Raw genomic sequence first — 144,179 nt, 5'->3', positions numbered from 1 at the left:
AAAATAACATTCAAAATAAAAATAGGAATTGATATAGATCGTTTTCTTTCAAATAATAAAACTACTATGGATCAATTATAAATCTAATATAAGATTTCACAGAATCAAATATATACATACACATAATACGAAGACTTTTATATTTAAATCTATAAACATGACGACTTAAAATTGTCGATAGTCTAAATGTAATAAAAAATAAATAATAGTTTTCCTAACTTTTCCGGCAATCACTTATTTCAGCTTTATGCCCTAAACTTAAACATTTTGCCAAATAACTTTCACTCGCATGTCACACGAAAAAAACCGAGCAGAGAGTTGCACTGAAGTTCTGAACTTGCATTTTAAAATTTTGCTTGAAAAATATTTTTTTTAAAAATTACAAAGTTTAAATTTCTCACCACATGAACAATTTTCACAGAATTAAAAAAAAAAAAAAAAAATGCCATTACCACAGTTTTTGCTAAAGTAAATTATTTTGTGCATGCCGGTAAGTCTTGTGTGCTGCTCTGGTGATTTTTGTAGAATTTCCAAAGAGTTGTGAGGGCTGTATTAATTAGTTTTTATTTTGTTTTTATTCTAGGAAAATTATTTGAAAAAATAAATAAATACACGGATAAACGTTTTCATAACATAAGCTATGTCATTTATGGATAAGTATTAGTCTAGAACTGTAACTTTACTTTGTGTGTGTGTGTATATATATATATATATATATATATATATATATATATATATATATATATACACATATATATATATATATATATATATATATATGACAGATAAAGAAAGAGAATGAAAGCCTTTGTTCAATCTCGAAAGACAATGGATATCCCTATAAGCGTAGCTTTGCATGAAATTGTGAGGTAAAGGTTGTTCAATCCCCAACCTCTCCTGAATCTGCATTGCTTGAGTCCAGTGGCAAGAAGTCCAGGATGACTGGAAACAATGCTGAGATAAGTAATATATATATATTAGTTATCCAGAGACTCGTGTCTCATCTCTATGATTCTTCAGTGTGGTTAGATGTATCTAAGTTCAAAACTTGGGCCCCAGTTGTTGGCATTCAGTGCTTTAACAGTTACTTAGAAGTGGGAGAAATTGTATTGTATTTAAATGATACTTTTCATTTATTTACATTTTTTTCCGATAGTGATAACTGAAAATACTCATCGTTTTACAGAAGAGTAGTGATTTTATGCTAAATGGAAACGACCATTTCTTCCACCAGAGTGTTCTGCTCATATATGAGAAATGTTGAAATAATGGAAATAAAATTAAAAAATTAATAAAATTTATTAAAGCATTAAGTGTTCAAGCAAGAAAAAAAAAAAAGGCAAAAAACTGACCCTTAATCCATGGATTTCCAAAACTAAGCTCTTCTCATCATCAGAAGAAGAATAAAATAACAAATTACTGGTTAGCATAAATTTGAAAATTTAAAAACAAAAGAATTTTTTTGCCATCTGTTAAAAAGGGAAGAATTTCAAAAAAAGTTTCGAAATTGAGTAGAAAAGGATTGTATTGGTGCAAATATTCAAATTGTTGGAATAAAATTGTGCAAATATTCAAAATGGTGGAATAAAATTGTGCGATTTCAAAATGGTGGAATAAAATCATTCAACAAGGTGCATGAATCCAACAGAGTTAAATTGGCATTTGACTCTGCGAACATTGAAATGGTTGATAAATCCAAAGCAAGAAATCTGAATAGTGACGCGAATGATTCCAATAAAATCTAAATCCAAAAGTCTCTAGAAGATCAATATATGGATCGGAACATCGTGTCACAAATAAAGCTTACTAAGCGTGCAGATTCAAATGTGTAATGAAAGTGTTCAACAGATGAATTAAAATCACTTGAAAAATCAATAAAGATAAATTTGTAAATTTTCCACTTTTATTTCCATAATTTCAACATGCTCTATCTACAATATTGAGCAACGTCTTATTAAAATAGAATCTAATATAAGATATTTATTTTTAGATTAAACTAAAATAGTTTGAGAAATCTAAAAACGATTTGATTGTTTATTTTTTCGGCAGGTTTGAAAGTTTCAAAAGAGGAAGTTTTGCAAACCGTTTGATCAACCGTGTCAAACAATCTGTGCTTTTCTTTTTGGCTCTCAAAAAAAAAGTTATCCTTTCTCCCAATCAGCAAGAATCAATTTGATCCACCTGAAATATTTACCATTTTCAATAAGTCTTGTATTCTTGTCTCATAAATTTCGTCCTCTCAACAATTTTTTCTTTTGTCATCTTTTTCCTCGTCGAAATCGTTTTTTTTAGAAAATCTCATTCAAAATCTAAATTTAACAAAACAAATAACTGATCTCACCGTTTTACTAACAATTTTTCAAATGCAGTGAAACTTTTTGGTTAAAATGCAATTTCTTCAAATTTATTTGAACCTGAATTCAGTAGAAAATGTTTTTCAAACAAAAACGAATGTAAAGTTTATGGAACCAATTCTCAAATAATACAAAAAAGTTCTCATAATAAATCATTCTCAGAAAAATTATTCCACATTTCTAAAATCAATCTTTCATCACCGGCCAGTGTCTGGTTGGTGCAGATCATAATAAAGAGCCCAGGACTCTCTGTTGTGTTCACTATATATGACAACCATACTGGTCCACATTCAAACTTGTAAAATTAACTAAAATACAACTTGATAAGAGAATAAAATATGATGGGCAAAGTGTAGTATCTGTTCAGATGTTACACCTCTCCTTTTCTGTTTTCGGTTAGTGAAGAAGAAATCCTTCCAGACCGAGGGAATTTTTATTTTATCACAATCCAGGGTGCATCTTTTGAGGTTGCTAGATATTTCCTCATATTAAAAACCGACTCAGCCCTCACTGGGAGGCAAACAAATAAAGGGGATATTATTTTCTTTTCCCCTTTGAAAGTTGAACTTTGTGTTGTTGTTGTTGTTGAGCATCATTCATGATGATGATGATGATGATTGTGTTGGCATTTGTTTTCTCAATATATTTCTATTATAAATTCTTTGCTAGAAAGATATCGGGTATTTACAGGAGGGATGAGGGTTGACAACGTCCCTAAATGAAACTGTTTCTGCTGACTGAACTGGATTCAAACTTGGCATGCTCAAGTTTTCAGTCTGTGTCCTTAGCTACTCAGTCACCGTCACTTTCCTATTTGTGCTGTTGAAATTTCACCCAATTAGGTTTGTATTTTTAGAAATATATGGGATGAGAAATGAAGATGATAATAGCAGGGAAAAAACATAAAGACAACTGAGGAAATTGAAGTATTTTTATATGTGAAAAAGAACGAGCAAGAGGAAGATGTTTTGTTGCAAGTAACTGATATTGCAGTACTTGTGTGTGTATGTGTGTGTATATATATATATATATATATATATATATGTCATCGTCGATTTCGACGGACGAGCAAGAAGAAGAAGAAGAATATATATATATATATATATATATATATATATATATATATATATATATATAATTATTTACTATAATAATTATTCCTTAGTCAAGCAACGTCGCAGCTCACAAGCCACGAAAACAAACAAACCAGAAGTCCAAAACTTGAGTCTCATCCTCATTTAATTTGATCATTTGAACACATCCGAACTCTGGACTTGAAACCCGAATCTCTTGCATTCGAATCCCAAGTTCGGATGTGTTCAATTGATGAATCCGAATAAGGGTGAAACTCGAGTCTTGGACTTCCGGTTTGTTGGCTTTCATGACTTGTGATGTGCTTGGCCGTGGAAATAATTATATTTACCTCTCACCTTTTTTAATATATATATATATATATATATATATATATATATATATATATATATATATATAAGAAATTTAAGAAAGCTAAATGATATGATAAATGATATATACTTTTTATTTCATTAAAAAATATTTATTTACCTTTTTAAAGATATGAAGCAAGCTTTTGTTATGATTGAGGCATTTTTAAGCGATTTCCTTTTATTAATCATTTTTTCCTCTTTGAGATGTAAAAATCTCTCTGGGTAGTAACCCGTTAGGATGTTAAAACTTTAGAGTTTTAAGTCTCTTTAAGTGCAAGCATGGGGACTACATGACAATGTTATTAGAAATAGGTTAGCACTTTTTTTTCTTTTCTTTTTTTTTTAAATATTATCATGAAATGAATATTAAAATTTGAAATTTAAGAAAGCCAAAGCGATATATACTTCTTTCTTAAAAAGAAATATGAAGGGGAACAAATTTCAGGATGTTTTTTTTGTGCTTAACCTTTGCAACCCTGCCTGGCCGATATATCGACCCTACCAATATAGCTAAAAAGACGACATGGCTGATATTTCGGCCGTCTAATAATACGTTATCAAACAATTTTGCTTATCAGCTATTGTCTTTTTCGCTAATTATTGCTTAATTGAATCAGGGTCCAAACGGTTAAACATGGATTGTAAAAAGATTGGGAGCTGGAAAGAAATTGATCTTTTTGTTATTTTCATATTGTATGGTCATCCGTGTTTAGTTGTAGAATGTTTAAAATAAAAAGTGCAATTTCATTCTCTCTCTCTCTCTCCCCTCAAAACGGGTTAATGATCATTTTAATACAGAAGTTTCACTGTATAAATATTTGAATTGATCATTTAAAGGATTCTGTTCAGCATGTTAACATTATTGATGATTGAATGCAATTTACTGGCATTTTTCTTTCTTTTTTTCTTTCCCACTTTTCACCTTTGTTTTTGTTTGTTCTTTTCTGTCTTTCATCTTCCATGTTTAAGTAAAACCATTATTCACACCAGCTTTCAAAGGCAGCACCTTCACAGCAAATAAAAAAAAAATACACACAAAAATACAAAGTTGGCTGCAGCACTTTCCATAACTGACCTTCAACGGTGAAATTTTATTTTTTATTTTTCTTAAATTTGAATTTTTTTTTTTTTTTTTTTCGAAATGTTTAAACCTTAAAGTTTTTCCAGGCATGCTGATCGAGTCGTCCCTGACGTTGGATTTGTCGATAGTCATGCTGCAGGAGGAAATCTTTCAGCTGGACGCACGGTAGGGCCATCGAAATTTCGATTACCTCCACCCTTTCGTTTTATGCCTTTCCATATTGCATGCAAAGAAACAATATGGTTACATTAAATTATCATCAAAAGCTTTTCCCCACAAATTAAGATCTTCTTTTTAATACGAAATATTTGAAAATATTCAAGATCAAAATTTTCTTAAAACAAATCATGCTACAATTCAATTATTAAATAAATATACTAGTGATTTACTTATATATTTAGTGCATATACTATACAATAATATATCAAGTAGTCATTGATACTTATGGTTTCAGAAGGTACGTGAAATTTTGCTTGCTAGGCTAAACAATCCTATTTTTAAACCGTTCCCCGATTAATGGCTTAATGATGAATATTAAGGACTATGGAACCAGTGTTGCTATCTAAGAATTTAGAAAGTCTGCTAGATGGGAAGCAAAAATTCTCTAGCAAAATACTGTTTTAATTTTTAATACTATACATAAAAATATTACAACTATTGTACAAATCATTTCGTGTTTTCTATACATATTTTTAATTTAAATGGTATTTAAATTGTTATTTGTCATTTTAATGATATTTATATATATGACCCATGTTCCTGACAATATATTTTAATGTTTTTTTAGGATGGAATCTATTTATATAAAATTTATTGTTGACTAGTTTTTGACCTTGAAGTGGTATTTTTACGTCCTTAGTTTAGTTTGTTTCATACTTTGTCTGGGACGATTTCATTAAAAACAATGTACAAACAACAACAAAATTTATTTTTAAAAATACAAAAACAAAAATTAAATTTAATAAAAAAAATAAAGAGACGTAATTCATGATTTAAGTTATGAGTTGGATTAAACAAGAAATGTAAAGTTTTACAGGAGATTTATAATGATCGTGGTGGATTGAGGTTTATTGGTGTGAGAAATCGCGAGGATATTTTTTAATTATTATAGAATTAGTGTTGTAATCTAAAATTTTAAAAACCTGCTAGATTACAACAAATATCTAGAAAAATATGTAGATTTTAAAATTGGAATTTGTAAATAAAAATTAAAATCAACTTAGTTTTAACGATATACATTATCAGATCTAAAAAAAATTTTTTTTCTTTTCCTTCCTCTTTGTGTCACTATATTTTAACTGTTTATGCCCTATATAAAAATATTACAAATATGCATAATATTTCGTGTTTTTTATACATATTTTAATTTGATGCTATTTAAATTTTTATTTATCCCCTTAGTATTATTAATATTTGATTTAAATGTTAAACAAGGGACATAAATTATGGATCTGATTAAAGTTTACCAAAAGATTTCTAAAAACCGTGGTAGATTAAGGTTTATTGAGTGGGAGAATCCTGAATATATATATTTTTTTAATTTTGACATTTTTATTGAAATGTGCAGCTATTATTATTACTGTATATATCATACACTGAAGATAAGCTTTAAAAATCGTCTCATATGGTGACTACAGAGGAAATGAATATTAGAAAGTAGGTTAATTGAATTCTGAAATAACGATTACGTGAGTGGCAAATGAAATCTCCATATATATATATATATATATATATATAACGCTAGCTGCTATATCTAGATATTTTACTAGCTAGATTCTTAACAAAATCTAAAAAAAACCCTCAAAAACTGCTAAATTAGCAACACTGAAGAATGATTATGATTTTAAAATAATAATAATAACAGATAAATTTTAAAAAATTTACAAATTGAATATAAAAATGAATTTCTTTTTGTGTTATTTTTAAAATCACAAACTTTCTTAACTTCAAATCAGTGAAGAGTTACAGTCTTTAATATTCTCCATTAACTCAATGACTGGGTATTTATTTCTCTCCCACAGTCAGAAAACGTGACACAAGGATCAGAAAGTGGGAGTGACGAACCAATGCTGCAGAGAAAGAGCACTCTGGCCTGTAAAAAATGCCTGAGCAGCTCAGTTGTCATTCCTTGTGAGAAGGGTCTCAGATGATTAGCAATAAACTAACCCCTTTTTCTAAATAGGAAAAGGCAAAGCTTGAGAGTTCAGCTCCTAAAACTGCACAAGATCAGCAATACACCATAGTCGACAGAGAAAAAGCCATTACAAGAATAGCATAGACTCTATTGGCTGTGGGACAGCCTGCATCAGTGCCACTGGCTAACTGATGAACAGATTAAATGTGCCAATATGCAAGGTTCTCTATACCCACAGAAACAACAGGTATCAATGGCTAATCAAAATATTATTGTATAGTATCATATGCAATAAATATATTATGCTCTTACAAACGTTAATTACAAATGCAGACTATATATATATATATATATATATATATATGGGAAAATATGTTTATTCAATTATATTTCACCCTTTATTTATACCAATTCTTTAATTTATGAAGCTCAATGTAACCACAGAACATATATAAATAAACTAAAGGATAAACTAAAGGACAAATTAAAGCAATTAATTAAAGGATAAATTAAAGGATTGGTATGAATATAAAACTTTTGTCGTATATATAAATCACAAGAAATGTTGGCAAATATACATAGGAAAAGCAATATACACTTTCTTTAAAAGTCAATTTAGAAAATTAATCTGTGGCCTCCATTTAAACATAAACCTCACCAGTTGTCTCAAATATGCATATAAAATTGAAATATATTTTTTTTCGACATTTTAACCATTTTTATTTTGCAGAGAAAAAAATGTGATGTCTTTAAAAATTCTTGATAAATTATGATTTTACTTGTATTTTATGCAGACTTGTTGATAGTTTAGTCAAGTATTCTCTTAAGTTTTTGTAAAAAAAACAAACAAGCATTTTTAAAAATATATAAGAGAAGCTATACCTATCCAGTGTTGTCCGGGATACAGTGAAATCACTCTAACTTTGAATTTTTAAAAAGCTGTTTGCACATTTTTAAAAATTAAACAAAAAGAAATAAAAATTTTAGTTGTAAGGGAGAAAACTCCTTTTATATACAATAAAAATGTGAGTTATTCTCCTTGTTGATTTGGCTTTTTTTTTTTTTTAGGTTATAATTGAAAAATGTTTCCGTTATCAGGCATCCGTACAGGGATAGATATTTTTATAACAAACCGTAGCAAAGTATGTTATCACGGTGCCAATGTATGGTGCCTCCATTCAGTCTCAAGAGACAATGGGCGTACCTGTAATAGTAGCTGTGTATGTAATTGTATGGCATGGGCTGCGTAATCTCAAACCACACCTCTCCTGAATCAGCACTGCTTGGGTTCAATAGAGGTCCAAGACTGACTGGAAACAATGTCAAGATAAGCGGAGAGCACATACAGAACCTGGAATTCTTGAATGTCACCCATTTTAGTAATCAGCAGGCTCAATGTTGCTTAACTTTGGTGATCTGTTGGGAACTGGTGTGTTAACATGATTATGCTGTATATAGTACAGTAATAACGAATGAAAATTGGCTAGTCGAAATCAAAGTTTGATATGAAAGCGGAAATTTTATTTAGGTTTAATTTCTAAACTCTTATGAGATAACTTTATATGTTTGAAGATTTTTTAAGTGTATTTTTCACTTTCAAAAAGAAGATAATTTTGTTTTCAAAAAAATTCTTTGACCATTTTAATGTTTAATCAACAAAAGATACAGCTTGTGATGTAGCTAACCAGGATTTTTTATGGCTACACTTATAAGGTAAAAAAATATTTATATTCCCTTCATTAATCAGCTTGAATATTAAACCTAAGTTTGATTTCACCTCCTGTTTCAAATGACGAACAAGATCCTAAATGCATGTACAGATCAAAAATGGTAGCCATTTATGAATTCATTTCTGAAATATGAAAAAATTATTAAAAAAAACTTGGATACTTGGTCTAATCATGGCTTCTGTTTAGTCTTGAGAAATAATGGATGCCCGGTGAGGCTGTTTGCCTGTGTGATTATGAAACAAGGGTTGCGTAATCCTAATCACACCTCCTCTTAAATCAACACTGTTTGATTCCAATGGCAAGGAGAAATCCAGAACGAGTGGAAACTGTTGAAATATGCAGAGAACACATACAGCACCTGGTATTCCCAAATGGTCACCCATTTTAGTACTGACCTGCTTAATTTCAGTGTCTAATGGGAATCAGTGTGTTAGCCATAATTATGTCATATGTAAAAATACATTTATCTAACAATAACAAGAGTCTGCACAAAATACAATTAAAATTGTATTATTTTTTTATACAAAGGTTTATGACAAAAAGAATGAAATATTGATAGAAAACTATGGAATATGTTCAAATTTTATGTATAAAAATATTTTCTTAAACACAATGTATCTACACAGCATTATCCAGGGGTCTTTAATTTCATTTTTATTTGATTAGTTTTTTTTTTTAATGTTTTTTTTTTTTTTTTTTTTTTTTTTTTTTTTAAAGTAAATAGGAGTTTGAAAATTAATTTTAATTATTATGCTAACTCTTTATCATTAAATATTCATAAAACTATAGATAATTTTGTTGTTTGTTTAATCTATAGTTATAAAATTATTGAATGCAAATAACTTCTAAAACTTTCAATCTTTAAATATATAAAGATTTGTTAAGAATTTTAAAGCCGGAAATGACTTTTTATTTGACAGTTTGAATGCTTCTAAATTTCTTTCAAATTTAGAAAGTTAATAAAGTACTATTTTTTCAAACTATTAACAAAAGATTAAAATGCATTTAAAATTTGTAAAAAAATAAATGTAAGAAAAGAATTTCCCCCTTTTTTTTTTTTTTTTTTTTTTAAATGAAATTGAACCCAATTTCTCCTCATCACAACAAAAACGCAAATCAAATCCAAAACAAAAATGATTTTTACTTGAAGATGAAAAACATCAGAACATAATTGTATTTATGACCAAATATTTTTAACGAATTTCCTAAGCATTTTTTTTTTATTTTTCACTTCCAAATAAATTTCTCTTATATAAAAGCAAATATATAAACATTTTAAAACAAACATCTTTTTATATCATTAAAAACATTTTCAGTAGGCTTTCATCAAATTCCATAATACTTATGTTTTATGCCGCGGTCATTAAAAACCTTTACCAGATGTTCTGTGATAATTTCAAATTCTTAAACGTATCTCATTTCCATGTTGGCTTTATATTTATTTCAAAAACTGCTTCTTGTCCGCCATAGCTCGTCAATATTTGAATCATCATAATTTTAATAATACTATTATTGTTTTTTTTTTGTTTTTTTTTTAAATTAAATTTCTTTGTCATATGTCGATGTAGCTTGTTGATGTTTCTTTGTGATTAAAAGTCCCGATGTCCGTCTGAATGTTACAATCCAAATTCTTACTAAACCAATGTCTCCTTTCAGGTGAACGAGAGGAGATGCATGATTCATGTCTGCTAAACCCCATGTACACACAGCTTCTCAGTGCGCACTGTACGCAGCGATAGACATGCAACAATAGAAAATTATTATTTTTTTTTTTAAATGCATGGGTGAAAAAAATAACTTTCACTTGCTTTTTGCTCTAGCTTCGCTCAGCATTTTAATCGAAATTGCACTTTCATACAACAAAGCAAATCTAGAAACCGCATCATTTATCAGAAAATTTGGCCATCATTTAATTTCTGTAGACTACATAGATTCCAGGAAAAAAGAAAAAAAAATCAAGACAAAACAATCTGTGTGGGATTGTAATTTGAAAAGTTTAAGTAGAAGATGTTTGATCACATTTTTGAAAACATGATTTCATAAAGTTAATTCTGAAAATTTTAGAAAACCAAAAATGTTACAAAATATTTTATTCAATGATTAAAATCATTTTGTTTTTTCTTCTGGGACTTTCGGTGTAAGACATCTTTTTCAAAGAAGACTGTCAGTTTTTCATTTATCTGGAGGTATTAACCCTGAGGGGATCAGCCCCTTGTGGAGAGAGAAATGGATATGTCTGGTGTTATTTACGCTTGTTATGAGTCTAAAGTCGGTGTGTATGTTTGCGTGGCTGGCACGAATTTTAAATAGAAGTTTGGTCATATTTTTGAAAACATTATTTTGTAAGATTCATTTAAAAATTTTAGAAAACCAAATAATATAATAAAATATTAATATGAAATATGTAAGTTTATTTTAAGTAAGTAAAAAAAAAGAAGTTTATTTTAAGTAAGTAAAAAATATGTATATTAATTTTTTTTGTGGACTGTTATTCTCATCTTCCTAGCTGTTGTTGGGACATGACGGGATAAGAAGGCAGAATCTTATAACTGTACCACCAGCAAATACTACGTTCGATAGTTGTTGTCTCAACCACGTTTTGGCCGAGTAATCCTCTGGCCTGATTTGGGTAGGATTGAAACCACTATCCTCAGGCAATGCTCACCTATCCTATCGCAGTAAACCACCTGAAGAAGGCCGGAGGATAAGTTGGCCAAAACGTGGTGAAATAACAACAAAAACTATAAAGATGAGGATAACAGTCCACAAAAAACTGAATACACAAATTATGAAGACTCATCTCAAAGGATTTAAAAAAAAAATAAATAAATAAAAATAATAGACAAGTAAAACATTTATTTAATTTTATTTCAAGTAAAAAAAAACATTTATGTCAGTGAGGTTCAAATTCAAAAAGCTCTACCTCTAAGAATGGCATGCTAACTGATTGAGCCACCAAACAAATCAAATTTCTTTCTCTCAGTTGAATTTTGATTAAAATCAGAACAGGCAGAACTCTTTGTCCTCCTCCTCTTTCTCTTGTGCACGCTATACTTTATCTTTTGCACTGTCACCCAAGACAACAAAAGAAATAAGAAAAAGAAATCCAAAAGGACAAATTAAGATTTCCTTTTTTTTTTTCTTTTTCACCAAAGATTAGAAAAAAATATCTATTTATACATAGAGATAGACATGAAATCATTATTCGATTTAATAAATCATATTTAACAATTGAAATATTTCAATTTTTATAAAATTCCTATTTGTCTTATAAATAAAAGCCAGTTCTCCTCTCTATTTTCATGATTAATAGCTTTCTTAACCAAAGGCACAGACATAAGTCGATTTTATTAGATTAGGGGCAAATATGGGTTCATGCTGTTAAAGAAAAAAATATTTATTTTGAATCGATTTTATCAATTTTTTTTTTTTTTTATTAAATCATGATCAATATTTTATGTTAGTTGTTAATAAATAAAGGCAGAGTTTTACTCTCACACTCAGAAGTCCTAATACTGCCACACAAATCACTGGATACTAATTTACTAAAGACTGCCTTTATTAAATATTATCTTAGACTCGATGTACTTAACCAGCGTTGCCCGGGAGTCTTTAATTTCATTTTTATTTCACATATTATTATTATTACTATTTTGAATGTTTCTTTTTGAGTAAATAGGATTATTGAAATCAATTTTAATTATTATAATATCGTTTTATCATTAAATTATAAACTATAGCTAAATATGTTAAATTAATGTCGCTATTTAGAAAATGATTAGATGTAAACAACTTCCAAAACTTTCAATGCATGAGGATTTACAACGAATTTTAAAGCCAGAAAATGATTTTCTATTAGATAGTTTAAATGCTTCCAAATTTCTTTCAAACTTAAGTTTACAGAGTAATAGGTTTTGTTTTTCAAACTATTAATGAAAGATTAAAATGTCTAACCTGAGAAACCGAAATGCATTCTGGTGGATTGGGTTATGCAATTATTTCTTAAAATAGAATTTTTTTAATCAATTCGTTTTAATATTTCATGCAATTGCCTATATTATTTCAATAATATATATATATATATATTAGTCATCGACATACACTACTGTTTCGTTGTATCACAACTCCTCAGTTCGGTTAGACCTGCAACATATATATATATTTCAAGTGAAATTAATTTCAGTTTACAAATTGGATAATTTTGCAAACTTAAAGCAAATATAAAATGCAATATATATTTATATGACAATCTCATTCATTGAAACTCCATGGAATAAGGAAAAAATGTTTAATTTGTTTATTTGAATTCAAATTCTGTAAATTAAAATTTACAATAAATTTATTATTTATAAATTTGTTGTAAATTTTAGTTTACAGAATATAGTTTCCTATTTTCTTATATACAATGAAAATAATGCTGTTAAGTCATGTAAAAGCAAAGATATAACTGTCACGCACACAAAGATATAACTTTTATTAATATAGATAGCTATGAGATGAAACATTTGTGTCTAATCTTTTTATTTATCATAATTTCATGTGCTTTCCATTAGAAGCATTATAATCACCACTTTAATGATAATAACTGTTGAAAATGTATTTTTTTAATACAGAGAAATTAATATTACTAATGTTTCATATGTACCAAAAAAAAAAAAAATGTTAACAATTTGAAAAATGAAGGGTATGTTAATATGGCTGGATTTTATTTTGTCATAGTTTTCTTTATGAGGATTGATAATTTGGATTATTCAAATTTCAATTTCCATCTTGGATCTTATTTTCACAAAGTATCTTTTCGAACTCTGGAATCTTTATGTTGGTGTTGGTGTTGGAAAAACTTTGAAATATTTATTTGCACAAATATAAAAACACATTACGAACAAATTAGGCACACGAGCATTTAAAAGTGTGGGGATGATAGGTGTTGTTGGTCATTCTTGGTCTTCAATACTTAAAATTGTCTATCCCACTCTTGACTAGAAATATTTCCGTTACCACAATACCACATTCACTCCAGGGGCTGTCCTACTTAAGATAAACCCAAATTCGAAAAAGTTTTATTGAATTATTTACAGTAATAACATTTCATTGGCAAAAGAATGGGAATAAACAAGAAACAACAAAAGTTGGTTTGTAAGGCCCTTTCTACCCTTTCTAACTCATAGAAAGGGTTGGGAGGGCCTTAACTTTGATCTGAAGTTTTTATTTAAAGTTCATCTATTCCCAAACTAGAAACGATGCATCTGAAGAAGTTTGGAGGCTCCATTGGCTGAAATGACAATAGCAGTCGGAATAATCCAAATAAGATTTGATCCTCTACCCATAATAAGAGGCCCTTTAGCTCAAACAACAGAACAGCTGGTATGTTTTCAATCCAAACCGCTTGGCATTTCTGGAGCAATTTTTAATGTTTTCCAAACAAAATTTAGCAAAGAGAATCTACCGAAATAGAAAAATAACAAAACAAAAAAAAAAAAGTTGTGGAAGACAAAAATTGTTCCCTCAATTTTTCAGCACGTGAAATCATTTACAACAGTACTCTACCCAAAGAAAGAGACTTAAGATTTGTAATCATCCACAAACTGTTTTGCTGTATCACAGCTTTTCAGTGCGGCTAGACTAACACCTACTGGTGCCCATAAACAACTTCCTCAAATGTGTATTTATTTAAAAATTTGACCACTGCTATACTCAATTTGTTCGCTTATTTACAAAAAGTTTTGCATTATATCAAGCAAGCAGTGGATGAAATCTCTTACAATAGTGCTCTACCCAAGTAGAGGGACTTAAAATACTAATCACTGCGTTCCAATGTGGTTAGATTAGCACTCATCCAGAACCCAAGTTCGAACTTACAACCATAAAGTTGATCGTCAACAATTCTACTCTCTGGCCTATGGGATCAGTGCCCACAAACAACCTCCTCAAATATCTATTTATTTAAGCATGTGACTGTGACTATTTACAGTACCCGATTTCTTTGTTTATTAACAAAGAGCTTTGCATTATGCCAAGCAGGCAGTGGGTGCAATCGCTTACGACAGTGCTCTACCCAAGGAGGGGGGGGGCTTAAAATATATAAGGTTAGCGTAAAAGAACTCCAGCACGATTATTAAGAAAATTTCAAAAGTAAGAGCGTGATATTTATTTATCAGAAAAAAAACAAACATTGGATATGAAATCGACGTTACCAAACAAAAAGGACCAATATCTGGTTTCCTATGTTGGACTCTCTTCAACCTCTGTTTATCTGTCTGCTCAGAGACGCCATTTTCATGGAAAAAGACATAAATGGAGGCTGAAGGCAGTTTAACATAGGCAATCAGATATTAGTCCCTTCTGTTTGAATTTGAAACTGACGGTGCCAATGTTTTCTGATATTATGCAACACATAAACATAATATATATGGATAGATAAATATAGACATATTTCATGAATGAGGTAGCAAAATTAATCTGGAGCAAGAAACTAGATTCGGTATCCGGAACGTTTTTGTTCTTGCTTTTTAAGGGAGGTGATATTTGATCAACACTGTTGGAAGCAATAATTTAACATACTGTTTTGTTTTTAAATCACCAAAATAGTGTGTTATATTAAACAACTGATGGCCCTTGAAATAACAGGAAGACTAGCAAAATATTTTTCCAACAAAAAACTAAAACACTTTTGAAATAGTTTTAAAGCTTGAAAAACTTCCAAGACATGTATGTATGCATATATATCAATCAAGAGAAAATGATGATGAAAATAAAAATTGAATAAATTACAATATTTATTAATCCATCGAAAATTCAAACAAGGATTATTATGAAGAAAAAAACCTTAATCCATGGATTTTCAAAGATAGGTTCTTTTCATCAGAGGATAAAAATTAGTCAAAAAATGCACAACTGGTTAGCATAAATTTGAAAAAAATAAATAAAAACATATAAGAAGCTATTTTGTGAACTAAAAGCCATTTTCAATAGAACAACAGATCCAAAAATCAATCAATTAACTAATTCACTAATCAGTTAATTGGTTGGTTGGTTGGTTGTTTTTGTTTTACAGCATATCAACCCTTTTCAGGTTATTTAATGCTGAATCCAGTGATTTTGAAGAACAATTTTTTTAATAGAATATATTTGTTTTTTTTCAAGTCGGTTTCTATTTAACCCATAGTGGGGACCCTAACAGGTACTACCACTCCGGGTCAGAGTGGACCTGGGAGCAATGGTAATTAAAGGGTGGCTCTACACTCCCCAAAGCCTGCAAGCTGGGGCCTCACCACTGGATATAGTTTAAGGTCATATCCAGGACCAGTTAATTAGTGAATGAAATTGAAATCTGTAAAGCCTAAAAAGGAGAATCTAGAATCCAAGTGTAGTCCAAAAGCTTTCGTTAAATTAAAAAAAAATAAAAAATTCAAACAATCAATGAAGTTGCACTCCACAATGAAGAAGATGCAATTCTAGGTATGAAATGATTATAGTAAAATCCAAAAAGTCAATTAAATTTTATGAAATTGTACTCCATAAGGTCCAAAATAAATAATCAGGTAACCCGAGGTGTGATTCGACTGTATTGAACTTCAAAAGTCAATTAAAAATAAATTGAAGATCAAAAAAATATGAAAATATCCAAGATATAAGGTGTTTATAGAGAATCAATATATAAATAAATAAAAATTCTTGGCATTAAAAAAACGCTTCCTAACACACCAAAAGTGAAAAGATCAGTTCAGTATAGAAGTTATACTTCTGAAAGTAAGTAGTTTCCCTTGAACGGAGAAAATAAACTAATGTATTGGGGGGGGGGGGGATTAAGAAATTGAAAACAAATCCTTAATTAATCCCAAATTGCAATAATAGAAGTCTATTTAAACGTAGAAATATACATAATTAAAATATTTATTCACATAATAAATACGGTTAAAGTTAAGCAAAGTTTAAATTTAACCAAACAACTAAAATTGTATACAAATTCAATAAATTTAATGACGCTTCTACACTATTGGGACGAGATTTCGGAAATCGTAAAACATAATAGTATCTACGTATTCCTCATATTTTTAAAATGATTATATCAAAAAATTACGAAGATCGATAAGGTAGAAAATTATTTATTAAAGAAAATAAAAAACAGAATTTGAAGAAAACAATCGTAAAACACAGGAAAGTTCAAAAAGGAGGTAATTTTCTGCTTAGATTCAAACAAGATGGCGGTAATTTTTAATCTGCTAATACGGTTAAAGTTTTTTTTTTTTTTTTTTTTTTTTTTTAATAATTCAGTAATATTCCGGTAATTTCGACTGCATACTTTGGAAGCTACCATTGTAACTTATTAGAATTGACAAAAAAAAAATCAGTTGGAAATATTTTTTTTTTTAACTGAAAACTCCATTTATCGACTATGAAATCCCGTCCCAATAATGTAGAAGCGACAATTTAATAATTAATTTTGTGTAAAATAAACCTAAATACATACATTCTAGATTTAACCGTAATCAATATCATCTAAGAAAATAAAGATAAACTAATTCTAAATAATAAATTAATGAAATATTAAATAAGATATTTTTATGTTAATTATAAGAATTTATTAATACGTAGATTTTAGCATTGGTGACCCTACATTGAAATTAAAATAATGGCATAACTAAAAGAAAACTCAATTGTGGCCTCTCTTTCGATTTTGGAATTTTGTAATCATGCCCATATTCCTTTATTTTCTTTTAAAGTTAATGAGTTCTTATTCTTCTGATGAGTAAGGGCAAAATCAATTAAAAAATCGATATAATGATTGCATGAATGATTCTGTGCTACGAAACAAGTGCTGTCAAGAATTGAACATTTTAATATGCTTTAAGAAATAAACAGTAAGATGGACAATATCTTGAAATTTGGAATATAGAACGTTGTCATTTAAATATATATATAAACGTGTGTGTGGTATAGGATATTGAAACAAAAAGATAAAATTCTGTTGTTTTTTTTTATTTTAATAGAAAAAGAAAAAAAATGCTACCACTGTAAGCTAATCAATATTTTTAGTTTGCTAGTCTCAACAACAATTAGTATTTTTTTTCAGTTTAGAAAATAAAATTTCAAATGCTTTTTTGCATGGGATTCGAAAAGCTTAATATAGTAGCTTTGCAAAACCTAAAAGTAGTTTTAATCCAAAATTTACAAAAAGGAGGGGGAGGAAGTAAAAATTGTTTCTAAAAAAAAACAAAAAAAAAAAACCCGAAAAAAACGAATCCAATTAAAAGGAATGATTTTTTTTTTTGTTGCCAAATATATCAGTGTATGTGTAGTCACTGAAAAGCTGTGTATATTGTTAGCTTGTTTTGACAAATGGTATGATGGAATGGAATGGTATGCTCTACCCACCCCCCTCCCTGTGTATGCGTGCGTACGTTTGCGCACTCCATTCTCCTAATGTCTGACCTGCATCACTGTTAACAGAGCGAAGAGGGAGGCGCTGCAGATGGGTTGGGCAAAGTATCTCCATTGCGCAAGAAACTGAGGAAAGTCATTTGCAAGTCCCGCCACAATCCTTCTTACTACGACGAATAGGGGCTCACTACTACTGCTACTGCTGCTACAACAGCAAAATCACATGACTAATTGGGAGTGAGGGTAGGTATCTTCTCTACGCTTTTCTCTCATCCTATATCGTTTCAATTCAAAATAACGATTTAGAACGAAAAAAATCTTCATTTTTATTTCTCCATTTATATTTTAATAAAGTTAACTAAAATTTAGTATATATTTTTTAAATTGCTAAATTGATTTTTTTTTTTTTTTTTTTTTGTGGTCTAGAACACCTCTTAAATTGAATAACAAAAATAATGAAATATCTGTATGATGTATGTACCTATGTCGATGCAATTGCTTTTTGCTTATAAAGATGGGATCTTGGGTTTATTCTCGTGAGCCGTGTAACTTTCAATTCCTTTACTTTGTCCTTTCGTCCTCACGTTCTATGAGCGATGTCTCTGACAAAGAGGAAAGAATTGCAGCTTTCTAGGTTAGAATTTATTCCATATAACACTTAGCGATGGCAAGTTTTTTTTACCTTTTTGCTTTTTTTTTTAGCGTCTTAAATAAAGTGGCTTCATGCTCTGTTTGAAGCGATTTCCATTAAAAAAACAAATTATAGTAGGTTATTAGTTGAAGTCTAGATTTCATATATTCATCCTTTAACTGTTTAATGCCTCGGTTTAAGCCAATCAGATTTTGTGCATTTTGCAGTCATATGTTTCATAGATAAAAAAAATAATATTAATGTTATAAATAAGGTTATAGTTAAACAAAGTTTAAATCTAAACAACTAAATTATTATATACAAATTCAATAAATTTAATAAATTTTATGTAAAATAAACCTAAATACATACATTCTGGATTTGACCGTTATCAATATTATCTAAGAAAATAAAGATAAACTAATTATAAATAAATTAATAAAATATTATATATATATATATATATAACTACTTCATTTACTCACATAAAATTAATATACAAAAGTATAAATTTATGCGTAAACTTTAAGTATTTACTTCAACAGTGCTCATTACGTAGGTAGAACTAGTTAGTTATAAAATATATATAGTGATTAAGCTACACAGAATATTCTGCGTTTCATCCACTCTAGGATTCTGCAGGCCTGAAGAATCTTAGAGTGGATGAAACACAGAATATTCTGTGTAGCTTAATCACCATATATATTATGACTTACTATATATATATATATATATATATATATAGTATGTGATTAAATGAAATATATAAGAAGATATAATTTTATGCATAAATTTTCAGTATTTACTTCAACAATGCTCAATACATAAGCAGAGCTCGATAGTAAGTTATGAAAATATACATAGGTCAGCTTTCTATACACAAAAGGATATAACCAACCCTTTCCCATAAAACACATAAAGAGAAAACGTGAACCTGAAGTCATTTGTACCTTTGTCCTGTAAGTGCCTGACCATTGGCTGATTAGGATGGGCACGGTTACAACTAAAAAACTGATTGGCTAGCAAATTCAATACCATGTATTTATAAAAAATGCACGATGACCACAACTCTTTGCATAAGCCTGATGATGAAGCCTGGAATATTCTAAGTGATGATGAAATGCAGAATATTCTCTGTAGCTTAATTGCCATATATATTTTTTGATACAAAACAAGTAATGCTTTCTTTATAAAAATAAAACTATTTCATCAATTTATGTGATTTTTGGAATACAGCATTTTCTTTCAGTCATAAGTGCGTACATCATATAGGTTTTTCTTTCTTTTTTTTTAATATAGAGTGAATTCTAGACAAGCACCCTTTATTTTTTGTGTGAAAACAAAAACCATCTTATTTAATCAATTTACACAGAGATTTATTGCAAAGCCTTTTTAACAAGCTTTGTCAGCACAAAGTCAACTGCATGCCTTGCAAGTGAGCAGCCGACACTTGCACAGCTTTTTTTTTTGCCACAAATTTCGTCATGAATACAAATCTGTGTTGTTTCATTTTATTTTCTGCAAACATTTGACAATTTCTAAAAGAAATTACAATCAAAGACATGGAACACAAAAACTTTCATAATTGCGTACACACACATATATGTATGTATATATAAATTAAAATAATTTTTTCACTAAAACAAAATGTCATATTAGGTAAATTGTTGGTTTCATTAAAAATTAAGTTGTTTCTACATTGATGCAATACAATGAAAACATTGGTAGAGATTACAAAGTTTTAATCTTGTAGACATATTGAATTTTCAGACATGCAGGAAAAAAGGACTTTTTAACATCTTCATCAAAACAATTATATCTATGATACTCACGCAAAAATATCTCTATAATCCACCATTATTATGTAATGATTATGCACACACACACATATATATGTATTTTTGTTGATGTTTTAACGATAATTAAATATGGTTATTAACATCACCAACCTTGCAGATCTGCAAAATATTTTTTACTTAGAAAAATCGCCCATATTTTTTGGATATAAACAAATATTATTTTACTTATGAAATAGTATAATCTTAATTTACATAGTGTATATGTGTAAGTATATACACACACACACAGGTTTGTTTTTAAGTTATAATTTAAGATATGTTATATAGACCATTGACACTAGTTAGCATCCATGGTGTTTAAAGATGTAATATATATATATATATATATATATATATATATATATATATATATATATAAATAATCAGGTTTTCGCATGAGTTCTATTCAGATTTTAAATCTCTGAAATTCAAAAGTAAATGGAATGTCTAATGGAAATAGATATTTATATATCATATAGATCATTTTATAAAAAGTTAAATGCGTCTAAATAAATAATTTCAATAAATATTTGGTTCTGTCGACAGTTATTTCCCTTTAAGCAGAACTTATTTTCTATGCTAGAGTTACTTACCTTGGTAAAATTTACAAAAAAAAAAAAAAAGATAAAAGTTAGATCCCCTTGGTTAAATGTGAGGTTCCTAAATCTTGTGAAAACATCAGTTTTGTTGGGAACTCTCGTGGCACACATGATGAAGAAATAAGATGAGATTTCTTCCTCATTTGCTGGCTAGTCATGCTGCAGACAACACTGGTTTCGATGTACTTACCCTAAACAGAAAAAGATGCTACGAGAAAATGTAAGTCATCATTTTATCTTTTTACATGAATAATTGTGCCTTTTTTTATTTGTATGGAAACAATGTCTTTCCGTATATAATCTTATGTGTTGTCTCGTTTTACTGTCTTTCCAATTTGTTGAAGGCAAACTATTAATAAATGAAATGTCTTTGTCCATCACGTTTTTTTTTTTTTTTTTATATCGTCTTTTACTTTCTGTATATGCATCTAGTAAATTTTACAACACTCAACGTGCTCGGAGAATTTATTTAAATTCCTTAACTTCGTGTTGTTAATCTTAATAAAATAGAATATCAAATCTATTTTCTAAGCGAGAGTTATGCCCCTTGGTAAAAAAAGGAAAAAGCTTAGGCTTTCTGAGTATCAAAAAAAAAAAAAAAAAAAATCCCACAATCTCATTGAAAACATGAGATTCTGTAGCAACTTATACTAACACAGTCGAGAATAAAGACAAGATTTCTTTCTCATTTGTTGGCATGCTATAGCCAACATTAGTCTGAGCGTACTTCTCTTACAGAAGAAAACATACATCTTTGCATTACCCCTTTTTTTTTAACATGACTACGAGTAATTTATGCATTTTATTATCTGGGAACTAGCGTATTTTTGTATCTAATCTTGAGCCTTGTTTCGTTTTACTATGTTTAAAGGTTGTCATACACAAACTCTTTTATTGTCTTTTGCTTTTAATTTATATTTGTGTAACTGAAGTAAGACACTGCACAGATTTTTTTTTTACAACACTGAATATGTTCAGACAATTAAATATCAAATGTTCTAATTTTATAATTCCATTAGACATTCCCACTTATTGAGTTTTAGAGAATTAAAATTCTTAGAAATTATAGGATTACTTTATATAATGTGTTGTGTAATATAGAATACTGAAAAAGATTAAGTTCTTTTTTTTTTTTGTTTGTTTTTTTTATAGAGAAGCTGAAACATGAATTGTTTTTTTGTATTTAAAATTTTTTTTTGAGTGGTCAGATTTCAGATGAGTCAAATTTGATAGAATTTTGCAACTTTGGATCAAAATGAAGCTAATGTGTTAAGTTTTTATTATATATATATATATATATATATATATATATATATTCTTTTAATTCAAAATTAGGAATAGTTTTACTCAATATATATTATTCAAGTTAAACACAAAATTACCATTTGTAATTTTGTGTTTACCTAACTTGAATAACTTGATCTTTTTATTGCGCACAATCAACCTCATTGAAATTCAATGGTTTTTACTCTGGGATATTTTTAAACCTAGTATATATATATATATATATCAAAGAAGAAAAATAGTTACTGTCCAGAATTCCCTCTATATTAAAAAACAAAAAAAAATCTGCATGGCACATGTACCTGTAATGAAAATAAGATATTTCAAAAATCATATAAATTGATCAAGTAGTTTTATTTTTTAATAAAAATATTTTTTTTTTTTAACATTTTAGTAACAATAGAGCAGCTATCTTGTGCGGCATTTTTTTTTTTTTTTTTTTTTTTTTTTTACAAGGGAGTCACCACATATCAAGGCCTATCAAAGGCCACCCAAGGATAAAGGTTGAGCGTATGGTAGCTGCTAAAAAACAGGGAGATAACTCACTAATTCAACTGTGAGATTTGTTATAATGTCTACAAATTCCCATTAATCACTTAAAAATTATTTTTATAAAAATAAAACTACTTGATCAATTTAGGTAATTTTTAAAATATGATTTTTTTTTTGTCACAAGTACATACATCATATAAATATTTCTTTATTTTTTGCTTTTTAATATAGGGTTATTCTGGACAAGAACCAGAAAAACTATTTTAAGTCTCTAAACCAGGAAAATTTTTTTTTATTTATTTGTTTCTTTTCTTTGATAAAGATATATTAGTAAAAACTATAGAATCTCACTTTATGGAAAACTAGTATTTTTCAAAGGAGAAAAATTAAATTAAAATTGAATTATAATCAATTCTAACAAAACTTTTTAGATCCGCTGTCACCATCAAAATTTCCAATTTTTTAAAGCATTTTTATTAAAATAATTAAAATATATTAAAAAAAAAAAAGTTAGTAACTTTTAACTCAAATTTGTTGACAACTTCACCTTCATTGATGATATTGTATTTCTGTTAGCCAAAAAAACTTTTAATGCATTTTGGTCAGCAGATTTGTTCGGTGAATAATTTAGGGTTCTTCCTTATATTCAAAAAATAAAGAAATATCTGTATGATATATGTACCCGTGACAAAACGAAAATATCATATTCCAGAAATCATGTAGTTTTATTTTTATTAATTATTTTTAAATGATTAATGGGAATTCATAAGCAGTATGACATAAATTTTGAATTATTGTTGAAATTTTTCTTTGAGACTTTTTTTTTTTCAAAATGGCAGACAAAACAGTCACTCCTTTGATATTAAAAAAAAAAAAGTTTTCATTTAAAAATAAAGCTACTTGATCGATTGATGTGATTTTTGGAATATGATATTTCCATTTTGTCATAGGTACATACATCATGCAGATTTTTCTTTATTTACATTTTTAAATATAGGTGAAATTCTGATCAAGAACAAAATTTAGAAATAAAAAAAATTACAATTCGACCAAAATAAATATTCCTTAAAAAAAAAAATAATTACTGAATTAAAAGGAAAATCAAAGTTAAGATTTCAAATTCTGTTTTACATTTTGAACTTTTGTTTTTCTTGTAACAAAGAAGAAATCTTTCATTTAATTCCCAAAGGACAGCAAACATGCAGAAATTTTCTTTGTTTATCATGTGCAGTAGGGTCTGTATGGGATTTCTCCTTCAATCATACAGTCAAGGGCTTGTCAAGAACTTGGTGTAAGATATCCAACCACATTTATCCTTTTCCCAGGGACCTTCATCTTAAATTCCGTTCTTACACTGTGGCTGTTCCACAAAATACATGTCTATACAAGAGACGATTTTCCTTCATTTTATCCAAGATCAGTGTCACACTATAATGATGGTAAATATTGACATTTTGTACATGGCAGAGTTTGATTAGACTCTAACCCTAACACATCTTTGTCTCCATGACCAATAGTCTTATTTTTGCTTCCATTATTGACAGCCTGAACTCTGTATTGCAGAAAGCATCAGGTTGAGTAATATGTAAACGTAGCGACCTAAAAAGAAAATGGCTGCTAAGTTTGTAATGGCTGCTTGAGTCTGTAAAAACTGAAACTGAAAGAAATCCTTACTCCACAAATAAATTATGAACATAATTCTTTGTAAAGGAAAGTTTATTTCACTAAAAAAAAAAAAAAAAAAAAAAAATTTTCATATTGAATGACAAAAATTTATCTTCTGAACATTTCCATCTACAACCATCAATTGACTGTGAATAACGGTACAGTATGCATGGTAAATTACAGATTTCAAACCTCCCAAAACAGATGGCTGGCAATTCATTAAATCATGCCAGTTATTTTATTTAGTTAGTGCTGTAACAAAGGAATTCCTTCTTACAAATAAATCCACAACTCCAGTCTAAAAACAATTAACAGATTAATTTTTCTTTGGAGGCTAAAAACCATATTCATTCCTTGGGTTGAAAAGCAGATTTGCAAAATAAGATTTTTGCTTGATGAGATCAAAATTCACCTTGCTCCGAGAGGCACACACCGGCCCAACTTGCAATCAGAGATATTTTCAATTTCTTCTGTGCCCCCACCTTTTCTTAGCCGGACATCTCTCACCTGCAATGTTTGTCATTCGCATGCCTCGCTAAACATGCAGCCCCGCGCATGTTTACACATGGAATCCACTGGAGAGTGAAACTATCTCCACGATAAGGTAGGTTGTAACATTATAATCATGGTGAGAAAAAAGCATGCAAGAAAATCACCAGTTCTTAACATTAATTCTCTCGACCAGCCAGGAATGTTCAACTTCAAAATATGATTCCCATTTTGTTTATCAGTTTGGAATGCCCAACTTCAAAATACTGTTCTTTATTTCTATTATTATTTGAGAATCTGTTTAATAAATTACGACTTCTCTTCTGCATTCTATCAATGATAGTCTGTCAAGTCAACCTCTGCCGTCCCCTGGTTCCCGTTATGCATCCAACAATATCCTGATCTGCTTGGATCGACACACAATTGATCCAAGATTTAGATTTTATAATAAATCTTCATTTTTAACAACCAATTCTGCATCTTGATCTTTAGCAAATTTCCATGAAAAAAAACGTTTCACAAAATGTAAAACTGTTGTTAATGTTTTCTCTTTGTTTTTTTTTTTTTTTTTTTGTTTTTCAAAACTGTTTTTCTGTGTCCAAAATTTTTTAAATGAGGATTGATAATTTTTATTATTGGAACCACTATTCTCATCTCTTGTTATTTTCATATTTTGGCTGATGTAATTGTAAATCTTTTTTCAGGTACATTGTTTGGAATTTGGGAATATTTATGTTAAACTTATACAGAGTTCAATACAATATGGGAAAACAATAATTATAAATATTAGAAAAACAATATAATCTATCTATATATCCATAAAAGTGAGGATGTGTGTGAGGACAACTCTCAATTTATATACTCAACATCTTTTTGATCTACGGACTTGAGATTTGGTATGTAGGGTTTTCAGACATGTGCAAAACTTAATTGATTTTCATCTGCGGAAAAGGGACTGCTAAAGGGTCAAAATTGAAAAATTGGTACTGGGGGGAGTCATAGGATTTTTATCTGTTTGTCAACTGTTTCATGGTTGCGCATGCATGAATCGTTCACATTATGTTAAGAATAAGTAGGTTTGAAAATACTTTTTAAAGGTCATGAAAAGCTGGTCTAATTGTTATCATACCTGATTCACAGTCTTTAGGTTTTGATTTTGATCTCAGCTTGAGTATTTTTTTTTTATTTACTAGAAGTGAACTGTTTAGAAAAAATATAATATTCACCAGGTACATCTAGTGTATATATATGTGTGTAATAATTAAAGTATACATAAAATATATTCAAATTAAGAATTTATTGTTTTAAACAAGGAATATACGGAGAAAAATGATATTTATTTCCTCAATCCATGGATTTTCAATAATGACTCGTATCATCAGAGGAAATGAAATGCAATTAGCAAAATGTTCAGCTATGAATAAATATTTTGTTTTCAGCACATATATTGAAAATGTTATTTAAAAGTTATTTAAATGGTGTTTAAAAGTCATAGAAAAAAGGATATCATACAACCTGGGCAGTCCAATATCAGAATGAGTTCAATAGTCTGTCAGGTCAGAAAAGTACTGATCCAAGAGGAAAATCAGATGTGATTGAGTAATCTGATAGGTTTTGAGCATGCACCAAATCTGAGGTGATATCCAGAATATTTGATTGTCTCATACCATGATTTCCAAGGGCATATGAGATGGTCATCCTCTTTGGTAATGTAAAGATCCGTTGAGACTTAGAACAAATCCAGAGTCCTTGGGGGTGCGGAGATATTCCATCAAATAGTGAATCACTATTCAATTCCATTGTATATATTTCCGCCGATAATGACAATACGTATACGGGTGTGTAAATTTTCAAAGCTTTATATGTCTAAACATATATGCAAATTTAGAGTGTGAGAATCCCCGAATTCAGCAGGTCTTGGATTGGTAAACATTCAGAAAAAGTCTTTTTCCAGTCTGATATCCACAAATATGGGCTTCTAATGTGGGCCAATTTTTAGAGTATCGTTTTACTTGATGAGAAGAATGGAAAGAAAGCTAGTTTAAGGAGAAAGAGGAAGAATAAGAAGATAGAGTAAAAAGGATAAGGGAGGAAAGGGGGGGGCAGCAACGTCTGCAAGGGCTGGCATTGCAGGCCAATCATAGATATTGAGTTTCCTGGGGTGGAGGGATTTAGGTGTTAGGTTTCGGTCAAGTTTTATTCACAGCGACCTTGTGCTTATTGGGTTTAAATGGGAAATATGCATTCTGTAATCTTTTTAATGGAAGTGGAGGGTGGACAACTCACATTTAAAGTGACTCTATAGGAGGTGGGTACATAAGTGAATGGAAATAAAAACACACAAGGATCTAGAATTTTAAACTCTCGTACTCTAAATCTGCATATATGACTCGATTCTTATTACAGGTGGTAATAAGTAAAAAAGAAAAAAAAAATTAATTAATATGGCTGAGAGGATGAGAATAAATGTTTCAGTTTAAAGTTTTGTATAGTTTCCCCTCGAGTTTGACATAAAGCTCCCTGAGCTGAAAAAGATGTAGCTGAAGAAAGGCGGAGGTTATATCATCCGAAACGTTGTGAAAAATTAACGAGCAAGATGAGAATAGTAATCTAAATCATTTTTCATATTTCAAAAATAGAAAAAGTAGATGCTTAGTTTATGTGATGGTGATTAGTTGATTTATGTTCAGTCTATTTTTATTTCAGGCAAAATATGGTAAAAAGAGAGGTAGGAACTGAAGCAAACATCAGCAGACTGAAAAATAAAAAAAAAACTTCCCTGGAGTAGAAATGTTTTCTCCTGACACTGTAACTCTGATAGCCGTCCACCACACCCACCTGAGTCTCCAGTAAATGGGTGCCACCTCCCCTCTTGTACTACCTACTATGCTGTCACCAAAATGCCTCTCGTGTGTGCCACACTTGTCTTCAGTTTGCAAATTTCTTATTAGAATCTCTTTCTGTTTCTCTCTCCCTCTCTCTACCTGCATTTTACTCTCTCTCTCTTTCTCTCTCTACATAAACGTAGAAAATAACTTGTTGCAAATAATATGTTGGCACATTTTAAATGTATCAATGTTTAAAAACAAAAAAGAACTAGAAAACAAAAATCTTCACCATACATGTGGCACTGTTACATTTTTTAATCAGAATTCCCCTCAAATGTCACAAGAAATCCAAGCTTCAATTTTTTTTTATTTTTTGGAAAGAAAAAAGAACATCTGAAACCCAGGAAGCATTGAAGTCCATCGAAAATGAAAACTTTTCGACAGCTACGAACATTCTTTCATTTAACTTGAAGATGGCAAAAAACATTCTTTAAAAAAAAAAATCTTTGTTACAATTTTATTAAATTTTTTTTTTTTTTTTTTTTTAAATAATTTCCTTGTTATTTGAAGATATTTAAAGTGATCAGTTTCCGTAATTGACGAGAAATTGTCCTTTTGCCCCTCCCTTCGATGAGGTATGTTATGTTTATTGGTGATTCAGCTTTTATTTAAGTAGCAATGCTCTGTGAAGATCATATTTAAGCAAAAGACACAATAAAAAGTTTTCCAACAGTTTCCTCTTTTTTTCGTTATTTGGCAAATTCTTTTTCAATTCAATTTTCAGGACGATGGCAATGTGTGTGAGATTTTGTGAGATGTTACCTATTAACATCGTCACAATGTTGCATCCGTGTGCTACTTCAATAGGTTTTTTTTTTTTTTTTTTACAAAGGATTCACCATTTATCAAGGCCCGGAGGCCACTCGAGGATAAGAGTTAATGAGTATACAGTAGTCAATGGGACAATATTGTAATAATCATCAATAGTGTAAATATGGTAAATTGGATTACTTAAGGGGAATGGCTCATCAAGAACTTGTTTACATTGGACTTGAAGATGACCATATTGTAGTCAGTTGCAAAACAGGCAAATGGAACAGTTTCACAGGTGTGCAATTCTAAGAAAGAAGCCTTGTTCATGGAATCCACATTTAGGTTTAGGCACAGATAAAGACTGGGAGAAATTATTGATAGTGGTTACAGCTAGATGAGTGCTTTTCGTGAAAGTTTGGCAAGGGGGAGACCACAGATTGGAGCTCAGAAGAGCATTTGCCATGAAAACAACGATAAAGCAGAGACATGCTCGCAATGTTTTTTCTGTGGGAAAGAGGTTGCAGGGAAGAGAAAAGGGCATCCCCTACTAGGCTTCATAGCCTATTTTGAACTCTATCAAGGTAGGATAGGGTCTTCGAGCAGTTCCTACCTAGATGTGGCAACAGTATTCAATCCTAGGATGTCCTTTGCTCTTAATGAACTCATAGCAATTGTACTGCCTTCATATACATACTCCTGATTAAGTAAAAAAAGCAGTAAAAACCAACCCCTTCACTGTTGAGGTCCTTAGATGTCAGAAAGCCTTCTACTCTAATAGTTTCTTCCCTCGGATTGCTAGACTTTGAATTTCCTCCTTGTTTCTTGTCTGTACTAACCTGCAAAAATTTAAATGTAATGTGAACAGACATTGTGCTGCTCAAATCCCCATTCTCTTGTTAGACATGATCCCAAATAGTAGCTCTTTACATTTCAAGTGGTAATGTGCTTATTTGGGATGACCCCCCACCCCCCACCAGTTGTCAGACCTCCACATCTCTTGCCAAACAGATCCATCTAATAAAGGATCTATAATGTGAAATCTGATCAAATCCAACACACTGGATCAGAGGATTTGCTGAAAGCACTTCATTTGCTCAGCATAGAGGTTATCCTAAGAATGAATCGGTTATGCTATTATGGTCATGTGGAACGTTCTTCCTCCTGAATAAACCGTTGTAGAAGCATGGCTATCTTGAATTGCAGAAAAGGTGGCTGGTCAAAGAAAACTTGGAAGTTATTAGACAAAATTGTACAAAGTTAAATTTGGAGACATTTGACTCACTGAACTGTGAGGATTGGAGAGCGAAATATAAAAAGAAAACGTTTAACAAGGAACAAGTCGAGCATGCAAGAGCACACAAGTGAAAAATTTACTTTCACCATGACTAACGTTTGTGCCAAATTTAAAAAGAAATCTAAGGCATCATTATTGAAAAAACTGAATGGATGAACAATTTGGGGGCAATTTTACCCTATAATGGGCCAAAGTGAATTTAGTAGGTCTAATCCCTCCTTCAGGCCAAGATCAAAGTGTAGCATCTGTTCTGATACTACACTTCACTTTTTTGTTCTCGGTTAGTGGAGGAGAAATCCTTCACAACTGAGACAATTTTAATTTTTGTTCCTTTTCTCCACATTAAAAAACGACCCTGGTGTCTAACTAACTGGGAGGCAAAGTAAATAGGAATAATAAAAAGAAAAACTTACTGGCTTCAATGTAAAAGGTTTTGCATGTCGGGCAGCCATTTTGTAGAGTTCATAATTGTAGATTTTTATAATTGGAACTAATTTACATACACTTGATTCTAAATATTGGAACCCAGACAGGTAGATTAATTTTTAACAGCTTAGAGAAACCGTTAGTGTTGATAATTTTGTCGGAGTTGTACAAGAAATTTCTTCCAAAGTTAAGACCATCACTGTAATCTTATTACAGCTACAGGAGTTTTACATACATCTTTGTCTCTTACATATACTGGTAACCTAAGGCCAGACAAATACTCAGGGGTCAGAGTAAAAATATGTTCGTTCATCGCTTGCGAAGATGACCATGATCATGCAATTATTCTGTGGGTTCGAAAATGGCTTGTTAGACTGATTCAAGCTCTGAACTATTTCTCACATGTTGGACACCTGTGGGATAATTCTGTATCAGAGATGTTGATTGCTCTGTCTTTTTTAATGTCATATTTTCTCTTGCATTCTTCATTGCATATGGATTCAGCAATTATAATCCCTTTGTAAGTTGTGGCACACCAGAAACATCCGTCTTGGGTTATACAAACCGAACTGTTTGAGGAAGACCTTCAGATTGTCCTTGAACCATTTCCGCTGTTCTCCTCCTCCAGTTCTTTGGACAGTTCACCATAAAGGAGCTGTTTTGAGAGCCTTGAATCAGGTATGCGGCATCTATGACTTAGCCAACGAACCTGGCACTGCTGTAACATAGTGTACACTGATAGAATATAATATTAAAATGCCAAACAAGAAAAAAAAATCTTAAGATTTTATTTAAGCAAATAAACACCAACTGTCTGGTAAAAAAGGTTTCCATTCTTGATACTGAATTGCATAAAAAAAAGCCCAGAAAAAAAAAAAAAAAAAAAAAAAAAATTTATTAACGAAAATAATCTTTTGAATTGTTTTAACAATTTCTAGAATGTTCCAGAAGTCGGTTGAAACTCTTGAATACAACTGTTATAATCAACCAGTTGAAACATTACGAATCAATTGACAACGTATAAGAATAGCAACTGTAAGGAACCTTTCCAACTAGGAATTATCATGGAGGATAACACACTTCCCACGAGATCAACAATTACACACTTTGGCCTAACATTTTCAGACAACATGAAGTGCAATAAATACATAGAAGATATTGCCAAGTCTGTTGCAAAAAAGGTGGGTTCCCTTTACCCGACTAGAAATCTTTTCACACCTGCCAGTATCCTATATCTCTATAAAGCCACCATTCGCTCTTGCATGGGGTACTGTTGACACATCTGAGCTGGTGCACTAACCTGACTAGCCACTTTCTCTTGAACAGGATGCCAAAAAGAAAATAAATCCTGCATTAGCTACTAATCTCTAGTCCCTGTCGCTTCACAGCCTCATAACTTTCGCTTCCCTTATTTTATCCTTTAGTCCTCACATTCCATGAGCGATGTTTCTGACAAAGAGGGAAGAATTGCTGTTTTATGGGTCAGAATGTATTTTATCTAACACTTACTGTTGGCAAGTTTTTGACCTTGAAGTATTTTTTAAAACTCTTTATATCAAGTGGTTTCATGCCTTGTCTGGAGTGATTTCCATTAAAAATAAAAAATTGGTACAGTTTTGCATTCCTGCGCTTGAGTTCCAATGAACTTAATGTCCTTGTTCCCCTTATATGCAAATACTTTTGACCCTTCTCTGTAGAAGTCTCTAGATGCCAGAAAATTTTCTATTGTAATAACTTTTGTCGGGTTGTTTGCATTTGGAACTCCCTCTCTAACCACCGTCTGTACCAACATGCAGAAATTTAAATGTAATGTGAACAAAAATCTTGCTCCTCAAATTCCCACTTAAGGACCAGGTTTATAGAGGCACCCTATCACAGTAGCTTCTATGCTAAGAGTATGAAGAATAAATGCAAAAATAGATTTAAACGTATTAATAAAATATTTTTATTGTGTTTTTAGCAAGAATATTTATTTCATTGTCAATTACAGCGATTTGTTCATGATTTTATATTGTTTCCATTAGCAACGAGAAACTATTAACAAGTTAGAAGAAAGTATCAACAATTAGAGAATATTGAGTTGTCATGGAAACTCAATAAAATGTTGGAATAAAAAATACAAGTAATGAAAAGATACTCAAATTGGCAAATAAATTTTTTTTTTTTTTTTACAAAAAAAAAAAAAAAAAGTCTAAACACTTTCAACTTTTAATAAAAGTAACTTTGTAAACCAGAACTCTACATATTTTAGCGATTAATTTATAGCAAACGGATAAATCCAATTGTAACTTTTGGTTAAAGTTAATAGTTAACACACAATAAAAAAATAAATTTATATGAAACACATTTCAGTGTAATTCTTTATCAAACTTATCTAGTTTTAATATGCAGAAAGATTTTTTGAGACGGTAAGATATGGAAAGTTAACATGCCAAAACTTGCGTACTTCTTTATTATAATAACGAAATTCGAAAAATCAAAATATTGAATTTCAAGTAAAACCAATGGTATCTACTTAATTATCATGTCACAGTAAATAACACATCCAAAAATTATGAAAAGTGATAAGTTATATAATTAATTATTAATGAATATAGTTTTTGAAGACAAATAGTAAAAATTGAGTTTTGCTAAATTGGCCTAAAATTTTCCAAATTTTCAGAAAATAGTTACAGTCTTTGTTATGATTTGAACTTTCTGGTTTCTTTTTTTAGCAAAACGCAATTTTGTTTTCGAAAACTGTTTTTATTAATAATTAATTTTCTACCTTATCGGTTTTTGTAATTTTTGATATGTTTATTACTGTGACATGACAATTCAGTAGATATCATTGGTTTCACTTGAAATTCAATATTTTGATTTTCGAATTTCGCTATTTTAATGAAGAAGCACCAGGACTTGTACACAAAAATAAAAATATGATGGAAACTGAGTTTTTTTTTTTTTTTAAATTGACAAGACTTTTGGCACTTTTCCAGAATCCCACCTCCTCTGAAAAAAACAAAAACAAAATAAAGACAAATGATGTACGTATCCATGATGGAAAGTAAATTTCATACACCAAAAATCACATAAATTTAGTTTTAATTTTATAAAGAAAATCATATTTAAGCAAATTTGAGTTATTTCACACCCTCCTTCCCATGTTAAGAATGGCTTTCTAAAATCTTGCAGGTTTCAATTATTTGGAGTTATCTTCCCTGTTCCTTCAATCTGTTTTCAAAATGGTGTTGTGAGATCATCACTCATAGAACAACCATGACATTTTATTTTCTTATTTAAAATTAACACTACTTGATCAATTTATGGGATTTTTTTTGTGTACGATATGTTCTTTCTGTTACAGTTACGTACATAATACAGACTTTTCTGGAGGGATTCTGGACAAGCATTAATTTTTTAAACAGTAAAACAACCTTACAAATAGTTTTGACTCATTAAAAATAGTCATTCTAATATGTTTCATATTGTGTAAATTTTTTTTTGTTTTTGAATGTTAACTATGTACTTTTACCGTTACATTTTTGTCTTAGCAATAATAATAATAATGAAAATAATAATAATAATAGTGAAAATAATAATAAAAAACATGAAAAAATATTTTACATCAAATTTTTAGGAAAAGAGTTTAGCAAAGTTGAGCAAAAAAAAAAAAAAAATAGCAAAGGAATTTTTGACAAAAAAGATTGTGTATAACCAATCAAATATTCCTGAAGTGTCAATAAAAAGATTTTGCAGAAAGATGAGAAAAAATATCTTTCTACCAAAAAAAATAAAATAAAATGCAATCAGTTAATTCTTTTCTGCATGTATGGACAGACATTTTTGAATATTTTTTTCTTGGAAGCGTCAAAATGTGTCTAATAATTCTTACGTAATTGTTTATTTTCTTGTTTTAGTTGTTGGTTCTCTGCGACTAAATCTTTTACAATAGACAATTGTTGTTGCAAATCGTATCGTAATTCAGCCTACAATGAGAGAAAAATAAGTTTGGTCTATAAATCAAATACATTTGGTTAATAATGTAATAATGAGGCAGACAAGTGAGAGTTTAAGTTACAAACATGGACAAAGTTGTTTTAAGCTACATAATGAAACAAAAAAAAAAAAAAAAATGATGATAAATAACTAAAAAAAAAATATTTTATACACAATTGAGAGAAATTTAAAATACAAACACTCCGTTACCTAATAAAACAAACAATGGGACAATTAGAATCTGAGGAAAATGAGATCCTTAAAATTCAATGATAAAATTGTATCAAACCCTAAGTTTAAAATATTGATTCAGAAACTAAAGATAGAAGATATGATGTAAAAACAAGTATTATATAAACTTGGGAAAAACAATAAAAGATTAGAATTAGGTCATAAAGACAGACAAGCAAAAGAGGACACAGAGGAGTGAAAGTTTATGCACAATTTAGTTAACATGTAGAAATCTTGATGCATCCAAGCAATTAAATCTGGGGTAGATCATGGACAAAAGACCCGGTATCATAGGCGAAATTATAGAAAAAAAATTTTTGTATACAAATTTACCAAGCCTATCTGTTATTTATTTTCAGTCTTCTTGGGGAACGAAAACAAAACTAAAGTAAAATCTGGTTGTCTCCCTTACATTCTGAGCTGAGTAGAAAGTAGATGTTGGATTTACTTTTGGCAGTTTCAAACTCGCATTTTTTATTTTGTCCTTTAATCCTCATACTCCATGTGCAATAAAAAATAAGAAAATATAATTAAGCAAAAGCTTTGTTATTTTTACTCTGCACTGAAGATTCCTGAAAGGATGAAACACTAGTGTCTGTAGGCATTTAATTATAGTAAAAAATAATTATGTCAGCCCCTTTAAGAAACTCGTTTCTTATCGCTGAGCACTTTAAATTGAAGTCGGTCAATTTAGCTCTTATGCATAGATCATCGTATAATGATTAGATCACTGTGACTGACGTTAAAAACATTTTTAAAAAATGAAATGTTTAAATTCAATGTTATTTCTCACGGTTAATGGTAGCCAATTGGATACTGTCTTTGTTAATCGAGCCAGAGATGGCTTGTGCTGCTGGGTTTGAATCTGTTGACTGGTGTTAATCATGACACCCTGCACTGAAGATTCCCGAAAGGATGAAACACCAGTGTCTGTAGGTATTTAATTATTATAGTAAAAAATAATTATATATATATATATATATATATATATATATATCGGCTTGTTAGAGGTGCTAGTCTAGCGGCACTGATGAGTTGCGATACAAATATACTACAAATATATTATATATATATATATATATATATAATGAATACGGCATATATATATATATAATGAATACGGCATAATCACGTTGACACACCGGTTCTCGTCAGATTACCAAAGTTAAGCAACGTTGAGCCTGGTTAGTACCAGATGGGTGAATTGGTAATTCTAGGCGCTGTATGTGCTCTCCCCTTATCTCTGCATTTTGTTTCCAGTCGTCTTGTACACACTTCACTTGCCACTGGTATTCAATGTCGACCCAGGAGAGGTGTGGTTTGAGATTGTGCACCTCCTGCCACAAAAATTTCACGCGCAGGCACCCCTTCGTGGGTATCCATAGTCTGTCAAAGACTGAAGGACCCCTTTTTATATATATATATATATATATATATATAATGAAAATAAATTAAAAACAATAAAATTAAAATAAAACTGATCAAAATACACAAGAAAGATTGGAGTGAAATATATGTCAATAGTAATCCAAACTAAATAATCTTAATATAGTATAATCCGGTGGCCCTAGGATATGTTTTTTTTTTACATTATGAAATAGAATATGATGTTTTTTCCAGCCCCTGGTTACGGTATTTTTCCCGCCTTATGGTGTTATTCATATTTGATTACATTATATACTGTACTGTATTTTATTATTAATTTTTAATGCCATATCCCGGGGTCACACTGCACAAAAGTATAGCTTAAAGGATATTGAATACTTTATTACTGTTGAGTTTATGGAAAAATTTAAAAGAAATTAAGTATGGGATCTAATTTAAATATATTAAGGATACAATTTTTAAAAAAATAATAAAAAAATCAGGTATATTTGAATTCAATAAATTAGATTAGAGGAGATATAATTATGAAAGAAAAACTAATAGACATCTCAGGTAATCATTGATTTGAAAATTATAATTGAACTCAGTATATTAATAGATAAAAACTCATAAGTATTGATTAATTTATGTTGAAATGTTTTAAATATTAAAATTGAAATAAACAATATAATCAATAAAAACAGAAGCTGAATTAATAAACAAATAATATAAAATTAAAAAAACGATAAAATTAGTTAATTATTTAATTGATAAAACATCTAATTTAAAAAAACATTGTATAAAGGGAAATAACTCACTTAAATTAAGAAATAGATTATCGCCCTTTAAAAGATAATACATAAATGACGTAAAAAATATTAAAAATGAAAATTCTATATTAATGTTAAGAATGATTAATTAAAAATAATATAATGGCAATAAAAGAACTATAGTTAATGTAGAAATAAATTCAATAAAAATATTAATAACAAATTTTTTCATAGGTATACAAAAATTTAGGTTTAATCAACAAATGTTGCTACTGGAAAAAATTAATATATTAAGTAATTAGTTTCGTATAAAAATTAATATATAGACATCTGTTATAGATTTTACAGGTATAAATATTATCTAAGTAAATATATATAGACTAATGATAAATAATAAATTAATGAAATATTTTTTATTGACGTATATCAAAATGAATGCAATTTATTAATACGGAAATTTAAATTTTAGTAACTTTACCTGAAATTTCAAGCATGATATAATAAATGAAAAATAAAAGATAATTGCAACTTCTCTCCCAATTTTCGGATTTTGTAACCATTCCCATATTCATTAATTTTCTTTTAATGAATTAATAGGTGCTTTTTCTTCTGATGAGTTAAGGGCAGAATAAATTCATTGATTGATAGAATAATTAAATGAATGATTTTGCGCTACGAAACAGGTGCTGTCAAGAATTGTGCATGTCAACATACTTAAAAGAAATAAATTGTAAGATGATCAACATCTTGAAATTTGGAATATAGACTTTTGTCATTTATTTGTTATATGCTCTGTAATTACACTGAGCTTCATAAAGTAAAGAAGGGATATAAATAAAAGGCGAAATATAATTAAAAAAAAAAAAAAAAAATGTCCACATATATTAAATGAAAAATGAAGGATAAAAGTTATACAATTTTATTATATCATCAGAACAATAAGGAAAAGTAAAAAAATAAGAAAGAAAAAACTCTTTAGGCCATGGCATTTCAAAGCTAAATGCTTCTCATCAGAAGAGAAAAAGAGTCAGAATTATGCAAAAAATGTAAGAAAAAAAAAAAAACCCTATTACCTACATATATACAACCCTTCAGATTTACCCTTATACACTGTACCGACTTTTAATTATTTTCTACCATATTATCTTATTCCTTCGTTCTCATTTCATATCTAAATGTTATTAAGCCAGTTTTTCTATATTTGCATTTTGTATAATTCTGGCCCTTCTTCTCTTCTGATAAGCATTTACTTCGAAATGCCATGGCCTAACGATTTTTTTTTTTTTAAAAGTTTTCCTTATTACTTTTCCTTATTATTCTGATAATATAATAAAGTTATATATAACTTTTATTCATCTTTCATTTAATATATTTGTTTGTTCCACTTAATTGTGTTGAGTTTTCTTCTTGATAAGCTTTGCTTTATTAAAGACTAGCATGGGTGTCCGGCGTTGCTCGGGTGTTTGGATGTATATGCTGAGCAACCCCCTCCCAAAAGGTCAATATTTTTAACTTTGACCCCTATTATGACCCCTTAACATTTATTGTTTTGGGCTCAAATCAAGTTATTAAGTTAGATCCATGTCCAAAGAACCTATATCTAAAATTTCACGTTTAGACCCAAAATTGTTGGAGGAGTTTGGTAGAGTTCTTAAAGGTGAAATCGTTGAACGTTGACCCCTTAACAGGCAAATTTCTGGCCGAAAACCGATCACATAGGTTTTCCCAAATCTCAGTACCCTGTATATCAAATTTCGAGTCTGTAGACTAAAAATTGACAGAGTTATTGCATAGGGAAATGTAGACAGACACAGAGACAGACACATTCACTTTTATAGATATATAGATTTTACTCTTTGATAACATATATAAAAAGTTGAGCACTGTTTGGGAAATAAAATAAGTCAGTCAGCTGGTTTTGTTGTGAGATTGCAACTTCCTGTTACCTGATCACTATAGATTGCCTGAATTAATGTTAAGCTTTATTAAAATTAAAGTTTCCCTTCATTCTGTGGCAGTTGACGGTGGCCTAGGGATTTGGTTCCTTGCTAAAAGAATCAAAGTATGCTTAATGGTGTGGTTCGAATCCTTTGATCAATTGTCACTTCCTGCATTGAAGATTTGCAAGAGCATGAAACACAAGCATCTGTAGGTATTAAAAATAATTATTTATAATTCATATATAAATAAAAAAGGCAAAGGGAATGAGGTGTTTACCTGATATAAGCAATGGTAAACTTCAATCTAATATAAATACCAGTATTTATATATTGATATATTAATCCCAACCAAATAAAAAAAGCTCAATACAAAACATAATCGAAAGTAGAGCTTGTTATAAGAGAAAAGAAATTAAAAGTGTACGTTAAGAGTTACAATTAAATTTATTATTCAATAGAATACTACTGAAAACAATTTTCAAAGTCCTTGCCAACTAAGCTCCAACCCGTCTCATTGCCGCAATGTTGCATCCTTGTGTCTGTTTTACAAGTATTTTAATGGAATGTGCTCTGATGAACTCATTGCACTTGTGCCCCATCAATGTACATATCCCTGACAAACCCACTTAACAACAAAATCACACCCCTTCACTGTTGAGATCCCTAAATGTCAGAAACCTTTTTACTTTAATAGCTTCTTCCCTCAAACAGCTAGACTTTGGAATTCTCTTCCTGCTACCTGCTTCCATAACTGTACTGATATGCAGAAGTTTAAATGTAATGTAAACCAATATCTTGTTAAACTTTCCTAGACATGGCTCCACATAGTAGCCCCTTATATTCAAAAGCAATATGCCTTGTTTGGGGTGAAGGTGAGTAAAAAAAAAAAGACACACCAATGATGTAAGAAACTTAAATCTAAGGCAAATGTTACTCCGTCCGCGTCACCAATTGCAGTAAGTTATAAAGTTTAAGAAGTAAATTACTAGATAAGATAACAGTAGACTCTCTCTCCTAAATCCATTCTCTCCAAATAAAACCTTGAAGAAAACTCAGCAAACGTCTCCTTGTGTAATCTTTATACATTGAAAATAAGTGACAATGCAAAGAATAAAAAAAAAAGAAAAGACCATCCTGTATAAAACACCCGTGCATGTACAGTGTACCACAAAAGTGAGTACACCCCTCACATTTCTTCAAATATTTAAGTATGTCTCTTCATGGGACAACATTGAAAAATGATTTTTTGACACAATGAAAAGTAGTCTGTCTGCAGCATATATATCAGAGTTAATTTACTTTCCCCTCAAAATATAGCAATTAAAAGGCAAATCTCTGGCAACAAAAGTGAGTATACCCCTAAGAAACTACAACCCTAAAAAGTGGGTACAATCCTAAAAAACTACACCCCTAAATGTCTAAATTGAGTAGCTTTTTTTCCCCTCCAAAATGTCATGTGACTCATTAGTGTAACTATGCCTAGTGTTCTTAGGGAGCAGGTGTATTCAAATTTGTAGTGCAGCTCTTACACTCTTACCAGTCACTGAACATTCCAACATGGCACCACATGGTAAAGAACTCTGAGGATCTTAAAAAACATATTGTTGCACTACATAAAGATGGCCAAGGCTACAAGAAGATTGCCAACTCCTTGAAACTGAGCTGCAGCACAGTGGCTAAGATCATCCAGCATTTTAAAAGAGCAGGGTCCACTCAGAACAGGCCTCAGGTAAGTCGTCCAAAGAAGCTGAGCACATGTGCTGAGCGTCACATCTAAATGCTTTCTTTGAAAGATCGGCATAAGAGTGCTGTTAGCATTGCTGCAGAGATTAAAGAGGTTGGGGCTCAGCCTGTTAGTGTGTGTAGGACAGTATGGTCTGCTTATGTAATTGACAGTCCCATCCTCCATGTTGTTTAATGAATGGTAAGTGATTGAGAAGCATGGGTCGCATAAAGAAGAGACGAAACATACCAATATATGATAATGAAAGAATGTAGATTTATTTACATAAATATACATGAGAAAGAATAAAGATATAAATAGTAAGAGTTCATTGAGAAGAGTGTTACTTGCGGTTAGTATTTGATGATCGGCTGATGGGTTGGTCAGGAGAATTGGTTGAGTGGGCATGCCTACCGGAGTGCGCTCTGTCACATCTTGACTTGTCGAGAGTTCAGTGGAAAAGAGATAGAAGTCTATAAAACAGGAAGTGACGTAGCTATGTCACTCTGGTTACAAGAGTTAAAGGGTGATAATCCAGTTAGCCTGGGAATTTCAATTCCCACAAGTGTCCAGACCATACACCGCACACTACATCAAATCGGTATGCATGGCTGTCACCCCAGGATGAAGCCTCTTCTGAAGGCAATACACAAAAAAGCCTACAAACAGTTTGCTGAAGACATGTCAACAAAGCCCATAGATTACTGGAACCATGTCCTATGGTCTGATGAAACAAAATTTAATTTGTTTGGTTCTGATGGCCTTAAGCATGTGTGGCGTAAAACCAGATGATAAGTGTGTCATGCCTACAGTCAAGCATAGTGGTGGGAATGTCATGGTCTGGGGCTGCATGAGTGCTGCAGGTATTGGAGAGTTACATTTCATTGAGGGAAACATGAACAACATGTACTGTCAAATACTGCAGCAGAGCATGATCCCCTCCCTCCAGAAACTGGGTCACAGAGCAATATTCCAGCATGACAATGACACAAAACACATCCAAGACAACCACTATTTTACTGAAGGGGCTGAGGGTAAAGATGATGGACTGGCCAAATGTCTCCAGACTTGAACCTAATAGAACATCTTTGAGGCATCCTCAAGTAGAAGGTGGAGGTGCGCAAAGTCTCAAATATCCACCAGCTCCGTGACGTCGTAGTTGAAGAGAGGAAGAGCATTCCAGTGGCTACATGTGAAGCTCTGGTAAACTCCATGCCCAGGAGAGTAAAGGCAATTTTGGATAATGATGGTGGCCACATAAAATATTGAGAGTTGACATGTTGTATGTTAATATTGACAACTTTCTGTAAGGAGTGTACTCACTTTTGTTGCCAGAGATTTAGCTTTTAATGGCTATATTTTGAGTTATTTGGAGGGGGAAATAAATTAACTCTGTTATATGTTGCAGACAGACTACTTTTCATTGTGTAAAAAAAAATCATTTTTTCAGTGTTGTCCCATGAAGAAATATACTTAAATATTTGAAGAAATGTGAGGGGTGTACTCACTTTTGTGATACGCTGTATGAATAAAAACTTTTATTTGGTTTATTGATTAGTCATCAATGAAAAACATTACAGCAAATTTTTGTTACCTGTTGTTGCTGAAACATACGGAGAATATTCATTTGCATACAAAGGAAATCATTGTGAATTTGATCTGTGAATTCTTCCATGGCATCTTGAACAACACTGTGCATCAGTTTAAATGAAAAAGCATTTGACGGAGTAAGTGTAGAGGACAAGCCATTTCCCACAGCATTGCTTGTTGATGAATTTGGATAAATCTGAAATAAGAATAGAATTTTATTACTCACTAGCAAAGATACCCGCGCTTCACGAGCACTCTTGAAGTGGATGTTGTAAGAGCTACTATTGCTTAAGGTGTTTAAGGTAGCAAACCTCAACTTAGTGTGCACCATCCCTTAATGGGAAAGTTTATGAAGAGTCGCACTAAATATGACCTTACTCTTTGACCTTCACCTTGAAAATGGTGTGTATCATTCCTAAGTTGGAGACCATCATCATGCCAGGTTTGGTCATGATCGGTCCAGTGGTATGGATTGTAGAAGAGTTGTACACACAACCACACACGAATGCTACTACTTTATATATAAGTCCCAATTAAGACATAGAATGAGGAATGGAGAAACAATACTCCCAAAGGAGGATACATCATTGAAGACCCAACTTTGTGCCTCCCAGGTTTTGTTACAAATAGTAGGAAGCAGTGGGTAGCTGCAAACCGGATCAGAACAAGACATTCAATAATATCTCAGGACACTTTGATCATCGTCTCATCAGAAAGGTGTGATATTGTACAGACTTCCAACTCACCAGACCATAAGCCCCCCTCCCCCAGATTTTTTTGTGTGGATTTATCTTAAAATTTAATGTCTCTCAAGATAATCCTCAGACTATTCTACCAATTTTCACTCATGAATGTCAAATAGTTTTTGTTTTATCAAAGGTCAATAAAAAGCTGATCTGGATGCAATAGTGAACTCATTTAGCAGTGAAGAATATCAGTTTGGTTGATTAGTTATATGGCATATCAACCCTTTTTGGATTATTTAATGCCTATATAGTGATTTTAGTAAAAGTTTTTATGCTTCAAGTTCTTTATATCATCAAATATTTATTCATAGTGTTTGGTTTGGTTTGGTTGTTTTGTAGATGAATTTTTTTTTTGTAGAATATGATTGAGGTTTGGAAAGGGAAGAAAATAATATCGATGTTTCGTGCACCAGCCAACAATCTCAATTGGATGACTCATTTTTTTACTTTTTTAATTCAACGTTCCATCCTTAGATTTTTCAAAGTGACTTTAATATCAAATATTTGATATCTGTAACATGTCATGAACAAATAAGAATCTATACCAGTTAAAAAAAAATATACCATTCGAAACAAATAAGCAAAAAAAATAAAATGTAGATAATAAAAAAATATTGCTGATAGCAAAAAAATTATTTTTAACACAATTGAAAGAAAGGGTATTTTTAAACTGAAATTTGAAATACAAACATTGTTTAATCTAATAATTGGACAATTAAAATCTGGGGAAACATGAGATCCCCAAAAAACATTAAACCATGAATAAAAAATACAGTTTCAGAAATTGAAGACAAAAAATCTTTTGCAACACGATTAAAAACAAGTATTATATAAACTTGGAGAAAAACAATAAAAATTAGATTAGATCACAGAAATGGACAAGCAAAAGAGGACATCGCTTGAAAGAAAAAGAAAAAGAAGATGAAACTTACCTGCATCTGTGATGTTCTCAAATTCGAATTTTGAGTTGCTTCCAAAGAAGAAGGAGATTTTTTTTCTAAGGTTGATTTACTGCAAGAATCACCAGTTAATTTTGGAGATGTTGCACTTTGGGATCTCTGGAGATAATTATTGGCAGCTGGCTCGATTGGCATTGATGCCACCATTTCACTAGTCTGTGGTGAAATAGGAACATGTGGCCGAACGGAAATATGATCCTTTGAATTTTGTACCGTAATTCCTTCGGGTGATTTTGGAAGTTGTTGAATGGATTTAGGGCTGTTATAACTTTCTGTAATGCACGGGGGTAAGCCAGCATTTGGAACATTGAACCTTACCGATGTGCCGTTTCTTACTTCTTGTCTAGAGCCAACGTTGGACGTACAATTCAATTTCTCTGAAAAAACAAAAAACAATTACATGAATAAGAAAAAAAAAATGGATTTTTATTCAACTATGAATCAACTGATTTTTTAAATGTAAATTTTCGAAAAGGAAATTTTAATTTATAGAAGTCAATATAATGCAGACACAACTAAAGCAAATTAAGATATAATGGTGCAGATTCATATTTATTAATAATACAATATATATATTTTTTTTACATGTATTGTGTCCTTACTTGTGTCAGCATGGTCAGATGGAGGATCCATATGGTAATATTTCAGGAAATCTTCCCTTCGTCAAACATGTGTTTTACTTCCAAATGTGCATATTATAACTATTGTCTGTCTGATGAATGGAGATTTCCCAGAATATTACAATACGGATGCATAGCTTATTCCTCCATAATATCTTAATTTACTTCAGTTTGTGACTTTCCATTACACCTCTACATTACATATTACCTCCTATAAATTTAAATTTTCTTTATATACACACTAGAGAATGCTTCAAGCAAACTATGTTAATTTCTTATATTATTTTTCTAATTTTTACTATTGAGTTACAACTTATCAAGGCTATAAGCCACCTAAGGCTAAGATTTAATGATAGATTATCAGTCTGAAAAATGAAGAATATTCTTGAAAAGCAGCTACTGAATAGGAAGCTGTATTACAAGGAATCAAAACAGTGAATTGATGGAAATCAATAGACCAATGAGTCCAACAAGCTGAAACAAAAGAAACAGAGAATGGATCAGACAAGGAATAGTTGGAACAGTGTTGTAACATTTAGCTGCAGGTTCTGCAAAGGTAAAATTTAAATTTAGAGAATGGAAAATTCCATTTAAAAAGTTAAAAGTTTAAAATTAAGATTATGAGAGAGGATATGATATCATGGAATGAAGTATGTAGAAGTTAGAAAATTCCTGTCTCAGAAGGAGATTAAATCTGGAGAGTATATCAAGATGTGTGCAGAATAGGAGAGTGCTACTTTGGTCACACTGAAAAATAAATGAGTGTTTGGGTTAGTAAATACAGAATAGTTGAGGTAGTAGGATCAGTTGGTAGGAAAATGTCCAGGAAAACATGGGAGGAAGTAGGACGGATTTGATAAAATAAATAAAAATCTAATTAAAGGTAGGTTAGTTTTGAAGTCAATTTTTAAAAAACATTGAATGCATCAACATGTAAAACTGACATTAAACCGATGATGATGATGATGATGATGATGATGATGATATAGAGAATAAAGAAGGCAAGCATCCAAAGTTCAACAATACCAGCACATAAAAGTCGTTAAACTGAATATAATAATGACGGACTCTTATAAAATGTAAAAGATATTTTGATTTTTAAATAAAAGTAAACCAATGATAAAATTTAGCAAAAATATTTTACAATAAGCGTGAGAAAAGAATGAAGTCATTCGGTGCATTTACCTTCATCAGTAAAGTGTCCGTAATTAGCATTTGATTGTTCCAAAAGTGACTAAAAAAAAAAAAATAAAAATCAATTATTAGGGGAATAAAGAGGAATGAATTGTTAAGGAAATTAGCCTTAATCGTATAATTTTGATTGCTATTTTGGATTTTATTTTCACAAGGCTTCATTTAAAGTAATCCCCTGATGCATTTTTCTGAAATTGGAAATCCCTGTCAAGCTGAAACCTTTATTTAATATGTTAGCATGTAAAACAGAAGATATGATAATTTATGTTATGCTTAGTTATTATCGCCTGTAGTAAGGATTGAACCTCCAACCTCCAGAAGATGGACCCTTTGAACTGATTGTTAATAAACACCTATAACCATTGTGTTTTGGCTTCATGTGAATAATACTAGCATGGATTTTAGGAGCTTTAAACCTAGTAATGTTTATTCGTATTATTTGGATTCGTCAGACTACTGTTCTCATCTTGAGTGTCATTTTCATAACATTTCGGTCGATGAAACCTCCAACCTTCTTTAGGTGTATCTTGTTGAACTTGGGAATATTTCTGTTGAACTCAGGAATTTGGATGGAATTTTGAGCGTCCAAATTCCCAAGTTCGACAAGATACACCTGAAAAAGGTCAGAGGTTACATCGACCGAAACGTTGTGAAAATCGCATTCAAGATGAGAACAATAGTCCGATAAATCCAAATAATACAAATAACCAATCCTCATCTCAAAAATTCAAAAATGTCATAGTCTTGTTTCGATATGTAGCATTACTACTTATTACTAAGATATAGCGCCACACAATTCAGCCGCACTGATGAGCTGTGAAACAGTACTGTATATGGATGACTATATATATTATTAAAATTGATGATAAAAATAAATATTGAATAAATTAAAATTATAATGTGGTATTTTAGTTTCTATTTTTTCATCTTTTATTTTCAATCTTTCACTTATTCGTATAGATATTTTTTATTTAGGCCTAATAACTAATGTAAATTAATATTTTTCCTTGAATATTTAATGATGGAACACACGCAAATAAAATTTGATATGCCGTAATTTAACTTACGACATAAAACATAGGTTTGCATTTGTTTTGGGCTATTTAGCTTTCATATCTTTAAATTTAATATAAGTTTGAATTTTTACTGATAATTTAACAATAGCTTTTTAATAAAAGAAAAAATACTTTTTAATATATTATATTAGGTTTTTGATTATTTCGCTTGCATCATTTTGTAATGTTAATCATAAATGTTTGTCATTCTTCAGTTCCTAACATTTTAAGGAAACAACATTAAACATTAAAAGGAAACTTTTCGGAAATGCTAATTTGTAAAATTGGGAAAAAGTGAAAGCAGTAAAAAATTTATTTTATTAATTTTTTCTAATTCCTTTAGGCATGCCTTATCATAAGCTTCGTGGGATTTTAGATGCCTTATGCGCTTGGCATCCAAGATGGTTTGGCCATGTAGACAGTTCTACCTCTTACATCAACTCAATAACATGCGTGGGTACCCAAAGCACGAGGGTGCATGAAATACCAAAGAAAAACTGGCTTGAGTGCATTTTTTTAATTATTATTTTTTTTTACAAGGAAGCCACCACTTATCAAGGTTCGGAGGCCACTCGGGGATAAGGGTTATTGCATGTACAGTAATCAATGGGATAATATCGTAGTAATTACTAGTAATGGAGATCTAATAAAGTGTCTTACTTAAGGGGACGGTTCATCTGGAACTTGTTTATGTTGGGCTTGAAGACATCAAAGTTGTAGTCATACAAATTGACTTCACTGCTTGCAACATGACTAATATGAAACCTATGAATTGCGCCACATGGAGAGCAAGTGCAAGATGTTGCTTGATGTTGCTCATCATGGAATCTGAGTTATCTGCTCGTTGCTTCAAGATAGTGACATGAGAAAGTCCCTTTTCACTTAATGAGAAAATTTGATTTTCTTGGTAAAAAAATAAAACTACTTGATCAATTTATATGAGTTTTGGAATATGACATTTTCATTCTATCACATGTATGTATATCATACAAGTTCAAATTTTTTTTTTTAAATTGGAGGAATTCTGGACAAGAACCAATTAATCAATATCTAGGTTTTACTCTTAAGCAGTGAGTTGTGTCAGATAAAACACATCTTGTCTTGGCATCACTTAGCCGCTATCTAGTCATCATCTATTTAAACTATAAATTTATGGCTCAGCTGCACTTATGTTTATGCCATCAATCTGGAAGCTGAAGTTGTCAGGAAACTGTTCAGAGATGTACAACCAAAAAAATACCCTCCGTAGACATCTGCCATACACTGAATATCTTGCTTCCTTGGATTTGGATTCATCAAAACTCCAAGATTGAGCAACTGATTGTTATTGTTTTGCCAAAAATAACGGAATATGTTTTTACTCTCCCTATGTCGAACATGCGTGGACATGTCTACAAAGTCAGCAAGTAATGCAGCTCCAATGAGCTTTGGAAACATTTTTTATGCTCAGAATTGCTAAAACATACAAAAACTGCCTGGAAAGACACTGCATCCTTTAAAGCTTAGGCTCCTGAAATAGCTAAAACCACACCTGATGTTCTCCCTCCATATATACACTTTATTTTACCTTATCGTATAATGAGATTGTTTCTTTTAATTGTAGGCATGTCTTTTTTGTCCCCTCCAAGATTCTCATGAAGATAAATTGACTATCAAGCTTCTTGGTCGCCCCCCCCCTTAAAAAAAAAACAACAACAACGAAAAAATTCTGAAAATAAAACAAAGAAAAAAAACTTACAAGATTTGTATCAAAATTACAAGACTGCATGATGGATGGCATGGACGGCCACATAAGACTGTTATCTGATAAGTGGGCAAGTCCACTCTGGTTTAAACTGTTCTCCGAATGACAAATACTGTTGTGATGACTTGGAGGTGAGAAAAGACCATTTTCTTGGAAAGAAAAAAATAAAACAAATGAGAAATGGGGAGTTCAAGCTTTTATTAAAAAAATAAATTCATTGAATTTATATGTTTGTAAACATTTATGACAAAAGAATTAAATAATAAATCAGAAACAAACATTTTTTTCATACAAAATGCAAAAAAATATCACGAGAAAAATAAACACAAAAAATACCACAAAATTTAAACTGACAAAACATGAAATAAAAATTGCAAGAAACATTTCTATCAAAATGTCTAGAAATTTCTAACTTTAATGTTAAATGGATGATAAACGTGAAGAAAAATAACAAATGAGGAATTTTCTTGGAGTACCAATGTGATTGCTAGGGTTAGGAATAGGTGGAGTATGTTCAGGGAACTTCTACCATTACTTACTAGCAGAGCGTTACAACTGCTGATCAAAGGAAGAATCAATTAGGCATGTGTATGTAGTGTGATGATGTATAGAAGTGAAACCTGGCCAGTGAGGATTAAGACATGTGTTGCATGGAAAGAAATGATATGAGAATGAATACAATGTGTAATACAAATCTTAAAGACAGACTTTGTTCTGCTGATCTCAAATGAGGATTAAATCTGGACAATAAAGGGAAATGTGTGCAGAACAGGCGAATTTGATGGTATAACCAAGTTGAAAGAATGTATGAGAGTTCTTGGATTAGTAGATGTAGAATAGTTGAGATAACAGGATAGGTTTCAGAGAGGAAGGCCAACAAAAACATGGGAGGAAGTGATAAAAATAGAGCTGAGGAAAGAGATAAGTAAAGACTTAGACAGAAATAGGTTACTTTGGAAACCAATTTCTCAAACTCCCCAATGCATGCCAGCATGTAAAATACGTGTCAAATTAAATATGATGATGATGATAAATATTACCACTTTAAGGAATTATTTTAAATTGCGTTTTAAAACTGCTAACAATATTGAGAAATTGGAAAGAAATAAACTACTATCAGTCTTTACTGTTTTAAAATAGTGAAAACATTTAAAGAATCGTATGAAGAAAATTGGATGATTTATCAAAGATACCCACGCTTTACATAGGACTTTGCTGTATGCTCGGGTACCTGCTTCGTGGGCACCATTGCAGTAAGTGGATATTGTAAGAACCGTGCCAAATATGATCTTAACCTTTGACCATGACCTTGAAAAATGGTGTGCACAGAGACCATCATCATGTCAGGTTTGATCATGATTAGTCCAGTTGTGTGGGTTGTAGGAGAGTATATAACTACTTCATTTACTCACATAAATTTAATATACGAAAGTATAGATTTATGCATAAACTTTAAGTATTTACTTCAAAAGTGCTCAATACGTAGGTAGAGCTAGTTAGTAATTTATAAAATATATATGGCGATTAAGCTACACTGAATAGTCTGCGTTTCATCCACTATAGGATTCGTCAGGCTTATGCGCGAATTCTGTGGTTGCTTCTTGTTTTTATATATGTTGAGGATTTCTAGTTAGCCAATCAGCTTTATAGTATCCACCGCGCCCCTTCCTATCAGCCAATGGGCATGCATTTTATCGAACAAAGGATCTGTTTTAGAACTAGGTTAGTGGTTTACAGTAGATCTTTCCCTTCCTTTTTTTTTTTTTTTTGTGGTAGTTCATTATAAGTTGATAAAATATTTATATTTTTCATAAATTTGTGGTAGCTCATCATAAGTTGATAAAATATTTATATTTTTCATAAACAATTGAAGTAGTTCATCATAAGTTGATAAAATATTTATATTTTTCATAAACAATTGAAGTAGTTCATCATAAGTTGATAAAATATTTATATTTTTCATAAACAATTGAAGTAGTTCATCATAAGTTGATAAAATATTTATATTTTTCATAAACAATTGAAGTAATTCATCATAAGTTGATAAAATATTTATATTTTTCATAAACAATTGAAGTAGTTCATCATAAGTTGATAAAATATTTATATTTTTCATAAACAATTGAAGTAGTTCATCATAAGTTGATAAAATATTTATATTTTTCATAAACAATTGAAGTAATTCATCATAAGTTGATAAAATATTTATATTTTTCATAAACAATTGAAGTAGTTCATCATAAGTTGATAAAATATTTATATTTTTCATAAACAATTGAAGTAGTTCATCATAAGTTGATAAAATATTTATATTTTTCATAAACAATTGAAGTAGCTCATCATAAGTTGATAAAATATTTATATTTTTCATAAACAATTGAAGTAGTTCATCATAAGTTGATAAAATATTTATATTTTTCATAAACAATTGAAGTAGTTCATCATAAGTTGATAAAATATTTATATTTTTCATAAATTTGTGGTAGCTCATCATAAGTTGATAAAATATTTATATTTTTCATAAACAATTGAAGTAGTTCATCATAAGTTGATAAAATATTTATATTTTTCATAAACAATTGAAGTAGTTCATCATAAGTTGATAAAATATTTATATTTTTCATAAACAATTGAAGTAGTTCATCATAAGTTAATAAAATATTTATATTTTTCATAAACAATTGAAGTAGTTCATCATAAGTTGATAAAATATTTATATTTTTCATAAACAATTGAAGTAGTTCATCATAAGTTGATAAAATATTTATATTTTTCATAAACAATTGAAGTAGTTCATCATAAGTTGATAAAATATTTATATTTTTCATAAACAATTGAAGTAGTTCATCATAAGTTAATAAAATATTTATATTTTTCATAAACAATTGAAGTAGTTCATCATAAGTTGATAAAATATTTATATTTTTCATAAACAATTGAAGTAGTTCATCATAAGTTGATAAAATATTTATATTTTTCATAAACAATTGAAGTAGTTCATCATAAGTTGATAAAATATTTATATTTTTCATAAACAATTGAAGTAGTTCATCATAAGTTGATAAAATATTTATATTTTTCATAAATTTGTGGTAGCTCATCATAAGTTGATAAAATATTTATATTTTTCATAAACAATTGAAGTAGCTCATCATAAGTTGATAAAATATTTATATTTTTCATAAACAATTGAAGTAGTTCATCATAAGTTGATAAAATATTTATATTTTTCATAAATTTGTGGTAGCTCATCATAAGTTGATAAAATATTTATATTTTTCATAAACAATTGAAGTAGCTCATCATAAGTTGATAAAATATTTATATTTTTCATAAACAATTGAAGTAGTTCATCATAAGTTGATAAAATATTTATATTTTTAAAAAACAATTGAAGTAGTTCATCATAAGTTGATAAAATATTTATATTTTTCATAAACAATTGAAGTAGTTCATCATAAGTTGATAAATATTTATATTTTTCATAAACAATTGAAGTAGTTCATCATAAGTTGATAAAATATTTATATTTTTCATAAATTTGTGGTAGCTCATCATAAGTTGATAAAATATTTATATTTTTCATAAACAATTGAAGTAGTTCATCATAAGTTGATAAAATATTTATATTTTTCATAAATTTGTGGTAGCTCATCATAAGTTGATAAAATATTTATATTTTTCATAAACAATTGAAGTAGTTCATCATAAGTTGATAAAATATTTATATTTTTCATAAACAATTGAAGTAGTTCATCATAAGTTGATAAAATATTTATATTTTTCATAAACAATTGAAGTAGTTCATCATAAGTTGATAAAATATTTATATTTTTCATAAACAATTGAAGTAGTTCATCATAAGTTGATAAAATATTTATATTTTTCATAAATTTGTGGTAGCTCATCATAAGTTGATAAAATATTTATATTTTTCATAAACAATTGAAGTAGTTCATCATAAGTTGATAAAATATTTATATTTTTCATAAACAATTGAAGTAGTTCATCATAAGTTGATAAAATATTTATATTTTTCATAAACAATTGAAGTAATTCATCATAAGTTGATAAAATATTTATATTTTTCATAAACAATTGAAGTAGTTCATCATAAGTTGATAAAATATTTATATTTTTCATAAACAATTGAAGTAGTTCATCATAAGTTGATAAAATATTTATATTTTTCATAAACAATTGAAGTAGTTCATCATAAGTTGATAAAATATTTATATTTTTCATAAACAATTGAAGTAATTAATCATAAGTTGATAAAATATTTATATTTTTCATAAACAATTGAAGTAATTCATCATAAGTTGATAAAATATTTATATTTTTCATAAACAATTGAAGTAATTCATCATAAGTTGATAAAATATTTATATTTTTCATAAACAATTGAAGTAATTCATCATAAGTTGATAAAATATTTATATTTTTCATAAACAATTGAAGTAGTTCATCATAAGTTGATAAAATATTTATATTTTTCATAAACAATTGAAGTAGTTCATCATAAGTTGATAAAATATTTATATTTTTCATAAACAATTGAAGTAGTTCATCATAAGTTGATAAAATATTTATATTTTTCATAAACAATTGAAGTAGTTCATCATAAGTTGATAAAATATTTATATTTTTCATAAATTTGTGGTAGCTCATCATAAGTTGATAAAATATTTATATTTTTCATAAACAATTGAAGTAATTCATCATAAGTTGATAAAATATTTATATTTTTCATAAACAATTGAAGTAGTTCATCATAAGTTGATAAAATATTTATATTTTTCATAAACAATTGAAGTAGTTCATCATAAGTTGATAAAATATTTATATTTTTCATAAACAATTGAAGTAGTTCATCATAAGTTGATAAAATATTTATATTTTTCATAAACAATTGAAGTAGTTCATCATAAGTTGATAAAATATTTATATTTTTCATAAACAATTGAAGTAATTCATCATAAGTTGATAAAATATTTATATTTTTCATAAACAATTGAAGTAGTTCATCATAAGTTGATAAAATATTTATATTTTTCATAAACAATTGAAGTAGTTCATCATAAGTTGATAAAATATTTATATTTTTCATAAACAATTGAAGTAGTTCATCATAAGTTGATAAAATATTTATATTTTTCATAAATTTGTGGTAGCTCATCATAAGTTGATAAAATATTTATATTTTTCATAAACAATTGAAGTAGTTCATCATAAGTTGATAAAATATTTATATTTTTCATAAACAATTGAAGTAGTTCATCATAAGTTGATAAAATATTTATATTTTTCATAAACAATTGAAGTAGTTCATCATAAGTTGATAAAATATTTATATTTTTCATAAACAATTGAAGTAGTTCATCATAAGTTGATAAAATATTTATATTTTTCATAAACAATTGAAGTAGTTCATCATAAGTTGATAAAATATTTATATTTTTCATAAACAATTGAAGTAGTTCATCATAAGTTGATAAAATATTTATATTTTTCATAAACAATTGAAGTAGTTCATCATAGGTTGATAAAATATTTATATTTTTCATAAACAATTGAAGTAGTTCATCATAAGTTGATAAAATATTTATATTTTTCATAAACAATTGAAGTAGTTCATCATAAGTTGATAAAATATTTATATTTTTCATAAACAATTGAAGTAGTTCATCATAAGTTGATAAAATATTTATATTTTTCATAAACAATTGAAGTAGTTCATCATAAGTTGATAAAATATTTATATTTTTCATAAACAATTGAAGTAGTTCATCATAAGTTGATAAAATATTTATATTTTTCATAAACAATTGAAGTAGTTCATCATAAGTTGATAAAATATTTATATTTTTCATAAACAATTGAAGTAATTCATCATAAGTTGATAAAATATTTATATTTTTCATAAACAATTGAAGTAGTTCATCATAAGTTGATAAAATATTTATATTTTTCATAAACAATTGAAGTAGTTCATCATAAGTTGATAAAATATTTATATTTTTCATAAACAATTGAAGTAGTTCATCATAAGTTGATAAAATATTTATATTTTTCATAAATTTGTGGTAGCTCATCATAAGTTGATAAAATATTTATATTTTTCATAAACAATTGAAGTAGTTCATCATAAGTTGATAAAATATTTATATTTTTCATAAACAATTGAAGTAGTTCATCATAAGTTGATAAAATATTTATATTTTTCATAAACAATTGAAGTAGTTCATCATAAGTTGATAAAATATTTATATTTTTCATAAACAATTGAAGTAGTTCATCATAAGTTGATAAAATATTTATATTTTTGATAAATTTGTGGTAGCTCATCATAAGTTGATAAAATATTTATATTTTTCATAAACAATTGAAGTAGTTCATCATAAGTTGATAAAATATTTATATTTTTCATAAACAATTGAAGTAGTTCATCATAAGTTGATAAAATATTTATATTTTTCATAAATTTGTGGTAGCTCATCATAAGTTGATAAAATATTTATATTTTTCATAAACAATTGAAGTAGTTCATCATAAGTTGATAAAATATTTATATTTTTCATAAACAATTGAAGTAGTTCATCATAAGTTGATAAAATATTTATATTTTTCATAAACAATTGAAGTAGTTCATCATAAGTTGATAAAATATTTATATTTTTCATAAATTTGTGGTAGCTCATCATAAGTTGATAAAATATTTATATTTTTCATAAACAATTGACGTAGTTCATCATAAGTTGATAAAATATTTATATTTTTCATAAATTTGTGGTAGCTCATCATAAGTTGATAAAATATTTATATTTTTCATAAACAATTGAAGTAGTTCATCATAAGTTGATAAAATATTTATATTTTTCATAAACAATTGAAGTAGTTCATCATAAGTTGATAAAATATTAATATTTTTCATAAATTTGTGGTAGCTCATCATAAGTTGATAAAATATTTATATTTTTCATAAACAATTGAAGTAGTTCATCATAAGTTGATAAAATATTTATATTTTTCATAAACAATTGAAGTAGTTCATCATAAGTTGATAAAATATTTATATTTTTCATAAACAATTGAAGTAGTTCATCATAAGTTGATAAAATATTTATATTTTTCATAAACAATTGAAGTAGTTCATCATAAGTTGATAAAATATTTATATTTTTCATAAACAATTGAAGTAGTTCATCATAAGTTGATAAAATATTTATATTTTTCATAAACAATTGAAGTAGTTCATCATAAGTTGATAAAATATTTATATTTTTCATAAACAATTGAAGTAGTTCATCATAAGTTGATAAAATATTTATATTTTTCATAAACAATTGAAGTAGTTCATCATAAGTTGATAAAATATTTATATTTTTCATAAACAATTGAAGTAGTTCATCATAAGTTGATAAAATATTTATATTTTTCATAAACAATTGAAGTAGTTCATCATAAGTTGATAAAATATTTATATTTTTCATAAATTTGTGGTAGCTCATCATAAGTTGATAAAATATTTATATTTTTCATAAACAATTGAAGTAATTCATCATAAGTTGATAAAATATTTATATTTTTCATAAACAATTGAAGTAGTTCATCATAAGTTGATAAAATATTTATATTTTTCATAAACAATTGAAGTAGCTAATCATAAGTTGATAAAATATTTATATTTTTCATAAATTTGTGGTAGCTCATCATAAGTTGATAAAATATTTATATTTTTCATAAACAATTGAAGTAATTCATCATAAGTTGATAAAATATTTATATTTTTCATAAACAATTGAAGTAGTTCATCATAAGTTGATAAAATATTTATATTTTTCATAAACAATTGAAGTAGTTCATCATAAGTTGATAAAATATTTATATTTTTCATAAACAATTGAAGTAGTTCATCATAAGTTGATAAAATATTTATATTTTTCATAAATTTGTGGTAGCTCATCATAAGTTGATAAAATATTTATATTTTTCATAAACAATTGAAGTAGTTCATCATAAGTTGATAAAATATTTATATTTTTCATAAACAATTGAAGTAATTCATCATAAGTTGATAAAATATTTATATTTTTCATAAACAATTGAAGTAGTTCATCATAAGTTGATAAAATATTTATATTTTTCATAAACAATTGAAGTAGTTCATCATAAGTTGATAAAATATTTATATTTTTCATAAACAATTGAAGTAGTTCATCATAAGTTGATAAAATATTTATATTTTTCATAAATTTGTGGTAGCTCATCATAAGTTGATAAAATATTTATATTTTTCATAAACAATTGAAGTAGTTCATCATAAGTTGATAAAATATTTATATTTTTCATAAACAATTGAAGTAGTTCATCATAAGTTGATAAAATATTTATATTTTTCATAAACAATTGAAGTAGTTCATCATAAGTTGATAAAATATTTATATTTTTCATAAACAATTGAAGTAGTTCATCATAAGTTGATAAAATATTTATATTTTTCATAAACAATTGAAGTAGTTCATCATAAGTTGATAAAATATTTATATTTTTCATAAACAATTGAAGTAGTTCATCATAAGTTGATAAAATATTTATATTTTTCATAAACAATTGAAGTAGTTCATCATAAGTTGATAAAATATTTATATTTTTCATAAACAATTGAAGTAGTTCATCATAAGTTGATAAAATATTTATATTTTTCATAAACAATTGAAGTAGTTCATCATAAGTTGATAAAATATTTATATTTTTCATAAACAATTGAAGTAGTTCATCATAAGTTGATAAAATATTTATATTTTTCATAAACAATTGAAGTAGTTCATCATAAGTTGATAAAATATTTATATTTTTCATAAACAATTGAAGTAGTTCATCATAAGTTGATAAAATATTTATATTTTTCATAAACAATTGAAGTAGTTCATCATAAGTTGATAAAATATTTATATTTTTCATAAACAATTGAAGTAGTTCATCATAAGTTGATAAAATATTTATATTTTTCATAAACAATTGAAGTAATTCATCATAAGTTGATAAAATATTTATATTTTTCATAAACAATTGAAGTAGTTCATCATAAGTTGATAAAATATTTATATTTTTCATAAACAATTGAAGTAGTTCATCATAAGTTGATAAAATATTTATATTTTTCATAAACAATTGAAGTAGTTCATCATAAGTTGATAAAATATTTATATTTTTCATAAATTTGTGGTAGCTCATCATAAGTTGATAAAATATTTATATTTTTCATAAACAATTGAAGTAGTTCATCATAAGTTGATAAAATATTTATATTTTTCATAAACAATTGAAGTAGTTCATCATAAGTTGATAAAATATTTATATTTTTCATAAACAATTGAAGTAGTTCATCATAAGTTGATAAAATATTTATATTTTTCATAAACAATTGAAGTAGTTCATCATAAGTTGATAAAATATTTATATTTTTCATAAATTTGTGGTAGCTCATCATAAGTTGATAAAATATTTATATTTTTCATAAACAATTGAAGTAGTTCATCATAAGTTGATAAAATATTTATATTTTTCATAAACAATTGAAGTAGTTCATCATAAGTTGATAAAATATTTATATTTTTCATAAATTTGTGGTAGCTCATCATAAGTTGATAAAATATTTATATTTTTCATAAACAATTGAAGTAGTTCATCATAAGTTGATAAAATATTTATATTTTTCATAAACAATTGAAGTAGTTCATCATAAGTTGATAAAATATTTATATTTTTCATAAACAATTGAAGTAGTTCATCATAAGTTGATAAAATATTTATATTTTTCATAAATTTGTGGTAGCTCATCATAAGTTGATAAAATATTTATATTTTTCATAAACAATTGACGTAGTTCATCATAAGTTGATAAAATATTTATATTTTTCATAAATTTGTGGTAGCTCATCATAAGTTGATAAAATATTTATATTTTTCATAAACAATTGAAGTAGTTCATCATAAGTTGATAAAATATTTATATTTTTCATAAACAATTGAAGTAGTTCATCATAAGTTGATAAAATATTAATATTTTTCATAAATTTGTGGTAGCTCATCATAAGTTGATAAAATATTTATATTTTTCATAAACAATTGAAGTAGTTCATCATAAGTTGATAAAATATTTATATTTTTCATAAACAATTGAAGTAGTTCATCATAAGTTGATAAAATATTTATATTTTTCATAAACAATTGAAGTAGTTCATCATAAGTTGATAAAATATTTATATTTTTCATAAACAATTGAAGTAGTTCATCATAAGTTGATAAAATATTTATATTTTTCATAAACAATTGAAGTAGTTCATCATAAGTTGATAAAATATTTATATTTTTCATAAACAATTGAAGTAGTTCATCATAAGTTGATAAAATATTTATATTTTTCATAAACAATTGAAGTAGTTCATCATAAGTTGATAAAATATTTATATTTTTCATAAACAATTGAAGTAGTTCATCATAAGTTGATAAAATATTTATATTTTTCATAAACAATTGAAGTAGTTCATCATAAGTTGATAAAATATTTATATTTTTCATAAACAATTGAAGTAGTTCATCATAAGTTGATAAAATATTTATATTTTTCATAAATTTGTGGTAGCTCATCATAAGTTGATAAAATATTTATATTTTTCATAAACAATTGAAGTAATTCATCATAAGTTGATAAAATATTTATATTTTTCATAAACAATTGAAGTAGTTCATCATAAGTTGATAAAATATTTATATTTTTCATAAACAATTGAAGTAGCTAATCATAAGTTGATAAAATATTTATATTTTTCATAAATTTGTGGTAGCTCATCATAAGTTGATAAAATATTTATATTTTTCATAAACAATTGAAGTAATTCATCATAAGTTGATAAAATATTTATATTTTTCATAAACAATTGAAGTAGTTCATCATAAGTTGATAAAATATTTATATTTTTCATAAACAATTGAAGTAGTTCATCATAAGTTGATAAAATATTTATATTTTTCATAAACAATTGAAGTAGTTCATCATAAGTTGATAAAATATTTATATTTTTCATAAATTTGTGGTAGCTCATCATAAGTTGATAAAATATTTATATTTTTCATAAACAATTGAAGTAGTTCATCATAAGTTGATAAAATATTTATATTTTTCATAAACAATTGAAGTAGTTCATCATAAGTTGATAAAATATTTATATTTTTCATAAACAATTGAAGTAGTTCATCATAAGTTGATAAAATATTTATATTTTTCATAAATTTGTGGTAGCTCATCATAAGTTGATAAAATATTTATATTTTTCATAAACAATTGAAGTAGTTCATCATAAGTTGATAAAATATTTATATTTTTCATAAACAATTGAAGTAGTTCATCATAAGTTGATAAAATATTTATATTTTTCATAAATTTGTGGTAGCTCATCATAAGTTGATAAAATATTTATATTTTTCATAAACAATTGAAGTAGTTCATCATAAGTTGATAAAATATTTATATTTTTCATAAACAATTGAAGTAGTTCATCATAAGTTGATAAAATATTTATATTTTTCATAAACAATTGAAGTAGTTCATCATAAGTTGATAAAATATTTATATTTTTCATAAACAATTGAAGTAGTTCATCATAAGTTGATAAAATATTTATATTTTTCATAAACAATTGAAGTAGTTCATCATAAGTTGATAAAATATTTATATTTTTCATAAATTTGTGGTAGCTCATCATAAGTTGATAAAATATTTATATTTTTCATAAACAATTGAAGTAGTTCATCATAAGTTGATAAAATATTTATATTTTTCATAAACAATTGAAGTAGTTCATCATAAGTTGATAAAATATTTATATTTTTCATAAACAATTGAAGTAGTTCATCATAAGTTGATAAAATATTTATATTTTTCATAAATTTGTGGTAGCTCATCATAAGTTGATAAAATATTTATATTTTTCATAAACAATTGACGTAGTTCATCATAAGTTGATAAAATATTTATATTTTTCATAAATTTGTGGTAGCTCATCATAAGTTGATAAAATATTTATATTTTTCATAAACAATTGAAGTAGTTCATCATAAGTTGATAAAATATTTATATTTTTCATAAACAATTGAAGTAGTTCATCATAAGTTGATAAAATATTAATATTTTTCATAAATTTGTGGTAGCTCATCATAAGTTGATAAAATATTTATATTTTTCATAAACAATTGAAGTAGTTCATCATAAGTTGATAAAATATTTATATTTTTCATAAACAATTGAAGTAGTTCATCATAAGTTGATAAAATATTTATATTTTTCATAAACAATTGAAGTAGTTCATCATAAGTTGATAAAATATTTATATTTTTCATAAACAATTGAAGTAGTTCATCATAAGTTGATAAAATATTTATATTTTTCATAAACAATTGAAGTAGTTCATCATAAGTTGATAAAATATTTATATTTTTCATAAACAATTGAAGTAGTTCATCATAAGTTGATAAAATATTTATATTTTTCATAAACAATTGAAGTAGTTCATCATAAGTTGATAAAATATTTATATTTTTCATAAACAATTGTAGTTCATCATAAGTTGATAAAATATTTATATTTTTCATAAACAATTGAAGTAGTTCATCATAAGTTGATAAAATATTTATATTTTTCATAAACAATTGAAGTAGTTCATCATAAGTTGATAAAATATTTATATTTTTCATAAACAATTGAAGTAATTCATCATAAGTTGATAAAATATTTATATTTTTCATAAACAATTGAAGTAATTCATCATAAGTTGATAAAATATTTATATTTTTCATAAACAATTGAAGTAATTCATCATAAGTTGATAAAATATTTATATTTTTCATAAACAATTGAAGTAGTTCATCATAAGTTGATAAAATATTTATATTTTTCATAAACAATTGAAGTAATTCATCATAAGTTGATAAAATATTTATATTTTTCATAAACAATTGAAGTAGTTCATCATAAGTTGATAAAATATTTATATTTTTCATAAACAATTGAAGTAGTTCATCATAAGTTGATAAAATATTTATATTTTTCATAAATTTGTGGTAGCTCATCATAAGTTGATAAAATATTTATATTTTTCATAAACAATTGAAGTAATTCATCATAAGTTGATAAAATATTTATATTTTTCATAAACAATTGAAGTAGTTCATCATAAGTTGATAAAATATTTATATTTTTCATAAACAATTGAAGTAATTCATCATAAGTTGATAAAATATTTATATTTTTCATAAATTTGTGGTAGCTCATCATAAGTTGATAAAATATTTATATTTTTCATAAATTTGTGGTAGCTCATCATAAGTTGATAAAATATTTATATTTTTCATAAACAATTGAAGTAGTTCATCATAAGTTGATAAAATATTTATATTTTTCATAAACAATTGAAGTAGTTCATCATAAGTTGATAAAATATTTATATTTTTCATAAACAATTGAAGTAGTTCATCATAAGTTGATAAAATATTTATATTTTTCATAAACAATTGAAGTAGTTCATCATAAGTTGATAAAATATTTATATTTTTCATAAATTTGTGGTAGCTCATCATAAGTTGATAAAATATTTATATTTTTCATAAACAATTGAAGTAGTTCATCATAAGTTGATAAAATATTTATATTTTTCATAAACAATTGAAGTAGTTCATCATAAGTTGATAAAATATTTATATTTTTCATAAACAATTGAAGTAGTTCATCATAAGTTGATAAAATATTTATATTTTTCATAAATTTGTGGTAGCTCATCATAAGTTGATAAAATATTTATATTTTTCATAAACAATTGAAGTAGTTCATCATAAGTTGATAAAATATTTATATTTTTCATAAACAATTGAAGTAGTTCATCATAAGTTGATAAAATATTTATATTTTTCATAAACAATTGAAGTAGTTCATCATAAGTTGATAAAATATTTATATTTTTCATAAACAATTGAAGTAGTTCATCATAAGTTGATAAAATATTTATATTTTTCATAAACAATTGAAGTAGTTCATCATAAGTTGATAAAATATTTATATTTTTCATAAATTTGTGGTAGCTCATCATAAGTTGATAAAATATTTATATTTTTCATAAACAATTGAAGTAGTTCATCATAAGTTGATAAAATATTTATATTTTTCATAAACAATTGAAGTAGTTCATCATAAGTTGATAAAATATTTATATTTTTCATAAACAATTGAAGTAGTTCATCATAAGTTGATAAAATATTTATATTTTTCATAAATTTGTGGTAGCTCATCATAAGTTGATAAAATATTTATATTTTTCATAAACAATTGACGTAGTTCATCATAAGTTGATAAAATATTTATATTTTTCATAAATTTGTGGTAGCTCATCATAAGTTGATAAAATATTTATATTTTTCATAAACAATTGAAGTAGTTCATCATAAGTTGATAAAATATTTATATTTTTCATAAACAATTGAAGTAGTTCATCATAAGTTGATAAAATATTAATATTTTTCATAAATTTGTGGTAGCTCATCATAAGTTGATAAAATATTTATATTTTTCATAAACAATTGAAGTAGTTCATCATAAGTTGATAAAATATTTATATTTTTCATAAACAATTGAAGTAGTTCATCATAAGTTGATAAAATATTTATATTTTTCATAAACAATTGAAGTAGTTCATCATAAGTTGATAAAATATTTATATTTTTCATAAACAATTGAAGTAGTTCATCATAAGTTGATAAAATATTTATATTTTTCATAAACAATTGAAGTAGTTCATCATAAGTTGATAAAATATTTATATTTTTCATAAACAATTGAAGTAGTTCATCATAAGTTGATAAAATATTTATATTTTTCATAAACAATTGAAGTAGTTCATCATAAGTTGATAAAATATTTATATTTTTCATAAACAATTGAAGTAGTTCATCATAAGTTGATAAAATATTTATATTTTTCATAAACAATTGAAGTAGTTCATCATAAGTTGATAAAATATTTATATTTTTCATAAACAATTGAAGTAATTCATCATAAGTTGATAAAATATTTATATTTTTCATAAACAATTGAAGTAATTCATCATAAGTTGATAAAATATTTATATTTTTCATAAACAATTGAAGTAATTCATCATAAGTTGATAAAATATTTATATTTTTCATAAACAATTGAAGTAATTCATCATAAGTTGATAAAATATTTATATTTTTCATAAACAATTGAAGTAGTTCATCATAAGTTGATAAAATATTTATATTTTTCATAAACAATTGAAGTAATTCATCATAAGTTGATAAAATATTTATATTTTTCATAAACAATTGAAGTAGTTCATCATAAGTTGATAAAATATTTATATTTTTCATAAACAATTGAAGTAGTTCATCATAAGTTGATAAAATATTTATATTTTTCATAAATTTGTGGTAGCTCATCATAAGTTGATAAAATATTTATATTTTTCATAAACAATTGAAGTAATTCATCATAAGTTGATAAAATATTTATATTTTTCATAAACAATTGAAGTAGTTCATCATAAGTTGATAAAATATTTATATTTTTCATAAACAATTGAAGTAATTCATCATAAGTTGATAAAATATTTATATTTTTCATAAATTTGTGGTAGCTCATCATAAGTTGATAAAATATTTATATTTTTCATAAACAATTGAAGTAGTTCATCATAAGTTGATAAAATATTTATATTTTTCATAAACAATTGAAGTAGTTCATCATAAGTTGATAAAATATTTATATTTTTCATAAATAATTGAAGTAGTTCATCATAAGTTGATAAAATATTTATATTTTTCATAAACAATTGAAGTAGTTCATCATAAGTTGATAAAATATTTATATTTTTCATAAACAATTGAAGTAGTTCATCATAAGTTGATAAAATATTTATATTTTTCATAAACAATTGAAGTAGTTCATCATAAGTTGATAAAATATTTATATTTTTCATAAATTTGTGGTAGCTCATCATAAGTTGATAAAATATTTATATTTTTCATAAACAATTGAAGTAGTTCATCATAAGTTGATAAAATATTTATATTTTTCATAAACAATTGAAGTAGCTCATCATAAGTTGATAAAATATTTATATTTTTCATAAACAATTGAAGTAATTCATCATAAGTTGATAAAATATTTATATTTTTCATAAATTTGTGGTAGCTCATCATAAGTTGATAAAATATTTATATTTTTCATAAACAATTGAAGTAGTTCATCATAAGTTGATAAAATATTTATATTTTTCATAAACAATTGAAGTAGTTCATCATAAGTTGATAAAATATTTATATTTTTCATAAACAATTGAAGTAGTTCATCATAAGTTGATAAAATATTTATATTTTTCATAAACAATTGAAGTAGTTCATCATAAGTTGATAAAATATTTATATTTTTCATAAACAATTGAAGTAGTTCATCATAAGTTGATAAAATATTTATATTTTTCATAAACAATTGAAGTAGTTCATCATAAGTTGATAAAATATTTATATTTTTCATAAACAATTGAAGTAGTTCATCATAAGTTGATAAAATATTTATATTTTTCATAAACAATTGAAGTAGTTCATCATAAGTTGATAAAATATTTATATTTTTCATAAACAATTGAAGTAGTTCATCATAAGTTGATAAAATATTTATATTTTTCATAAATTTGTGGTAGCTCATCATAAGTTGATAAAATATTTATATTTTTCATAAACAATTGAAGTAGTTCATCATAAGTTGATAAAATATTTATATTTTTCATAAATTTGTGGTAGCTCATCATAAGTTGATAAAATATTTATATTTTTCATAAACAATTGAAGTAATTCATCATAAGTTGATAAAATATTTATATTTTTCATAAACAATTGAAGTAATTCATCATAAGTTGATAAAATATTTATATTTTTCATAAACAATTGAAGTCAACAAGAACTTTTTAGAAAAAAAAAATAGTAAGTAACTTATTTAAAAAAAGAAGATCTCCAAAATACAAACCTTCAAAATTGATGCCAATGTTGTTATCTCTCAAAGGGGAAAGCTCTAAATCACTGCCAGGCCTATCTAAAGCTAAAAGAGAAAAAAGTTTTACAAATTAAAAAAATGGTAGGTAAATAAAACAGAATCTTTTATAGCAATATAAAACTCTTCAGATAAAAACAAGTAACAAAATATTTAAAAAAAAGATAAACAAAATTAAATATTTTTTTAATCTATATACATAAAAGGCAAAATGCGTGTGTGTGTGCGTGTATGTCTCACAAAAACTTTCGACGGATGCCGACTAGATTGGTATCATTTTGGAGCTTAGACAACAAATATCAAAAAATTAGCTAAAAACATTCATTCCTTCACCCTCAACTGGGCAGTTTTGTACAAGGAGGGGGTCACTTTTTCGCTGACATTTTTGCAAAGTCATCATACGCGCTTGCAACGACTAGCCTTAATTTGAATGGCAGCGAAGTCATATATATGTCATGGTGGGCGCGGAGATTAAGAGGTTTGCTTTTTTTTCACCTTTTCCTCTTTCGCGTTACAGGTTCGAGCCTACCTGCCTATCTACTCCTTTTTTTTATTTTATATTTCGAGGCTTACATAGTGGGATTTTTTTTCCTTTTAAAACAAAAACCGAATCATTTTACCGTTTGTTTAAACATTTTTGTTTTTTTCCACACCTCTCTCCACCCAGGCAGCATCTATTTTTTTTTTCTGGTTGTATTGATTCCTTACTACACCACCTTACTTACTACACAATGCCGGGTACTCCTGCTAGTTAAAAATAAGTCAATTTTCTTTTTAATAATTTTTTATTAACATGAGCAAAATTATGCAAAGATTTGAAGCCATTTAAATCATATATTAAATGATTTTGATAAATATATTACATATTATTTTCACACACACACACACACATATATGTATATATATATATATATATATACACAAGGTTCATATCACAAAATCAGCTAAAATGAATGAGTTGAAAGCAACCATTGAAAGAGAATGTGCCCACATACCAATTGAACTGATTAGGAATGCTTGAGATTTAATCAATGAGCATTGTCAGTTGTTCAAGGATCACAATGGCCAATAATTTTAACACTTTCGATAATTAGTTTCTATATATAGTAGTTTGATGTATGAAACTTTTCTTTCTTATAATAAATGTTGGTTTTATGGTCATTTAAAGAGTGCATACATTTTATTGAAACACCCTATATAAATATATATAACTTTAATGATACAGCGCTTTAAAAATAATATACAGAAAAACCCTAGAGGCTCTTTTGCCAACAAACTCATCAGGAGTTAATCAGAAATGCAAAAAAGAAATTGTCACACACGAGCAAATACTTGGGGATATATGAGTATAAGAAAAAAAAAAGCGAATGGGAATTTGTGTAAAATAATATATATACAATTATATAAAATATATGTACGAATAAGATGGAAAGGGTATGGGAATGATTACTATATATCTTCAAGCAAGTTGAATGATTTAATAAATTCCTTCTGTTGATAGAGAGAGGGCTTGTGTGAAAAAAATCGAGACTAACTCCAAAATATTTAAATGATTTTGAAAGTCAACACGGTGTAATATTTTAGAATAGTCTATTTTATATGCATTGGTACAAGTTGGATTTTTGATTAGATATTGGCCAATGGCTGATTCCAAGGCAGAAGAGGGGCAAAAACGACATGGCTTCCCCAGTCTAATTTCTGCCAGTATATGTAGATTACTGAGTGTCTGCAAATTTAAGGAGGTTCGACCCACATAGTCAGCAACACACTAGCAATCAAATTCATAAATAAGATTACTCTGTGTAATGTAGGGTAAACTATCCTTTGTGATCAGGAGAAATGCAGATTTCACACCAAAAACCAAACGTAACAACAGAAGGGAAACAATTTGTTACAGACTTAATAATCTGTCTGCCCAAACACTGACCAGCATCTCCAATCCAAGGTAGTTTTAAATTAACAGGACACTTGGACAGACCCAGGGCTATAAAAGAATTGTATTGTTCTTGATTATTAATAATGTAACCAATCAAATTCTCCAGATAATCATTACGAATGAAAATGTCTTTGACAGTATTTATGTTTGAGTTTGTTCAAAGAACAAATTCTAAGGGCTCTATACACTAACGTCTTAATAAGGCCTATTTTCCTAGAGGTAGGCATAAATGAGTGCCAATCCATATAAAGACCGGTGAAGGTCGGTTTGCGATTAACTATAATAATAAAAAAATTCTTACTATGTTCAATTAAAACATCCAGGAAAGACAAGCAACCTTTATTCTCTTTCTTCCTAGTAAATGATAATTCTATGTGGAGAGAATTGAGATTATTAAAAAAGATTTTTGCTTCACTCTCAGAAACAAAGGTTGCAAAAGTGTCATTGACGTATCAAAATATATTGAAGACTTTCAATATATTACTAAACAGTGTCGACTCATAGAAACCCATAAAAATATCCGTTAATGGAGGACCCGGGGTTTCCCATCTGAACTCCGTCAATCTGACTGCATAACATTGTCAAAGCTGAATACTACTAATTTAGTACAGGTCAACATGAGTTCAATAAATATATTCCTGAGGAAAGGTGGGGGAGTTAGATTGCCATTATAAAGTGAGTCGGCACAAATACCAATGGTCTCTTGTAGCGGGACATTGGTAAATAAGCTGGAAACATCAAATGAACACCTGAAGTTGTTTGCAGAACTAGGTTGCAACTTACATAAATATTCAACCAACCTGAATGAATCGGGAATGCAATATTTAGTGTATAGAGCATAAACTGGTTCTATAATAGTCAACAGCCACTTGCCTAGGGAATATTGGGTAGACCCTGCCATAGACAAAATAGGTCTAGCGGGAGTCCTTCCCTCTGTATTTTAGGAAGGCTCATAAAGTCTAGGCCTCAGTGAACCAGAAGGGATTATTTTGTAATAGATCTCTTTTGAAAATTATCCTTTCTTGTAAAAGTATAAAAGGCGTTTCTGGATCTTAATTTCATTCTTATTGGTATTGTCGCATGTTTCAGCAGAACCATTGTGAACAAACTTATCTACATCATTCAAAATAACTAACATTTTCTAAACATAATCTACATGATTTAGAATAATGGCACCAGCACCTTTGTCCGGTTGACATAAATAAATATCTTTATTTAATTTCAATGACTTAATATTTTTTAAATGCGTGCTGGACCAAACAAAATCATCTGAATCAATAACAGAATTTCAATAACGAAAGGCCAAGTCTTTTAGACTAACCTTAACAGCTGTTACATGATCAGGCGAGGTGGGATTATGATGCTTAAGTTGGAAAAATAAAACTTCAAATGCTGCAAGTGTTTCTTCTTTACCAATATACGTAGGGGGGAACACAACCTATACAGCGCTTTACAGATAATATATGGAAAACCTCTTGCCAACAAACTCATCAGGAGTTAATTGTTGGGATATCACAGAAATCAAAAATTAAAAAAAAACGAATTAAATTGTCACGCAAGAGCAAATACTTGGGGATATATGAGTAAAAGAATAATAATAATAAAAAAAAAGAGCAAATAGGAATATACTAATATATATACAATTATATAAAATATATGTAAAAATAAGATAGAGGGGGTATGGGAACTATTAAAATATATCTCTGAGCAAGTCCAATGATTTAATAAATTCCTTCTGTTCACAAAGAGAAGGCTTGCATGAAAAAATTGAGAGTATTTACTCTTAAATGACAATTTAATTCATATTTTAAAATTTCTATGACATACCAACGATTAATCCCTGATGAGTTTGCTGACAAAAAGGGCCCCTAGGGTTTTTTCCGTACATTATTTTTAAAGTGATATATTATATAAAATAAGAATTACAGTTAAGTTTACCAAAATGATCCAAGATGGCAAAACTAAAGCAAATTATAAATATTAAAGAATTAATATTTATAAAGTAATCTCAACCAAATGTAAAATCTCGATAAAACCAAATAAGAGATAGAGCTTATAATAAGAACAAGTAGTTAATAAAACATGTTAAAAACACTTTGAAAAAGAGTTAAAAACATATTTAATTTTAAAAAGGAAACTCTAAATAAGTGGATAGTCTTTAATCTGTGGAGTTTTGAAGAAATACTTTCCTTCTCATCAGAGGATAGGATTTAGCAAAATGCGGGATCGGATTTTGCTTGCAAAAGTATTAAATGAAACTACAAGTAAGTCATAGATCTTACTTGATAACAAAAAGTGAAGCAAAGGGAATAGGGTGAATAAAAAGTGATTTCACGTGAATGGACAGTCTGGTGAAGGGTAAAATATCCAATGACGGTAAAATCCAAAGATGCAGAATCCAAGGAAGTTGGTTAAATTTCAATTCGCACAAGTAAAATCCAAGGGAATTGCATGATTGGAAGATGATCCAAAGTAATCCAAAAGGTAGAAATCCGTGGAATAATTCATAAATAGGTACAAGGAAAAGGGAAATAATTCCAATATATTATTAAAAGAAAGATCCTCCTATATCACAGAGATCATTTTAGTTCTCTCATGTTGTATCCCTATTATGTTGCCTAACATCTTCTCTCCTCTTATTGAATAAATAAATAAATCTATATACATTAGTATATATTTTTATATTGTCATTTTTCTTATTTTATAGATACTCTCTTTCTCTCAATATATATATATATATATATATATATATATATATATATATATATATATATATATTAATCATTAATAGTCAAACTTTCAGAATAAAAAAAAACAATAGATGTTATTTTTCAAACTTTGGGGCATGCATAAATAAATAACAGAAGGTTAGATTTCAATAGCCTTGTCTTTATTCATTTCTGAAAATATTTCTTGACAGACCGTTTCATTAACAACCAACATATAGTTATATATTCTTGCGTTTCTATGAGTATGACATCAGAAGAAAAGTAAAAAAAATGAGGATATATAAATCTGTATGCTGGCTGCTTAAGTATTAACAAAACATCAAGAAATAACCTTTTCAGAAATGAATAAAGAAAATAATTAGTCGATTTATAAGTAACATTGAAAGTTAGTATTATTTTATAACTGCAAAATGAATCCTCCTCACAACATATGTGGTAGCAAAGAAAAGAATGGGAGTGGGGATAGTAGTTGTGTCTATACGCAAACACGAGAAGGAAAGTAATATTAAGATTAAAAGAAAATACTTGCTTTTTTCTCATCATTAACTCTAGATATGGGAAACAGTGCATGCATAGATTGTTTAACAATATCTTTTAAAAGTTAACTTATAACCTAAGGGGCTGTTAAAAGTCAATTTCACCCTAAAGTATTCTGGTCGGTTCCATCAACAGTCCATCATTGATGAGTGTGCATTAGGCATGAGACAATAAACCTATTCCCCTTCTGAAAGGAGGATGTAATGTCTGTGAGGATGGCCTACATGTTAGAATTCATCACGATGTTCAAAACTAAGTAACATTAAAATGCTGTATTTCTTTAACCCTGTCTGAGTGGTAGTGTATAAAAATCGAAAAAAAATGCATTAATGAAGGAGATGATAATACTCCAGAAGAAACCCATCCCCCTTCCAATAAGAGCTAGTAATGCTTAGGAGTCACTAATTTGAAGTATAAAAATTTAAGAGAAAATTATTTGAAGTATTAGTGACACTCAGGGATGAGTTTATTACCCAATGTCTGAATACAAAACAAAATAAGATAAAAAAAAAGAGAAACAAAAATGTTTCAATCTGTAAAGTAAGAACAAAGAGATATCTTAATGTGGAAAAAAAGAAAATGTCAAAATATAAAAAGCAAAAAAAAAAACAAAAAAAAACGACTTGATCAGAAAAGTAAAACAAAGAAAACTGAAATTGCATTCTGTAGGCTAAAATAATGAAAAATGAAAATAAAAAAAATGTCCTAGTGAAAACAAAAAAAAACAAAACAAAAACAAATGAAACATTTAAATGTAAACAGAAATTGTGATTTTAAATTGCTATTAGGTCATAATTATTAACTTTGTAAATCATGTCAAAGTCTGGAGTGCGTTTTGAAAATGCTTATTCCAACAAGTCTTTAATCAAGAATCTACGTTTCACTGCAGTATTGCATAATCACATAACAATTGAAAACTGAAGAGGAAAATAGAAATTTAAATAAATAGCTTAATGTACTTAATGATCAGAGAATGGATTGTTTGTTGCTACTGAAATGACATAATTTCAAAAATGTGAGAGTAAATAAAAATAATCATATGATAAATAAAAGTAAATCCCCCAAAAAAATAAAGCAAATAAAAATAATCATGATTTCAAAAATATGAGATTAAATAAAAAGAAAAGAAAAATTAAGTGTGTGAATAATGAAAGTGACTGTTGTCATATTGACTCTAAAGATCAATGTTCTTTGAACGCCAATCTGTTATTCATTTATTCAGTCAATTGGCAATGTTACAGAATGTGTGGAAATTAAATGCCTGGAAAAAAGTAGTTTAGTTGAAGAGAGCAAATGTAGAGAAGGTGTTAGATAATAGCAACAACCAAAAAATGAAATACTAATGATGAAATAGTCAATCAATGAAGTGGATGTTAAGAGAAACCACATTTGTTAGTGTTATAAAGTTTCTCTAAAAAGATATCGAATTCTTTATACGAGGAGCATTCCAAAAGCAATGCCTCCTATTTTTTTTTTATTCTGCATAAATAGATTAAAGAGGATTGCAAATTGCATTGACTGAACTTACAAATTTATGACCTGAAAGTTTCATGTCTCTGTTGCACATATTGAGAGTGTGAGACTAAGAAAGCAACCTCTGTCATAGAAGTGCATCACAAGCAGAGATTTGTCATTGAATTCCTCACAAGCGTGCATTGAGAATGGTGGTGACTATGTAGAAAAAAAAGTTTTAGAGTACAAAACATTGCTTGCTTAAATCATACCACCTCCATTTGCATAGCTCTTCAACTTTAATAATAAAGAAAAATAGGACGGTTTACTTTTGGAAAGATCCTTGTATGTACAAAGTGTGCTCCTTAGATTCCATTCGGTTCTCATTTTGTAAAGTTGATTTTTATGTTAAGCACTTAATAATGCAGAAATTCCTTGACCTTACTTCATCCATTCCTAACTGTTGCAGTGACACCAGCACCAGTTCTTACCTGTGTCCCAATATCTAATTATTTATTTACACAAGTTTTTAACCGAAAAGTATTAACTGCTTGGCTTAACTATGAAATTGAAAACTTATTTTGTTTCTGAGAGCATAAAAAAAAATCTACAAAAACGAAATACAAGAATAAAAAAAAAGTCTTAACTTTGCCAAAATGAATTCAGATTCTATCATTTCATTTACCTTTATAACCAGAATTTGTCCTGAGTTTCATTTATGCAAGATGTTGACAATATTGGTTCGCAACATTACTGTCTAGGAAAAAAAATAAAATGGTGTGATACTATGGACCCCGCCCCCATCATCACTACCTCTAAACTAGAACCATTGAGAGCATTAGAAAGTTATTGTCTAGCCACACTGAAGAGCTGTAATACAGAGAAACAATCTGTATGTAGATAACTATATATTGTACAAGGGTGTATGTTTCTATAATATTGTAATATTTAATATTTTCTTACCTGTTGATTCCTGAAATTTACCTGCCCGTCCCCCCACCTCAAACCTCCCTAATGCTGACCAGAAATTGCCCAACTCTTTATAATACCAAAACTCAGTAAAATTATGACGATAAACGTTTAAAAAAAAAAAAAAAAATAAAAAAAAAAAATATGATGGGATGCTATGGACGTCCCCTCCCTCCTGAGCTAGAACCCTGGGAAGTGTTAGGAAGTAATTGTCAAGATACATTGAATAGCTGTTATACAGAGAAACGATTGGTATGTAGATAACAATCTATATAAATATATAAATAAGAGTATATGTTAGGCTTCTAAAACGCTGTCACCTGCCTCCTCTTGAACTTCCCTTACCCTAACCATAAATTCTGAACCTCTTTATAATACCAAAACTCCAGAAAGTTTTGAAGACAAACATAAAAAAAAGACGACATCTTGATCTCCATGCAGCTTTCCTAATGTGATAGAAATGAATTAGTATAGTAAAAACAAACGAAAACAAAATGGTGCAATACTATCGACGCCCTTCCCTTGATCTAGAAGCCTGGGGAGCATTAGGAAGTGATTGTCAAACTACACTGAATAGATGTTATACAGAGAAAAACTTTGTACGGAAACAACTATTTATATAAATGTATGTTTCTAAAATGCTGTAAACGTTACTTGCTCCCACTCGAAACCCCCTTACCAAAACTTCTAATTTCTTAGTAATACCAAAACTCGGTAGAATTCTGGAGATAAACGTAAAAAAAAAAAAAAAAAAAAGACGACATTTTAATCTCCACACAGGTTTTTAATGTGATGGAAATGAATTAGTAAAGTAAAAACAAACAAAAACAAAACAATAACAACAAATAAAAAGAAAAGTAATAAATTTTTAATTCTAAAAAAAAGATTTGTCAAATGTCTCCAAAGAGATTCTGCTTCGCAGATGTTCCCATACCTGGGGAAATCGAACTATCTTTTGGTGTGGAACTCAATCGTCTGCATTGTTTCTTTATCTGGTCATGAGATTTCTCATCTTTTTCAATCACAGAAGCAAATAGCTGACCTGAAAACGTGCAGAACAACACTTTAACACAAAATTATTGCCTTACCCACTAAATTTAAGATAGCCATGATTATATACGACAAATTTTATCTTGATTCTTTCTGTACTTTAAAAAAGAATTTCTGATAATTTTATTTCAGCTGGAGATGGAGTATCCTACTGGATGCTAGACACTCACCCACTATTGCGTATATTCCAACCGAGAGAGTTTTTTAAGATTCTAACCTTTAAAGTGCAACTGTCTGTATTTCTCTTGCACTTGGTTTACAAGGTATATTTGCCAGGTACTTTTTGAAATTCTTTTTCATTAGTCCAGTAGCTCTTATAATTACTGGAATGACAGAGATCTTCCTAAGATTCCATGTCGTAGATAAGACCTTGCTATTTTGTACTCTTTTTCTTCTCAGCCTCACCCAGCATCATTGAGGACACTAACTTCTACTAAGGTTGCTTCTTTATTCTTCTTGTCCCATAATACTATCTCCAGTTTAATTGCTCCGTTTTCTGTGTACATAGCCATGTCACGTGTTGTGACTAATAAGAGCTTTTGTTTTTGTCTTGGATGCATCTGAACATCTGCATTTCCTAGGTCAGATTGATTTTACACTTTCTTTGAAAACTCTTAATCACCCAAACAAGGCACATTGTCACTTGGACATAAGGGGCTACTAACTATATAGGACCATGTCTACACATGCACTCTGCAGGGAGTTGAGAAGCAAGATGTTTATTTGAATTATATTTAAATTTCAACATGTTAGTACAGTCAGAAAAGCAGGAAACAGGCATGGAATTCCAAAGTCTAGCAGTTTGAAAGAATAAACTATAGTAGAAGGCTTTCCAACATCTAGTGAACTTTACAGTGAAGAGATGAGATTTTGCTGCTTGTCGGGTTAATCGAGTGTATTTATGACGAGGAGCACAAATTATACGAGTTTATCAAAGCACATTCTATTAAAGTACCTGTAAAGCAGGCACAGAAATCTGACATTGTGATAATGGGACAGAAATTGGAGCTTGTTTAATAGTGTGAGACCTATTAGATTGGAGACTTTTTTTGGATTCTAAGAGGGAAAGACTAGTGGTTGATGCACCATCCCAGAGGATACTGGCAGGTACGGGTAGTTTTCTAGTACGGTAGAGCTAGCTCACCTACTTTGCAGCAGTCTTGAGATTGTTTTCAATGTATTTGTTTCTGAGAATAGACATTATCGTAATGTATCTATGTATTGCACACAATTTGAGAAAGTTTTAATTTTAAATTAGTGATTCTAAATTACTGTTATTTTTCTTTGGTATGGTCAATGCCAAAATTTCTAATTTAAATAGCACAAAAAAGTCACTTGCTAAAAATCAACCGGCAAAAAAAGAAATATGAATATAAATATGATGGATAGATTGTTAAACTTTGGATAATTGCCTTCTTCATTCTCTATATCATCATATTTGATTTAATGTCATTTTTACATGCTGGCATGTGTTGAATGGCTTTTAGAAATTGACTTCCAAACTGACCTATCTCTGGCCAAGTCTTTATTTCTCTTTCTCTTAAATCCCTTCTTATCATTTTCTCTCATATTTTACTTGTCTTTTCCCTGCCAACTGATCCTGCTACCTCAACTGTTCTACATCTAATAATCCAAAAACTCCTATCCATTCTTTCAATGTGACCATACTAACAAAGTCTCATGTTCTACACATACTAGGTGCCTTCAATAAGTTTCCAGACTTTTTTTGTATGGACACTTTTATTGATAGTATACACATGAAACTCTAGCCCCCTGATTGAAGTAATATCCTCTGGCTGCAATGCACTTATTGTACGGTTCCAACAACTTCTAGAAGGTCCCATGGAAGTCCTCTTGTGTGAGTGTTTCAATAATCCGCATTACAGCCTCTTTCATCTCCTCAATTGTCTCATAACGACAGTCTCTAAAGTTTTCCTTGAGCTTAGGGAATAACCAAAAGTCACAGCAAGCAAGGTCGGGACTATAGGGAGAGTGAAGAACTGTCTTGATGCCCGTCTTCGTCAAATAGTCTGTGACAAGGATGGAGCACTCTTGGGATAAACTTTGAACAAATCTTCAGCATCTTCAGTTCCTCACGATTAATTGTGTGTGTACAGTTCCCACACTGACATGAAACTGTGCATCTATTGTCTCTATCGATATAATGGTCCTTATTCATGAAATTCTTTATTTGGCCAATCAACACTGGTCCAATAGCAGTCTGAAGCATCCCATACGTTTCTGTGGTATTTTTACAAGTTTAAAACAAAATTTTATTGCATATCTCCTAAAGTGTCCTCATATCCAGATTGCATTTTTGAAATTCACCAGCTGTGACAATCAGGCTTTAGTAGGATGTATTCATATTCCTGCTGTAGCTGTTCACTTGAACCTGAAATCATAAAAATTAGTCAGTCATCTCATAAGATGTATAGCAATAAGATACTGAATTTTCAAGAGTCTATAACAATTTTAAATATCTATACAAAAAAAGTCTGGAAACTATACTGTCCGCATTTAATCTCCTGAAGTTATCAGAACTAAGCCTGCCTTTAAAACTCACATGCACATTCATATCATTCTCATACCATTTCTATTCATGCAAGTCTCACTAGCTAGATTTCACTTCCATAGGTCATCACACTGCACCCACATACCTTATTGTCCTCGTGCAAAAGTGCCAAGACACAAAATGTTTTCTACTACGTCTGTCAGTTTATTTTATCTAATCCAATAGGTGCTTTCACTTTGCAAGGACATTATTGTCCATTTCTAAAATTTCTCTTGTTTTTGAATGTTTTAAATTTTTATCTTGATTTTTCTCATTATGTACTGAATATTTGTTAATGAACCTTGTATATAAAATCTGTTCCTTATTTCATTCTAAATACTTTTCTTTATTAGAGTATTTTAAAATTTTGCATTTAAAGAAAGTTATTTAGTTTTTGTTTTGAAAATTTAGGATTTTTTTAAAGACATTACATAGAATGAGATGGTTGCACAGAAGCAATAGAAGGAGAAATACAGATGGAGAAAAAAAGAAAGAGAACGAGACACATATATGCAAATAGAAAGTGAAAAAATCTATATCATACTAAAACTCTGTTTGGTTATCACTAGGGTAGGACAACAGCATATTCTTTTCATTGTTTTGACTGTCAAGTGCGTATCGGTTGATATCTTATATGCTTTTATATAGAGTGAGTTGGTCTTCAGTTGATTAACTGTGTCTGATATATATTCAAATCAAAACAATGAAAAGAATATGTTGTTGTCATAGCCCTAGTTATCACAATGTATGTTTCTCACATTATTTGAGAACATATTTAAATCTACTATATAATAAAATGATTGCAGAAATTCCCCTCTGGACCAAAATACCGTAAGTTTGCAGCAACATATGCCATATACAAATTTATTATGTCTAGATTATTAGCCACTATCTTATGTAACTTAAGACGCCATTTTAGACACATTTGGTCATTATAATAAAATACTACATTACATCCGAGGAGCAACATCATCACAATTGCAACATCTTTTGACAAGGTAGTTCTTAGTTTTCCCTCTGAATCTATAGTTCTCTTATCACCCCCCACTCATCACCAAGACTATATGTACACCTTATAACTAGTTTTCCTTGGCACCCTTTGTAACTGGTTCATACACTCATATACATAGTAATATCTTTCCAGTTACCGATTACAAAATAATCATTTCTACTTTGAAATTTCTGGTTTTTCTCATTGGTTGAGAACTGGCAGATCCATTATTCAGGAATAAACAACTTATTCAAAAAACGATCTTCACAAACATGACGTCTGTCTATCCACAAAGCAATCGTATAAATATTAAACTAGCTAAAAAAAAATGTAACTGCTCATAATCGTAATTTTACGTATTAATACGATAGCATTGTTTTTTTCTTCTATTCTCCGTACCAAACAGGCAATGATGCTATTTTTTTGTTTTTTATTTTAGTTTGTTTTGTAGTGGGTTGTTCATTTTTCTGTTCTTTTTTTTTAATTTTTACTTTGAATTCTTTCCAGTACCCACTCTAAAAAAACACAATCCCTGAAAAAAAAAAAAAAATAAAAAAAAATAAATAAATAAATAAATACTAATATTTAAGGTTAGCATTGTTTATTTTCCTACTTCTGATTCTCCTTACCAGACACTCAACAATGTATTTTCTTTATTTTTTCTTTACATAGTTTACTACATTGCTTTACTCCAACATTTAATCATAACCGTAAATTGACATTTTATGTACTCCAAAATCTCCTTATGTGTGATTTTAAAGCTTTGAAACTGTCTAATCCTTACTATTTTCATAGTGTATGTGTTGCGTGACTTCCATACCACAATTGACGGACGTGGCCACCACCTGCCGGCGTTTTTGAAAGTTAGGGTCTGGTTTTATGCATAATTACTGAAAGCATTGTTTAACCATTTTCATGCGTTGCAAGAAATGCTTTTCTAACTTATATAGAATTTTTTTCCTTTGTCAACAGCAGTAACATTTTGCTGTTTAATAATGTAAAAGCTCCCTGATCTTAATCTGTTCATTCCTAACTCCTGCACTCAAACCTGTAGGCAAGCGCAAAAGTCAGTTTCTATTAGTAGCAGTGACTAAGAACAGAGACTGGAGATAATCCTGAGTCAATAAGGTTAAAAGTTTGGATTTATTTTATAATAGCACTGGCGGGGGTTTGGGGGGGTACCCGGCGATGCCCGGGTGTTTTGAGGTGTGTATGGTTTTAGGTAAATCCAAACTCCCGGGGGTGGGGGTGTTAAAATAAATAAATAAAAGTTTTGGTAGGTGAGTATGAGGATCGAACCCTTGAGGCAAAGTTGGAAATTAAAGTGTTAAAAAAAAAAAACGTGCGACACTAACCACTGGGTCACCGCGCCATACAAAGGAACACGTCTGAATTTATTTATTTAACTATTGACAGGTGGCAGCAATAAAAGTTAACTCTGCTGCTTCTATTTGACTTAATTATTGAGGTCAAATAGAACAGTTAACTTGGGTTTGACTGGTTTTTTCCCCAACATATGTTGGGGAGGGGGAAACCAGCTCCCCATTTTCCAAACTGATTAGCAACTGTCTGATATAAGAGGACTTTGCCCCCACATTGATCAAAGCTGATTGCTTCTGGACGTTTCCCGGCGCGATGCCGAGAACGCTGTTCGTTGTTAACTTTGAATTAGGTTCGTTTTTTATACGAAAAAGCTCAATCAACACGCGAGAAGCCAAAATAGCAATAATTTTGTAAAAGTTGATGTAAATAAATCTATACTCTATGCGCTTTCCTAAATCCTAGATATTATTATATAGGGCCTATATAAACAGTTATAAGCGATCGTAACGAACCCGGGAGTGTGTGCGAAAGAAGCCTTTGCGAGACATACACAAAATGGTAACACACATTTTGTCTTTTATATATATAGACTAGCGAGGGGTACCCGGTTGCCTGGGTGTTTGGAGGTGTGTGTGGAAACTCCGGGGGTGGGGTGGGGGGGTTTAAAAAAAAAAAAGTAAGTATGAGGATCGAACCCGAACCGTTGAGGCACAGTTGTAAATTAAAGTGTGGAAAAAAAATGTGCGACGTTAATCATTGCCCCACCGCGAGATGCTAACGGAAACACATTTGAATTTATTTAATTACTTGGATTTAGCAGGTGCCCGTTTTAATGAGTTAATGAGGTCAAGTTTGACTGCAGGATAGTATTTACCCCCCCCCCCAAGATGTTATAGGAAAAAGACTAACCCACATGTGGCGAGCGACAAATCTTGAATATTTATCTTCCCGAAATCGAGCAAATTGAATAGACAGGCGAGCTTCGTTGTTAACTGTGAGATATTACGATTTATATGTGATATAAAAAGTTTTAAAAAGTTGTGAACCGACCGACTGCTTCTCTGAAAGAAGCCTTTTGTAGACACACAGAAAAAGCGAATACACATATATACATACATACATTTTTGCTTTTCTATTTATAGATAATGACTTTTCAGTTGACAACACGTAGCAGTTCAGAGCAGTCCAGGTAGAGCTTTATCAGACACATAATAAATGGACTTGAACTAAGTGACAGTGATGATCTCAGCAGACAAATTATCTTAATTGAGTCTTAGTTGATACACTGAAATTTAATTAAGATGTGGCCTTTAGCGTTTAGAGAGCCATTTTCTGAGATGATATCGCACACACACAGAATACAACTGATCTATACATAATGCATCGCAGTTTGTGTTTTCGCTTATGATTTTGCATTTTATTTTTTCTGCTTGCAAACCAGTGCTTATGCCCTAAGTGATTACTAAGATGACATGACCAAAATAGAAAATGAAAGAGAAAAAAACATGGGATATAATTATATATTTTTATAAAATAATTAATGATATAGCTTTATAAAATAATTTTATTTTTATAAAATAAATAATCATATATTTTCATAAAATAAATAATTATATATTTTTATAAAATAATTATATATTTTTATAAATTGCCCGGGTGTTTAGAGGCGTGTGTGTTGGGGGGGGGGTAAATTAAAACAAATCGAAGTAATAACCCTGTTTAAATATTATATATTAAAAAAAAAACAATGTCTAAACTTCTAAAAAAAGTTTAAGTTTGGCTGCGAGGCAGTTGTTTTGGTTTTATTTCCCCAAGATATTGAGTTGGAGGAAAACCAGCTCCCCATAAAAAATGGGGGTGTCCCAATGAACAGCAATTGTCTGATATGATGGTTTTCACTGCATTGATCAAAGCTGATTTGCTTTCTGGACGTTCCTGGCACAAAAGCCGAGGAACAAACACCATTTCACTTTAGCATTTTTGCTTTTATACTGAAAAGCCAAAGAAACATGTGTAGACCAAGAAATATTGCGAAAATATAGTCTAAAAGTAACCCAAATAAAAGATACATACCACTCCCTTTCGTAAATAATAGATATTATAATCTAGGTACCATACAAAAGGTTCTAAGAAACAGTAACCGCTCCAAGCCCCCCACCCCCTCCAAATGCACACACTAACACACATTTTGCCTTTAATTATATAGATTATATATTTTATAAAATAAATAATTATATATTTTTATAAAATAAATAATTATATATTTTTATAAAATAAATAATTATTTAAAAAAAAATAAAATATCTTGTCTGCTTATTCTATACAGCATTCAATTTTAGTCAACGATTCATGATGATGATGATGATGATGATAAAACTCTGTCCGCAATAACGTCAAGACGATATCCATGCCAGCTTGTTATAACCGACAACATATCAACCCTTTAATGTTTCTATTGTTTGATATTATTTTATTGTTTATTCTCCCAGGGAGCTGGTTGCCATTCCTAGGATGTTTTTTTAACCAAGTAATTCTCCCCGAGTTCATGCAAAGAAAGAAAAAAGCAGAAAAAAAAGCAGAGAAAAAAGAAGATGAAAAAGCGGAGAAAAAAGAAGATAAAAAAGCAGAGAAAAAAAGAAACAGCAGAGAAAAATAAGAAAAAAAAGCAGAGAAAAAAAAAAGCAGAGCAAAAGTAAAAACCGAGAAAGAAGGAGAAAAAGCAGAGAAAAAGACAAAAAAAGCAAAAAAAAAGCAGAGAAAGAAGAAAAAGCAAAGAAAGAAGAAAAAGCAGAGAAAAAAGAAGAAAAATCAGAGATAGAAAAAGAAAAATCAGAGATAGAAAAAGAAAAGGCAAATAATGAAAAAAAGCAGAGAAAGAAAAAGCAGAGAAAAAAGAAAAAGTAGAGAAAGAAAAAGCAGGAAAAGAAGAAAAAGTAGAGAAAGAAGAAGAAAAATAAATAAAGAAAAAAAGTAGAAAAAGAAAAAGTAGAGAAAGAAGAAAAATAGAAAAGAAAAAGTAGAGAAAGAAAAAGAAAAAGCAGAGAAAGAAGAAAAAAAAGTAGAGAAAGAAGAAAAAGCAGAGAAAGAAGAAGAAAAAGCAAAGAAAGAAGGAGAAAAAGTAGAGAAAGAAGAAAAACAGAAAGAAAAAGCAGAGATAGATGAAGAGGAAGAAGAAACAATGAAAGAAGAATAAAAAGCAGAGAAAGAATAAAAAAAGAAATGAAATAGAAGCATTACAGTACAAACTATGATATATCTCAAAAAATAAAAGCAAAACCATAAAAAAAAACTGCTAAATTGTACAACTGGTAAAACACAACAGGAAAACCATGTAAAAAAATAAATTTATTGAATTTAAGGAGTTGGAAAAAAAAAAATTCCGACTCCGACTCCTAGTACTCTTAGAAATCTGACTCAGACTAAAACCTCTGACTTCAGAATTCTTTGCGCAATAAATTTTTTGTTTAAAATTGTAATATTTTTTCTAATCTGGAAGAGATTTATTTTTCTAAAATCACCAATAATTGTTGTTTTTTTTTTTTTGTAAAACTAAAGCAAATGTTTTGTACAGTTTAGGACAAAATTAATGAGTCAGAAAAAAAAAAAAGAAAAGAAAAAGCCACCTCGAGATTTCATTTGGGGACATGTCATTGAGGGTTTTTTTTTTCTGTCCCAAAAGTGATATTTTTTAAACATGGGCAAATAAAAACCAATGTTTTAGGGGGGGGGGGGGTCTCTAAAAAAAAAAAAAAAAAGATCTGATTGCCATAATTTGTTTTATGGTTCCCAAACACAAACCAATCAAGTGGGAGAGAAAAGAAAGAAATAATGGACTACAGAGGCCAGAAATGAAATGTAGAAGACAAACTATAGTTTTCTTGAACAATCTGGTTCAGTTATTTGTGTTTATGGTCTTATAAGTTTGTGCAACGTTTTATGAAAAATAAATAAACCAATTAGCATGAGGTGCAATAAATAGAAGTATTAGCTAAAAATAAATTTGAAGTGAAAGATTTTGTCAATGTTGCAGGTTCAAGCCTTACAACAGGCAATACTAATTAAGAATAAAATCTACTTAAGATTTTTACCCAGTCATGGCAGGAAAAAAAAATCTACTCCCATGGACTAAATAAAGGGCTCAGCTCATGAATCAGTACAGATTCCAGAGTTTAACAAAATACAACTGAAGAAGGTTGGATATTATTTTGGTTGTAACATGAGAATAACATGCAAAATTAAAACAATAGTCCATATAATCTACAAATACAAATTATCAATTCCTATCTCAAAATAAAAATAATAAAACAAAGATTGGATTCATATAATTTGTTTTATAGTCATTGTTTTCAAATTAAAAACTAGCTAAGTAGAGGGACAGGAAAGATAGCCACTGCAGCAAGGTTACCAGACTATAATAAATGCTTGACACAAACCCTATAAAAAATAAACCAAGCCAAAAGAAATACTCATTAACCCCCCCCCAAAAAAAAAACACGATTGAAAACTTTCAACTCAATAACTGATTTTTTTTTCATTTATTATTAAACCAATATTAAAATCAGAAAGAAAACTAACATAAATTTGTTCAAATTCTATTAATTATTCATAAATTTAAGAGTTCAAAAAGAAAACTTGAAAGTACTAAAAAAGATAAAATGTTTTGGAATAAAATAATTTGAAGTAAAAAATTACTTAATTATGACATTTTGTTTTATGAATACTATCAAATAGATATTTATGTAATATTCCAAGAAAAAATTCTTAAAAAGAAAAAGAAAAACAAATTTGGCCTTTAAAAGGCCAATCCAGTAAATCTGCACTATAGCTGACAGAAAATAAATGTAAAATGAGAGAAGTGAATCCCACTAATTATTTTTCTGTGTTCAGATCATCTAAGGTCATAAATAACTACTGAACAAATGTTAGTGACTTGAGATAACTCTATTTTGAATTCCCAAGTAGTGTCAAAGAATAATTTCTGATGACCCCAAAAACCTTACTATAATGAACAATTTAGATGAAATTCACTTTTGCTGACCAAAATCTCTTTTCTGAAAAAGCCAATCCTTCAGTTGAACTTTCAATGACTGACAAATCAAGACACTTTTAATGTTTTGATTTGGGTTGAGGGGATTGGGTTCTAGAGCTAGAGCTACACAGATGTTATCTTTAACAAGCTTGAGGCTTGTTTATCTGTAGTTCCAGCCTGTCTAAGACTTATGAGGGTCAGTGTGTCATAAAATTCCCTTTTTTTTAATGCTTATTTTAATTTAATATATATGTGTGTGTGTGTGTGTGTGTGTGTGTGTGTGTGTGTGTGTGTGCATGCACACATACATGCCCATATATACATATGTATATATACATACAGACTTATCTTCATTTAGAATTCTGTTTTCGAAAATAAGGGTTGTTGCCTGAGGAGGTCTCTAGTTAGTAAATACTAGTAGACCGAAACATGTTCATGACTGTGTAGCAACAAACTACTGCTTATGTAAAGACAAATTTAAAATGTAATATTTATTATATATATGATATTTATTTATTCATCATAAATAGTTACAATTTTCAAACATTTATTATACATATTGAAATCAATTGTGTCTTGTTTGTTGCCAGCTGAAATGAACACTAGTGTGTTACAAATTTAAAAATTAATGTACAACATTCTTCTGTTAGGTAATAGCCAGGCAACGCTAGATAGAAATCATTTATTTAGTTATCTATTTATCTATCTATTTATCTCTCTATCTATCTATCTATCTATTTATCTATCTATTTATTTCTCTATCTATCTATTTATTTCTCTATCTATCTATTTATTTGTCTATCTATTTATTTTTCTATCTATCTATTTATTTGTCTATCTATTTATTTTTCTATCTATCTATTTATTTATCTATCTATCTATTTATCTATCTATCTCTCTATTTATCTATCTATTTATTTCTCTATCTATCTATTTATTTATCTCTCTATCAATCTATTTATCTATCTATTTATCTCTCTATCTATCTATTTATCTATCTATTTATTTCTCTATCTATCTATTTATTTATCTATCTATTTATCTCTCTATCTATCCATTTATCTATCCATTTATCTATCTATTTATCTCTCTATCTATCTATCTATTTATCTCTCTATCTATCTATTTATCTATCTATTTATTTCTCTATCTATTTATCTCTCTATCTATCTATTTATTTCTCTATCTATTTATCTATCTATTTATTTCTCTATCTATTTATCTATCTATTTATTTATCTATCTATTTATCTCTCTATCTATTTATTTATCTATCTATTTATCTCTCTATCTATTTATTTATCTATCTATTTATTTATTTATTTATTTTTTTTTTTTATTAGATTTTCACCCCAAACAAGGCAAATTGCCACTTTGGTGTAGGGGGCTACTATCAGGGGCAACAACTACTGGGGTACTATGTAGGGATTTGGGCAGCAAGGTGTCGGTTCACGTTACACTTGAACTTCTGCACGTTAGTACTGTTGGGGAAGCAGGGACCTGGAATGGAATTCCAGAGTCTTGCGGTTCTGGGGAAGAAACTATTGGAGTAAAAAGATCTTTTACATCTAGTTTTCGTTTAAAATCTGAATGCTTTTATATGCTTCAGTTTAAATTCCATTTAAATTACTTGAAATAGTGAAGCGTCTTGTGTGTAAAAAACAATCACTTTTACATGTTAAGAGCGTGGCTAAAATAAATGCACAATGGTTTAAAAGTGTGATTGACAAAATTGTATGGAATTTACAATCCTGGTCGGTACAATGGCTGCCACAAGACAGAGCAGACAATAGATCTCAAGTTTTACAGTGTTTTCCTTCTCTTAGAATTTAAATTCTATTCTTATGAAGACTGACAGTGCACCTTTCCCAGTGGATTATATGTGTGTGTGTGTGTATATATATATATATATATATATATGTATTACAGTAGAAAAATGCGAGCATAAAAAGTAATATGGTTAAGGTTAAACATGGAAAAGTAAAAGACTAGTTGTTTAAACTGGAAAAGAAAAGGACAAGATATTCTATTAAAAAATATAATAAATTTATAACTTAAAATATTGCAGCATTACGAATGGATTATATAATGTTATAAATTGAATTTAAAAAAATCTCAATGCTGCAACATTTTAAGTTATAAATTTATTACATTTTTTACTAGAATATCTTGTCCTTTTCTTTTCCAGTTTTAACAACTAATCCTTCACTTTTCCATGTTTAAGTTTAACCATATTACTTTTCATGCTCACATTTTTCTATTGTAATCCATGATTTTTCCAGCCTTCCAATAAATTCACTTGTTCTTTGTTTAATTTCAGTATTATTTTTTGACCCCATATACACATATGTAATAACAATGTATGGCACTCTTCTGTTTTCAATAAAATACCCACAATTATCTCCCTTTCATGCTTTCATCTGCCTGTTTCAAGAGTTACTTCTCTTTTTGATGTTGCTATGGAAATAAGTCATAAAAAAGCATGGTTCACTGCCTCACATTTTTTTACGATTTTGAACACCAGAAAATTCATCATAACTTTTGTTTTACTAAACGAAAATTGAATTTTTTTTTTCACACTATAGTTGAGAAGGTAACTGTAATAATTGTTTGAAATTTGGTCGAAAAATGAGTGAGCGATGCTTTAAAGCAGTTCAGAATGACTAAAACTGCCACTTAACCATATATTCAAACACTACCATGTTTGAATGATTATAGCAAGAAAGGTGGGCTCTCTCTACCGTGCTAGAAAACTACTAACACCCGAAAGTATCCTGTACCTCTATAAGGCCACCATTCGCCCATGTATGGAGTATTGCTGCCACATCTGGGCTGGTGCATCTGCTACTAGTCTCTCGCTCCTTGACAAGGTTCAAAAGAGAGTCGCAAACCTGATAGGCCCTGAACTGGCATCTAAGCTTCAGCCTCTGTCCCATCGACGAAATGTTGCATCCCTCTGCCTTTTCTACAAATATTTTAGTGGTGAATGCTCTGACGAACTGCAATCACTTGTGCCCCCACGACGTGAGCACCCTCGACAAACCCGACAGGCTGCTAAATCCCACCCCCACACTGTAGAGATCCCTAGATGTAAAAGATCTTTTTACTCCAATAGTTTCTTCCCCAGAACCGCTAGACTCTGGAATACCATTCCAGGTCTCTGCTTCCCCAACAGTATTGACGTGCAGAAGTTCAAGTGTAACGTGAACCGACACCTTGCTGCCCAAATCCCTACATAGTACCCCAGTAGTGTTGCCCCTGATAGTAGCCCCCTACACCAAAGTGGCAATTTGCCTTGTTTGGGGTGAAAATGTAATAAAAAAAAAATAAAAAAATATATATATATATATATATATACATATATATACATATATATATATATATATATATATATACTGCAATACTAGCAGGGAGACCCGACGTTGCTCGGGATTGAATGTTGATCAACAAATGTTTCACACTCCCATATTTTATGTTTATCAAAATCTGTGAAATCACCCATTTTTCAATCAAATCAATTGACTGCCTGCTCTAGTTAGGAGGCCATTGTGGTGCCCCGAGAGGAAGCTTCACATGCCTCCTCACAGTGACTTAGTCTACAATAGATTGTAGTCTACATTGTGCAATAGAGAACCTACTGTGGATTTTATAAAAGTTTTTATATATAATAGTTTGAATGAAAGTTTAAAATGAAAAAGTTAAATATCATGGTACAATTGTGCTCTAAATAGAAACATTCATTTCGAACACACTCCTGTCATATCAGAGAACCTACTATTGATTTTATATGTCAGATCTTTTGGCTCGTGTGGTAATAAAACTTCTCAAATGCACTTGTGATGTTAGGCTGCAGAAAATGTTAACTTTGGTCAAAATCGCCTGTTCTTTCTTTCATCTGATTTTTTCGATTATCGATATGTATTGAAGATATTCCGATATAAAACCTACCTAAGAACACTGCCAGGCACATAAAGTATGTTTGTGTAAAATTTCATAAAAATCGGCCCAGCCGTTTTGGAGTCCATAAGGAACAAATTCACAAAGTTTTTTTTATATATGTATATATATAGATATATGGGATGAGCCAAAACACTTCAAAACACCTAGATATAAGGAGCTTATATAACCTCCACCTCTAATTGATGTAATCTCTACTGAATGAATGATGCATTAGTATATATCTTTATATTGTTGTTTTTCAATTATATTTCACCTTTTATTTATACCAATCCCTTAATTTATGAATCTCAGTGTAATTACAGAGCATATAATAAATAAATGACAAAATTCTATATTCCCAATTTATATATATATATATATATATATATATATATATATTTATTTATATATTTTACAACATCTGATGGAACCTCCTGATTTTGACTCCCTGTGACAAAGAAGACCTGATATTTTCATTGAAAACTTTGCTTTCATATAAGCTGTATCGCATGAAAAGGTCTCTAGTTACTTGTAGCTAGCTGAATAAAACATGCTCATGACTGTGTAGCAACATATTATTGCTTATGTAAAAACAGATAACATATATATATATATATATATATATATATATATATATACACATACACACACACACAGATATATTTATAGATAAATATATATATATCTAAATAAACAAAAAATTTATTTTAAAAAAATATATTTTAAAATTAACATTTATTGAAAAAATATTACAGTTTGGAAATCAATTTCTAAAAGCCGTCTAAAACATGTCAGTATATAAAACAAACATTAAACTGATGATGATGATTATTTTCATCTCCGACACTAATTGTCTTATCAAGTCTTGAAACAAAGAAAACAAATATTAACCTAAAACAAATCAAATTTGTCAAAATTGGAGTTTTATGAGACTACATACATCTGCATGACAACGTGAAGATGAGTAAAATGTCGACATCAAATTAGGCAAAATTGGAGTTTTGTTGCCTTGATGATACCACTAGAGCTCAGGGTGGAGCAGGTGCTAGTGTAATTGCCAGAATTAGGAAGGGATGGAGTAAGTTAAGATAATTATGTCATTACTAATTAGCAGAGCATTACCACTGTTAGCCAAGGGGAGCATCTGTAAGGCATGAGTATGCAGTGCGATGATATATGGTAGTAAAATCTGACTGATGAGGACATGGTTTCATACATATGAGAATAAAACGATGGGTGTATTTTATGAATCTTTAAGACACGTTTAGTTCTAATGGATTCAGATGAAGCTTTTACCTGGACAGTATAAGGAGATTGTTGCAAAATTGGAGACTTTGATGATATAGTTATGTTGAAAAAAATGGATGAGAGTTCTCGTATCAGTGTGACTGAAAGAGGAATGGATGGAGTAAGTTAAGGAAGTTTCTGCTATTATTAACCAGCAGAGCATCACCACTGTTGACTAAAGGAAGCGTCTATCAGGCATGTGTACAAAGAATTTTCTTTTATTCATTCATATACCTAATATCAAATATAATTTCTATAAGTACAGTTTCATCCAAAGAACTCATCTATGAAACATGTTGGCACAAGATTGCTTCCTTTACAACATGACCATCTTCAAATCCAATGTCAACAAATATTCATCATAAACCGTTATCATAAATATTCAAATTTTGTTCATTCTATTCAGCATTTTCAATCCTCTCACAACATTCTTCATCATTCAACTGACAATCTATTTAATTTAATATACAGCATAATAATGTTGACACACCATTAGATCACAGACATTAAGTGACATTGAGCTTGGTTAGTATCAGATATGTGACCAATTTGGGAATTCAAAGTGCTGTACGTGACAGGTCATCGACACCTCCCTGCAAGAGCTGTAAAAACCTAACATTGTCATTTCCCCTAACAGGGACATACATGCGACTAGGTACTGCTTGTGAAGTTCATACTTCCATTAAACTTCCTCCTTTGGAGCAAGTCGATTAAATTAAATCTAGACTTTAGGCATATTTATGTACTGTGTTTTAACAACATTAAGCAACCACTCACTTGATCCTGCTTTATGCAAAGTCCACCAGATAAAATCTTTTAGAACAGTTAAACATGTTCTCGAAATCCACAAAAACAACATACAGGTTTTTATTTTCACCAGGATACTTCTCATGCATTTGTTTCAGGATAAATATATCAATGGTACACTGCCTAGGCATAAAATCAAACTACCTTTCACCTACTTTTATCTGACTTAACTACTCAATTATTCTCTCAATCATTTTCAAGATCTGATTCACTATATTTTCAATTCTAAAATAGTTTTGCATAAATTTTATCATAAAAAAAGTCAGCACTCTTTTTTGGTAAATGAAAAGCTGAAAACAATAATATTTTGATAAAAGCTTTAAAAAAAAAAAAAATAATAATTTCATCAATTACTGAATAATTTCAGAAAATTTCATTAAAATCTGATAATTATGTGATTTTTGAAAGGTTAAAAACATTAATGAATTGACTTTGAAATGTGTTGAACATAATAAAACTAACTAAAATGCACTTTATTGCCTTTTGGGCTAAAATCAATGTGTCATTTCTGTTCTGTCTAAAGATGGTACAATAATATTTTGAGGTTTGTGTTTGCACAGGATGTCCGTAAAATGGAAATAACACAAAATTTTATAAGGCTTTTTGAGCTAAACCCCCCAACCCCTATAACCAAATATATTCTGAAGCTATATCAACCAGTACTTATGATTCAGTTTGACCAAAAGATAGTACAATAATATCATGGAGTTTATGTGAAACATCAATAGAATACATGGCAGCAATATAAAATTGACTAAGGATACAACTGTGGAATTTCCACAGGTCCCGCTAATTAAAGAAATAAATACTTACTTGATTTGGAAGAACTTGTGAGTCCTGAACCACTTAAATTTCCTAAACTTTGGCTCAATAATGACAACTGTTCTTCTCGCTTTAAAATAAAAGATGACAAAATAAGGTTAATTATTTAATAGTAGGAAACGCTAACGGAATTTGATAACAAATATTAAAAAAAAACAAAAAAAAAAAACAGTGTAAGCATTCTTAACAATATTAACCACCAAAGAAAATTATTAAATAACTAGATTTTTTGCTTGTTAATGAGATTTTTATGCCAAACTGATGGATGAATATGGTTCAATTTCTGCTCATTTTTGCATTAATATTAATTCCTATTAATATATCAAATAGATACCATAATACTTAGTTCACTGCACCTTGTCATAACACCATGGTCTATACAAAATTTTAGCCAGCTCGGCTCAGTAATTTCCGTGAAAACGTGGAACAGACAGATAGACTAAGAGAAATATAATATAGATTTTATGCTGATAAATGGCCTTTTCTAAAAACTTACAATTCACACAGATAAATGAGTAAATGAAGTAAATAAGTGAGTAGATGAAGAAAGTTTAAAAGAAAAGTTTTCAGGTATGTGTATGCAGTATGATGTACGGAAGAGAAACCTGGCGAGAAATGATATGAGAATGATAAGATAGACGTGCAATAGGTCTTTAAGACAGGCATATATCTGAGGACCTCATAGGAAGATTAAATTGGGACAGTATAAAGAGATATGTACAGAACAGGAGACTTTCATAGTATGGTCACATTGAAAGCATAGAGGAGAGTTCTTGGGTTATTAGATGTAGAACAGTTAAAGTAGCAGGTCCAGTTCACAGTGAAAGGCTAAGGAAAACGATGTGAGTAAATGATAAAAATGAACCCAAGAGAAAGGGTTGGTTGGTTGTTTTTGTTTTATGGCATATCAACCCTTTTCAGGTTATTTAATGCCGAATCCAAAGATTTTGAAGAAAAAATTTTTAATAGAATATATTTGTTGTTTTCAAGTCAGTTTCTATTTAACCCATAGTTGGAACTCTAACAGGTACTACCACTCCGGGTCAGAGTGGACCTGAGAGCAATGATAATTAAAGGGTGGCTCCACACTCCCCAAAGCCCGCAAGCTGGGGCCTCACCACTGGATATAGTTTAAGGTCATATCCAGGACCCCAAGAGAAAGGGAGATAAATAATGACCTGAATAGAGATAGGCTACTTTCAAAGTCAATTTTTTAAAGCTGTCTTTACAGCAAGTAAAACAGACATTAAATCAAAATTTTAGGTATGCAATAATTTTTTTTTTTTTCAAAACAAATATGATATGAATTCAGGGAGGATGGAGGGGGGGGGGTAATTAAAGGATTCAGAAGACACATTCTAAAATGAAAATAAAATGAAACAGAAAAAAGTGAGGATGTAGACGTTATATTACATTTTTTCTATGATTTTAAATCTCACCATTAAAGGATATATGATATACTTGAGTATGTACTTATTTTCATGTCGGCATTTTGTCTGTTTTAACTGCATTTTTTTTATAAACAATATTTTATTTAATTTTCTTGAAATAGGATTTTCATGATCTTCATATCTGGTTTAACATGTTTTGCATATTGGTATTTAGACTGACTTCTGGCCAGGTCTTTATTTATTCCTCTTTCTTTCAAGTTGATCCTTATCACTTCTTTCCATGTCTTGCTTGGCTTTCCATGACACCTTAATGAATCGAAAACATGTTTATATTAAAACTTGAAGATGACAGCGGCTAAGTAGTTAACAACACAGACTGACAACCTGGAAGTGCCAAGTTCAAATCCAGTTTGCTCCATGGAAACATTTTCACTTAGGATGTTGACAATCATCACATGGTCCCTCCTGTAAGTATACAATGTCTTTCTTGAAAGAATTCTAACAAGAAAGATATCAGGGAAACAAATGCTGATTATAGAATTATCTGGGTTATATTAAATGAATGAATAAATTTACTAACCAAAGAACTCATCTGTTCTTTCAATGTGACCAAACTAACAAAGTATCTTATTCTGGAAATATCTCCCTATACTGTCTAGATTTAATCTTCCTATGAGATCCTCAGATATAAATCTGTCTTGAAGACTGACTCTCATTATACATCCATCATATCATTTCTTTTCATGCAACACATGTCTTCAACCCTTACTTGCCAAATTATTGATTTGCTTTTTTTGATTTGCTTCTTTTTTGAGGGGGGTGGGTGTTTTTAAAAGTGTGTGCTTTTAATTCAAACTTAAACTTGAATTTGAAGCAGTCAAAGATTCTCTAGTAATTTTTTACGACGTGACCCAGTGTCGTTTAACCCCTAAGAAAAATGAAGATCTACCAAAAATTCCAAAAACAATTAAATTAAATTTTTCGTCATTTTAGGTTTCTAATGTAATCCTCCCCACCCACCCAAAAATTGAATTTGTCATATTTTGGGGGTTGTTTTGTTTATGAAATTATTATGTGAAAGTACAGAATGGTCTCATAAAAATTAATTAAATTTATTGTTATTTTATGTTTCTAATTAACCCCCCCCCTCCCACCAAAAAAAAAAACAAATTGTATTTGTCATGTTTTGCCCACCCCTCAATCGCCAAGCTTGAAAAAATGCTAGAGGTGATACGTCTTGTTGAACGCTTCACGGCCAAAAAGTGGATGCTCATTTTACATTAAATTTATATAGAAAAGTGATCCCCCACTCTAAAATGTTAATTTTTTTCCTTCAAAATTCTTTCTTTCATGTTATTTATAAAGGCTGTTTAAACGTATTAGGCCCCCCCCAAAAAAAGTAGATCATTTTTTATTAGGGGTTAAACGACACTAGATCACGTCGTAAAAAATGACCTTTTTTTAAATTAGAAAGTTAAGTTTGTAATCGATGAGATTAACGTAAAAAAAGAAGAAAAAGTGTAAATTGTGGAATTTAGGGGGGAGGGAGTAGTAGATCTTCATTTTTTTTAGGTGTTAAATGACGCTGGGTCACATCGTAAAAATTTACCGATTTCTGTATAGCCGTTCAAAGAATAATCAAAACAAACAAATGAAATCTTTTCAGTTTTTTCTTTTCGTAAGTGTTTTTTTTTGTTTGAATATTTAAAAAAAAACAATAAAAGCCCACATTTTTCTATCTACATGGAATTATATTTTTAGAAATTTATTATTTTATTTGGCGAGAGTTTGTTTTTTTATGTTTCGAAGTTTCTAGGGGCAAATAACTCTAAAAAAAAAGTTTTTAAAAAGGTTGATGTTGGAAATAATAATTCCAAATAAATTAAATTAAATATATTATCAATAAAATCGTTGTTTAAAGTTTATTAAATAACAATTTTAAATAGAACACTTAAAACAATTCTCTCGCTAAAAACATTAAACTAAGATACCGCTATTTAGTAAAAGAGATTTTTCTTAATGTAATATGCAAATGAGCTGATCTCTTAATTGTATATTTTGCAAGAATCATACTATATATAGAAATAAATGAAAGAGTAAAGTAAGGAACATTTTGTATATATCAATCAAATTGTGAACAAACAGACAGACAGGAATACAAATTTATATATATAGATGTTGCCTATTTTAAATGTTTTGATATTCATTTGCTGGTTGCTCAGATGGTAACGAATAAGGCTTGAGAGCTACATATTTCGGTTTCGGTTCGATGACACCAAAGTCATATTTTTATTTTTTACTTCTGAAATCACTACTTCATATTGGGTACAACATAATAATCAATAGAGAATTGGCTCTATAATAATAAATACGAACTGATGTTAGTATATATATATATATATATATATATATATATATATATATATATATATATATGCTAGTCAGCCACCTGACACTGCCTGGTCATAAAATATGCTTAAATATGATATTTTAATTTATGCAGATGTTGTAAATATTATTATTATAGAGGCAATTCTCTATTGTTTATTATATTGTACCCAATATATTGTAGTGATTTCAAAAGTAAAAAATAACAATATATGATTTGGGTGCCATCAGCTAGAATTGAAACCAACACATGTAGCCTTATTCGTTACTGTTTGATCTAAGACCATACACATAAAAACTTAAAAAAATGTTGTTGAAGCTATAAATGTATATTTGCACATGCGTAGAAATGACATGTTTAGTCGACTTACGCCCGCCAAGTTCTAATTTTTTCAATTTTGATCCCTTAGCAGCTATTTTTACTGGATAAAAACCAAATCAACTTTCAAGTCTGTAGACCAAAAATTGACAGAGCAGTTTTGTAGAGAATGTTCCTCACACAGACAAGATCACTTTATATATCATATTGCTTATATCCAATCTGGGACAGATTTTGTAATTTTATGACTAACTATCATAAAATGCTGTTTCATCTAATACCATAACCCGCAAATTCTTAGCTCGGTTATACTAGTAATTTGCTAATATATTTCTTTTCTCTGAAGAAAAGAATAACATTCTTTTAAACCTGGCAAATTATGGATTTCTTAATAAAATTTTTTTTTGGAGTATTTTGTTGAACAATAAATTTTCTAGTAAATTTTAATTTACAGTCTTGATTTATTTTCCTTTATATATATATATATATATATATAAAAAATTACAATAAGTTTACCAAGGTAATCAAAATGGTAAACTTAAAATATATTATAAATATATTATAGAGTTAATATTTACAAGTAAAGTAATCTCAACCAGATGTAAAAGCTCAATAAAACCGAAAAGGAAATAGAGCTTATAATATGAACAAATGATTAATAAAACATGTTAAAAGACATCTTGAAAAAGAGTTAAAAACATATTTAATTTTAAAAAAGGAAGCACAAGATAAGTGGATAGTCCTTAATCCGCGGAGTTTCGAAGAAATACTCTCCTTCTCATCAGAGGGCAGGAATTAGCAAAATGCAGGATCGGATTTTGCATATAAAAGTATTTAATGAAACTACAAGTAAGTCACAGATCTTACTTGGTTAAAAAAAAGGGTGAGGTAAGGGGAATAGGAAGTAAAAGAAAAATTATAAAAAGATTTCACATGAATGGATAGTCCGGTGAAGGGTAAAAAATCCAAGAATTTTTTCAAGATGTCTTTTAACATGTTTTATTAATCATTTGTTCATATATACAGTGATGATCATATTTATTGGCACGGTAAAATAAAAGTTAAATTTTGTCTAATAAATTCTAAAAAAGGGATTAAATTAAAGAAAATAACAAAGTATATTATGTATTTTTAACTGGCCTTTCCGATGCAGCAATCGGATTTTAGAAAAAATAAATAACAAAGGAACAACAAACATAATTGCAAAAAACCCTTGTTCAAAATTATTGGCACGATTTATTTAATAATCAATTGTATAGCCTTTGGCCTTGATTACCTTCCTCAGTCGCTTTTCATAGTTTACAACCAAGTTGTTGCACTCTTCAGTAGTAATTTTAGCCCACTCTTTCTGACAATAATCCTCCAATTGAATAAGATTCTTAGGCTTCCTTTGCATTACCCTCAATTTTAATGTTCTCCATAAATTTTCAATTGGATTAAGGTCTGGGCTTTGTGATGGCCACTCCAAAACATTAATATGATTGTCCTCAAGCCATTTCTTAGTCAGTTTAGCCGAATGCTTTGGGTCATTATCTTGCATGAACCACCAACGACGACCAAGTGAGAGCTCTTTAGCAGAGTCTTTCAGGTTTTCATCCAATATTTTAACATAATCTTCCTTTTTTTATGCTACCTGTGACCTTAACAAGTCGCCCTGGTCCAGAGGCAGCAAAGGATCCCCAAAACATCAAACTGCCTCCACCGTGCTTCACTGTGGGTATGGTGTTCTTAGGCAGGAAAGCTTCGCCAGATTTTCTGTAAATATAAGACACTTTATTATGGCCAAATAACTCTATTTTCGTTTTGTCAGTCCATAGAACACGTTTCCAGAATGCAACATCTTTATCAATATGACGTTTTGCAAAGGCTAGCCTTGCTTTCAGGTGCATAGGCTTCAATAAGGGAGTCTTTCTCGGACGACATGCTTTTAAACCAGCTCTCTTCAAAACTCTACCAACTGTATGTCGAGATACATTCACTCCAGAGGTGCTCTGTTCATCAACAATCTCCCCAACAGAGATCCTTGGGTTTTGTTTTACTTGTCGAACAATTTTCCGTTCATCTCTTGGGGAAAGAATCCTTTTTCTCCCTCTACCCTCTAAACTCATAACGTGGCCTTGCGATTTGAACTTGTTTATTATGGCTCTAACAGTGGATTTGGGAAGGTTTAGCTTCTTTGAAATCTTATCATAGCCCTCCCCATTGGTATGGCATGCTACAACAAGCTTCCTGACGTCTTCGCTGTGTTCCTTAGTTTTAACCATGGCGATTGAAAATTATAATTTAGTCACTTATAAAAGTTTAAATAAATCGCTATCTAAAAATTATCTGAAAAAAATTATTCACTGAATTAGCGTTAAACAAGCATAATATGGCTATAAAAAAGTTCAGAAAGCACGTAAACCGGAAATTGATTGATATTATACTGATACTAAAAGAAAAACAAAGCTGTGCCAATAATTTTGAACAAGGGTTTTTTGCAATTATGTTTGTTGTTCCTTTGTTATTTATTTTTTCTAAAATCCGATTGCTGCATCGGAAAGGCCAGTTAAAAATACATAATATACTTTGTTATTTTCTTTAATTTAATCCCTTTTTTAGAATTTATTAGACAAAATTTAACTTTTATTTTACCGTGCCAATAAATATGATCATCACTGTATATATATATATAAGTATATATATATATTTATTTTCGGCCACCGATTCCGTAGTCAGGGGGTAGGACTGCCGACTGTCATCACGACGGTTCTAGGTTCGATCCTCGGCTTGGGAGAGGTGTTAGTCTAGCGGCACTGATGAGTTGTGAAACAACGAAACAGGTCTGTATGTCGATGACTAAAATATATTTTATAAAGCTCCCCTCTTTGGTAGAGCACTCTCGTAAATTATCTTACTCGCTACTTAATTTAGCTGAAATAATGCGAAGCTCGCAATTTGTTTACAAACAAAACGTTTGAGCCCTCTACGAGTAGCGGACGGATGTCTATTTAAATACGCATTCCGACAGTTTAATTTCGGCCACCGATTCCGTAGTCAGGGGGTAGGACTGCCGACTGTCATCACGACGGTTCTAGGTTCGATCCTCGGCTTGGGAGAGGTGTTAGTCTAGCGGCACTGATGAGTTGTGAAACAACGAAACAGGTCTGTATGTCGATGACTAAAATGTATTTTATAAAGCTCCCCTCTTTGGTAGAGCACTCTCGTAAATTATCTTACTCGCTACTTAATTTAGCTGAAATAATGCGAAGCTCGCAATTTGTTTACAAACAAAACGTTTGAGCCCTCTACGAGTAGCGGACGGATGTCTATTTAAATACACATTCCGACAGTTTAATTTCGGCCACCGATTCCGTAGTCAGGGGGTAGGACTGCCGACTGTCATCACGACGGTTCTAGGTTCGATCCTCGGCTTGGGAGAGGTGTTAGTCTAGCGGCACTGATGAGTTGTGAAACAACGAAACAGGTCTGTATGTCGATGACTAAAATATATTTTATATATTTATATATACATATACACAAAGTTATAACTTAGGTATGTTCCAATATTTATATGTAGAGAATTCACTTCTAAACTAATTAACTGATTATTATAAATTTAAAAACACAGCTGCTAGACATAAGGAGTTCAAATGTGGGCTATATTTAGTTTAATTTAGTTTTCTGCAAAGAGGCTGGACACCCTTTGTAAAAATTCAGATAACTTTTATGAAATTGTTAACAATAAGTATTAGACATCAATAAATATTCCCTAAATTTCAATTTCTTTGGAGTATTTTAAAGACTTTTCTGATGGCATAATATAAACACAACCTTCCATTTGAAAATTAAAATATTTCAGATTTGCATTAAATCTGATTCCTAGTCATAAGACACCAATTAAGCAAGATTACCTAAATTTTAGTTTCTTCCTAAAAACCCCATTAAACCTTAAATGTTAGACATTTTCTAAAACAAAATTCATGTAATGGATTTTGATCAGAATTAGAATAAGAATTCTAGAGATGAAGTTTAGCATTATTTTGATATTAATCTTCTTAGGGCATAAAAAGTAGTGCAAAACTGTTTGGGAAATTAATTTTATCTGTTCTTGGTCAGATATTTTTTAGTAACGATATGTATTCATTCATAAATTCTTCTAGACTTTTCTTGGCTAAATACAATTTTCATAATTCAGTTTTTCATAAAAAAAAAAATCTAATAATGTATAATACTCTGCAATTATTTGAATGTTAACTTGATGTCAACCATCATCTATCCCCCCACTTGTACTGATGAAGAGCTTATATATGAATATATATATATATATATATATATATATATGATTAAAATTAGTAGTCTCTGAAACGATCGTACACAAATCTAAGTTGTTATTGTTTTAAATTATTGGAAAATATGTAAATGATCTTGTATTAACTTTATTCACCTTTTATTTACTCTCTTTTTTTTTACTTAAGAGTTACCACTTATAAAGGTCCAGAGGCCACTCGAGGATAAGAGTTAAAAAGTGTATAGTCAATGGGACAATATCATAGTAACGTTAGTAGTATAAATTTGGTAAATTGGATTACTTAAGCGGAACGGCTCATCAAGAACTTGTTTACATTGGACTTGAAGACGATCATAATGTAGTGAGCTTTCTCTATGTATCTGTAGGTATGTGTGCGTGCGAAAGTTCACATGAATTGTTCATTTACCTTTCTGAATTTAATAGAATTCACAGCAGATTTATGAGCTGCTTGTTTGTGTATGAAAGGTGTTTTCATGTTTCGGTGATCGTAAAGATAAATATCACCTTGTTTCGTTCCAAGTGCAATGACATCTCCACCAACATCAACACAAGTTATGCCGGATTTGACTGACGTTAAAGATACCATGCTGAAAAAAAAAAAGTACAATATTAAATGATATCAAAAAGATGGGAAACAATGATTAATGTTTTTTTTTTTTCTTCAAAATCAAAACAATTCCTCAAGACTTAAGAAAGAATTAAAGATTTCAACATTTATAACTGGAGCTATACGATCATATTATTTTTAAGAAATCAATCAGAAAATCTATTTCCTCTCACATGCTTTACAATAGGAAACACTGAAATTGTTGAATATTCATCTCTGCTAATGACAGGAATTTATTTAGGTTGCTAAGCAAAATAATAATATCCATTGTTGACACGGAAGCACTTGTAAGTGAAACGTTGTCTGGGAACCAACGCAAAGGAGACAAAGAATAGGAAAGAACTTCAACTTGTTTTTTCTTTGTAACAATTGTTATGGATGCGATGTCTGCCATATGATTGTCTCCTTGAATGTCATTTATGCCTCTAATGTGATCTTGAATGTTATCCACATCTCTCATGTGATCTCAACCATTATCTCATTCTGTGCTTCACGTCTCTCCTGTGATCGTCCTCTTTCTCCTTTTTAAAGTATTTTTTTATTTACCAGTGACATAGTTTCTTATGCATGCAGTCATTTGCGCTATATTACATTGACACCTGGGAACATATTTGCAGGGACCAGAGGAAATATATCCCTTTGCTAAATAAACAATACACAGCATTGTGTCGGAGGGGCTATTTTGAATGTGTAGTTGAAATTTTGGGATGGGTATGTCAGTTAAGGATGAGAGAGTATCTGAACAAGGGTATTTGTAATGAATAGGGATGTGACAACAGCATATTCTTTTCACTTTTCATTGTTTTTACTCTTGAGTATATATCCGTTAATATCTTATATGCTTTTATATAGATGGATGTGGTTTTCAGTTGATTAAGTGTGTCTGTGTCGGATATACACCCAAGAGTCAAAAGACTGAAAAGAATATTCTGTTGTCACAGTCCTAGTAATAAATAACAACACAGAACTTTAGTATTTATGTAGTCAGTCCCGAGTATCAATAGAGAACCATGAAGCAATTTACAATTTGAAAGTTGCAAAAAAAAATAAATAAATAAATAAAATATTAGACAACATTAAGTATACAAAGAGTTAAATTAGTGTTAACAGTTTTTGATTTTAGTCCTTGAAAAAAAAAAAAAAAAGATTCCAAAACTTATTCAAAAGCTAAGGAAATTAAAAAGTGGCTTTCAATTGTGAACTGCTTTGGACTGATAGGGTTCTCTGTCAATACTCGGGACTGACTATTATAAGTACCTAACAATGTTATACTAATCAGTTTGAATGCAGATTGATAGAAAGCAGCTGACTAGCACCCCTCAAGCAATAAATATACGCCATTATTTATTTCTTCTTTTTATACATAAATGTTCATCATCCTTCATAAAAGCAGCAATATACAACATAACCTTACTAATATAAGACAATCAAGTTAAACACAAGAAAAGGGTGGTTTCAGAAAAGGAAAGGCAAAGAACAAATTATTCTGAATTTTATAAATGAAAAAAGGGTAAATGTGTATACTGTGTCAATATAAATTCATTGATGAATTTTCAAACTGGTGCCACAATATAATTATTATATAATATTATTTTCATTATTTTTATTATATTATACTAGCAGGATTACCTGGCATTGCCCGGGGCAAACATGTAGCATATTTTTATTAAAACCTTTTACCTCTCTTTATCTTTTCTCCTCCCTATTTTACCTCTCCTTCTCCCCCATCCAGCCTATTCCTTCCTTTGAACATATACACACAGACAATTCTCATTTATATAGATTCCTCTAGAAATTAGTCAGCATAAGAGAAGTAACTCCTTGATAAAAAAAACAGAGTTACTTCCCTTTAATTAGTACATGATATGTACAGAAAACTGACCTATCCTGACTCATTCTGTGCAAGTTAAGAATAAAGGAATGAATATTTTTTTCTTAATTTTAAATATTATTCATCCAGAACAATGCCGATTAAGAACATACCAACTTTGTGGGTATTTGTTTTGTTGTTTTTTAATTTTAGCTGGAAATACATACAAACAACTGCCCTTTATATAATAGATTTTCATTTTATGCCTTTGTGCCTCATATTGATGTCATGAATGACTTCCAACTGATGATCTCCATGTCTTAACCAGCTGTGAGTAATCAGCACTTATATAGTGCACAGTTTGGAGTATTTCATATGAGTATATGTGAGCGATCTGGACATACAAGTTAAGACATTGTACAATAAAATTGCTCATGGAAGCCTTTACAGAATGGCAATTTGCTACATCTGATAAGTTACAGACAGAACTGTATCATTTTGACATACCATCAATGATCACATTTTCCAGTCATACAAGGGTACAAGTCGGATATGTGCGTTGCAGGCTCACTCTTTCGCATACTGTTTAGTCATGACTTTATAGAAATTTGAGCATGTGAGATTATTAATATTGTGAGGTCTGTGTTTGTGTCTGTCATCCACAGAATAGAAATGTGTCACAAACTCCTACAAGAGTTTTGGAGATAAACACCCATAAGCACAGCAGCAATATACAATAGATGAAGGATACAATCGTGAAATTTCCACGATTCCTGTTAATTTTATAATAAGCTGTGAATTTGGTGTTCAATTCATGTAATGATGAAGATGTCTTTTAATTTCAAAAGGATGCTGAAGCAATCCTTGGGAAATATCAAGGAAATAAATATGCACAAAAATGAAAGCATCTCAAAGAAATGTACCTGAGGTTAGTTGTATCAAACAAAGCTAATTTCCCATCGAGGCCGACAGTTGCAAGCAGTTGTGAATTGTCAGTGAAAAATGAAAGACTTGTAGCAGAAGCTGTGTGGATTTGATTAGCTGATTGTAACAGTTTGGCACGTCCAGCATCCCAAATGTTAACGGCTCCATCGGAAGAAACGGCACCCAAAATTGAAGTTTTGAATGGATTGTAGCATAATTTGTTTATCACCTGAAAGACAAGAAAATTATTTTTTATAATAACAGTTTTCTTGCAATTGTATTAAAAAGAGATACAATTTAATAATAACGAAAACATTGTGTACTGATGTATTATAAATCATTTTTATTTTTACATGGAGGTCACCACTTATCAAGACCCAGAAGCAACTCGGGGATGAGGGTTATTGCATGTACAGTAATCAATGGGATAATGTTGTAGTATTCGTTAGTATTGGAGATTTGATAAAGTGTCATTACTTAAGGGGGCATCAGGAATTTGTTTATGTTGGACTTGAAGACATCTAAGTTGAAGTCAGGTGGGAAACAGGCAAGCGATAGAGAGTTCCACAAGCATGCAGTTCTAAGAAAGAAGCTTTGTTCATGGAATCTACGTTTTGATTTAGGCACAGATAAAGAGTGGGGAAAATTATTGACTGGTTTCAGCTAGACAGGTGTTTCTCGTGAAAGATTGGCGAAGGGGGACCAGAGATTGGAGCTCAGACGTGCACATACATGTGTGCATATGTAAGGAGGATAAGGCATCAGGTGCCATTTCAAAACATTTCAGGCAGCATGAAAGTTTTAAAGGAAGCAGTGTCTTAACAGCTTACAACTGATGCAGGCAGTTTGGGTGGCGTGATCCTTGACTTTGATAGAGCTCATTTTGGACAACAATAACATCTTTAGGGATTGCCAAGAACCAGACTAACAATTAGGCGTTAATGAAGTAAGAAAATGAAGGAATATATATATATATATATATATAATATATATATATATATATATATATATATATATATATGGACATGCATATAAAAATAGGGTTATAGTCAGCTAACATACTTCCTAATTTTCGGCATAGTGCTACTGGAAGTGGTGACAAATCAGTTCCTTCACTTTTATTGTTCTTCAGTATTTTTATTGTGAAGTGGTTTATTGAAATAAAATGCAAGAAAATGACACTGAAAAGTATTCAATAAAAAATTAACAAAATTATACATTTAAAATAAACCAATTAGTCTTTTTGCACTTTTAATAACAAAATTTAAAAAATAAACATTGTTATCTTATTTGAAATTTTATAAGAAATATGTTTATGAAATTATAAAAATAAATTTTTTTTCTTTAATTTTTAAAATAAGTTTTTTTTATTTGCATTTATTAATAATCCCCGAATATAGGAGACTTTGTCTCCAGTCCCTACAGCTCTCTTATATCTGGGTTACACTGTACATTAACACAGTCCCTACAGCTCTCTTATATCCGGGTTATTTTGTACATTAACACAGGCTCTAATTTGAGACCAGAGATAATTTCTTTTATATCCGTTTTTCTTATATTCGAGTATCTTATATCCGGATTACACTGTAATAAATATGTTTATAAAAATAAGATTATTGAAATCAAAATAACAAAATTTCTTTTATATCCGTTTTTCTTATATTCGAGTATCTTATATCCGGATTACACTGTAATAAATATGTTTATAAAAATAAGATTATTGAAATCAAAATAACAAAATTTCAAACATCATAAAAAATAAATGTATCCAATATACATTCCCAAAAGATTTTTAAAAGTGTTTTTAATAATTCCTTAAAAAAATAAAACTTAAAATAGAACCGAAAAATCTTTTCAATGATTATTGAATAAAAAAAAAGAACAATCGGAAAAAATTAAATTAAAAAAAACAAAAACAAAAGAATACATGAAGAAGGGTGGTATAGGCGTGAGAGAAAAAAAGCGAAGGAACTGATTTGTCTTGCCACTGCTTTCGGCAGCGCTATGTCAGAAGTTAGAAAGTATGTTAGCTGACTATAACCGAAAATCGAAATAAAATGAAACAAGAGAATAGAAGGATCATCAGTTAGAAAGTAAAAACAAACAGAATTTTGTAAATGGAAAAATTTAGAATAACAAAATTTTACAACAAAACATTTTTATACAACAGATAATATAAAAGTTACTTTCAATCATGAAAATGATCATAACACAAAAATGCATTTAGTAAAGAAAGTTTAGTTAGTAGTCACAAGGCTTAGAAATGTGTCGATCAATATATTAACAGTGTGAATATGCGTATATAAGCAATATACGTATATGAGTATTTGACAGTGTGTCATTATGTATGTATGTGTGTTGATTTACCTAATTCTTGTTAGTGTGTGTATAGATGTGCAGGAATTGATGAAAGCTGGTACACGAGTCATTGAGTTATTTCCTTTTACATCTTGCCTCACACTTTTGACCCCAGTCAAAGGCACAGGAAAGTGGGTTTGTTGAGTGCATGTTCAGAAGCCTTTCTGTGTAGCAGCTGGCTGGTGAAGTCTATGTGTCTTTTGGTTGTTTGTTTTATAGAAGTTTTTAACTTACTACTTTGACATAAACTTGTTACTTTTAGAGTTTGAAACAAGTTTTATTATTTGAAAATATTTTGAGTTAACTTGTTCCCGACAAAACTAGCTAGCTTTGGGAAGTGGCAAAAAGAGCGTATCAAAATGAACTGGAGAAAGAAAGAGGGTAACTAATTGGAGTTGCCACATTTGTTCCACACTTTAGCAGGGCTTTACGTTGCAAGTGAAACAGTCACATTTGCAAGGGATTGTTCCAAGTGGCGACTAGAAATAATAAAACGTTCATCTTTTGGTGATTGTTTTTTTTTTCAACGACAATCTTTAAAAGCTCATTACTGAGTGTAAAATGTTTTTTCAATCTTTATTTTTTTAAAAATAAAACAAAGTCAAATTATTTAAACAACAAAAGGTTTAATAGAATATATACTCTGTTTTTAGCAAAGATTAAAAAAAAAAAACACCTGAAGAAATTTTAATGTTTATAACATCAAATCTTAACATAAAATTCAGTGCATATTTAGAATTATACTTATTTAAAATAAAATACAGAAAAATCTTTATGATGCGCATACTTGTCATAGAACAAAGATATTCCAAAAAATCACATTGGTTTGGCTAATAACTTTTCTATTTGGCTAGTAAATGGAAATATTTAGTTGTCAAAGGTCAACTAAATTTACCTATAGAGCACTTTTCAGCAAAATTTGTTCAGAAAGTCATGGAAGCTGTGCGGTTTTCTGATTTTGTAGGCATCATGTGTTAGACACACGGAGATTTGAAAAAATGTATTCCGGGTTGTTGTTATTGTTGCTTTGAAAATGGTCATTAAAACAAAAAAAAAAAAAAAAAAAAAAAACCAACTAGAATCAAGAAGCAATGAAAGATAGAAAAAAATCTTCCAAGAGAAACCAGTGAAATGTTTATATGAAAAAAAAAATATGAAAAGATATAAACGTTGTAGGAGAAACTGTTACTTACTTGTACCCGAGGCGCCAATAATGGAGCAGTGGATTCTTTGGTTGCAATGTTGCTCAAAATTATCTCCCCTTTATCAGAACCCGAAGCAATATGGCTACTCGTTGAATTGAATACAGCCGCTGTTATACTTCCATTATGACCCTGGAAAGGAAAAATATCCTTACATATATAGAACTCAAATAAAACGTCATTTTATTATTAGTTCATAAAAACACTCAGAAAAATCTTATAAATTTACAACAAAATGATTTAAAGTTGAAGTTGAAATGTTTAAACAGAGAGTGAAACAATCAAACATTATCAAGTCAGATCAAAAGGAATCTGAAATACTTTTTTTTTTAAATATATTTATACTAATGATTCACCACTTACCAAGACGAATTATAATCGTTAGTGAGATTATTAGTTGGATGATGAACGATAATATAAAAGGCTTAAAAATGATGAGTGGAATAGATAACATTTGATAGTTTCATAGAATAAAAATACATATTTTAATATATTTATAAAAAAAAACTAAAAAAAACAAACTATTTGGTTATTTTTGTTAAAAAAATATACACTAATTGTTGAAACAATTATTTAAAATAATAAATATTTCATCATAAACAATAAAAATTTCATATTTAAAAAAAATAAAGAAAACTATTTGATTCTTTATTTTTGTCAAAACATAAACTACTTGTTTAAACATTAATTTTTATCACACAAAGATATTTTATTTTTTATTAAAAAAATTAAAACATTTAATTATTCATTTTTGTAAACAAATTATTACAAACTTTTTTGTTAAAAAAAATTACAATAAAAATACAATTTTAAATACAATTACAACAAAATTACAATTTTAAATTTGCAGTGACAAAACATTTTCTGGTATTATTATTTCTTAACTTAAAATACACAAGTGACTGATTTCCATTGGTCACCATCTTGTTTAGAGATTTTTCTAAACAGGAAGTCAGGATGATGGAGTTATATTCTGATTTGCCATCTTTTTTAATTGAGACAACTAAAATTTTTGATGACAGCAAAGAAGAGAAATTGAGCTGACTACATGTAATAAGTCAACAAAACTTCAGTTATTTATGTGACGAACCACCATTGAGATATTCTGCTGGGGATAAAGAATTGGTAGTCAGTTAAAGCATTAGCAAGTTTTTATAATTAAAGAAATTTTCTTTTATTTGTGGGCAACTGACACGACTATAAGATGACGTATATCTGCCACATGGAGGGTCTTCAAGCAGCTGTCAACAATTTTACAAAATGAAGGTATGCCGTTGAATGTGAGAGTGGTTGTATGGTTGTGAAACATGACTGTAGTGCATCAGATTAAGAAAACTGCCATTCTCACTCTAATAACTTCCATGAAAACACAACACCTCAACTAGTATGGCCATGCCGTCCACTATCATCAAAAATGCTGTCAACAATTTTACAAAATGCAAGTATGCTGTTGAATGTGAGAGTGGCAGTATGTCTGACTCATATTGTTGTATGGTTGTGAAACATGGTCAATGTCAGAATGGCTGACTGTAGTGCATCAGATTAAGAAAACTGCCATTCTCACTCTACCAACTTCCATGAAAACACAACATCTCAACTAGTATGGCCATGCCGTCCACTATCATCAAAAATGCTCTAAAGCAGCCATGCTCAAACTTTCCTCCATCATTGACTCCCCATCCCTCGACGTTAGGTATTTCTCTATGTACCCACTACTCCCATACAAAAAATTCATAGCCATCATAGTGACCGAAAAAACGAGGTTAAAAGAACCTTTTTTATTGTTTAGAACTTTTAAGTTTCGTATAAAAATAGTATTATAAACTCGTATCACAAAAATAAAGAAAATCAAAACTTTTCTAAATAGATAATTATGAATTTGTATTATATTTCTTAGACATGACAGAATCTGAAAAGAAATAATTATTTTTCAATTATCACATACTTCAATTATTTATCCCTGACTATAATTGATAATTTTCACCCCCCCCCCAGGGGTAAATTTATGCCTGGTTGAGAACCTCTGCTCTAAAGTGTGTCTCATATTGATGTTGATGGTCCAAATCCACATGGTAAGCTGCTTAATACATGGAAAGGGGATCAATTAATGGCGCCCTAATTTTGGTGGTCGGCATAAGTGAAATGGCAACAGACATGCGACAGAAAGATGAAGAATAAAATTAATAATAATCCTAGAGTTCAATTCAGCGTGTTTATAAATTGTTTCTTATTTTACCTTGAATATTTGCCACAATTTGCACCTGGTCATGCTGTACAAATAAAGATTGGAGTCTTGACCAGCAGTTACCAATAATCGGTCTTTTTCACCAATGTCAACACATCGATGTCCAACCTATCAAAAACAAAACAAATGTTAAATTTTCACAACTTGACTTTGAATAGCATTCTTGAAAATATCTGATCTAAGTTAAAATGATTTCAAATATGAAAAAATAATTTTGTTTCTAAAATGATTGATGATTGTTTAAGAGTTTCACAAAATATCTCTCATCAATCAGTGAAAATTCTTCCTGACTTCTTTAACTGATTAAATGTATAATTTCTCCTATGAAACAAGTTTTTAAATAAAGAAAAACAATATTATTTTGATAATTTGGGCTACTATTCTCATCTTAAATATTATTTTGACAATGGTTCAGATGATGTAATTTTCAACCATTTTCAAATGCATCTTTTTAAACTTGGGAATCTTTATGTCAGACTCAGATACCTATAAAGCATTTTATATAGGTTGTTGCAATACTTTTAATATAAACAGAAGGGTATGATCACCAAAAGTTGGAAGGTTCTACTTATAGACACTGGCAATAGGAACTAAAGAATCAAATGGAACCACATTCTGCTAACAACCAATCAGAAACCAGAATTACTCCCTAAAAATATTGAATCTTTTAGCATTCCAGCACATAATTTTCCATGTCAACACAAGAAAGATCTTTTGCTCTTTGCCTACAAAATTATAAAGTCCAGGGCCTGCCCAGAACAGCTACCCACTGAAAATTCTTCATATCCAGGACTTGTACGAAAACTCTTGTGAAATTAAACATGGCTTTCAATTCAAGATATTTGGCGAATAGTAATGCGCTGATCTTCCAAAATGGCAGCTTCAACTTTACGGTGAGATGCCTAATCAATAGCAGAAGGGGGGGGGGCGACCAGGTCTGGGAGCTGTTTCCACAGACTTTCGGCCATGTTTGAATTCACGATGCCAGTGTTTTACAAGGTCATATGATGGGGCATTATCACCATAAGTTGCTTTCATTTCATCAAAAGTCTCCTGTGGTGTGCATTCTTTCAAATACAAAAACCGGATCACTGCTCGACATTCAACAGGCTCCATTTCACACCTGACTCAGTTCAAACACCTGTAAAACAGAAACCACAATTAGTTTAGAGCTGTAATTTGCCACATAACCCGTAGAGATATAAATCATTACACATGCAACATTTCAGCTAGATCAGACAACTGGAAGTGGGTCAGGGGCATTACTTATTGCACACCCCTCGTAACTCTGGGCCTTGATAAGTAGTGACCCTCCCAAGTAAAATGCACAGCACCATAGTAATATATATATATATATATATATATATATATATATATATATATATACGAATTATAACTGGGTTTATATAATTCAGTAATCATTCATATACCAATAAATTTTAAGCCAAAAAGAGATGACTTAAACTGTAAGCTACAAAATTATCATATTTCATAATTGAGCATTCAAACTGTTTTAACAAAAACCAAGACTTCAAGGAATCGATTGATAGGAACAAAAAGTGTATTACATTGTTAGCTACAATTGTTTCAAGACCATTTGGACAAATTCAAACATTATGTCGTTTGAAAATTTTCACAAGAACAGCCTTTTTTCAGACTTATTGAATAAAAAACACTTTAACAATAAAACATTATGGAAAAACATTTCCTTTATAAGGAAAAGAAACAAGCAAAACTTTTTTACATCTATCGCATCCTTGCAAAGTATATATATATATATATATATAAACTCCTGAATAATCGCTGCAATGTTGTGTCCATGTGTGTTTTCAAGTACTTGAAATGTGCTTTGATAAACTCAAAGCGTTTGTGCCCATTCGACATATATACTCCCGATCAACTCAACAAGCAGCAAAATCACACTCCTTTACTGTTGAGGTCCTTCGATGCCGAAAACGCCTTTTACTCTAATAGTTTCTTCTTTTCTCAGATTGCTAGGTTTTGAAATTCCCTCCTTGATTCTCTGACTGTAATAACATGCAGAAGCTTAAATGTCATGTGATCAAACATCTTGCTACTTAACTCTCCACGATCCTCTATTAGACATGATCCCAAATAAAAGAGTAAAAAAAAAAAAAAAAAAAATCTACTAAGTAGAATGTAAGACACAACAATTTGATTCAATGAATAATTTAATGATCAAATAATGCAGTATTAGATGAATTTAATTTTGAAAATCTTATTTTTTAAAATAATTTGGTAATAAAAACACACCCACACAAACAAAAAACACAGCAGCATAGTAAAAAGAAAACAAGAAAAAGTTAAAGTATAAAAACTCCTGGGCAACATCGGTTAAGTACAGCTAGTTAAGAATAAAAATGTCCCCAAAATACAAGGGTTTGAAAATTCATGCATTCTGAACAATTTCTAAGAAAAAAAAAAAAGCATTGAAAGCACAAAGAAATAAATTGTTGTTTACTGAGGAATTGTTTATACCAAAATGTCAGTGTTTATCATTTGGAATCTGGTAAAAGTGAAAGGTTATCAAGTGTTAATACAAGAACCATTTCTCAAGAGCAGAATATCTCCAAGGAGAGAGAGAGAAAGCAAAAAGCTTTGGTGAGAAAAAAAAAACAAAAAAACTTATATTAAAACTTTCTCTCATTTTTCATTTTACTTCAGTTAAAGTTCTTAGAAATCAAGAATGTAACACTTGATCTCTATACGAGATACATAGATATTCAAATATTCCATTAAATGTCTGCTTTAACTCTCAAACACTGAGTTAATAAAGAAGTTGAGAACAATTTTCCTCTCCCCAATTAACCGTATTTCATAATATGCCCTTGTAGTCTCTTGTACTTACTGGATTCTAGTACAAGAATTTATCTAGTCTCGTGGAGTATCCAACTTCATTCTGTAACTTGGAGAAGGTGCACCATTTCTTGTAAAGGCCAGTGTGGGTTAGCAATAGTGAGATCTTATTTGGGCTGCAAATACTATTGTTATTTTGAATGATTAATCAGGGTTTATTTGTAAGGAAAAATATCCTCTCGCCAAGTTGCCCTGACAAATCACTGTACAAAGAGAACTTAGATATTTGTGGATAGTGTTTAGTAGGCATTCAAACTTTTGGAATGAGAGATCAAATGACATGTTGTTTTCTATGAATCAGTTTATGATCAACAAATGATTTTTATAATTCAACAAAGTTTATTGATTAGTTTATATTAGCAAGTTATGCTTCCTCTGGTTACATATTTTATTTATATAACAAACGAATATATACTACACTATCTACCAACCCCCACCCTGCACGATATTCTACCATCTTGAAAAGATTAACATATTTACAATTTTTTTTTCTTCAAGTTTCATGTGTAATGCTAAATAGACTTTAACTCCATAAAATTCATCTGTCATAATCTTAAACCCAAATCATAAAACCATTTTTATTGCTTACACATGATTTTTTTTTTTTTAATCGCTACCTGTCCCTGATACCAATTGCCACCATTACCTTAAGAATATATTTGATTCTTTATCATTGAATTCTTTCAGCAAGAAAACATGGAAGTTGACATCAAAATGGAATTTCCAGCTGAATAACAAAATTAGGTTTAATTATAATCTCCCAAAATTCGTACGGCAACATCCACATGATGTAAGCCATCATTAAAGGTTTTGACAAACAATCAGTTTTAAATGAAAGTCTTCTGTTGATTGAACATTTACTACAGTTGTGCATAACTAAAAATAACAAAATTAACACTACTACTCCATCATGGCTGGTGGAGCAAGAACAATCTACCTTTCAGGATTAAATAAAGTGTCCAATTAAAAATTCTGTAGCGGTTCTGGAGTTCGACATAAAGATTCAAGTTTGAAAAAAAAAGATGGAGGTTACGTTGTCCAAAACATTATGTAAATAACAAGATGAGAATAATAGCTGAAGTTAGATTTCTCATTCATTGTGTTTTGTTGAGAATTTCCTTATATTAAAAAACAAAAATAAAGAAAAATCTGCATAATGCATGTACTAGTGATGAAACAAAAATATCACATTCCAAAAATCACAAATTGATCAAGTAGTTTTATTTTTAAATGAAATAAAATATTATGAGTAACAGAAGAGCAGCTGTCTTGCCCATCATTTTGAAAACGATCTAAAAAAAGGCGAGATAACTCAATAATTTAAACTTGCAAGATTTATGTTGTAATACCTACAACTTTCTGTTATTGCTTACAAATGATTTTTTTTTTATAAAAATAAAATTACTTGACGAATTTATGCAATTTGTAGAAGATGAAAATTTTTGTTTTATTAAGTTTTTCTTTCTTACTTTTTTTTTTAATATAGGGGAATTCTGAATAAGAAACCTTTACTACAGGCCTTTTGGCGAAGATCAAAGTGTAGCATCTGTTCCTCAGATGCAGCACTTCCATTTCTCATTATCTTTCAGTGGAGGAGAAATCCTTCACGACTGAGACAATTTTTATTTTTGTACCTTTTCTCCACGTTAAAAAACGACCCTGGTGTCTAACTCTGTCCCGTGGGGAGGCATTATAAATAGGTACAATAATAAATCCAATATGGTTGCCACTAAAAATGGCAGCAGCCATCTTGGATTTTTATCGCCACTATAAATTGCGGCAGCCATCTTAGATTTTTATGTTTTACAAAAATTGGTCTAAGATTAGAGCTTCATGGCCAAATAAATATCTATAAATGAAACATAATGAAAATATAATAGTCAATGAAGTAAAAAAAAAAAAAAGGTTAGACTACTAGATTATAAATAGAGAGAAATCTGAGATAAAAAGTCAACATTAGATTTATATAAAGGTGATTTATAGAAGGCAATATAATTCAGAGATGTAATGGACTGACATAAACTGAAGCAAATTAAGACATGACAGTGAAACAAGCTATGCAGATTCACTTTTTAGTAACATGATATATATGTGTACTTTTTTTAATACAGAAAGTATTTTAGTGGAAGAAAAAATAAAAAAAAAAAAATAATTTAGAATTTAGAACAGAAGTGAGGATCCTTTTCACATATAAATTTAAAGGAAATTTTCCTGAAATATCATATGATACGGAACTTTCATCAGACTCCACCGACACAAGTTAAGAACACAACGCAACATTAAAAGTATATAAAACAAATACATATTTATTATATTAGTAAAAGTGAATCTGTATAACTTGTTTTACCGTTATATGTCCTCATTTGTTTCAGTTTGTGTCTATCTGTTACATCTCTGCACTGTATTGATTTCTATAAATTACCTTCATGTACACACTAGACCAGGAGTCTCCAAACTATCGCCCGCAGGCAAGATCCAGCCCACCAAAGTCTTTAATCCGACCCACAGGGTAGTTATATAAAACGTAAAAAATATTCAGGAGAAATTTAAAAATTTAAAAGTGCAACTTTACTTTAATGTGTCGTCCGACGTAATCATGTAATTTCAAACAAAGACATTTCAGGGAAAAACATTATTATGTACTTACATGTCATGTCGAAATTAATATAAATTCAAAAAATTATGAAAAATTGTCCAGTAGAAGATGTGCTAGAGCTAATATTTTTATAAAAAGTGTGCAATATAATTGAAAAGGAGCAAGATGGCCGATCTGAAAAATAGTCATCAGTATAATGCAGTTATCTCCCCTTGATTTCGATCTGCTAAAGTGTTAATTTACTGTGAATAACAGCAACTTCGAAAAATTCTGTTTTTACTCATAATTATTTTTATACTGGACCAGTTTTCGTAATTTTTGGAACTTATACTAATTTTGGCATGATACATAAGTATATAATAATGTTTTTCTCTGACATGCAGTTTTTAGAAGACACACTATAGTAAAGTTGCACCAATTAAAAATGTGTAAAAATAGTGTGGTGGTTTTTATTTTTGTTCAGAAAATGATTAAAAGAACAACGTTTTAGAGAACCAGTTTCACTAAAATCAAAGCTAATGAGCAAAACAATATAAAACATGTCCAAGCCATTTTTTTTTTAAATTTTAGCCTGCATAACTTAAAAAAAATATATGCACCCCCCCCCCTCCATTTAAAAAACTTTGGAGACCCTTGCACTAGACAATGCTTTGTTCCAGAACCACTCCCAGATTGATGAAGATGTCCAGAGGGCCAGCCAAAGACGTGGTTACACACTATTAAAGCCAATGTAAATTCTAACTCAGGTCCACAGATTTACAGTGTTATGGTAGAACTGACTGCTCATAATTATGTTGATCAGTGCAGATCATCATGTATGGCCTGCATTCATTCATGGTAGTCTGTTTTATGAGAGTTGCTGTCTCAACCTATTCTGCATGAATGCCACCAAATCAAGACAATGTTTCAAGCAAACCACATTAATCTTTTAACATTAAATTTGTCATTGAATAAAAAATAAAACATACTTACAATTCCTTTTTTGCATTGTGGTCTGTCTCCATCACCTGCATGCTCAATGGAACAAAATACAATTTCCCCAAATTTGCTTGCAGCGCAGCTGATTGTATCGTGACAGAATTAAGGAAGATTTAAGTGGTTTCAAAGCTATTAAAAATAAATCACTCATAGTCATATATAATATCAACAAATGGTAAATATGATGCTTTTTTTTTTTTTTTTTTTTTTTTTTACAAACAAAAACATTTTGTTTAAACAACAAAAAATTATTGCTCCATATTATGGATCCTACATCAATTAAATTATGTAGTATGAATTTTGATAAGAGTCACAATGAATGCATGGTAATAATCCAGATCTGTAAAACAGAATTATTCCTAGAAATGAGTAATGTAAAATTAAGGCAGAGGGCAGCAGGTCAAACGCGATAGACAAAACAGTAAGTGATATGACAAATGATAGGTTTTTTGAGCTGGGAGAAACAAAGGTCTCAAATTAGTCTCATCGTGGAAGCTGTGCAATTAAGACAGGGCCAATAATGTAGAAAACTTTGTAATCTAAGGTGAATGTGACTTCGATACTATTGCCCGTATACGTCACTTATTTCAGTCAGTCAGGAAGTTAAGGAAATTATTAGCTAAGTGAACACGAGTCCATACAATGAAACAATGAGGCAGATCATTTACTCATGCATGAAGTCAATCGTTTTTATTTCAGGGATTTATCTTTATTAATTCAAGATATTTTGTTTGATTTTTCGATTTTTATGTTTTAAAGCTGTGAGTGCTATAGGATTCTTAAAGCTGTCAAATACGAAATCCATTAGGTTTTCCGGTTACGTGGATGAAGGGCAATTATGGTAGCTAGTGTAAATTTTGACAACGTCCACACTGGGTGCATGCTAATAACCCAGACCTGCAAAAAGGAACTGTTCCCATAGTTGAGTCAGCAAGACAAATGCTGTAGACAAAACTAAGTGATATGACGAATGACATTACATTTTTCAGGCTGGGAGAAACAAAGATTTTCAAGTCAGTCTCACCATGGAAGCCATGCTATTAAGACACGGCTAATAATGTAGAAAACTTTGTAATCTAAGACGAATATTACTTTGATGTCAATCAGTGTGTGTCACTCATTTCAGTAAGTTAGGAAGCTAAAGATTAAATAATTAGCTAAGGAAGCATTACTCTCCCTCCTGCATCAATTCTTTCCAAATAAAGCTTTGAAGAAAATTCTCAATGAAGCCTCCTTGTGTACTCTTTCATCATTAACGCTTATTTCTAAGCCACCACCAAATGAAACAGCAACGATGAAGAAAAATGGTGCCATCAGACAAGCACATATAAACACGGTCACATACATTTAAAAACTTTTGTTATTGAAAATGTTACAGTGTTAGATGTATTTTTTGGTTTGACACCAGTTAGGAAAGCAGTGTAACATCACATGATGTTGCTGTGAATTTTAAAGTTATGATAGATTTCCTAATTCCAGAAATATTGATTTTCAAATATATTTAACTCTCAAACTTAATTATAGTAATAAATAACTTAATAGCTGCCAATTAAAAACTAAATAAGATTCTACTTTTAGGCAATTATGTATGAATACCCTAGAAAAAACTTAGTAGATAAAAAAAGAAAAAAATGACAACAAAAATAATTGAGAATTTAGAGTAGAGGAGGAATCATTTTTGGGGTTTGTATTACTGTACACATAGATTCGAAAAAGTTGTCAAAAAACAAATATATAACAAATAAATGTTATCAAAGGCAAGATAAGTTACTTTTCTGCCAAACTGGATATATTTTTTGTGTTTTTATTCAATGTAACATGTTTATTCAGCTGGAAAAACATACAGTGTTTACCGATGTATTGGAAAATTCAAGATGGCGTCTGATTCTCTCTTTAACACGGTAAGTTTGGGAAAAGGTGTTATAAATAAAAAACTATACAAAATACTATTAAAAACCCGCCGAATATATGTCAACCTATGTCACGGTAACATATATTGAGCGAGTTTTAAGCAGTATTTTTCCGTTTTTTTATTTATAACACCTTTTCCCAAACTTACCGTGTTAAAGAGAGAATCAGACGCCATCTCGAATTTTCCAATACATCGGTAAACACTGTATAGTTTTCGAGCGGAATAAACATGTTACATTGAATAAAAACACAAAAAATATATCCAGTTTGGTAGAAAAGTAACTTATCTTGCCTTTGATAACATTTATTTGTTATATATTTGATTTTTGACAACTTTTTCGAATCTATGTGTACAGTAATACAAACCCCATTTTTGCATATAAATTTAATGTATAATGAACCCCCTTTCCCGGCCATTCATACCTTTTAGAGCAATTTTCTTGATATTTTTTCAATTTGAAAAATTATTATATAAAATTACGCTACAACTAAATCTAGGTCTAAGCAACAAGTCCACTCTATAAAAGTGCCATCCTTGAACCTGTCATGCCATTAACCTTAAGTCTGAGTGACAAGTCCCACCTCGAAAAAATCTCCTTTAACCCACCCTAAGTCTGAATGGCACCCACTTCAAAATAAAAACCCTTCCATAACTCTAACACTAATCCTAAGTCTGAGAGGCAAGCCCCTCATCATACAACCATCTTAAAAAAGACCCCGCACCTCCTAAAAGAATGCATATGATTTGTCTCTCATAGAAAAATAAATTAACTGCTTTAAAACACTACAAGGGCATGGAAATGGTAGATTAGTTCACATTAAATTCATATATAAATAAATCCTCCACTCTAAAATAATTGTTTTTTGTTTTTTCTTCCTACCAAGTTTTCAGAGTGTTCACACATATTTGCAAATTCCACTAGCTCTACCACCACCAACTTGAAGTCTGGGGGGGAAATCTTCTCTTCTTACTAAAAACCCCTAGTAAAAACACACATCTATATATATAAAAGCGAAAATGTATGTATGTATGTATATCACTTTTATGTCAGGTCATGTCATATGCTACTGGTACCATGTAACCCAGTACTACCTGCCTCATGGTCGGGTCACCGGCGACTAAACTGGTTTCCCCACCAGACTTGTTTGGTGAGGAGGGCGGCTAGTCTCCCTGAAGGATTAAAAACAAGACCTTCCAAAGGGCGAATGAACTCTTTTTCTGGGTCAACGACCAACTAGCACCGTGTATATTTGTGTGTGTGTATATGTGTATTGGGGTGGAGAGGGCTCCTGTAAGCCATGTTGAAGGCAACCTTTCTAGGAGAAGCAAATCTCTGATTTAAAAAACCATAAAGCGGAAGACCATTACCCGCATTAAGCTGGTCTGCAGTTTAATTTGTTGCTGGCTATCTTGCTCTTGCTTGTTGTTGGATCTCAACATTTTGAACCGAGAGAGAGACTTAGCTGTCGTACAAAGCTAAGACTCTGTAACATCATATTTGTATAGATACTCCCTCAGGCATTTGGGCTCATGGATTTTAAATGTCTGAGGGAGTGGCACTCGTCTGACAAGACGTTGCAATCATCATGTATGTATGTATGTATGTATGTATGTACGCTTTTCCTCAATGTTCACAAAAGGCTTCTTTCAGAGAAGCGCTTGCTCGGTTCACAACTTCTTAAAACTTTTTATATCATCTATAAATTGTAATATCTCAGAGTTACCCACGGAGCTGGCCTGTCTATTTAATTTTATTGACTTTCAAACGTTAATTATTCAACATTTCCCGCATCGGCACGTGTTACATTTGGTTTTCGTCCGAAAGCCAGTTGTCTCAAGAGAGCTAAATAATGTTTGTTCAATGTCGACTTCATCATATCAGACTGTAGCTTTCATTTCGCTCCTCCTAATAAACAGGGAGCGGGTTTTTAAAAACAAACAAACCGATTTATTCACCTCATTCAAAACTGTCCCGCACAAAATGCTTACTGCTGAATACCTATCGCCGTCACGTCAATCAAAAATGCGCACCTGTTTTTTTTTTTAACACTTTACTATTTTCCAACTGCGCGTCGTGAAGGCTTCATTTTCTTTTTTCATGGACACCTGTTTTTTTTTCACATTTTTGGGGTTTTTTCACATACCCCGAAAAACACCCGGACAACGCCGGGTACCCCTCGCTAGTATACATCTAAATAAAAGAAAGAAAAGCTCACAAAATTTATTTTTATTTGCCATAGAAAAAAAAAAGGTTAACTGCTCTAAAAATTAGAATGTTAATTAAAATTTGATGCTGATAAGAAAATTGGCAAGCATCTAAAAACATATTCATAGTCAGATAAAGTATTTTTTAAAAGAATAAAATTGGATTAAAATTTTATTGTTTTTAACAATATGGCCTAACATTAAAGAAAAGATGGTTAATCAAAATGAAATACTGCTTCATGTTCTTTATAAATTTATAATATTTATTCATAGTGTTAATTTGGTTGTTTTGTTTTACGGCATATCAACCTTTTTCAGGTTATTTAATGTGGAATCCAGTAATTTTGGTAAAAGTTTTAATGCTTGAACTTTTTTATATCTTCAAATATTTATTCATGATATTGGGTTATTTTGTAGAGGAAAATTGTTTTTGGCTTGCAGAACATGATTGAGTTTTGCAAAGAGAATGGAACAACAACAAAAAAAAAACAATAACATCAATGTTTGGTGCATTGTTTTTGTAGCAAGGAATAAAATATGTTGAAAAATAAACAACCTTTCCATTTATTAAACAGAAAATGAATTTCAATATTGTAGAGAATTTTCAGAAATTTAATTTTTATAACTGCTGTATTAAAATGAAATTTGTATAAATTTAGACATTTTGTTTAAATGCCAGTTTTACCTGATAATTAGAAATCATTTTCGTTATTTAATTATTACTGATATTTTCCATTGTCGGACAAATGTAAACAAAAATACCAAAAACAAATTATATAGACAACTGATTTAATTTTCAATGTCATTTTCACAATGTTTCGATTGATTTACTACCAATATTCAAGTGTATAATGTCAAACTTCACATGTTTTCAGTCAAACTCAAGAATCTACACGGAATTTCAAATAGAACCCATGCAGATTTCAGAGTGTGTCATGAAGATTCCGGAGTTTGGCAAGATACACCTGAGGTTACATTTGCCAAAACATGAAAATAACATAGTCCGAATAATCCAAATAAAACGCATTATCAATCCTCATCTCAAAAATTCAGAAATATTAAAAACATATTTGTAATAGTTAATGAGAGAGGATGCTCCTCCCCCTCCTTTATAGTGTTCTGGTATCACAATAATTGGTTCTGAAACATTTTACAACGTTTAATGTTTAAATAACATTCCAATCTCTTTAGAATAATAATCTATCAATGGTAGGAACAAAGGTTTGTTTTTTTGTTGTTTTTTTGGGGACGAGGTTATAATGTGAATGGATACCTTAGCCATTGAAAGCATGGAATTTATATTGGAAAACATTTTATAATATTAAAATTGTCATACCCAATTGAAGAACAAAAGAGTCAATTGAAAACTCGCACAAACAAAAACTTCTAAAGAGTTGATGTACCTTAAAAACAAAATATTACTCCCACATATACAAAAGGGAAAATACTAATCTATATATCTATAAAAGTGAAAATATTGGTGTGTGTCTGTGTACATTTCCCTACTAAATAACTCTGTCAATTTTTGGTCTAGAGACTCGAGATTTGACATAAGGAGTATTGAAATTTGGGAAAATCTTTTTAATCTGCTTTCGGCCAGAAATTTGGCTGTCAAGGGGTCAAATTTCAACGATTTTACCTATGAAAACTCTAACAAACTCCTCCGCCAATTTTGTGTCTAAACACTTGAAATTTTAAATGTAGGTTACTTGGACATGGATCATACTTTGTAATTTGATTTGAACCCCCCCCCCCCCCCAAAAAAATAAATGTAAAGGGGTCATAATTGGAGTCAAAGTTTAAAAAAATTTGACATCTGTGGTTTGCCAAATTACTCAGATAATTTCTGATCTAAACATTTGAAATTTTACAGAAAGGGTATTCAGAGATAGGGCAAGCTTTTTAATCGGTTTGAGTTGAAAATTTGAACTGTCATCGGGTCAAAGTTCAAAAGTGTCTAGCAAACTACTCAGCCAATTTTAGGTCTAAACATTTGAAATTTATACATAATGGGTATTCAGACATGCTGCAAGCACTTAAATCAGTTTTCGGCCAAAAATTGGCTGTCAAAATGTCAAAGCTGAAAGAGTTGACCTTTGCAGATTCTACCAAATTGCTCTGCTAATTTTGGGTCTAAAGACTTGAAATTTTAGATGTAGGTAACTTGGACATGGGTAAAACTTTGTATTTTGATTGATATGAGACCAAAATGATAAATGTTAAGGGGTCAAAATTGGGGTCAAAGTTAAAAAAGTTACGAAACTACGCAGAAAAATTTTGGTCTAAACATTTGAAATCTTACATAAAGTGTATTCACACGTAGGGCAAGTTATGAACAGTACAAAGGGACCGAGCAAAGCTGGGCTGAACTGCTAGTATATATATTAAAAAAATATAAACTTGGGTTTAGTTGTTTTGTTTTACAGCATATCAACTCTTTTTGAGTTATTTAATGCTGAAGTCAGTAATGTGAGGAAAAGTTTTTATGCGTAAAGTTCTATATATCTTCACATTTTTTCATGGAGTTTGGTTTGGTTGTTTTGTCGAGGAAAATTCCTAGTTTTGCTTTGGACTTTGCAGAACATGATTGAGTTTTGGAAAGGGGGGGGAAAAACAACATCATTGTTTGGTGCATGTTAGGTAAACAAAAAACAGTATCTTCAGACAGCCTGATCTAGTAGCACTAGGGAAAAAAAAATTAACTGATGAATTTATAAGCTAAAGTGCCCAAAACTTGTAGCCACTTGTCTAAATAATATCACATATATAAAAGGAGGAGTTCAGAAGGGATTGAAGTTCCTTTGGTGAGGTAGCAAGGGAGTATATGTCTGTCTGTCTGTCTCTCTCTCTCACTATATATATATATATATATATATATCCAAATGATTCAAAGTTGCTCATATTATTTGGGTGTTGCAGCAGAGAATTTATTGTCTATTATATGCTGGTGAAATTTATTGTCTATTATATGCTGGTGAAATGGCGTGCTTGGAAGACATATCAATAGGATCGGAACATGTAAATGACAAGTGGCTGTATCATCATAATGGAAAAAACAAACTCCCAATAGCAAGAATAAGAAGATGAATATGAGGGGTGTTCAATTAGTAATGCCCCTGATCCACTTCCTATTGTCTGATCTAGGTGAAATTTTGCATGTGCAATTATTTATATCCCTAGGAGTTATGTGGCAAATTACAGCTCTATACTAGATGTGGTTTCTGATTTACAGGCGTTTGAGCAGAGTCAGATGTGAAATGGAACGCACACCACGGAAGACTTTTGATGAAATGAAAGAAACAATGCTAATGATGTCACCATCATATGACCTTGTAAAATGCTAGCATCATGAATTCAGACATCACTGGAAATCTTTTGAAACAGTACCCAGCCTTGGTTGCCCTCTTCACCTTCTGCCATTGATAAAGTAAAACTGAGGCTGCCATTTTCAGAGATCACCAGATGATTATTCACCAAATAGTCCAAGAGATCAAGATTAGTACAAGATCTATGGAAACTATCATTCATAATGATTTGCATATTCATAAGATGCTTGCCAGATGAAGTCCCAGGTTACTAACAACTTTCCAGAAGTGAGAATGTGTTGAGTGCTTCAGGATGAACTTGAAGATGTGCTTAAAACCAGAGTCTATCATTATGATTCAGAGAATCATAATGATAGAATAGAATCAGTTAATGCAGTGGAAACACTTGAACTAACCGTCTCCAAAAAAAGCATGGGTTGGCAAGGTTATGCTCACAGTCTTCTGAGACGAGAACAGAGAAGTGATAGCAGATTTTCTAGTAAAATGTACCACAACTAGAGGAGCCTATTATGCTTCACTTCTGAGGAAATTATAAGGAGCTATCAAAAGCAAAAGGCAGCACAAAATCAGTAAAGCTATCCTTCTCCTGCGACATAACATTCTGATCCACAACACAAGCACTTGGTCTCACCACATCGAAAGAAGGTAAGGGTGCAGACCTCTGCTGTCAAGGTCATGCTCACACTAGTCTGGCATCAGGACAGAGTAGTGAGGATGTATTTTCTGACAAAGGATACCATAAATATAGGAGTTTATTATACTTCACTTTTGAGAAAATTCAGAGAAGCTATCAAAATCAAGGCGGGGAAAGTTCAGCAAAGATATCCTCCCACTGCAAGGCAACACTACGGTCTACAATGCACATGTCACTAGATCAGAAGCACTTATATGTGGCTAATAACTAGGGCTAGGACAACAGCATATTCTTTTCATTGTTTTGATTCTCAAGTGTGTATTCGTTGATATCTTATATGCTTTTATATAGACTGATGTGGTTTTCAATTGATTAACTGTGTCGGATATATACTCAAGAGTCAAAACAATGAAGAGAATATTCTGTTGTCATAGCCCTACTTATAACCCCCTCCCCAAATCCTTCACAAAACAGATACACCAAAATTGATGACCTTACACCTTCTGACTTTCACCTTTTCTCAGCCATGAAGTTTTTGAAAGGAAAGTATTGCTCAGATGAAGTAGTCCTGATTTCCAAAGTCACGTTGTGGCTGGAAGACCAACCTGGGGTGTTCTACAAAAATGGTCTTCAGAGCTGCATTAAACGATGGGAAAACTGACTAGCTCTGGGTGATCACTGTGTTGAGAAATACTTATAACTGTTCCAAGTTTCTGCTATGAGAAGTGGGTAAGAAGCATCACTTATTGAACACCCTTTCATAAACTACAAAGAACTCAACCCCCATGTGGACATATACACTGTAGATGCTGATTGCCCTGCAAACCAAGAAAATGAATCCAATCTATTTATCTCCAAAAGCACATAAACCATTTTAGACTTACTAGAAGGCTGTTTATCAAAGTAGGAGATACTGCTTAACTAGACTGAGATTTGCATTGAACAGGTCCTGTACTGGGGCTGCTGTATTGCCATTTGGTGAATGGATTCTGAACTATGCAATAGCTTCTGGTGGAGCCTCTCGATGCCAGATTAGTTACGGCTTTACCTTATCATGTTCTACAAAAAAAAACAAAAAAATTCTTCATTTCTTTTTCTCTCTTAGTTTCCCCTTTCTGTCCTGCTCTAAGCAAGTCTGACGACCTAGTCCACAAATTCCAAAATGACACGTTTCAAGAAAAAATACACGATTAAACCCAGATCTCCAACTTCCAACATAGACCCCCACTACCATGTCTCCTTCTCCAACATCAGGGGTTTATGTTCTAACCTTCCAGAAGTTGAAACCCAATTACAGGAGACTAAATCAGACCTTTTATTTTTAAGCGAAACTACATTGGACAGGCTATTTCCCTAGATGAGTTCGTAATTAAAGGATACTCTAACTTAACTTCTAAATATAAGTCCCCAGACGTACCTCTCCATCGTACAGTATATCAAAACACTATGGCTGACTTGGATAGCTTCCATACATTTATATTGGATCTACCTCTGCGTTCCATGTTTAAAAAGGATGTGTCCTCTATAGTATCAGGCCTGACGGAATGGTTAATTGTAGATATAGACCGTTTCATACCCTCGGAAAAGTTCCAGCAAAAACCTAACAGCTAGCCATGGTTCTCTCCAGAATCTGCTGCTGCCATTGTGCACAGAAATCACTTTTTCCACTGCTTCCAACGTAATAGATGTATAGAAACTAAAGCCGCTTTCAGGACTGCCAGCAACCATTGTAAGAAAGTAATAAAGAACTCAAGAGAGTTGTATGCTCAGTCCGTCAAGTCCAAAGTAGCTAAGCAGCGGCTTGGTTCCAACCAGTTTTGGCAAATAGCAAACAAAATCCTGAACAGAAGCGTGTGCTCTATCCCAATTATCATCAATGGACCTGAGGTAATCTCGTCAGCATCAGACAAAGCCAAACTCTTTGCCAAGAACTTTGCAGCTAATTCTACCCTTTGCGACCAAGGCCGTCAACCCCCAATATTTCCTCATGTATCAGAAAACACGCTATGTGATATACATATATCTGTACGTGATGCCAAGCTAATCAAAAACCTTGATTCCAGTAAAGAAACTGGCCCTGACAGTATTCCAATTATAGTACTCAAAAAACTTCAATCAGAACTAGCGTCCATACTTACAAAACTGTTTAAACGTTGTCTTAAGGAGAATAGCTTCCCATCACCCTGGAAAATCTCATCAGTATGCCCTGTATTTAAGAATTCAGGTGATCGCTCATCCCCCTCTCAGTACAGGCCAATAATCTCCCGTACGTCATGAGTAAGTTGCTGGAATCTGTGTTAAATACAGAAGTAATCAACCATCTCAGCAAAAATAACCTTCTTAGTGACACACAATATGGTTTCCGTTCTGCTAGATCTACAGCAGATGTGCTTACAGTTATATCTCATAGGATTAGCGAATCTCTCGATGGAGACAACCTTTCTAGAGCAATTGCTCTTGACATATCTAAGGCCTTTGATAGGGTATGGCATAAAGGTTTACTTCACAAGATCTCTAGCTATGGTATAGCTGGAAATATCTTCTCAATTATTAAATCATTTCTTTTTGATAGGTTCATAAGAGTAGTAGTTGATGGCCAAAAATCAGAAGCTCACAGTATTAATGCTGGAGTCCCTCAGGGGTCCATCCTGGGCCCAACTCTTTTTCCTGATCTATATTAATGATCTTCCAAATCACATCCTTCCATCATTTTTAGAAATTTATGCTGATGAAACTACCATCTATGGTAGCACATCTAAGACAGTAAACGACCAAGTTCTCTTCGATTCTCTCTCCTCTGAACTTTAGCATGTGGTACAATGGGGAAAGGAGTGGTTGGTTACTTTTAATGCATCTAAAACCAAGCTTCTCTCTTTACATCATCAACGTTCTGATCCTCATCTGGCATCAATTGAAATGAATGGCTCTCATCTTCAGGAGGCCTCAAGTTTTGACAAGCTTCTGAGCTTGACCTTTACTCCTGATCTTAAATGGAACACGTACATTAAATCTGTTGCCAAGGCCACTGGGAAAATGGTGAGATCCTTCTATCGATCCACTAGATACCTCACTGGTGATGCAATTCTCTATCTATATAAGAGCCAGGATGGAATACTGTTGCCACATCTGGGCAGGAGCTGCTAGAAAGGACTTGTCCTGCCTTGAGTTCAAAATAGACTTCGTAGCCTCGTAGATGTCCTTTTCTCTTCCCTGCAACCTCTATCTCACAGAAGAGATGTTGCGAGCTTGTCTCTGCTGTATTGTTATTTTCATGGAAAGTGTTCGATTGAGCTTCAGTCTATGGTCCCCCCTCGCCAAACTTTCACAAGAAACACTCGTCTAGCTGAAAACACTATCAATAATTCCCCCCACTCGTTATCTGTGCCTAAACCTAAACGTAGATTCCATGAACAAAGCTTCTTTCTTAGAACTGCATGCCTGTGGAATTGTCTTCCGTTTTTCTGCTTTCCAGCTGACTACAATATGGCTGTCTTCAAGTCTAAAGTAAACAAGTTCTTGATGTGTAGTTCCACTTGTTAACAAATTTACCGAATTTTCATTACTAACAATTACTATATCATCCAATTTCTACTGTACACTCTTTAACCCTTATCTCCTCGAGTGGCCTCTTGGCCTTGATAAGTGGGGATGCTTATGTAAAAAAAAAAAAAAGGTCTATTGTGAACACAAGCTTGTTGCAAGATGGCCAAATCAAGAAGTCTACTGATGACATGTATGTGGATAAAAGTATCACATCTGCAATCACTGTTGCTAAACATTTGTCACGCTTTTGACTGGCCAGCAAAACTCTAGAAGAAACAAAGTATAGGGCCAGATTGCTTGGCTTGACTGTTTGAGGAGTGGACGATACTGTGCCGTGTAAGCGCAAGAACAAGTTACCCAATGTCCCAGATAATATCAACCAGAGGAAGATGTTCTCTTACTGCAGAAGGCTCATTGGATATTTCCTTCCATCAAGCAGTCCCCTACCTGGGGCTTACACTTGAACTCTATATGAGATACATAAATATTTGAATGCTCTATTAAAGTTCTTCATCTCTCAGAAAATTAGTAAAGAAGTTGAGAACATAATTTTCCTCTCCCCAGTTGACCATTTTAATGTTATAGTATATCTTTTTTTTTGGTCTCTTGGACTTACTGAATTTCAGGGAAAAAATTTATCAGGTCTGGTAGAGTATCTAGCTTCGTGTTGCTACTTTAGGTAACATCACTTGGAGAAGGTGCACCATCTATATATATAAAAGCGAAAATGTGTGTACGTATGTTCGCTTTTTGTGTATGCCCAAGAAAGGCTTTTTTCAGAGAAGCGCTCAGTCGGCTCACAACTTCTTAACACTTTTTATATCACATATAAATCAGAATATCTCCGAGTTAACAATGGATCTTGCCTGTCTATTTAATTTGCTCCACTTCGGGAAGATAAATATTCAACAGTTTTCACTCGCTGCATGTGGATTAGGCCTTTTCCTATAATAAAAGTGACACTAATTCTGGCGGTATTTTTCCAGTCGCCATCACCGGAAATGTCTGAAAGCAATCAGATTTTTTTTTTTTACATGGTGGTCACCACTTATCAAGGCCCGGAAGCCACTCAGGGATAAGGGTTATTGCAAGTACAGTACGTTAGTGTGGAGATTTGATGAAGTGTTTACTTAAAGGGGCGGTTCATTAGGAATTTGTTAACGTTGGACTTGAAGACATCCAAGTTGTAGTCAGGTGGGAAGCAGGCAGATGGAACAGAGTTCCACAGGCGTGCAGTTCTAAGAAAGAAGCTTTGTTCATGAAATCCACGTTTTGATTTAGGCACAGATAAAGAGTGGGAGAAATTTTTCACAGTGGATTCAACTAGATGGGTGTTTTTCGTGAAAGATTGGCGAGGGGGGACCAGAGATTGGAGTTCAGATGAGCACCTGCCATGGAAATAACGATAAAACAAGGATAGGCTCGCAACGTCTCTTCTGTGGGAAAGAGGTTGCAGGGTAGAGAAAAGGGCATCCCCCACTAAGCCACAAAGTCTATTTTGTACTCTGTCAAGGCAGGATAGGCGGTTTTTAGCAGCTCCTGCCCAGATATGGCAGCAGTATTCCATCCTTGGACGTACTTGGCTTTTATATAGATAGAGAATTGCATCAGTAGTGAGATATCTTCTGGAGTGGTAGAAGGATCCCACCATCTTTCCAGCGACCTTGGCAACAGACTTGATGTATGTGTTCCATTTCAGATCAGGAGTAAAGGACAAACCCAGAAGCTTGTCAAAACATGGGGCTTCTCCTAGACGAGAGCCATCCATTTCAATTGATGCCAGATGGGGATCAGAGCGTTGATGATGTAAAGATAGGAGTTTGGTTTTAGATGCATTAAAGGTAACCAGCCATGTCTTCCCCCATTGAACCACGCGCTCGTGATCAGAGGAGAGAGAATCAGAGAGAACTTTGTCATTTACAGCCTTTGATGTGTTGCCATAGATGGTCTTGTCATCAGCATAGATGTCAACGAATGATTTAAGTATGTGTTTATTGATGTAGATCAGGAAGAGAGTTGGGCCCAGGATTGACCCTTGAGGGACTCCAGCATTAATACTGCAGGCCTCTGATTTTTGTCCATCGACCACTACTCTTATGAGACTATCAGAGAGAAATGATTTAATGATTGAGAAAACATTTCCAGTTAAACCGTACCTGGAAATCTTGTGAAGTAGGCCCTTATGCCATACCTTGTCGAAGGCCTTTGATATGTCAAGAGCAATTGCCCTAAAAAGGAAGCCTTTGTCAAGAGATTCACTAATCCTGTGAGATATAACCGTTAGCAAATCTGCGGTAGATCTTGCAGAACGGAAACCATATTGTGTGTCACTAAGAAGGTTATTTCTGCTGAGGTGGTTGACTATTTCTCTATTTAATATGGATTCCAGCAACTTACTCATAACACACAGGAGACTTATTGGTCTGTACTGAGAGGTAGATGACTTATCACCTGAATTCTTAAATACAGGGCATACTGATGAGGTTTTCCAGGGAGTCGGAAAGCACTTCTCCTTAAGGCAACGCTTAAACAGTTTCGTAAGTATGGGAGCAAGTTCTGGTTGAAGCTTTTTTAACACTATAATTGGGATGCCATCAGGGCCAGTTGCTTTATTGGAATCAAGGTTCTTGATTAGCTTGGCGACCTCAGGCACAGATATGTGTATGTTACCTAGCTTGTTCTGTGTTATAGGAGGAAATATGGGGAGTTGATGGCCTTCGTCGCATAGGGTAGAATTAGCTGCAAAGTTCTTTGCAAATAGTTTGGCCTTGTCTGATGCTGAGGAGATGACCTTTGGTCCATTGATAATGGTTGGGATAGAACGCACACTTCTGTTCAGGATCCTATTTGTTATTTGTCAAAACTGGTGGGAACCAAGCCGCTGATCAGCTACTTTGGATTTAACAAACTGGGCGTATAGCTCTCTCGCATTTTTTATTACTCTTTTACAGTGGTTGCTGGCATTCCTGAAAGCAGCTTTAGACTCAGTACATCTATTATGTTGGTAGTTATGGAAAAAGTGATTTCTGTGCGCGATAGCAGCAGCACATTCTGGGGAGAACCATCGCTGGCTGTAAGGTTTTTGTTGGAATTTTTTAGATGGTATGAATCGGTCTATGCCTACAATTAACCATTCGGTCAGATCTGATACTATAGAGGACACATCCTTTTTAAACATGGAATGCAGAGGTAAATCAGATATGAATGTAAGGAAGCTATCCCAGTCAGCCATAGAGTATCAGTATACAGTACGGTGGAGGGGTACGTCTGGAGACTTATTAAATTTCATTTTTATCTTAACTGATACAACGGAGTGGTCGGAGGATCCTATAGGAGAATGAACGGAACATGAACATAGCTCAGGGGAAGTTGAGAGAAAAAGGTCTAGGAGGCTTGCATATTGACCAGTAGTATCGGGCACACGGGTGGGTTCGCGACCCCTCATCGTCTGTCTTATTTGAATGGGTCAGCCATTCCATGACATGGACGTTGAAGTCACCACAGATGTGGATGTTAGCCGAGGGATGTGCAGACAGGATGTGGTCTATTTTCTCAGATATACTCTTAAAGATAGTAACTCCGCTGTTATGGGGCCAATAGAGGGCAAATATAAATGCAGTGGTGTAAGCAAGTGCAACCCGGAAGCACATATAGGGTAAATTACGCTCTTCTCTAGAGATATCCCTGCCACATGGGAAGCTATCTTTCATGTAGGCACATATTCCATGGCCATGGCAATTTTGGCGGTCAGATTTAGCTGTTAAGTTAGAGTATCCGTTAATTATGAACTCATAGAAGTGGTTGGCCCTATTCCAGTTTCGTCTCCTGTAATTGGGTTTCAACCTCTGGAAGGTTGGAATGTAGACCCCTGATGTTGGAGAAGGAGACCTGGTAGTAGGGGTCTACGTTGGAAGATGGGGTTGTAGGTTTATTCGAGTTTTTTTTCTGGAGATATTTCATGTTGAGGTTTTGGGATTTGTGGAACAGGCCGGCATACTTGGTTAGAGCAGGATAGAGAGGGAAAGTAAGACATCAATGTGGAAATATTTCCCTTATATCAGACAATTGCTATTCAAATTGGACAAGGGGAGCTGCCCCTCCAACATCTTGAGGAAAATAAAAATAGAAACCCCCGCAGTCAAAATTGACCTCATTAAGACATTAAAACATACACCTGCAAATTCTAAGTAATTAAATAAATTCAAACGTATTTCCGTTAGTATGTCGCGGTGGCCCAATGGTTAACGTCGCATGTTTTTTTTTCACACTTTAATTTCCAACTTTGCCTCAAGGGTTCGATCCTCATACACACCTACCAAAACTTTTTTTTTTATTTTAACACCCCTACCCCCGGGAGTTTTGTGTTACCTCCAAACACTCGAGCAACGGCGGGTACCCCCCCCCCGCTAGTTCCTTATAAAAGTCAAAGTGGGTTAACCATTTTGAACAGTCATAATTTAGTGACTAATTGTGCTACCAAAATAAATTTTGTATCATTGTTTGTCTTCAAAAGATCTATATGCATACATTAAAATTTTTTCTTTTAGATAAATTTTGGTTTGAAATAATTAAAGCTAACAAATTCTGAAGCAAGGAGATTCTTCTAGAGAAAAAAAAAAATGAACTAAAACTTGCAATTGTTTTAAAGAAGTGACATTAGCATATATTAACCGCACAAGTTGACTACTTCTAACACATTTTGCATAACTCTACTGTCTGTTATAGCGATAGGTAGCTTCAATAGTTTGAGCATGTAATATGTCATCTTGGAAGAAAATTAATTTGTGATGTAATCCTCACTTCACCACGTTGGTGATGAAAGCGAATTGGTGGAAAACAACCAGCAAAGAGGACTTGGCTGAGCTTTTGAGTCCACAAATATCCTCAAATATTTATTTACGGAGTTTGGTTTGGTTGTTTTATGACATATCAACCCTTTTTGGGTTATTTAATGATAAATCAAATAATTTTAGAAAAAAAGGTTTTATGGTTCAAGTTCTTTATATATTCAAATATTTATTCATGGTATTTGGTTTGGTTGTTTTGTAAAGGAAAATTGTTTTCGTTTTTGAGTTTGTATTTGTTCAAAGCCTGCATTTTTAGTTTTACACTGAACATTGCTTTATGGACAAATAACACACAAGACAGTAAATGTTCTAATTTTCAACGGACTTTGAAAGATTATAATTCGGTAGTTAATGAAGCTAAGAAAATAAATAGAAATTTGATCTCATTGTTTATATTTCGCATAAACATATACAAGCCACCTAAATTTTTTTAGATAAAACTAGCAGGCCACCCGGCATTGCCTGGACGTAAGATATGCTTAATTCATGCAGATTACGTATTTATTATTATAGAGACAATTCTCTATCAATTATTATATTGAACCTAATAAATAGTAGGGAGATCAAAACTAATATATAAATATTTATATATATATATATATATATATGAATAACTTGGGTGCCATCAGCTAGAATTGAAACCAAAACATACAATTGTCCACTCTCATTTCTTAGCCTCTGAGCCACACCCATATATTTATATATATATATAAATAAATTCACCTGTCATCCCATTTTTAAAAGATGGAATCACTCAATTGTCAAAGACAAGATTCAAATGTCCTCTAAGCGAATTTGTGTAGCACGCCACTCTGTTTGTCAGCGATGGCGCTTGATGTTTCCATGCCCACTCCACCGTCCACCGCTCTCCGTCGAATTCGGCTCGGAAGTCCTGATCTTTGATCGACAATTTTCTTTCCTCCCCGGCCTTGTTGATCCCTCTGGGGGCGTTCTCCGTCACTCAGCTAGTCCGAACCTCACGTTGTCACATGTGATGGTAACACCTCCAAGGCGGCATATAACATCCATTCCAATGATGGCTTGAACGCCAGGCACCAGGCGATCAGTGACAATTGCATGGACCCTCATCCGACGTTCAGCAATATCAATAGTGACGGTCTTCCTCCCTCGACACTTCACTCGCGACCCATCGAATGCCACTACTTCACCCTTCCCTTTCCATCTTCCAACCAGGGTAGTGTGCACCATGGTAGTGGTGCAGCCAGTGTCAATCAGGGCCATAACTTTCCGTCCTTCCACCGCAATCTTCTGTTTGGGCATCTGCTGCGGGTGCGCCTCTATTCTCAAATCGGGGCGGCCGCTGGCGCGTCGGCCTCCCCTCGCCAGTTTCCCGAACTTGTGCATTTTATCGCTAAATGGCCTCTTCAATTGCATTTGTAACACACTGTCCGTTGCAAGAACTTCCTGCAGTCTCTTCTCATGTGTGGTCCCCCGCATTCGAAGCATGCGATCCCCGGGTTTGGCAGATTCCTGCCCACATCCTGCTGTACCGTTGCTGTCGTTCCTCCAGGCTCCGTGGGCTGGGTGCTCACCAAGATTTTTGCAGTTTTAAGCAGCTCACTCACATCCAGCGTCTCCACTCCCGGTACCTGCTGCAACCTTTTCGATATCTCTTCCGGGAATCCGGTAACAAAAGTCATCTTGACTATGTGACTCGTGGCATGTCCCCTGATGCCCGACAACTCAACCAATCTCCTTATCTCATTCGCGTAGACATCCACAGATTCACCAGTCCACCTCTTCTCTTTCAACTTATTAAAGGCCTCGAAAGGCCCCTCTGCGAAAGCTTCGATCAGTCGACCCTTGATGGCGTCTGCGTCACCCTGTTCCCGCTCGCTGAGCTCCAAATAGAGGGCCAGTGCGTCCCCTTCTAGAAACAGTGGTATTACTGCGGCCACATCATCCAGCTTCTGAATCCTTGCTACAAGGTCCACTTTTTTAAGCCACGCCACCACATCACCGTCGCCATTAAAAGGTTTAATCATGTTGCTTAAGCCTGCGTTGGCCATCGCCAAAATAGCTTGATGTAAAATGGGGGGGGGGGTTCACCTCAAATACACAAACGGAATGTTCAAGAAAGATTATCGCTACAGTCCTCTGTCTCTTGTCTCTACTCTCGTTGCCTTCTCTCCTGGCTGATCGGGAATCATCTCCCAGCACCCAGAAATGAACATCGTTTTATAGGTTCCATCTTCACGCACACACGAGATTATGCGAGAACGGATGAAATAAAAATGCTGGCCGCCATGTTTGTTCTTCCTTTTCTTCGCCTGAACTCACTCGCTGAGCACCCACCGTAAGACTTCTCTTTCTTGCTTCTAACCACACCAACTCATTCTCTGTGAATGCTAAGCTGAGGAGTTTGAATGAAGTACTTTCAAGTAATGTATGCTTGGTTAAAGCTATTGATGGTTGAGAAGGTTTCTTATAATTATTAAAGAAAACGAGCTTAGTCTTGGCAGCATTGAACGTTACCATCCATTTTTGACCCTGTTCCACTACAGACTGGAGGCCTTCCTCTAGGGTTTCTGCCTTGGGTATGTGTTCATTCGTTTTCTCTTCATACCTGTTATAGAGGATGGTGTTATCAGCAAATATACCCATCTCAAAGACTACTTTATCAGGCAGGTCATTTATGAATATCAGGAATAATAAAAGTCCAATGATCAACCTCTGAGGTACACCTCATTTATATCATATTGTTGAGAACAACCTGGATTCTTCTCTTATTTAAGAAGAATTTAATTATGTTAAGTATTTGTCCAGTAATACTATAGAATCTTATTTTCATGAGAAGACCATCATACCATACCCTGTCAAAAGTCTTAGATATATCTAAGGCTACTGCCCTCCCCTACCTTATCCAGTGCATGGTATATACGTTCAGAGATTACAGTTAGAATATCTGCAGTAGAACAGGCTTGCCTAAATCCATATTGATGGCCATACAGAAGTTTAGAAACTGTAAGGTGGTGGACTAGAGCTGGATTAATTATGGACTCAAATATTTTGGCGAAAAGAGGGAGGAGGCTAAATGAAGCGATAATTAAATGGGTTAGTTCTTTCATCAGAATTCTTGTAAACTGGTACCACAGAGGCAGTTTTGCAGCAGTTAGGGAAGCATGATTTGTTAAGGCATTTGTTGAAGAGTTTGGAGAGGAATGGAGCAACCTCAGCAGAACATTATTTTAATAGTACAGCCGAGATTAGATCAAGTTCACATGCTTTGAAAGTGTCTAGGTTTTTTATCATATGTACTTGAGAAGTGGTAATTTTTAAAGCAGTGTGGCTTCTGTCTGCAAAGGAAAATCAGGGAGAGAGTGGTTTGCTGAGTCCAAAGTAGAGTTTGAGGCAAACTGATGGGCAAGAATGTTAGCTCAGGAACTGTTGTTAGAAATAGGTCCAGAAATGAAGCTGGCTGGTCCTCCATACATCTGGATGATCTAAGAGAAGGGTCAGGAATATTACTGCCTGTGTCAAGGAATGGGATAGAGAAAAGTTATGGATGACGCTACCAGCTGTGTCTTTGTAGTTAGAGAAGCACAAACCAATTATTGTGGTGAGCGTTAAAGTCACCAAATACATGTATATGGGCGCTAGTGTCAAGGGAGAGAGCTGCATCTATGCTACCAGAGATATGATTGATAAGAATACAGTTTTGGGTTGAGGGAGAGCGATATAGGTAGCTAACACTACATTTTAGAGCTAGTTTAAAGCACGTGAAGGCCTGGTCATCTGATTCTAGCTTAGATTCCCTAGTCATAGGGAGTGTGATACAAATATAGACTCCAAGTCCATGGATGTGTCTGTCAGAATCCTTACAACAAAGTGGAAGATAACCAGACATGTTAAAGATGTTAGAGGGGATGGAGGAGTGCAAGTTAGTTTCAGTAAGTGCTAAGATATCCGGAGAGTTTGCTAGGAGAAATGATTCTACATCATCCAAGTTAGTTATAAGTCCACAGATATTTGCAACTGCAAGCCTCAAGAGAGGAGGTGAATCATTGTTCAGGGAAACGTATCCTCATGCCAGGTTGTCCTGACAAACCTCTGTACAGAGAGACCTTAGACACTTGAGGATAGTGTCTAGTACGCATTCAAGTTCTGTATGTGTAAAGGTGTGTATATATATATCTATAATATAAAGCTGAACGTCTGTGTGTGTGTCTAGTCACGAATAAGCTACTATATGGTCGACTATTATAGAAAACTGATCACATATAATGATAGAAGATGTATCGAGACACAGGAATGGGTATGTTTGATCTGGCATAATGATGATTCATTAAAATTGTGGGGTCTGCGTACGCGCCTGGTCTACAAAGTATGAAAATAAAAAATTTTAAAATAAAAAAAAAACGTTTACAAGTGTTTTGATATAGATGTATATAATAATACTTTGATAAGTATGTTTTAACTTAGATAGGGATGGTATAATAAAATTGTGGGGTCTGCGTTCGCGCCTGGCCTCCATAGAATGGAAATAGGCACAAACTTTAATAAAGACTTTTCATATCTATCTGCGTAAGTATACTTTGATAATTATGTTTCAGTTTGAAGAAATACAGTATAATAAAATTATGGGGTGTTCGTTCGCGCCTGACCTCCATAGAATGGAAATATGTCACAAAGTTTAACAAGGTTTTTTAATATAGATCCACAGAATATTGTGATAAGTGTTTCAGTGTGAACAGGTATGGTATAATAAATTATGTGGTTTATCTGTTTTATTTTTACTTTCATCATATTTTGCTTTGGTTTGGATACCCTCAAATTCGAAGCTATTTCTTTACAACCCTTCCTATCATACTTTCATAAATCAGAGTTCATTTTCTGTAGGCTGTTTTTGAACCCAGTCAACGACAGGTACTTTTGCTAGTGTGTATATATATATATATATATATATATATATATATATATATATGCACGTTTCATTAAATAGCACATACAACTCTTGTTTGTTTTTCTTGTAATCCTCCTTTTCTCTTTGTCAGACCATTTTCCGAACGTTTTTTCGAGAGAAAATATATAAAGATGAATGCTTTAAAATGTGTGTGCATTTGTCTAAAAGAGTTAATGCAGGGCTGGATGGACTCTATAAAATTCACACCTATATGTGAAATCATTAACTTTTAACTGTATTAGTTACCACAACATAGATAAGATCAAAGCTAATTCAAATCATCCAGACCATCTCACCCATAACTTTCTTCACCTTATAAATAACTTCTAATTTTCTCTTTGTGCTTTAAATTACCTATAGCAAAATGAAAAATTACTTTTTTTATGAATTTGGATTGGGGTTTATTTACCCTCCAGTAGAAACAGCAAGACCATATAGTTGTGACGTGTCTCAACATGGAAATAAAAGTTTGTTTTTCAAGTTAAATTGTGAGATACTAAAGAAAGAGCAAGACTTCAATTTTGATTGAAAGTTCAAACCGTGTAGAACAAAAGAAAGAAAACTTTCATTTTCTTATAGTGCCACATATGATATTGAACGTTCTAAAAAATCTAGAATTTATTTTATGCCCCATAATATAATTTTCAGCAATCTGAGCTTTCATAAGTTGAAGAGAAAACATGCCTGCCTGATATTGAAGTCACTTGGAAACTTAAACGAAAAAATATGTTTTAATAGTTTTGGATGCAAAAAAAATAAATAAATAAAACTGACTTTTTTGTCTTCTCTTTTTCAAACAATTTTTTACTGAAATCATTTGAAAGTGATTCGTTCATCTCATTTTCATTTTTCCGACAATCTATTGTCTAAATTTTTATAAATAATATTTCTTAAAAGATTTTATTGCAAATTATACAAATGAACACATCTCATGATGAAACCATTTAAAAACTAAAAATTAAAATTAATTAAAATAAATATTTCTTTTAAAATTTTTTATTTTAAACTAGAGAAATGAACAAATCTCATGACGGATTCATTTGATAAAAACATGGGCATACCTGAACAAGAATCACCCCACCCCACACACACATATTAATGTCTAATCAATAATAATCCACTGAAAAAATTGCAAAAAAAACGAAAGCCGTTCGTACATGGGGAGGTTGGGGATGTTTATTCTGAAAGCCGTTCTCAGGAAGGGCCGATTCTCGTTCAGGTCCGCCAAAACATGTAGTCACAAGTTCCTTTTCGTTTGTCATGTTTTCTTTGTTTTATTCAAATTCTTGTTAAATACAAAAGATTTCGGTAAGATATTGTTTGAAAAAGAGTAGACGCAAAAAAAAAATAAAAAGTTGTTTTTCTTTTCTTTTTTAGGGTCAAAAACTATTAAAACAAATTTTGTTTCCTATATCCGGATTTCACAATTTTAATTTTCCAAGTGACATCAGAACCAAGCAGCCATGTTTTCTATTCAACCTATGAAAGTCAACATTGTCTAATTTTCTAATGATGCAATTTTACAGCCTTTTGCAACATACTTGAAATCTTAAAAACACAATATATTTATGAAATAGCTTGAGTTACAAGCACAAATATTCAGGATTGTTTAGTTTTTATGACACAAAACAGTTATCTGGATGTTTTAATATAGAATTACCCTCAAGAATATTAACAAAAAGAAAAAAAAAATGAAGTCAGCTTATCTCCTCCCCCCCCCCAAAAAAAAAAGATTGGTTTCTTTGGAGATTGTTGGGTGGGTGGAGGTAATATGGATACAATTTCCTATTTTAAAATTCGGTGCTAGTGCACTTATTGATCCACACTATTTTTTAAATCGTATTTTCAAGTTTAATTAAAGTTTTATCATATGTTTTTAGGTACAAAACCCCCTCCCCATGTTAAGAATGGCTTTCTAAATAATAACGTCATTATTTCAGCACGGATCAATAATTGAACTAATACCAAAAATTGAAATATTTTCAATTTGTATGAAATTTGATCCATTCTTTAATAACTATTGTGAGAAATTCTACAATTATAAACAGGCCCCTCATTGGCTGATTGGCCACCCACTGTCTTTGTTTAGACCAATCAGATTGGTCAAGATTTTAACCGCTTGGCAGGCTTTTGAATACCTTTTCTTTTTTCAGGCAGTACCAGACAAGCAACTGTAGAAGAAAGATGGAACAACTCTCTCTGGATATGAGACATTTGGACCCCTCTACCCTTCGTCTCTTTGAGACTTTATTTTAAAGCCTAAATGATATGCCTAAGTAAAACAGCCGAACCAGAAGGATGGAACTCAACTCTCTATATTCAAAGGCAAGGAGGCCTCTAACTTTTCATCTTGAGACTTTATTTTAAAGCCTAAATGATTAGGCTAACTTATTATTATGCCTCCCAGAGACATTTTAAGGTCAGAATTATCGACCTGTCATTAATGAGTTTTCTTTCAAATGAACATTAATGATGAACTTCTGTAATGTCGACTCAAGTCAAGAATTTAATCTTTCATCAGAAGGCATCAGATCAACCCCTTCAAGCAGCTGTAATTAATCCGATCTTCGAACAGTGCTAAACTCGAATTCCAGTTTCTGCTTAAGATAAAAGACTATTACCTTTCAAGGTGTTACCAGCTCTATACAGAGGAAAATTAGGCAGTTTCTTTTATGCAACAAAGAACGAATAAAATTTCTGTTGAATTTTAGAGGTATGCTTTGCTGTAATTGTTAATTTTTTGCCAATGTGTTGGAGCAAAAACAGGTGAGAAGAAATATCTCACATTATTTAATTTCTTTTTCAGACATCTTAAGCTCCAAATTTTAGTAATTTTTCTAGAATTCAAAGAAATTAATGGATTTTTACCAAAATTGGAATAAGGATTCTAATAGCATATGTTAGTGTTGGGACGATTTGTAAGAAATTCTACAGAAATAAGTTTCATTGGTTGGTTTGACTGCCCTCATTGGTTGGTTTGACCGCCCTCATTGGTTGGTTTGACCGCCCTCATTGGTTGGTTTGACTGCCCATGATTTTGTTTGAACCTATCAGATTGTTTGTTCTTACTAACTGCCGAGGGTATACTTGGCGCCAAATTTATCTTTTCAGACCGCCAGTTTCCACACAAATAACAGGTTGAGATGGACGTAGGAAACTCACTCGAGGGTTGTAACCTCAAAGCCACTTTGTCTCATTGAGAAATTTTAATGCCCTAATGTGGGGTGAAATGTTATTATCATTTGCAAACACCAATGCCCTTATGTTGAGCGAAATATTAATTGCACACTATTGTGCTCTGTGAATTAATTGACTTTCATCATTACAATATAATGACTCTCAGAGGCGAAATTAAGGTCTACAGTTTGACCTGTCCTTTGTCCGTCATTCGGATGGTTATATACAGGAGGACTGCCGGTCTAGCAGCATTCAACTTTGGAAGACATCGAGCTGTTGCAGCTTTTCTTTTGCAGTGGACTTTTGTATCCAGCATTACATGAAGATGAACTATTACCCTTTCTGGGTGTTACCGGCCCAGTACGGCAGATAGCTAAAGATGGCACATCTTTTGTGACTTGGGTCTTTTTTTTAGTAATTGTCTGTATTTTTGAGATGAGTTGTTTTCATTTATTGAGATTGTCTGACTGAGTTCCTCATCTTGGTTGTTATTGTCACAACGTTTCGGCCGTTTTGCCCTCCGGCCTTCATCATAATAATAATAAAGGGTTGGGTTCGAGACTCCTAACAAACGGTTCCCCAGTTCAATACAAAACACCTGATGAAGGCCGGAGGGCAAAACGGCCGAAACGTTGTGACTATAACAACCAAGATGAGGAACTCAGTCTAACAATCTCAATAAATTGGGTCTTTTTACATTTAAAAATAAATTGGGTCTTTTTACATTTAAAAGGTGAGTCTGTTGTAATTTCTGCTTGGTTTTCTTTCATTCTGCCAAGGACAAAACCGCTGTGAGAGAATATCTCACAGATTAATTGGAACCGGGAATCGGAAAAAATCAGAACGTTTTAGGGTATTGGAAACAATATCGGAAAATTTTGTATCGATTTTTCGATGCCAAAAATGATTCCTTTGATTATCTTTTTTTATTTGATTTTGTTGCAATGCAAACAAAATTTTTCACTACTGGTAGCAATAATAAAATAAATATTTATTAATTTTAAACTACCAGTAAAGCTATAATCTAAAAATCGCCCACCACAAGTTTGGTTTTACATCTGGGAAAATATATACACATTTAACGTGTAGTTTTACGGTAATTAGGAAAAATAAAAACTCTGTAGTTAAATATTTAGAGATTTATAAACAGAGGCTGACGAGAGTCTAACACAGACGACTAACTATAGGTTCCCTTAGTTTGGATTTGAAACCAACAGTACCAGTGTTGCTCTGATGGAGCTGTTAAACCTGACATAGTGATATGGAACAAGAAGAGGAAAGAGGCAACCTTAATAGAAGTTAGTGTCCCCAATGATGCTGGGTTAAACAGAACTAAGAGGGAGAAGATAACGAAATATTAACGTCTTATGTACGACATGAAAAGAAACTGGAATCTTAAGATCTGCAATCTACATCATTCCAGTAATTATAGGATCAATCGGACTCATGAAAAAGAATTTCAAAAACTACCTGGCGAATATACTCGGTGGGTCAGGTACAAGAGAGATATAAACAATTAAGAGGATGATTAGAATCTTAAAAAGATCTCTTGATTAGAATGTTTGAAATAGTGAGTACATATCTCGGTAGGATGCCGCGGCGCGGCGCATCCACCAGCAAAAACAAAACGATAAGTAAATTGAATATATATCTTTAATTTTCGTAAGAGGGCCATAAAAGTCAATTTTTTAATTAAAAATGTTAAAAGAAATTAAAATCGAATAATATTAAATTATATCTATTATATATAAAAGATGTGGTATTCAAATATATAAACGTGTCATTCCATTCACTCAACTAAAAAAGTTCGAACTTTTTGTTTTTCAGTTAAAATAAATTATAACAACAAAAAAAAATAAATATATATACAAGGCAGAAACCAAAATAAAAATTAGATTAACAAAATACATAAAAGTTAGGATCATTAAATTTAAAAAGTATGTTATTAAAAACAACAACATTTTTTTTTTTAAAAAGGGGTTTGTTTCTTTCAAGTTTGTAAAAGTTGAGAAATTATGTCAAACTGCTGGCGCCAAAAATCAAAACAAACCCTGGAATGAAATGTAACGTTTTTTAATTCGTTATTTTAAGGGGAAAAAATAGAGGAAAAAGATACCTGTTGATTATTATTTTACTTATTTTTGTATAATATATCCAATTAAATAATGACATGAATAAAGGATACTGGCCGAGTGTGACCAAGCCAAGTCGGTTATCTGATTCCAGTTCGGCCCGGAGACGATCGGTGTCCACCGTTTCACTGCTTCAAGGGGTAAAACAGAGTTTTTCGCCTCTTGTTGTTCAGTTTGTAAACGAATGTCCCATAATTGAATATCCTCAGCCGAGGAAGCAATCATAATGTAAAAATATAACAGTACAGAAGACGAAAATCAAGTCTATGAAACAAAAAAAGAATTCAAAATCCGGTTATTCTTATAACATGACTAGTGACAAACAACAAAAAAAGCAAATCTCATTCAAATCTCGGCGGCACCGTCAACAAAACAAGCAAAGGGAGATAACTAAAAGAAGCACCGAGAGTTATCTCCCTTGAATATGAATTGTTTTAAACCAAAGTAATCCTGAGTGGTCTCTGGGCCTTGATAAGTGGTTATGCCTATGCAAAAAAAAAAAAAAAAAAAAAAGACAAGCCCTTTTCAAAAGATTCTTCTTCCACTTTCAGCCTGTAAGAATGACCACATCGGTCATCATGTGGCAAACCTAAATACTTCTTGAATATGGTGTTGTTATCAGAATCACTAATTTTATTTATTTGCAGAAAAAAGAAAAATTTATACTGAGAAGCTCTGTGTATTCTAAACTAACATTTTAATATCAAATTGTCCGGCAAGTTTTAAAAGAAATTAATTTTTTTAAATATGAATCTTTTTAGATGAGGATGAATAATTTGTATTATCTGGTTTCTTCAGACTGCTGTTCTCACATGTACTAATAAATAGTATATATATATATATATATATATATATATATATATATATATATATATATATATATATATATATATATATGTGTGTGTGTGTGTGTGTGTGTGTGTATGTATGTGTGTGTGTGTGTGTGTGTGTGTGTGTGTTTCAACCTCGAGTGTATTAACTTAATTCTTTACAAGTTTAAAGATTATCCGTCCATATCATCAGATGATTTATCCCGTCTATTGAAATAACTTGTAATACACTCGAGGTCGAAATAATAAAAAAAAGATATTCAGCTCTACTAACGTATTGAGCACTCTTTATCCTTATTTTTATCAAATATACATGTTTAAATATATATATATATATATATTCATCCACATACAGTATTGTTTTGCTGTATCACAGCTCATCAGTGCGACTAGACAGACAACTACCTACAGCCAGGATCGAAACCCAACCGCCCGTACGACAGCCAAGGTTTTGAACCATTACGCTAAGCTGCAGCTGTTGTGCGGGTAGTGAATTAATGATGCTTTGACATCACCTGAATACCTAATCTCGATTTGTTTACATAAAGAGCATCGCTTAGTACGCTAATGGTATATCGTGTATCACTTTCCAATATGTTCAACTTAAGATAAGGAGCATTATAGTCATCCACATACAGTACTGTTTCGTTGTATCACAGCTCAGCAGTGCGGCTAGACAGGCAACTATATATATATATATATATATATATATATATATATATATATATATATATATATTAAGTAGTAAGTTTTGAAAATATACATGATAATTAAGCTACACAGAATTTTTTGAGTTTCACCTTCATAAGGATTCGTCGGGCTATTGCATGGAATTGGTGTTGCTTTATGTTTTTATATATCTCCGTGATTATAGGTTTGCTAGTAAGCCAATCAAATTCTTAGTAAGTATGACCATAATAAAGGCTGAAATTTCGACCCCCCATAACAAATTAATAACAGTAAAAACTTCTAAAATAAAATTGATTCATTGTAATTTTTGCTGTATTCTAAAGAAGAAAGATTCTAAAAAATCTCATATTTTTATTAACTCTCTATAAAACCAGTAAATTTTCAAAAAATTTTCCAAAAGCTACAAAGGGGGAAATTTGAACCACATGACGTAAACAATGAAAACAACGCGATTTTTAAAAATCAAATAATTGATTAATTTTGTTAATTTTTACAGACTTATTTAGAAAAGGCTAAAATAAAAAAAATTCTCATATTCTGACCCCCCACCCCACCAACTCGATCTTATCAGATTTGGAGGGGGGGGGGATTCACATCTTAGTTTTTTTGTTTTTTTACATATTAAAATGTACTGGAATAATGAAATAAAATATATTTAATTTTGAGTCACAAAAATTGCCGATTTATATGATTTTTATCGATTTAAAAAAAAGTTGGAAAATATATTAAAATTATTTAAGTTTTACAAAATTTTAAAAATTATTTATTTACATTTGACAGTTTTTACCCGTGTAATTTCAACAATTTACGAAATTATTTCTTTTTTTTTTCAATGATTCAATTTTTCAAGGTTCATGAAAAAACTGTGAATGATTAGGTCTCAAAACTTATTATGAATAAACAGACAATCTTACTGTTATTAATTAAAAAATTATTGCTTAAATCGATGCCTTTTGGAATAGTGAATGATTAAAAAATATATTTAGAAATCGAACGTGAATAATTGTTTCTACAGAAGGCCAATGACTCAATGA

General features: G+C 30.7%; 2 protein-coding genes across 32 annotated transcripts in view; one reads left to right on the top strand and one right to left on the bottom strand.

The window, feature by feature from the left end:
• Window positions 1-28,683, top strand: part of LOC145277622 (uncharacterized) — a 166,580-nt gene extending 137,897 nt beyond the window's left edge. For 16 of the 28 annotated variants that reach the window (XR_013868180.1, XR_013868173.1, XR_013868175.1 and 13 more), the window contains 3 exons: window positions 4,967-5,045; window positions 18,195-18,368; window positions 27,830-28,683. Coding sequence is in view for 12 of the 28 variants with exons in the window: in XM_080129157.1 (XP_079985283.1) it covers window positions 4,967-5,045; window positions 18,195-18,305 (190 nt within the window). In the remaining 16 variants the exon portion in view is untranslated. Of the gene's footprint in view, window positions 1-4,966; window positions 5,046-18,194; window positions 18,370-27,829 lie in introns of those variants that run through there. The other 12 variants (XM_080129169.1, XM_080129162.1, XM_080129164.1 and 9 more) reach the window with 2 other exon arrangements.
• A 5,287-nt stretch (window positions 28,684-33,970) lies between these two features.
• Window positions 33,971-141,977, bottom strand: LOC145277623 (uncharacterized). Of its 4 annotated transcripts, none has more exons than XM_080129172.1 (14): window positions 141,679-141,977; window positions 114,920-115,017; window positions 108,466-108,582; window positions 106,221-106,361; window positions 102,669-102,898; window positions 99,735-99,915; window positions 90,931-91,009; window positions 74,076-74,183; window positions 65,495-65,566; window positions 48,394-48,548; window positions 45,592-45,640; window positions 43,760-44,163; window positions 42,086-42,277; window positions 33,971-34,452 (listed from the first exon to the last, which is right to left on the bottom strand). In XM_080129172.1, exons 1-14 carry the CDS (start codon window positions 141,848-141,850, stop codon window positions 34,345-34,347), a joined length of 2,106 nt encoding a protein of 701 aa, XP_079985298.1. In that variant the 5' UTR covers window positions 141,851-141,977; the 3' UTR covers window positions 33,971-34,344. The 4 variants fall into 4 exon arrangements, with proteins under 4 accessions (XP_079985298.1, XP_079985300.1, XP_079985299.1 ...); XM_080129174.1 differs by having other exon boundaries at window positions 114,920-115,007; window positions 141,679-141,818; XM_080129173.1 differs by lacking the exon at window positions 74,076-74,183.
• Window positions 141,978-144,179: the final 2,202 nt, after the last annotated feature.

The sequence above is a fragment of the Euprymna scolopes genome, chromosome 6 (genome assembly GCF_053919585.1).
Source record: "Euprymna scolopes isolate OS-2025 chromosome 6, ASM5391958v1, whole genome shotgun sequence".
NCBI lineage: Eukaryota > Metazoa > Mollusca > Cephalopoda > Sepiida > Sepiolidae > Euprymna > Euprymna scolopes.
The sequence above is the reverse complement of the archived record's forward strand: the minus strand, read 5'-3'. Positions and strand labels throughout refer to the sequence as shown.

Bases quoted from the DNA above. Each gene is read 5' to 3' on its own strand.
- LOC145277623 (XM_080129172.1), bottom strand. From the start codon at position 141,850: ATGATTGCTTCCTCGGCTGAGGATATTCAATTATGGGACATTCGTTTA. The intron at 106,362-108,465 runs GTAAAATAAGAA...TTTCCTTTCCAG, and splicing joins AATTGTGGCAAATATTCAAG to GGTCATAATGGAAGTATAAC. The intron at 74,184-90,930 runs GTAAGTATTTAT...GCACGTTTTCAG, and splicing joins CACAAGTTCTTCCAAATCAA to GTCAGCTATTTGCTTCTGTG.